This window comes from Lepidochelys kempii, chromosome 9 (genome assembly GCF_965140265.1).
Source record: "Lepidochelys kempii isolate rLepKem1 chromosome 9, rLepKem1.hap2, whole genome shotgun sequence".
Taxonomy (NCBI): Eukaryota; Metazoa; Chordata; order Testudines; family Cheloniidae; genus Lepidochelys; species Lepidochelys kempii.
In genome coordinates this window covers 94,720,173-94,864,351 of record NC_133264.1, presented here as the reverse complement: position 1 = coordinate 94,864,351, position 144,179 = coordinate 94,720,173, and the positions used below count along the sequence as shown (strand labels likewise).

General features: G+C 41.0%; 1 long non-coding RNA gene across 1 annotated transcript; it reads left to right on the top strand.

Annotated features, from left to right (window-relative positions):
- Positions 1-35,580: 35,580 nt before the first annotated feature.
- LOC140916958 (uncharacterized) lies at positions 35,581-128,600 on the top strand. The gene is made up of 9 exons (XR_012160695.1): positions 35,581-35,662; positions 76,248-76,339; positions 79,001-79,223; positions 92,145-92,262; positions 99,976-100,235; positions 116,635-116,773; positions 126,442-126,509; positions 126,705-126,864; positions 127,540-128,600. It is a non-coding gene; the product is annotated as an uncharacterized lncRNA (long non-coding RNA).
- The last annotated feature ends 15,579 nt before the right edge of the window (positions 128,601-144,179 follow it).

The window sequence follows — 144,179 nt, the reverse complement described above, 5'->3', positions numbered from 1 at the left end:
TACATTTCATCAAATTCTTTAACAATCATCCACCAACCTTGGCATATCTTCAATCAAAATGTAATTCATGTGAGAGAAATAATGTTTATAGTTCTTTTTCAATTGTCAATATACCCTGTATGAATATATCTGGATCCAAATTTAATATAAATATGCATCACCTACAACAGGCAGCAGGTTTAACACAAACAAAAGGAAATATTTTTTTCACACAACGCACAGTCAACCTGTGGAACTCCTTGGCAGAGGATGTGCCCTTTTTATCATCTTATTTGATTGAAACAGCATCACAAATAGTAATAAATATGGAGGTAGGTGAATTATTTGCATCAGAGCCTATATTGGTTAAACATAGTACTTTTTCTGGTTTGAATTGTCCATGTGTAGATCAAAATCTTCATGAAGATGTTTAGTGTTGTACACTCTTCAGTGAAGATTTAATGTGAACATGTTTTCACCTGTGAATTGCATTACATTTATGAAAAGAAATAATTTTCTCTGTACATTGCACAATATTCACTTAAATGTTACTGTTTTGATGAGCTGTCTCTCTTTCTACTTGTCTGTCCATCCACCCATGATCAGGTCTTTCTATGGCAGAAAACTTGTTCACTAGAATGTTTGTGAAAATCAAACATGGAATTGGTGCAACCACAGCTGAGACAAAGTAGTTCAGTTTATTTTTTTTTTCAAATTCTCTTTTGCACTATTTGCCTAGTTCTGCTGTTCTACAAAGTAGTTATTGAAAAGTTTGCTCTTCTCTCCAGCAATGACAGCTTGTGAACGATGAGGAAAATGTCCCTTTAAATTATTTTTCAAAATAATGATACAAAGGTCACAAAAGCAGTTTTTAAAAAGTGACATCTCTTGTTGTACATTAAAACTAGCTGTAGAGAAGGGTAAAGGTTCATCATTATGAATATATAATACATATGAAACCCCCTAAATTAAGGAACTGCCACGAAACGTGAATTGCCCATCGCTGAAAATGTAACTTCTGAGTTTCCCCTGTGTAGAAGGTTCAGCAAGTGAAGGTCAATGTTCCTCTTATTTCTCCAAACTATAATCTTGGCTGACACCAAAGATTCATTACACTTTGAAAAACCTTTTAAAGTTTAAAAAATTCATTACACCTTACTTATTTTGTATCACTTACGGCTCTCAGGTCCTTTACATGTTGTAACTGTAACTTGCAAGTAACGGTACAATTAAGATGATTAATTATTAAAGCACCCAAACTGGGTTTGAATTCACTCTGAACTACGTCTATAATAGCTACCAGCGTTTACACTCTTGTGGCATTGCAGCTAATTAGAAGACAATAATCCAATAGTGTCTGCAGTCCTTTTCTTAGTAATAAAAGGGTCTAATTTCAATTAAGTCCAAAACAATGGGGGAGATCAACGCATGATGCAAAATATTTGTACTGTCTTTAATGTGAAAAATACAGTTGTCCGAAAAGTCAGTTTTGTGCCCTGTTTCAGTGTAATAGGTTTCATTCTCTGCTTAATGATTTAGTGATTTTCTCGAGAGAAAATCCATTGAGTTTTATAGAGATTAACTAGCGATTTCTGTTGCGCAATTTGCCTCCCTTTTCCCAAAGAGGCTGTAGGTTGTTGAAGCTGTTTGACTGTCATCTGCTGACATTGAAAGTGATCTGTCGAAGCTGCTGCATTGTTGATGGAAGCATACTGTGTGTAGTGCCCAAGTTACACTCCTTTGTGAAAAGGAACTACATTTGAAAAACTTTAAGATCATGTTAGAGTTCCAGTTTACATAAACAAATGGGCTCAAAGTTAAGGGGAAAATGGCACTAAGCCAAAGGGGCTTCAAGTTAGTGATCTCCATTCTGAACGTGTCCTGTTGTGTTTGCAGGTAGTATTGTAACTCATTTATTTATAACATCACCCACTTGTCCATAGCCACTCAGGCAGCAGACTCTTTCAATTGCAATATCAATGAGGAAAGCAAAGGACAGATTTACATTTCGCACTTTGCATTTAAAAATCAAGTGCACTTATGCTACTAACATATTCTGTAAAATTTCCATTCCTATTACTCTCTATAACAGGATGGATAAATGCATTGTGAAATATTTTATATTCACTTGATGGTTACAGATTCATAGTTTGGCCGGCAATTAAAGTAGATCAAGATCAGTGGGAGCGCACCAAGGCCCAGATCCAGCTGTTAACCCACTGTCTTGAAGACCTAGAGGGATAGAGCTCTCTGCTCCCTCTGTTGAAGTAGAAATGACTGTTCTGGGAAGCTTAATTTAGATACGCTATGATGTTGCTTATCCATAATTCCATCTACTGAGTTTTTTTATTTGGTTGGAATTTGTTTACATGTTGGTGTGTAAATGTGATGATTGTTTATTATCAGTATTGTACTCATGAAAGGGGGAGGTGTTTATTAGAGTGGGACCTGGTGCAGCAGTTTTATCAGGACTGGAGCAGGCCAGATCTGAGTGTCCCTTGGCTACCCCTGAGGCTGACTTGACCCAGGGGTGGGGTTTGTGGTGAAAGAAGATTCTACACCTCTATCAATCAGACATTTATTATTTGAGATAGGGAGTGGTTGTCCAAAACTTCTGTTTTGTTTGCACAATTTATTATATGCAAATATACATACTGGGTTTGTCTGCTTTTCCCTTTCCCCCTGAATCAAAAGATCTTCCATATTCCCGGAAGACTTCTAAGTGTTTGTGAGTTAATGTCTGCAAAGGTGCCCAGGGAGGTTTTATTTAATTTCTCAGCGTCAGAAATACAAATGTGGCTTGTGCCATTGTTTTATTTTATAACAGACCCCTGGCACACTGAACACAGGGGTCACTGTGATTGACATGTGGCAGAGAATTACACAAAATCTTTTGAGGTCAATGGGAGCCTTTACATTGATGTCAATAGGCAATGGATGAGGACCCAGTTTTGATCATCCCACTTCAATAATGAAGCATTTTCCTGCAGTGATGGGATACAACAAGCGGACGAGAATGCAGGAGAGAGAAGAAGTGAATCTAGAGGAGTTCACTGGCCCAAAGCCAGCCAAACAAAGGAATGAGGGTGGGTGCGTGTGTGTGTAAATTTTAGGCCTGGGTGAGGCACATCCCTGGTGCCACCCAGAAAGAGAATATGACCAGGATCGAGAATCTTCACTTGTTTAAAAAGATTGACGTCCCCTTCTGCCTAATAAACCTCAAAAAACTCCCCCACTCCCAAAGGGTTTGGGGTTTTTTTCCCTCAAAAGGGAGTCGTGCCAGAGTCTCCATGAATTCCATTAGGCACTTCCCTACTGCTATTGTATTTACATGGAAGCTACCTAGATCCAACATGGATGGGCATCTGGATAAACCCAGAGATAGATAGGGAGCTTTAAAAAGAGAATCTTCATGCCACATCTATGTTTACCTGCCTTTTCCCCAGAGAGGGCTTGGGGGAGTTACCACCATCCTCCTTCCCCTTTGCTTCCATAAAGGAGGACAGGCAGCAGAGATTGTCCCTGTTCTTGTCTCCCTATATAGGGCCCGGGGAGCTGTCCAAGTGACAGACCTTCACTCAGAGAAGAGGAGCTCAGGAGCTGACGCTTTTTCCATCAACTGTGGTTGCTGTTCCACCACGGAGGGAAAAGACTGAAAGTCTGTGAACTCCCAAGTTGGGCGTTAGCTCTTCATCCCGCTCCCAATTTTAGCTTCCCCAGACTGTCAATTCATAGATTCATAGATACTAAGGTCAGAAGGGATCATTATGATCATCTAGTCTGACCTGCACAACGCGGGCCACAGAATTTCACCCACCCACTCTTGCGAAAAACCTCTCACCTATATCTGAGCTATTTATTGAAGTCCTCAAATCGTGGTTTAAAGACTTCAAGGAGGAGAGAATCCTCCAGCAAGTGACCCGTGCCCCATGCTACAGAGGAAGGCGAAAAACCCCCAGGGCCTCTTCCAATCTGCCCTGGAGGAAAATTCCTTCCCGACCCCAAATATGGCAATCAGCTAACCCTGAGCATATGGGCAAGATTCACCAGCCAGATACTACAGAAAATTCTTTCCTGGGTAACTCAGATCCCACCCCATCTAACATCTCATCACTGGCCATTAGGCCTATTTACCATTAATATTTAATTACCAAAATCATGTTATCCCATCATACCATCTCCTCCATAAACTTATCGAGTTTAATCTTAAAGCCAGATAGATCTTTTGCCCCCACTGCTTCCTTTGGAAGGCTATTCCAAAACTTCACTCCTCTGATGGTTAGAAACCTTTGTCTAAATTTCAAGTCTAAACTTCCTGGTGGCCAGTTTATATCCATTTGTTCTTGTGTCCACATTGGTACTGAGCTTAAATAATTCCTCTCCCTCTCTGGTATTTATCCCTCTGATATATTTATAGAGAGCAATCATATCTCCCCTCAACCTTCTTTTAGTTAGGCTAAACAAGCCAAGCTCCTTGCGTCCCCTTTCATAAGACAAGTTTTCCATTCCTCGGATCATCCTAGTAGCCCTTCTCTGTACCTGTTCCAGTTTGAATTAATCCTTCTTAAACATGGGAGACCAGAACTGCACACAGTATTCCAGGTGAAGTCTCACCAGTGCCTTGTATAACAGTACTAAAACCTCCTTATCCCTACTGGAAATACCTCTCCTGATGCATCCCAAGACCGCATTAGCTTTTTTCACGGCCATATCACATTGGTGGCTCATAGTCATCTTGTGATCAACCAATACTCCAAGGTCCTTCTCCTCTTCCGTTACTTCTAATGGATGCGTCCCCATCTTATATCTAAAATTCTTGTTATTAATCCCTAAATGCATGACCTTGCACTTCTCACTATTAAATTTCATCCTATTACTATTACTCCAGTTTACAAGGTCATCCAGATCTTCCTGTATGATATCCCAGTCTCTCTCTAAATTGGCAATACCTCCCAGCTTTGTATCATCTGCAAACTTTATTAGCACACTCCCACTTTTTGTGCTGAGGTCAGTAATAAAAAGATTAAATAAGATTGGTCCCAAAACTGATCCTTGAGGAATTCCACTGGTAACCTCCTTCCAGCCTGACAGTTCACCTTTCAGTAGGAGCCGTTGTAGTCTCCCCTTTAACCAATTCCTTATCCACCTTTCAATTTTCATATTAATCCCCATCTTTTCCAATTTAACTAATAATTCCCCAGGTGGCACGGTATCAAACACCTTACTGAAATCTAGGTAAATTAGATCCACTGCGTTTCCTTTGTCTAAAAAATCTGTTACTTTCTCAAAGAAGGAGATCAGGTTGGTTTGGCACGATCTACCTTTTGTAAAACCATGTTGTATTTTGTCCCATTTACCATTGACTTCAATGTCCTTAACTACTTTCTCCTTCAAAATTTTTTCCAAGACCTTGCATACTACAGATGTCAAACTAACCAGCCTGTAGTTACCCGGATCACTTTTTTTCCCTTTCTTAAATATAGGAACTATGTTAGCAATTCTCCAATCATATGGTACAACCCCTGAGTTTACAGATTCGTTCAAGGCCCACTTCACCAGGCTGTGATGAGGGGGAGCTCCCCCAAGACAAGGAAAAGGGAAAGAGGCAGGAGTGAAAAGCTTTTCTGACAGGGAGAGAACTTGGGGGGGGGGGAGGGGGATGTGAATTTCCCTCTCCCATCCCTGCACCTCTTACTGGAGGGGCGGCCAACCTGTGGCTTCGGGGCCACGTGCGGCTCTTCAGAAGTTAACATGCGGCTCCTTGTTTAGGCACCGACTCCGGGGCTGGAGCTATAGGCACCAACTTTCCAATGTGCCGGGGGGGGGGGGGGCTCACAGCTCAACCCCTGGCTCTGCCCCAGGCCCTGCCCCCGCTCCACCCCTTCCTGCCCCCTCCCCTGAGCCTGCTGTGCCCTCACTCCTCCCCCCATCCCCTCAGAGTCTCCTGCACGCCACGAAACAGCTGATTGGGAGGTGCAGGGAGGGAGGGGGAGGTGCTGATTGGTGGATCTGCCAGTGGGCGGGAGGCACTGGGAGCGGGGGCGGGGGGGAACTGATGGGGAGGCTGCTGACGTATTACTGGTTTCAGAGTAACAGCCGTGTTAGTCTGTATTTGCAAAAAGAAAAGGAGTACTTGTGGCACCTTAGAGACTAACCAATTTATTTGAGCATGAGCTTTCGTGAGCGACAGCTCACTTCATCGGATGCATACCGTGGAAACTGCAGCAGACTTTATATATACACAGAGAATATGAAACAATACCTCCTCCCACCCCACTGTCCTGCTGGTAATAGCTTATCTAAAGAGATCATCAGGTGGGCCATTTCCAGCACAAATCCAAGTTTTCTCACCCTCCACCCCCCCACACAAATTCACTCTCCTGCTGGTGATAGCCCATCCAAAGTGACAACTCTTTACACAATGTGCATGATAATCAAGTTGGGCTATTTCCTGCACAAATCCAGGTTTTCTCACATCCCCCCCGCCCCCATACACACACAAACTCACTCTCCTGCTGGTAATAGCTCATCCAAACTGACCACTCTCCAAGTTTAAATCCAAATTAAACCAGAACATCTGGGGGGGGGGGTAGGAAAAAACAAGAGGAAACAGGCTACCTTCCATAATGACTTAGCCACTCCCAGTCTCTATTTAAGCCTAAATTAATAGTATCCAATTTGCAAATGAATTCCAATTCAGCAGTTTCTCGCTGGAGTCTGGATTTGAAGTTTTTTTGTTAATTATAACATTCATAAACCAGTCGGAGAACACTTCAATCTCTCTGGTCACGCAATCACAGACATGAAGGTCGCTATCTTAAAACAAAAAAACTTAAAATCCAGACTCCAGCGAGAAACTGCTGAATTGGAATTCATTTGCAAATTGGATACTATTAATTTAGGCTTAAATAGAGACTGGGAGTGGCTAAGTCATTATGCAAGGTAGCCTGTTTCCTCTTGTTTTTTCCTACCCCCCCCCCCCCAGATGTTCTGGTTTAACTTGGATTTAAACTTGGAGAGTGGTCAGTTTGGATGAGCTATTACCAGCAGGAGAGTGAGTTTGTGTGTGTATGGGGGCAGGGGGGATGTGAGAAAACCTGGATTTGTGCAGGAAATAGCCCAACTTGATTATCATGCACTTTGTGTAAAGAGTTGTCACTTTGGATGGGCTATCACCAGCAGGAGAGTGAATTTGTGTGGGGGGGTGGAGGGTGAGAAAACCTGGATTTGTGCTGGAAATGGCCCACCTGATGATCACTTTAGATAAGCTATTACCAGCAGGGCAGTGGGGTGGGAGGAGGTATTGTTTCATATTCTCTGTGTATATATAAAGTCTGCTGCAGTTTCCACGGTATGCATCCGATGAAGTGAGCTGTAGCTCACGAAAGCTCATGCTCAAATAAATTGGTTAGTCTCTAAGGTGTCACAAGTACTCCTTTTCTTTTTGACGTATTACTGTGGCTCTTTGGCAATGTACATTGGTAAATTCTGGCTCCTTCTCAGGCTCAGGTTGGCCACCCCTGTCTTACTATAACCCCTGAATTTAAGCCCTAGAAAAATGTTTGGGCTACACTCTTGACTTACTGCTAGCATGTAGGTCCCCTTAGTATTATTTAAGCCTTTTGCTATCTGATATCTGCCACACAGATCCTTTAAGAGGAATTTGAGTCCTAGGGGGACTCTCGGAGTGGCGTGGGGGGAAGCTAAGCCTACTCCGGGAAAGAATGACAGATACAAGCCATTTTGTGTGACGCTCTTGAGGACAATCAGAAGACTTTTGTCTCAGTGGAAATAGATGCAGCATTGGGAAGGACTGGCAAAAACTGGATTGGAAAAACCTTCTATAAGACTCCTGGATGCATTATCACAAAGCTCACCTGTGCTTCGTCAGTTAAATAGGGAGGGTTCTCTGGGGAATCTTTCGAAGAGTGATTCACAGTGACAACTGAAAAATATACTGCTTTACTAATGGCAGGCAATTCTCACAGGGTGCATGCTTTCCCAGCTTGTTCTCAGACCAATGAGGCAGGAATCCTTTCTGACAGTGGTCACGAATAGGTATCTAAATCTTCTCATATTGAAAAATGGTCTATGTCAATGTTACTTAAACAGATAAACAGCATCAAACAGAATTAACTTTAACTCAAGGGAACATTGTAATCTCTCATTAGAAAATCAATGCAATCTCCTAGGTTTCCACTAAGAAAGGATTCTCATACACCAAGCACAGCTCTGCTCCAATGGACACATTCCCTAATGTAGATCAAACCAAGGTTATAGACCCCATTAAACCTCAAGTGTTTGGTGAAAAGAAACTTTCCCCAACAGGGAAAACTTCTGGCTGTCTCTCACATGTCTTAAATGTCAAGTCTCAGTTCACTTTACTGTCTCTGTCATTCATCTGGGGTCAGAACATTCAGTTACAAATATGTTACTCCCACAGATTTCACTGGAGGTGTTGCCCTGATAAGGGCTTCAGAATTTGACCCACAGGAACATAGAAAGCAACATGAATCTCCAAAATTATTGGTCAGAAAAGAACGGGCATGTTACAGGCCACTTAAGTCCATGGCCTGACTGTATTATATATATAAGATCTTTAGAACTCAATAAATTCATAATCAAAATGTTCTTTGTGCAATGAGGCAAGCAGTAAATTTAACATTCTCCTCCCCCCTCCCAGGTTGTATATAGCATCATGACATTCAGGAATCATTTCAGTGTGAAATCCATAATTTGGTATCATTTTAAGATGAAATAAATAGGTAATTATAACATCGACTACAAAATCGCAAAGCTGCCTCAAGTACATTTTCAGTGCTTCATATAAGAGCTGGGAAAACAGTGTGCTATGAATAATATTCTTCATTTATTTTGCATCTTTTTCACGCCATGAATTTGGCCTGGATCAAATTGCCTGCCTCTCAGTGCCTGGGATGTCTGATGAGATTGGTAGGGAAAATGTAACTTGTGGATTCCTGAGAGGAGATGGAGAAGGAAGGGACAGATTTGGTTGTTTTTGAGGTCCCCCACCCACATGTGCATGTGGAAATCATATCTGGGTTCAGAGCAGAAAGGGAAGGAGGAGAGATTACCTGGTCTCTCCCTGTTCAAATCCTGTGAATCAGACGGCTCATAGGTTTTGGTGATCAGGAAAGAATTTGTCTCTCAGGGCAAGATTGGCAAAGTGTCTGGTGAATTCTTTTGCCTTCCCCACAACATCCTGAAGGCCCAGTTTTAGATTAATAAGGAAAAAGGACAGGGTTTGAGGTAAAGGAGACCCAGGAGATAACTGGTGGGTCCTATTACAGACTGAGGTACCTTTCTTGTCACTTTCTGGGGGAAGGTGAAGGTGGGCTGAATCCCAGGGGTTAGAGTGAAGATGGCCAGCCCTCAATATTTGGCTTGGAGACCACTTAACACCATGCTGGACCCAGATAAAGGTCTGATATTTTGAGGGTGGCAGGATTTAACCCCCTCATTAAAGTTAAAAGTTGTGCCTTCTCCTTTAAAATCCATCCCTTTCTCTGTTTCATTCTCTTGGGTGTCCTGATCAATTCAACATTATCTTATTTATTCATTATTCAGAATTATTTGCAGGGTTTTTTTCTCCACCGCCAGTAATTGCTAGTCATTCACAAACAGCTCATTATGACTGTTAAGGAATGAACTTCACACCTTGTTGGTCACTTAACCACCTCACATGGTAAATTTTCTGTTCTCTGTTTGAATGACTTATAATTAACCAACAACAGTAAGAATTGCATATTTGGGTGTAACCTTCTGAATTGCAATTCAAGAATATTCAAGTATACAGTGCTGTTTTTTTGCAATTCTTTATGCTAAAAAAGCTTGTTTGCTACAGTATTTAAAGAAAACAAATGCAGAGGCATGAATATGTTTATCAAATTGGCAACTGACACCAATCTGGAGGTGGTGTTGGGGGCAGGGGGATTTACAAGTTCTTTGGAGGACGGGATTAGAATTCAAAACAATCTTGACAAATTAAAGATTTGGTCTGAAATTAACAAGATGAAATTGTGTAAAGACAAGTACAAAGTACTGCACTGAGGAAGAAGAAATTAAATGCACAGATACAAAATGGGGAATAGCTGGCTGGCTAGTAATCCTGTTGAGAAGGATCTGGGGGATATAGTGGATTACAAATTGTTGACTAATATTCAATGTGATAGGTTTTAGTGGTAGGCGTGTTAATCTATATCAGCAAAACAAAAAAACAAAAACAAAAAAAAAATCCCAAAACGAGGAGTCCTTGTGGCACCTTAGAGACTAACAAATTTATTTGGGCATAAGCTTTCATGGGCTAGAACCCATTTCATCAGATGTATGAAGTAAAAGATACAGGAGCAGATATAAATACATGAAAGGATGTGGGTTACCTTACCAAGTGTTAGGTCAGTCTAACGAGATAAATCAATTAACAGCAGGATACCAAGGGAGGAGAAATAACTTGTGAAGTGGTAAGAGAGTAGCCCATTTCAGACAGTTGAAAAGAAGGTGTGAGTAACAGAATGGAGAAATTAGTATTGGGGAAATTAAGTTTAGGTTTTGTAATGACCTAACCACTCCCAGTCTTTATTCAGGCTTAATCTGATGGTATCTAGTTTGCAAATTAATTGCAGTTCTGCAGCTTCACCTTTGAGTCTGGTTTTGAAGTTTTATTGTTGAAGAATTGCCACTTTGAGGTCTGTTATTGAGTGACCAGAGAGATTGAAGTGTTCTCCTACTGGTTTTTGAATGTTATTATTCCTGATGTCAGATTTGTGTCCATTTATTCTTTTGCATAGAGACTGTCCGGTTTGAATTGTCACTCGTGATGCCTCAGCTGAAGTACTGTGTCCAGCTCTGGGAGCCACACTTTAAAAAAGAAGTGTACAGATTGGAAAGAGTCCAGAGGAGAGCAACAAAAAAATTATAAAAGGTTTAGAAAACCTGATCTGTGAAGAAAGGTTACAAAAAACTGGGCCGGTTTAGTCTTGAGGGAAGCAGACTGAGGAGGTGGGACGTTAGTCTTCAAATATTTAAAGGCTCTTATAAAGGGGATGGTGATCAATTGTTCTCCATGTCCAAAGGTGGGACAAGAAGTGATGGGCTTAAGCTGCAGCAAGGGGATTTAGGTTAGATATTAGGGGAAAGTTTCCAACTATAAGGATAGTAAAGCTCTGGAATAGGCTTCCAAGGGAGGTTGTGCTATCTCCAGGATTGCAGATTTTTTAGGAAGAGGTTAGGGTGGTCTAGGTTTACTTGGTCATGTCTGAATGCAGGGGACTGAACTTGAGATCCTTTCCAGTCCTACATTTCTAGGACTCTATGAATAGAGCTTGGAAATTCAAAATATTCAAAGTAGGAATTAGCTTTCCTGAATTGGAAAAAATCTAGGAAAAGTTTTGTTTTTCTTTTTTCTGCTATGAATTATGCAGATTGCATCAGTCATATTTATATGAACTGAATGTCCAAAAATATGTTCATCATGTATGTTTATATCCGGCCAGCAGAGAATACAGTACAGTCTGTGCTGATCGTTCAATGAACATCATCTGCAGTGTTTGGAATCTGATTCATTTCCCTGTTATCCTTTTCCTGGGCTGAGGATGAGATAATGAAACGTTCACTGATGTTAGCTGAAAAATTTTCCAACGCGAGTGACGTGCAAAAGGCAGATTGCACCATGAGCTCTGTAATTTCTCTTTCTCTCTGCAGTTCTGCAAGCATCCTACAGGAAGCTGTGGAAACTACACCATTGGGGCAATCCAGCACATTATTGATGACCTTGCTTGTGCTGTATTTTAGTTCCCACTGTCAGCTGGAAAAAAATTACCTTTGATTTTATAAAAGGCAATTATGCTTATCTGGGGAGAATAATTACACGTTATTTTCACTTGTGTGTTATCACTTGTTATCTTAAAATCAGGCATCGGATGAGGGCTCCAAGACCACCTCATGCCAGAGAGCTTGCACTCCCTTCCTAGTGTGAATGAAACTTACCTCCTGTGGCTTTTGACTAATGAATTAAGGTGTGGAAAACTAAAGCGCATGTAAAGCATATATAGACCTTTAATCTCCTAAACTGGAGTGGAGTTGTTACAGTGTCACTGTAAACTTAAATAGATTTAACAAGAGCAAACTCTGCAGGACCTTACTTCTCTTCTTGACCATGATAAGGTAGAAGCAAATTGAGTATATACAAATATCAACTGTTATTCCAGCATGTGTATAGAGGAGCTCTGGCTGCATACCATGGGAGGTATGGGAGGACTTGTCTGGAATGACACATCCCAGAAGGGGTGTGGGCTGCTTACTTGGAGTTTGATGCCAAGAATTTAAGTGACACTTGATAAACCTACAAGTGAAAAAAGCTATATACACCATTTTGTGTCCTGTAGAATACAGGGCCCATCATAAGTTAGAAGTACTTAGGTACCATGACAATAGGTAGAAATGTTACAGCCAGACAATCAGACAGATGAGTAGCCTTCCCAGGAAGGAAGGGAAGGGTGTAATTCAGGGATCCTATAGAAATTCAATGTCCCTAGGCTTATCAAGCCTCTGATCATGGTCTTTGGAAGGATATTTCCACTGGTTGGGTGTGACCAGCAGATTGGTCATCAATAAGGTGCAACACAATTGGTGGCGAGGGGGTAAAACAGCAAAATCCTAGGACCTAGCAAGATCCAGTGGAAGGAAAGTTGCTGCCCAATTCTGCACTGCCCCATATCCAATCTGAGACGTCCCCTTGTGCCCCAACAAGATCCCAGTACAGTGTCATGCACAGAGGGAAGTTGCTTTTCAAGAGACTTTAGCGCATTCCATGCCACACTGGAAAGGGGTTCCTGGTCAATGAAATAGCCATGCTGACCCTTTTCTTCACTGTTGTCAGCACTGTGAGTGGAACCACTGAAGGATGTACAAGAGGCTGTTATTGATAGGAGGAAAGTCACTATGAAGCTGACAGAGACACAGTAGCTTTAAGAGAAACACTGTTCTTATAAAGCTTCTTGTACAGTGGTAGAAGAAAGCAACCTTTTCAGTGCTTCTCAAATGACAGTTAAGAAGAGGAACGACTCCTTCAGACTGATGTAGCAGTCAACTGTCAGCTGCTAAAAAAAAAATATCAATCAACTAGTCACAAGAGGCCAGCTCTATTTATGAAGGTGGGGAGTGCAGGTTTCTTTGGCATGAAGAACTTGGAAGCACTTGATGCCAAGAATTTAACATGAGGGTTCACAGTCCACAGGTGAAAATAATGTGGCATTATTCCCCCCAGGTGTAGCCTACAATTGTGCACTAGATTATTATTTATGACTAATCTGTCATGTGCATTTGAAAAATTACACATGAGGATATATATATTTACAGAAGCTGGGAACAGGCGACAGGGGATGGATCACTTGGTGATTACCTGTTCTGTTCATTCCCTCTGGGGCACCTGGCATTGGCCACTGTCGGAAGACAGGATACTGAGCTAGATGGACCTTTGATTTTACCCAGTATGACTGTTCTTATGTTCTTATAATCATCACACAGAATAGTTGGCAAATTGTGATGTCTATGCATGTAGTTACATTGATGGCTCTGGATTTGCTCCTGAAGCTGTCTCACTCACACACATGCACCATTCTAATTAGGAAAATACATAGGTTTTTGTCTTTTTAAATTACCTCTTGCAAGAGATACTGTGCCACCTGATTCACTTGATCAAAGCAAAACAGTTTTGCCTCATAGTTTTGCCTCATATTAGGCATTCCTTGGCAGACCCCAAATCCAGGCTTGAGTGACTGCTGAGCTGGGAGCTGTTTACTTTTATACACTCTGCCAAACTTTGGCATACAACCCAAAAGGAGCTTACAGGAAACTTATCTCTTTTCCACTGAGGTCTAAGAGATGTGGGAACTCTACCAAGGTTTTGTAGAAGTAATTTTCCCATCATCTGTCAATGGTCCCATTCCAGCCAGCACCAAAGACTCAACAATCTCAGAAGTATAAGGGCTGGTCTACACTGGATGGGGGGCGAGGAGGGGGAGAAGGGGGATCGATCGATGTTACGCAACTTCAGCTACGTAAATAACGTAGCTGAAGTCAACGTACTCAGGTCTACTTACCACGCTGTCTTCACTGCGGTGTATCGACGGGAGATGCTCTCCCATCGATTCCCCTTGCGCTTCTCGTTGAGGTGGAGTAGATGCTAGAGCGATCGGCACTCGATTTATCGTGTCTATTACTAGACACGATAAATCGACCCCCGCTAGATCGATCGCTGCCCGGCAAGCCGGGGCTGGTAGTGTAGACAAGCCCTAAGAGTAATCCAGCACTAGCCTTCAGTAGCTAGGGGCCAGTGACTGAGGAGGAAAGGGTCCCTGTGACCTGGTAGAGGTAGATAAAAGGGGGCACCTGTGACATGATGAGAGGGTAAAAGGTGGAATAGAAGAAGCCTGTGATATGGTGAGGGACATTGACAGTCGGACCAGAAGGGCTTGTGACCTGGCGAAGATCATGGGGGGAGATTGAAAGGGAAAGCTAGAGGGCCTGTGATGAAGGCTGGTTGAGAACTGTTTGCCAAATTGGGTTTTGTCAGAAAATGTCAATTTGTCGAAACAATTTTTTTGCAGAAACATATCTGTTTTGACCAAAATCGCATCCGGAACATTTCTCAGCTACGGGTCGATGGATGGGGAGAGAATACCATTCCCTGGTGGCACTCACTGGGAGATGGGAGATCAAGGTTCAAGTCCCTGTTCTGAATGGGACAGAGCACTTTAACTACCAGGCTAACGGCTCTTTTGGAGTCTCTCATTTTTTCGCAAAAATTATCAGAGCCTCGGTTTCATCCTGATGTGGTACAAGAAAATCTTTGAGACTTCAAAGTCTTTGCAGAACAGGAACATCGTTCCCCCCTCAGTGACCCACTGTGACCCACTGAGCGGCGGAAGAGGCAGGCATCAGAACTGAAGCTGTTGCCTGTTCATTTTCAGGAGCAGCATGTGAACAGTCTTGCGGACTACAACAGGGAAGTTAATTTGGGAGGGGTGTGGCAGAATTTATTTGTTAGGGGAGGCAAAAACCAGTGAGCTGATTTTATTAGGAAGAGCAGAAACCGTTTGGAGTGTTCGATGAGAAATTTTTTATTTTTATTTTTTGCATGGGACTGGGTATGGAGGAGATATCTCATTGTTGATCCAAGTCCCCTCGCCTATTTTGGGCACCAGCCACCAATGAAAACACTGTACTTGCTTGTAGCCCTGGTAGGTCCCTAGATATCACGCCAGCCTTTAAAAGTGTGAGCTATTTATTGATAGAAAAGTTATTTTGGTTACTTTTCAATAGGTTTAAAATGTTTATCATCATGTTCTTCTACTGCTGGGTCATGAGGAGCAGGATGGTTAGTAACTAAGGTTTCTGGCCTTGCAGGCTGATGGCTACAAAAATACATTTTTTCTCAAATATTTTTTTCTGTCATATGTGGCCTATATTACAGTGATGTGGAGCAGTAGAAAGGTTTTATTGGAACTTGGTTCTCCACTACTGAGTATGCAGCCATCCCAAACTATTAAAAACTTTCCAGCTTCACCACTGCATCATGTATCTCCTGTATGTAGGACTATAAATGCTGACTTCTGTACATTTATATACTGGCCAATGTGTACCATCAAACTCAGTTGTTGTGTTCTTGGGGTTCCTCTTCTTTTTTATCTTGGAAGAATTGCAACCAAGATTTTCAGGAATCATTAGTGATATTGAGGGCCCCAGGTTTATGGGTGACCAACTTCAGACACTTTAAAGAGGCCTCGTTTTTCAGGAAGTTTTCATCACCCCCACTCTGAAAACCAGGCCCCTTCAAAGCATATCAATTTAGTCATTGAAAAATGGAGGCACCCAAAATCAGTAATCACTCTTGATAATCTTGGCGTAGTTCTTGTGAAAAAAATGAAAGATTAGAAGCAGTGTGTGTGTGGAAGACCCTTATCCAAAGAACTGGGGCAGCATGGGCAATGCTGGAAGGCACTTTTATAGTTAATGCTGTAAGTCTCGCTCTTATATCATCGCTGATAAAGAAATTCTCTCCCATGAAGCCACAAACGTCTCTCAGTACTCCTTCCACCTGTCTGCAGAGGGTAACAGTGGGCTTCACCTTTACTGCAGTGTTAGCTCGAGCTATAACTTGAGTGCTATCCTATACACAGGACTCCAGTTCACACAGCAAAAAATATCTAGCTTGAGTTAAGTGGTGCTTTAAACAAGCCAGCTGGCCCATCAGGGTAGGTGGAGTGGGTTGAAGCTTGAGTGCTGCTCATGCTTAAGCTAGTAAAGCAGCAGGGATGCAGCTGCTCTGTGCTGCTAATTCAAACCCTCTGTGTTGCAAATACTATCAGTCTGTTTTGCAGTGCGGCTAGGCTAACTCGAGAGGCATTCACTCAAGCTAACACTGCAGCAAAGACGAGGCCAGTGTAAGCTTCCCTGCCATATTACAATAATGTTTCCATTCACCTGTGCTAACAGTTTGTTCTAACAATATATCAAAAGCATGGTGGCCCAGTAATTAGAGCACTGAGCTTCCTTGCGAGAAACCCTGGGAAGGTCCAGTAAGAATCTTGCCTGCTCGGCTAGGAGGAGCTGTGAAAACTGTGGACCATAATATAATGGGGTACCATGACACACCAACGTGTCATCATGGCTAACTGATAAGTCAGCTGTCAGTGCCTTGTTCTTCTGGTCTGTAGTTGGAAGTAGTCTATAGAGATTCAGAATTGGAGACCCTCCTCTGTGCTGGCTCTCAGTCCATCATTCTCCTGTTCTCTGGGACCCGGGATCTGGTATTCAACTGTTCAAAGATGGCCAGCTATAAAGAAGGCTGGCCTGGAAGGAAAGGGAGGTCTTCTTGTTGTTCCAGGACTTGACCTCAGGTTTAACTCCTGGATCTGCTGTAGACTTCCAGTGTGGTGTTGGATAAATCACTTAATATCTTTGTGCCTCAGTTCCCCATCTGTAAAGCGGGACTAAAAATCCTCCCTTTGTCATGTCTAGTTAGATAGTAAACTCTTCAGACAGGGGTTGTCTCTTATTAGGTGTCCATTCAGCACTCAGCACAATGGGGCTTCTATATTTGTCAGAGCCTCTTAGCACGAATAAGTAATGATAGTTGCTGACATTTAATTCCCATTTACTCTCCAGAGCTGGGGAGCTTGCTGCTGCCTCAAATGTGAAGCCATCTCCTAATCTGAAGTTGAGTCCTGAAGCTGGCTCAGTGTGTTTGAAAACAAACAGATGTAAATGAAGAACACCACTAGCTTTTCTAACATTGAATTCAGCTGTCTGGGCTGAGGAGTGGTCAACCACAAGCAAGCAATCCCTTTATTTTTCACTGTGTAATTATATGGCAGAGTAATTCATTTAGCTTGAGAGGCAATTTCATTACAATAATATTTGCATTCAATTGTTCCCTTTTAAACAAAGTTTGTATTAAGCTCTTAACAAAGTTTCAGAAGCCATATATTGAATGAGCTAAGCTTCCACAAGTTCCAGTATTCTGCTTCATGAATAAAACTGTCCAAGAAAAGTAACCAATAACTCTCTGTCTTGATATTATGTTCAGTATAACAAATAAATCTTTAGAATCTCAACAGACCTGGCAACTTCATTAACAGTTATGCCTGCAGCCGGGAATGAAGGAACATCAATTCATAGACTCCGACGTTTTAGGGTTTTCAGCAATGAGGAGTTTGTGGATTGCAGACAACATTTCTGGCTCATAGGTTCCCCTCCCAGGAAAGAAGGGAACAAATAAAATGATAAAAACATAAAACCTCAGCCCCTGGGACTGGCCAGGTGTAGTTCAAGGAAAAGGTGGTGCCAAATGTGAAACAGAGGCACAAGGAACAATATGCAACTGGACCCTCAAACCTGTGGATCCTGATTAGTTGTTACCAGGAATCTGGGACGTTTTTGGGGTGCAGGTATGCTATGGACTCGCCAACCCACAGCTGCACTAGACAGTGGCTTGCAGAATTACCTGAGAAATCAATATAAATATATTCTTTGGAATTAAAATCTATTAAGAGCTGGATCCTGAAAGCTGGTGAACACTCCTAGGCTTCCTCAGCGTCCACTGAAACCAATGGGAATGCAGGGTAATCAGTACCTTGGAGATACTGACTGCTTGGTAATGGCTCAGTCTTGCTTCCATTGAAGTCAATGAGAAAACCTCTATGAGATGAGCTCAGCTCACACAAAACAGAGGAGCTACTGGACATTTCTAGCAGGCAGTGTCTGGATGGAGGGTGTGCCAGGTATGGGCTTGGGCCCGTGATTCCCCTACATTACATAGGATGACCATCCCAGCTCCTGAGGTCTAGAATTAACTCTTAAACCTTTTGCATGAGAGGAAACTTACAGCAGCACTTGGACTTTGCACTGCTAACTTGCCTCACAGTTCCCTTTATAAAGCTTTAAACACACAAAATACATCAAATGTAGCAATTTCAATTTCTGGACTCGGCATTCAAGCTTTTTTTTAGCTTCATATGCCCAGTGGTATTTCAGTAACCAGGATAAGTGCTGTCCATGTGTTAAAGAATCCATTCTACTGTGTAATATATTGTTAAATTGCAAGTACTGTACAACTGCACTTAACTGCTAGATATCTAGTGCTTTGGATTTCGACCATTTTAGGCCACAGATGTACCTGCAGTGTGCAAGGTAATAAATTGGTAAAGATTGGCAGATAAGTGGTGAAGGAAAAATGGTTTGACTTTATTCATTTTTCAAACACACCATATAGTCAGGAAATCAAATTTCCTGTTTTCAGAGTATCTACAAAATGGGTCAGGTTTTGTCCTCTCTGCTTCAGCAGTAATGGACCGCTTGAAAATCCTGGCCTGGAAAAGGAAAAAAAAAAACAACAGAAAATATAAGGTGGAATATATTTTTAACACAATTGAAATATGAAGACAGAAGAGCCTTTTACTGGCTATTCAGCCAAATAAGTGTGTTAAAGTCTTTTTTTATTATAATGAGTAAATCATAGATATTTTAAAGTAGCTAAATCACTTAAATTGCCATAATTGTGTATGATTTTTGCCTTAGTATCATGAGCTCTGATCCAAAGCACTGAACCATCTGCTTAATTTTAATCAGTTGAGTGGTACCACTGAAATCACAAGCGCTGTTGATTTCAAGTTGATTTGATGTGCTTGTGACTTCAATGGGACTACTCACTGGCTTACTATTTAGCATGTGCTTAAGTATTTCGTTGGATTGGGGCCATAATATGTCAGTGTTTAAGCAATCACAGGCAAGTGGTATGAATGATTTACCTCTAGGTAACCATTTGAAAGCAGGGTCCCTGTTTAAAATTTGTCTTTCCTTTTTGTTATGTGGGTTTCTCCTTCTTTGGTGGAAACTCATTTTATTATATCTAGGTCTCACATGGACATATAGAGAGATCAAATCCTGCTTACCATACACCCACCAGCAGTCAACAAGACTATTAATGAGTCTATAGATAAGCAGAATTTGGACAAAGGTTGGTCATCTCTTTATGGTACTTTTGCTCTACAGCCTTTTTCAACATTATGTTGTTAGGAAAATGTCGTCTTAAAGGTTTGGTGCAATGTATGTAAGCATGTGCTTAGCTTTCAATAATAGAAACCCTATAAGAGAATGGCTTGCCCCATGAGCTGGGGCTCAGCCAGCCCTGATTATGGAATGAGCCCCATCTGAGGGGAATCAGGCAATTTCCCATAAAAAGCAGAAGGTGGCTGCCACAAAAGAGAGAAACTGGGGGAGCTGAGTTGATAGCTCCTGCAGAAATACCAATGACATAGAGCCCAGTAAGCAAAAGTTTTCTAGGGCGGTGGGAAACCCTGAGGGGGTTTGGAGTGAATGTCAGAACTCCAGTGTGGGGGAGCAGGGAAGACTGGCTGGGAAATCAAGCTGGATGGAGGAAGAGCTCTGGGGGGTGAAAGAGAACATGAGAACTAAATATAGGTCCTTTTTCTTTGTGTTATTAGAATGGACTTTAGGTTGGGACTCTGGGTTGTTGTAAACGGGTTTTAGTATTAAACTAGCTCCAAGTAGGGGGAATTGTTAACCAGAGGGAGTCTCTCTGAGTTCTTAAAGAGCCCCGAAGAGAGGAAAAGAGAAGTGTGGGGCCTATAGAGACACCCCTGGCTAGAAAGGAGTGCTCAGTAAGCAGCAGTTTTATTACACACCATTAAAATCCATGCAATTACTCATGTGCTTCAGGTTAGGCATGTCCATAAGTGGTTGCAGGCCTAAATAATGTATTGTTAGGACAGAATACTGGATGGTTCAGGGGATTCATAGTGGAAAATATGGAGCCTTTCAATTTAAGCAGTTGCTTTTCTGCTTGTGTGTGTGTGTGTTGTAAAATCCAGGGCTAGCAGCAGGCGACTAGTGCCCATGCAGTACCTAACCACATAGGGTCATATGCTCAAGTGGTGTACACTCACGTAGTCCCATTAACTTCTATGGAAATTTATGCGGTCATAGAGATTCACACTAAGAAATAAAAAAAAACGGATTAGCATCTTGGTGTTCCAGATTTCCTTTTGATGAATATAAATATATAATCAGTATTGCTAATGAACTTTTAATTTAGCGCATGTCTTAATTATGATGCTGTATAATGAAGAAAAGGCAACGTCCACTTGAAACGATCTGTTTGGCTAACTTAAATGTACATAAATCCATCTTTTCATTATTAGGATGAAATAGCACTGTTTTGGTGTTTGGATTTATAACAAAGTATGGCTCAATAGATCTTGATTGCCTTGAAGCACACAGTTATGATTCTTGCAACTCTGCTAATCACCTTGTACAGTGAATTTTCACTTGGTGTGAAACGATGAGGGTGGCGTACAACGACTTATGTAATAAGACCTGACAATTAATTAGACAGTGGAAAAAAACCTTACAAAGGATTCACTAGCAAAATAGTTAGAAAACTAATTAGTTGTGGTCAAATGGCAACATGGTATAGCTCATTGTCCTAGGTAGAGCTCAGTTTCTAGATCACTGGTATTGTCTTAAAGACATTATAATGTGTGCCCTGGTGTTGTAAATGTTTTGCCAGGGTTTTTTCTTAGTAAAAGGCTTTCAGATTAACTTGAATAACATGGCAGAGTATGTTTTCTCCATATTTTTCTCACTACGACCTTGATCGTTGGGGACACCTTAAAACAGAATGGAAAATACTTGTAAATGTGTGTATTATATTCTCTTGGAAGTAGCATTCTTTCCCTTTAATCATAATGTTACTATTTGGTTCTCTATTCGGCTGAATTTATGCATATGTTGGAGGACAGTTTTTATTTGTCCATCTAATAACTTAGCAATAATACTGGATTTTGGTTTTATATATGTGGTAAATAAAGACCAACACTCTTTTGTGAAGTGACTAGTGAGTCAGGGTGTCTCCTTGTGATTCACCTTCTAGAGCTCTGGTTTTTCAGGGAGTGGGTGGTCAGTATGTTCTGAAAATCAGGCTCTTTTTAGGTAGGTGTCAGATTGGGCACTCAGAAACACGAGTCACTGTTAGAAAACCTTGGTCCAAAGCTTTCCTTGCTTGAATTTTTCCCATGTAGGGGAATGGACAATACTATAAGCTTTGACCCAGAGCAGTTTCTGATACAGCAATCCATTGTGGTCAGTGGAACTTTTTTTTTCCTTCCATCACACAGAACCAATACGGTGGGCCTTGGATCTACTGATTTATGAGGATCCACCAGAAGCTTGGCCTACATAATCTCTGATAGCATGGGCTGGAACCATGCTACTATCACTTGCTAGTGTCTGCCTTCCCTCCTGGAGTGCGTGTTCCATTCAGCAGCAAAGACTACTAATCTACCCCTTGCATTCCAGCAAGATTACAAAGGGAGAATGCAATAAGTGATGCAGTAGGCAGAGTTCTAGAATAGATAGATTTGTTGAGAATTCTTAGAGGCCAGTGTTACAAGCTATGAGAGTTGCGTTTTTCTGGCAGCTTCCCTCCCCCCCAACCCCGCGTTTGCACTCCTAAACTCCTAGTGTCCCTCAAAGCAGGTACCTCCTGAAACCTGGCATCTCCAGTTCCACCCAGCTTACCAGAATGTGTATAGCACAATAGCTGTTCCCTGGTTTTAACCCACTTCTCCCCACTTTGAGGAATGATATGCATGGGATCAGGCAGAAGAAGAAACCAAGCTACAGAGCTGGCAATCCCTGCTTCTTGGCCCCCATTACCAACTGAGATGGGGCTTAACCGTCACACCAGCAAGGCAAGGGAAACAAGCCTAATTAGTCATGCTCTACGGGGGAGGGATGATTAATTAATTGCCTCCTGTACGGAGGGCATGGAGCTAGGCTTTCTAAGTAGACTGAGAGCTCAATTGGTGACAGACTCCAGAGGAGACAGATCTGTCTGGCAGAGAGAAGCCCTGTGATAGGTTTTAACATACAGGAAATGTGAAGGAAGAATGCTACAGGTGCAAGTTAGGCTTCTACAGGGGTAGCTGTGAGGGAGGGCCAACAAAGGAACTACAGAGGATCCTGAAAGGGGTGTTGGTTTCAAGACTTGTTCGGACTGTCATTTGGACTTGTTTGTGTTTTACGCTGGAAGGGGTTTAGACTTTCAAGTGACTTGGCTGGAGGGTCAGTCAGGAGAAAGATAGAAGCTAGGAAAGGCCATTGCAGGGCCAAGGGAGAGCCCAGTAGGCGGTGCCAGAGACAAAGATCCCGTGCAACACTCTGACCAAGAGGAGGGTACACATCCTTCCAGAAACATGGTTTTTGATCCATTCTGCTCATGGAAATGAAGGGGAACATTTGGGCCTCTGGGCCTAATCCAAATCCCAGTGCAGTCAATGAGAGTCTTTCTGTTGACTTCTGTGACTTTTGCGTCAGGTCCTAAGTAGGTATTTTATGTGTCATGTAGAACTTCAAAAATGGTTCTTATTAGAGATGCAGTGGTATGAAATACTACTTCTGTCTATTTCATTTATGGCCTACCTACATTACCTGCAGAAAACTAGGACATCATGTTTTTAATATTATCCTTGAAAATATTTCACCCAGAAGTCATGAGTGATTTCATTTCTCCGGCTAATCCTGTTAGGAATTACTACTTTTCAAAATGAGAGCAAATTATATTTGGCTGATATAATGGGTATAGCCCAATTGTCTCCAATAGAACTATGCCAATTTACACCAGTTCATAATGTGGTTGAAAGTTGGTTGTGTAATTTTATCAATATACTGTGCTCACACAAGATTGCATTAGCATTTTATAGACTCCTCCAAATGTTATGGTCTCTGGATCATTTTCGTTCATCTCTTTATAGTGCCCTAAAAATGTATTCTTTTTCTAGTAAATTGAGGTGTATGAAAAAGGCAGACCCTTGTCCTTCAGTTTCTAGTTGAGGTGTGGAAGGATATAGAAATGAACCTGTGACATTAGAGATAAGCTACATAAATGTACGCAAGGAGAAGTTGAAATGTACCTGAAGTTATTACTAAAAATCTATATTCTAGACCAGGAGGCCACAGCCTGGTGTGAAGGGTCTATCAGTTTAACTGTAAGTATTTGTCCAAAGTACTTCTTCAATAATCTGAATTCTGTTTTACTCTTTCTGTCACTGGTACATAATTATTAATACATGGTGGTTAAATGTATTTAATTTTTTTCATGAAAAGACTCATCTAACTTGCTCTTTCTTGCACTGGGGACATGGTCACTCATCAGCTTTATGCTGGACACAGGTAGTCTGTCTTGGCAACCCTAATTCCATTCTGCTTCCTAGTTATTGTGTCCTGGAGTGGCATAAAAATCTCTCTAGACTTCTACTGTTTGCCCAGCTCTGAACTTAAAGGTCTGATGGATATTAATGTGGTAATGTTATGACTGAGTTACTCCTGACTTTAATAAGGAAGGAGAGTGGAAGGGGTGGAGTTCTGATTCTGTTGGGCAGCAAAGCAGCTGGTCACAGCATTCCTGAGACTGTTCTGTGCACCTGATTGTTCTCCCACTGAGGGCACTGTGAGTGTTGCCATTCAGCGTGTTCAGGCCCAGAAAGGCTGACGTAAAAAATAACTGGTTGGGCCTGACCCTCATCTCACTCACACCAGTGTAGGCAAGGAGTGACTCCACTGATGTCCTTGAATTGCTTTGATGTGAGTGAGAGCAGGATTGGGCCCATTGCCTATAAATGAAGAGTAAGATTCACTTCACCAGGAAAAGAATAAACTTAAAATTATGGGCCAGATCCTGAGCTGCTGTAAATCAGTATTGCTGCTTTGAAGTCAATGAAACTGTACCAGTTTTCACAAGGTCTGTTTCTGACCCATTTTGGTTACTGAATGGAGACACAGAATATCAGGGTGGTCATCTAGTTCAACCCTCTGCTCAAAGCAGGACCAATCCCCAATTTTTGCCCCAGATCCCTAAGTGGCCCCCTCATGGATTGAACTCACAGCCCTGGGTTTAGTAGGCCAATGCTCAAACCACTGAGCTATCCCTTCCCCCAGGGCTTATATTCAGCTGGAGCCATTTGGAGCAGAGCTCCCGTAAATATTTTGAAATCTGTGGAGCCCCAGGTCCTCCTGTGGGGCTGAAAGCCCTGAGACCCCAGTGGGGTCGGGACTCCAGGAAATAATCTCTGAGAATTTAACCATTTCCTGCACCTAATAGCTGATTTTTGTGGAGAGGGTGAGGTCTTTCTAGCTCTGTCCCATTAAAGTCAATAGTTTTACAGTTGATTTCAGTAAGAGCTGAATTAGGCCAATGCTAAGCACTTTTGAAAAACTCATTCTTACTTAATTCAGTATCAGCTAATATCCGTGGAGGAACAAGGAGAAAGTTCCATATGGATGGAATGCAAAAAGGTCTAAACCTTATACAGGCTGAAATGTAAGGAATTATTGTCAAGAGGGGACAATCTGAAATATAATTATTATCCAAAAGAGAAATCTAGTTGTCATCTAATTAACTGAAAATTACAGAAGCCATAAATGAATAATTATATTCTTTTAGTTCATTAAAATTGTAAGAAATGTTTAAATATTTCATTGGCATTATCAAAACAGTAAATTGGATATCAATTAAGACACTTAAACGTCATTGAAAAAATATTCATTATTTAATTCAACTAGTAAAGGAGATGTTGTTGAGTATTAAATATCCCAAACAAATGAAGGGTGAAGCAACTTATAAAAAGCTCCAAATTCTACATGATCTCTGCCCAAGTGTCTCTCTCTCCTTATACAGCACATTTATTTTTGCCCTGATATTTAATATGTTGTTTCATATTTGTTGCGGTAGAAGCTGGTAGAGGTGGTCAGGAATTTTCTGACAAACTGTTTTTTCACAAAAAAAATGCTGACTTTGTTTTGTGAATGGTTTCTGCGTCAGTCTTGAGACAACCCGGTCTCAAGAAAAATATGGGGAGAATAGAAATTGTCAATGTCCCATTTGGCCATTTTTTATCTAGAAATCTTTTTTGTTGTTGTTGTTTTAATTTGTATGAGTTGAAACTTCTTGTTTTGAAAATTTAGACTAAAAAGTTAATGGTTGAAATAAAAAAAAATAAAGTTATTGAGACAACATTTTGATTGATCTTAATCTTTGGGGTTCCCCCCCCCCCAGATTCTTGATTCACACAAAGTTTTGAGATTTTGACTATGTCCCTATTTGGAATGGGAACTCTTCCCTCCTAATTTTGGCTGGAGGCCAACTAAACTGGGTCTTCATGGTGCTAGCAGTTGAACAAACTACGGTGTATGACATTTCCTAGTTCCAAGAGCCTATACTCTAAAAGACAAGACATAACAAGTGAAAGAATACACAAGCAGGCTGGTGAGAGGAGGGGGAATGATCTAACAAAATGATAGGATGTGTTACGAATTACATCTGATAGGACACGCACACAAGTGCTACGAATTACACCTGGTAGGACATGCATACAACTGCTGTGAATTACACCTGGTAGGACACGCACACAAGTGCCACGAATTACACCTGGTAGGATACGCACACAAGTGCTACGAATTACATCTTGTAGGACACACAGACCAATGCTACGAATTACACCTGATAGGTCACGCACAGTTCGAATCTAGGCTGAGGCACAGAAATAAAGTCCACAACTGCAGAGTTCCCAAAAGACACTAAGTTTATTACGCTCGAGCGTGGTGCCCCCCTGCTAGCCAGGAGGGGACCCTGAATGCAGATTATACAAAGGTTATATACCTTTTAGCAAAGCATGTTGCCCACGTGCATCGGAAACCTTAGCCAATAAACAAACTTTTGTCTTATCTACCACCTATCCCTGCTTGGTGCATTCCTCGTGCTATACCAGTATGTTAATTACACAGCATGGTCCTAAAGCCATGCATCAGTAACTTTTATTATCAGGATGGGAGGCCTCACATCAAGGCCAAGAGACAGGGAGTTAGAGACTGACAAAAACCAGATACTGGGAGTCAAGGCAGGCTGGAGACAAGGAGGAGGATTTTCACAGGGATTCAATATCTAAGGATTACTCCTCCTGGTGTATGATGTGCTGGCATTTAAACAATGGTGGGCCCCAAACCAAAATGGAGTCACATGTGCTAACTTTTCCTTAACAGATGTGTATTATTCTTTTCCCATCAGGAGCAGTGATCTCTATTCCCTACTTCCTAGCCTTCTTTTAAAATCTGATACTCTAGTTGGGTAGCCTCCTGCCTTAAGATATCACACCATAGTAGTATCAACTGTACTGAGTACAGCTCTGCTCCACCTATATTAGAATGGGAAATCAATTGCTGAATAGAAGTGATCTTTGTCAGTCCCTTGGGTGATCTGTGTCAGGCTTCACTAGGAAGTGCATAGAAAGGATAATATGTGGGCAACAGATGGAAGAGAAACACTAATAGCAGGAGAAGTAATGTGAAAAGTTAAGACAACTTTGAAAACCAGACTGTCGAGTTGGTACATTTTTAAATCACTTTAAAAATTGGCATGTATGATCAGGATAAACCTTACAAAATCAGGATTAAAATATACCAGGCCTGATTCTCATTTTCACTACTGCTGCTTTAAGTAATGCTGTCATTGTAAAATGGACTTTAAGTTACTTTAGACTGCAAATGAGAATCCGCTCAACCATTCCTTCGTTGTGTTAATGATTCCTGCTTTGTCAGCTTCAGTGCTACTACTGGCTAATGCATTCTCATCCATCCCAAGCAAAGAATTCTATAAGCTTTTCTCCTGGTTCATGGCTCAGTTACTTGGTTGCACAGAGCTTCGAGTCCGTGACTGTAGATCAATAGGTGAATTATTATTAGGCTTATGATGAGCCTGGTTTTGTTTAATTGCTGTTTGGTGGCACAGCTTGGACGGAAACCCTGCTTCAGAAAACATTTGTTTGGGTTTTTTTAAGTTGCCGTATTTACAAAAAAAAAATCTCAAAGCACTGACAGCAATTTCCCTGGGTATGTAGAAGAATCCTGAATAGAGTCATGCCACAGAAGGACTTGACACACATGCTGCAGAGTCTTGAGATCAAGTGTGATCTACTGTTACGGGGTTGAGAATAAGGTTAATAAAATGTCTGTTCACCTGGGTCAAAGGTACAAATGAACAATTTTTGCTTGTGCAGTTTGGCTAAATTCCTTTGAATTGAAGAACAGCAGAAGTGGGAAGCATCTGAGCTAACAGTAGCCGATTCATCTGCACCAATTTTACACATTATCATTTTTCCAGTTCTTCAGTGGAATTACTCCTGGCTTTTGCTGGCGTAAGTGAGAGGAGACTCCAGCCCTACAGCTGTAATGTAGTGACTCCAAATCAGTGACGAATGAATTACAATACGTTCCAGAGCATGACTCTAATCCAGTTGATTATTTTGGGCAGGTCTACATGACAAATTTACACTGGTGCTGCTATAGCATGTCTGGGGCAGGTGCTCTGAGCCGATGGAAGAGAGCTCACCTGTGGGCTTAATAATGCCACCTCTGAGAGTGGTGGTAGCTATGTTGGTGGGAGAAGCTTTTTTATTGATATAGTGCTGTCTACATGGGTGGTTAAGGTTGGTATGTCTACGTAGCTCAGGGCTGTGGATTTTTCACACCCCGGAGCAACATGGTTATACCAAAGTAAGTATGCAGTGTAGACCAGAGCTTTGTTTGCATCTGGGTTTTATTATAAGCCTGGGTAGACCGTGAAAGCGGCTAATCCACCTGATATTTTTGAATGACAAAACACTCATTCAATTCTCACTCCTATTCCTGTGGCTCTTGGCATGCATTTAGGGCCTGATCCCACACCAGTGGGGTCAATGAGAGTTTTAACATTGACTTCTGTGGCAATAGGACCATATAACTGGAACAGGACGATACTGGGGAGTTTGGGTTAGCAGGACATTATCTAATTGTTTTGCTTATCATTTTAATTCATGTTGTTTCACTGTGGGTTGGGAATTGTCTGTATTTATTTATTTATTGTTCCTGATTCTGGTTGACTTGGCTGCAGCATCTCACTAACACTTTGGAGGGGGGTGAGGAATAGAATTTTCCTGGTTGAGTGGTAAGCTATGGTGAAATAGAAAGCTACAAGTTCAGCTTTAGCCACTTGAAAATGAGGTGGCTTCTTCGAGGAGCACACTGTACTTTGGATGGGGTGGGTGAGAGGCCACCACTGGTGTTCCTGCTGACACTTTTATTAATAGTAAAAAATGATCATTAAAAGCACCAGTGCCTAGAGTGAGTAGCACTGAGCTTTATTAGGTGTCCCTCACTGCTGTACAAGTATATCCATTCTCCGCTAGTGTAAATTGATGCAACTTTGGCTTCAATGCATTGGCTTCAATATTTTCTCTATTTACATACTGTACGCTTTTTTTTTTTTTGAGGGAATGCTGGTCTTCTCTCTAGTGTGCGCCCTTTGACTTAATGTTGTGTATGATTAGATGCTGTCCTGGGGCCTGCTTCTGATGGAGGCTTTATGCATAATCTCTTCCTGTGCACTTTTATGCAGTTACTTTTATTCAAGGATCTCAAATTACTTTACAAACGTAAGTTCATTACTTCTTATCTTTAGCAAATAAAATAAAAACTAAACTTTTTTTTTTAGAGTGGAATTACAGAGCTCAGCTAAACTCTCCCAGGTTCTACATCTCCCCTCCTGTGTCTATATATATAGACTCATGATCCACAATACGCAGTCAGGCTCTTGACCAGCATTGACTGAGGGGATATCTATGTGATTTACTCCATATGATCTTTGGCCTGAACTCTTCCAATGAAACTGCAAAACTCGGCTCCTAGAGCCATCTGCCTGTTCAGCCATCTCCCATGTCAGTAAGAGATTTGCACATGCTAAAAAAGTTCATATGACACTTGTTTCCATGTTCAAACCAGGTAGTAGCTTAGTTAAAGGTTCACGTATCTTTCTGTGCATCCAGGCAAGTAATCTTTCCCATGACCCAAAAATAAAGATTTACTAGTTTAAATTCTCTTTTTTTGTTTCTCATATAATTGCAGCAAAGGGATATTTCAGCTCGTAATTGATACTGTTAAGTAATGGCCCATTGTGTTTTAGGCACTTGACTATCAGGATGAAAACCTAGACGGAGAGGACATTCTTATGTGAACATCATTTTGACCTCCTTCCTGCAAGGTTTTAAGCACACTAGCCTCTATCCTGCAAAACACTTACACATATCCTTAATTTTAAGTGTGAGGTTGGTCTAATTGAACTCAGTGCGACTATTCATGCTTAAAGTTAAGCATGTGTATAGAGCCTAACTACTCCGCACTGTGCAGGATGGATCTCCTAGCGGCTTTCCCGGTGAGGATTATTGTATTGGTTTATGCCCTAATCTCAGAAAAATCTTAATTGCATTGCAGGGGTGGCCATTATGGGTAGTTTTATCTTAATGAACGTCTCAGTTGATCCCCTTCCCATAAGCATTACCAGAACTTAGTTATTTAATGAGAAACAACACAATTTTCCCCCCAGTAAAGTAATAGGAATATCTAAACTGTTATATATTTACGGCAGAGCAATTTATAATACTACACAAACAATTTGTCCAACATTCCCCACCCCCTTAAGTCCCCAGATTCTCTTTATTAAAGAATGTAGGGGGAACAATTCAGAGGCACAAAGAACGATATTCTCAGACCTGCGGCTGTTCCCAAAGAAACTGTCCCCTGCAGCTTGCTGTTTACACTGTAGACCTCAGGTCTGCTTAACACACAGCATGTGCCTATGTTTATAGTGAAAACAAGGAGGTTTTTTTAACAAACAGACATTCAAATAACACACAGCAAGTAGGATTAATGGAAACTAACCTATAAAAGAAAATCATAACCTGCATTCTCGAGCCTAAAAACACTGCACAAGGTGTCCTCTTGTCTAATAAGGTAATGCTTCCCCTAAAGCCCTTCTCAGAGCTTTTTTCAACCAGGATGGCTGAGACCCTTTTCTCATGAGCCGAAGCCCAATTGCCTCCCCCTGACGAAGGGTGCCAGGGCATCCTTCTTTCCCCCAAGATGTACCAGACCATTCCTTTTGTTCTTTACCTCTGAAACGGGGTCTCTCCACACCCATTTCACCTCTTCCTGTTTCTCCCTGCCCCTGCTCCATCCCCAAGATTTCATTAGCGTTTGACTCAGTATTTTAATAGACTTCTAGTGTCAGATGCAGAATATACAATGGTCATCTAGGGAAATGTATTCCACCTCTCTGGAGAAGTTCTGCCTCAAGGTGAGCTACCGCTGGGTGATTTACCTTTAACTGTAAGGCCTTAGGAACATACTATCTCCTTACATATTATCCATACTTGCATTTCACAAAGATTGTGATGACAAGTGTGACACAGGCTTTCAGTAGAAATCCTACATGACCCACTTTTGTGAACTAGAATGTATATAACATACCCAGGGGATGCCTGTAACCCTTATGCCTCCCCGTACCCTCTGCCAGTTGGCATCAAGTGGTCCTTGGGTCACAGAGAGTTGTGCTCCTAAGGTGCTTCAGTGCTTTTAAAAATCCTACCCTTCACCCATCATGATTTTTCAATGACCTGTCCTGTATGGTGGCTTGTCTAGCTTTCTTCTGACATGGCAGTTTTCAGCTTGGATTAATGAACTTCACTGGAAAATTAAACTTTAATGGGAAATAATGGCAATTGAAAGTGCTAACTTGTTAGCTCAGGAACTCCTTTACATCTTCTCAAGCTAAGACAGTGCTTAATAGACACATATTCAGCCATGCCTTTGTTTAAAAACGGCACTTAATTTATTGCCATGAACTTGATTAGCTATGAATTATGAGCTATGTTAAATTAATAAATTAAATTCTTAAGATATTTTCAGTAATTTGGGCAAAGGCAACCAGGCATACTGCCATAACCTTAAATTTAAATGGTTTGCATTGACAAAGTATTATATTTAGACAGCTTGTAAAAGATGAAAAAGAGCAAATAATTATTCTTTGGTCAAAGCTGGTACAAACTACACATCAGCATTAACATATAAGAGATATTTCAGTGCACCGTTTAGTAGCTTAAACATATTCAGTAATTCCATGATATTGAGAGAAGGGGATGATTTATCAAAATTCCACCAGATAATCAATTTATAACAACAAAATAGATGTCTTTGTTTGCCTTGCTGCAGTGGCATTAACTCATCTAAAACATGAATGTGTGACTGTGAAATATATAGCTCCAAGGAAGACTTCTTGTACAAATACCAGCTGCATCAGCCACATTTACTAGCTCCACAGAAAAGCTCATTGACTTCAATGGGAGTTGAGCATGTGCTTAAAATTCAGTGCATGCTTAAGTGTTTTGGGGCCTAAATGAATGAACGGAAGTCATTCGCTTTTGAACTATTCTCAAATCAGTTTAGTCATAAAAGGTGGGATTTTCAAATTTTCTTAGGTGGCCTAGGAGTAGAGCTTGCTGAAATTCAGAATGTTTGAAATTTAGTTTTGGCCTAGTATTAGGATGCAAAGTGGAAACCTCAGAATTTTACATGGAAAAGATATTTTGTTTTAATAAGGGAAAACTATATTGTCTCTTGTATTGTAAACTATAATATAACAAAAGGCAGAATGATAAAGGCAAAACAAAATGTTTTGACCTTAGTGAAATGCTTTGAAAATTTCCCAGAATGCTTTTATAAAATCAATACTTTCCCATGAAATGTTTCAGTTTTGTCAAATCAGCATTTTCTAAGAGGAAAACAGTTCCCTTTGCTAAAATTTCTACCATTTCTACTCTGGAATACATGAAACTCAATGGGTGATGTGCTCCTATATCATGTAGGGCTAGAGTTATGATGGTATTTAGGAAAGTCACTGAAAGTTATGAGTTAGGTGCCTAACCTCCTTGCACACTTTTGTACCTCTCTTTACATGCCTAAAGACCTCTGTAAATCTGCCCCATAACTTGTGAAAATCCCATTTAATATCTACTGCCTGTTAAAATGTTATAGGATGAAGATACTATATCGTGGTCTTTCACAAAACAAACTGGTGAAAAATGAAACACTGGTACAGTTAATACATTGTGAACCTTACGTAGCAGCGTTTTTGCCATCTGTATTGCCCAACAGATTACAACTATGGTATATTCCATATAAAATGCTAGTTTTGACTAATCCTTGGATAAGAATGAAGGAAATGGCAATAGAAGTATGTTCTTGTGAATCTATTTGCGGGGAAGAGCTTTTTACAATATAAAAAAATTGCATTGATTCTCTGCCTCGAAGGCAAAAATGTTATTTGGAGTGGTAGATTTTCAGAACATACAGAGAATTGCTTAAGCACATGTATTCTGTGATAGGTATACATTAAAAAATAATGTCATATAGAAAATAACTACTGTGAGTGTTTTGCTAGCTATCTGGTTATATCCCTAGATATTACTGGAAGAAGAGATTTAGATACCCAGTAATAACAATACAGCACTTTAAAGAAATATGTATTATTTTTTATTGTAGCCAGATAAGTACCAGAAAACAGTGGTAGAAAATGTTAGTTTGGATCCCCAAAAGCTGTTGGGTTTGTCCCTGTTTAAACCTCTTGTTTGCTATTTGAGAATGTCTGGGCAACTGGTTATTTGTTTGGGGCATGTCGGTATTTCATATGAACATGTGAATTTAGGTTTGAACAAAGATATTCATGCACAAACAAGAATATTCCTTATTCTCTGTTTGCTCTTTGTTCTGTTGTTTAGAACATGTCAGTCATCTGTTCAGGGAACAGGGGGAAAATGTGGCTTAGATCAGTAATAATAAACCATTAATACCGAACGGCAAACAGTCAAAGTGAGCAGTTTGGAAACACCTAATAGGTTGACATTAGTTTACACAAACTGTTTGTAAATAGTTGCACATCATGGAAATCAAGTTCTGTTTGCAAAAGAGTCAATTTTTAAAAAAGGCTAAATTCCTTTGGTAAGTTATTATCAAGACATAATACAACAATTTCAAATACAGCTTGAGGGATGATGCTTAGGAAGGACAGAGATATATCTTTGGATTTTGGTTGTGGTATCACATCTGGTTCCCTTCTGTTTAGACTGACTGCATTTTTAATTGTAAGGGGTACCGAGAGTGTGAGACACGTGTCACTTGTGTAGCTATAAATCTAAGTAAATAAAATAATACTCTGATATCTCCTTTTTAGGAGGCCAACAGCATCTCCTCCCCCTCCCCGCCCCCCAAGAAGACTCTTTATTTAGAATACAGTGTAATTTCAACTTTGGAAAGAGGTTTTTAAATTATTTTTGAGGTGACGGGCAATTAAATGTCTGGTGCTCTCTGAACACAACACATCACCGAGTAATGTCATTGTACATAATAGAAGCATCACACTGTGTCACATGTGATAACTTGTGATATGTCATCAGGCAATTTTGTTAGAAATTAATTTGTGTCTAATCTGATCAGCAACAGACAGTTTCGGGTGATTCAGTGCTTTGGATGCTGAGGTGAAAGCCTTGAGAGGCCCTTTTGGTGACTAATTTGAAGAATCTCTGAATGAAGATGGGCAATCTTGATGTCTTCATGGTAAAGCAGCCTTCAGGTTAGAGCTGTATAATACTTGCACCTGTCCTGGTGTGATTTTAAAAATAAAGGCTAGAAATCAAAACATGATCCTAATCAGATACAGGACATCTGGGGCTATATCTCCAGCTGCCGTAAATCAGCATGGTTCAATTGACTTCAGTGGAGTTATGCTGACCTACACCATTTCGTACTTTTCATGCTTTTTAAGATATATTTTCATTTACCAAACATCTCCACTACACTTTTCAGCCATGTTTTCCAGTCCTAGATTCAACAGCAGAGCACAGTAAAATTTTATGCAGATAGAATTTTCTAGAGATGCCCAGATTAATATTTCAATAGAAAATTATATCCTATTCTTCCTTCCCTCTGGCGCACCATGTAATCCTGATATTTTGCTGTCTTTTTCTACTCTCCCTAGTAGGATTCAATAACTTTTTTCAGGTAGGGAATACATGATGAATAGATGAATACATGATCCGATTTTATTTCTATCTACTATAGCCTCTACTTAACAAGCTTTGGTTATGATAAAAACATTTTGTATGTTTATAGTCACACTTTTGTCCATTAACTCTGATCAAATAATGCCCTCAATCTGGATTTCTTTTCAAGGCTCTTTGAGGTTCATCAAATATATGTATATGATTTGGTGGGGGGTGCACCTTGCCTCAGTGATCTGTAAGATTTGTTATTTAAATACCCCCCATATCCCTAAAGATAATCTTAAAAGGGGACACTATCAGACTGATTCATTGATTTAGGCCTCAAAGGTAGAAACAAGCTTTTACTAATTCTAAGACTAATATTCAACCCTCTCTCTGTGACGTTTTAAAATTCCAAAGAAAGCAGTTTATTTTTAGGATTTGAAACACTCCCCAGCCATGTTTGTAACGCAGGCAATGGAACGCGGTGCTCAGGCCTGGTGGCCAAAATGTGGAACTCGCCAGAAGTGTATAAACTAACTAATCTGTGTCCATTGCCAATGGGGAAAAAGTAGGTAAAATTAGCATAAATGATGGGGAGCTCTTTTTAAGAGATCTCGAGAGAAGCCAGGGCAGGGGAGGAATGAGTTGGCTGGGTCATTGTGGTTAGGCAGACTCACAATTAGTTTTCCATTCCCAGAAATTTCTGGAAGTGGGTAGTTGGGACATGCTCAATAGGCTCCCTGTATCTAGACTAGTCCATTGAGGGCTAGTAGTTGGGTCAGTTGCTTTACAAAGCAATTGACTGGCATGGGTTGGGAGAAGCAAAGAAGCAAGCTGTTTTCCCCTTAACTCTGAAGCATTTTGCCACAGGGTTATTCATTTATAAATGTAATACTGATTGGTTGGTTAATTAGTTAGCTGACTAGCTAGTGGAATCATAGAATATCAGGGTTGGAAGGGACCTCATGAGGTCATCTAGTCCAACCCCCTGCTCAAAGCAGGACCAATCCCCAACTTTTGCCCCAGATCCCTAAATGGCCCCCTACAAGGATTGAACTCACAACCCTGGGTTTAGCAGGCCAATGCTCAAATCACTGAGCTATCCCTCTCCCCACTGGAGTGATTGCACAGTACAGCAGAGGAGGCAAAAGAGTCTGTCTGGTTTGTGACTGGAGATTTCGGTAAGCAAAAGGAGGGAAGATATTATTGCAGTGTTTTACATTCAGCAGACTGTGTAGAATTGGTGGAACAAAGATTCTGAGACTCGGGTGAATTCAGCCTAAGCTTTGGGAATTCTGAGTTACTTCTCCCTATGTGTCTGTGGGGACTGATCTGTTTAGATTTAATTTTCCTTTTTTATATTTATAACTATGAAGGTAATATATGTGGATTATGAAATAGTTTTATTATGAGGTAGAAATAATTTATTAGTATTATATTTCTTTATCAGTATACAATTTTATAAAGTCGGTGCTTAAGAATTAAGTTACTTCCTTCTGTTCTTTTTTTGGACTGTGAGGAAGTTGACTCTGCAATCTTGGCTGAAAATGTTCAGTGACTGAATTGCCTGTGTGTGTTTATAGCAGAGGTGGGCAAACTACGGCCTGCGGGCCATATCTAGCCCACAGACCCATCCTGCCCAGCCCCTGAGCTCCCGGCCGGGGAGGCTTGCCCCGCCCCTGCAGCCTCAGTGCGCCATGCCACCAGCGCTCTGGCCCGCTGCTCCCGCTGGGTAGCGCAGGCGGCATGGCTGCGAGCTCCTGCTGCTCTGAGCAGCATGGTAAAAGGACAGAAGGTGTGTGGGGGGGGGGTTGGATAAGGGGCAGGCGGTCCCCGGGGGGTGGTTAGGGGCGAGGGTGTGGAGGGGGTCGTGGCAGTCGGGACAGGGGGAGGTTGGATGGGGTGGAGGTTCGGGGGGGTGGGTTGGATAGGCATGGGAGTCCTGGGGGGCCTGTCTGGGGGCGGGGGTGTGGATAGGGGTCAGGGGACAGGGAGCGGGGGGGTTGGATCTCAGGAGGCGGTCAGGGGTCCCAGGAGGGGGCAGTCAGGGGACAAGGATCGGGGGGGTTGGATGGGTCGGGAGTTCTGAGGGGGGCAGTCAGGAGGCTGGAAGTGGGAGGGGGCAGATAGTGGGCAGGGGCCAGGCTGTTTGGGGAGGCACAGCCTTCCCTACCCAACCCTCCATACAGTTTCACAATGTCGATGTGGCCCTCAGGCCAAAAAGTTTGCCCACCCCTCGTTTATAGGAATTATGTTTTGAAGCAAGAGTAGAGGGGTGATAAAAGTAAACTCTAGCCTACTCAAAAGTTACATATTAACCTGACAACACCCTATAAGCCTTGAATAAAAACAGATAATAGAAAAATACAATGGGCCAGATTCTGATATCCTTCAGGGGGATCAGAACCATTCAGTGGGGCTACTCATGGGGTAAATTACTGTACAGCTGGCCAGATTAGAACACCTGTATTCATATTGGATATTCTCATTCCACAAGTGGCCTCAGTTAAATCAATGGGACCTTTCATAGCACAAGATGCTACTCAATATAAGGGCAGGCCTAGGCTAGTAGATGTACCTTCCACAATTCACTCATGGAAGCTAGCTTTTTTTTCCATCTTTGTAGGTGTTTCCATTGGTGGACTAAAGTCTTGTTAAAATTAACAGCTGTATTTAGTAAATGCAAAGTGGGAGGAAATCTGAATCGGATAGTCTACTGAAGTGAAGGCAGTTTTTTTAGGCGCAAACATACATGTTTAGTGTTAAAAGCCAGTTACAATCTTCTTCTGCACAAGGAGGTTCACTACATATCAGGGACCTTGCTTCTTTGTATACTTGTACATTGCCATGCGTACCTAGGGTACACTTCTCTGCACTGCGAGGTAAAGTAGTTCATGCACTATGTGAAAGACAGACTACTTGCTTTGTATTGAACAACAAGGATTATTAAAGGCTGATCATTTTCAGTACTTCCTTAGGTCGCTAGGTGACTAATGGATGTCAGCTGTCAGAGGAAGTAAAGATTTATTGACCGTGATTTAGTGAAGTGAATGAATCTCACAAAGTTTGACGTTTGGCGAACATCTCAGACTATTTGGAGATTTGTCTAACTCCAGTTTGCAAACCCATTTTCTTGGCTTGTTTCCCAATCCTTACTCCCAAGAGTAATTTACTAAACAAATGCTGCAAAGCCTTTGCTACGTATTAGGAACCACATTAAAGCTAAATGGAGGCCAGTGGAGATAGGAGGCTTGGGCACGTCAGCTTACCTCATTTGGAAATGTGTTTGCTGCTTCATTTTCTTCATACATGGGCTGGATGGAAAATGGTTTTCCCACCCGCTAAAATTTTTGATATTTAAAAAAAAAATTAAAAATCCCATTCCACAGGGGGATGAAACTGAAACCTTTCAGAATTCTTAAGGTACTCACCTGGAATGTGGGAAACCCTGGTTCAAGTCCCGGCTCTTCCTGATTCAGTGGGAGTTAGGCACCTAAATACCTTTTGAGGAGCTGGCCTTTATTGTCCAAAATCATGGTAGTTAAATTGTGTTTAAAGCCATATGAGCCAACACATTTTATTCTTCTAGTGGAGACATGACCACAGTTGGTATATCTACACTGCAGCTAAAAGCATGCCTTCCAGCCTGCTAGGCAGACTCCCACTAGCCCACTAAATATATCAGTATGGATATTCCAGCTGAGGTTGAAGCTTGAGCTGTGGAGCCTCGGGGGTTGGGTGGACTTGAGAGTCTGAGCTTCTGCTTGAGCAAGAATATCCACATTGCTATTTTTAGCACACGGGCTCAAGCCTTTCCAGTGTGAATCTGTCTAGTGTGAATCTTTCTACCAGGGATGGGAGACTTGCTACCAGCTGCAGTGTAGAAAAACCCAGTGTGGCAAACTGTCAGTGTTTGAGTGAGCTTGACATTGGGCAAATTGAGTTTGCCCATCCCTAAAAGTTTTATATACTAATCTTTGCATTAACAATTATAAAGGAGTGTTTGTTGCTCCAGTGCCGTCTGTCATCAGTTTAAGTCACTTGATCATATGCTAGTCTGTAGACACACATTGACATTTGAGCTATGACTTTCTCACATACACACATTTCTAGGCTACCGTGAGCATCATGAGAGTGGTCAACCCAGTTCTGCTCTGTTTTACCAATCTGAAGTCCAAGGAACTCCTTTGGTTTCACTGGAGTTACTCTAGACTTGCACCTTTTTAACTAGGGACTGAATTGTGATCAACAATTTTAAATCTAATTGTTACGGTCATGTGAGATTGCAAACCATCACACAAATCACAGGGCAGCTTTCCACCTTCTCTCATATATACACATGCTCTATGAATACCTTCAAAGGTCATTGACAGTGTCAGAATTAATCTGTTAGGCTAATGCTTGTATTTCTTGCTACACTGCAAAGTAGTAACTGTAATCTTTACTGTGTGCTGACAACTAATAAATCTTTCTGATCACTAGGTGTAAGTGTTAAATTTATGTAAATAGCATTCAAAACAGAAAGGGAGGAATAGCCATATTAAAAACTGACTGAAAGGCTGCAGTTCTGTGCATCAGGTTATGGAGCTTACTGATTGTGAAAATTAAAGTTCTTACAGGGCAGCAGGCTAGGTAGGAGGAGATTGTTTAAGACAAACTGCTAGAGAGAGAAAGCAAAAATCAGAGAGAGCACCAATGACCATCATTCTAGGTGAATTTTAGTAGCGATCCTTCTTTCATGGACTTCCTGGATGAACTGGGAATGGAATAACTTTGCAACATCAAACATCACACTGTGCTCTCACATATATTTGGCTTTTCTGCTGCTTTGCGAGAGTCACTGACAATCATTAACTTTTATTATCTCACTCAGCTTGTAGCTGAACAGCACAAGGCATGCTGTTGATAGATGCTACACACAAGTATATCATCAGGTGCTCTGTCAGTCATTTCTCTTTGATAATTTACCTGCTCACTTCTATTCACAGCAGTCTGCACCCATGCTGCCCCGAGTTTACTCCTGTATTTTGTCTCCCTCCGGAGTAATGAATGTGGTGCTAATCCGTCTTCATCATCCATAGCTAGTCTTTATCCACATGATGATATCTGTCTGGAGGGAGGTTTTTTCCACTTGTCATTCATTTGATCATCTCAGTGATGTATTTTACTTTACTTTTAATTTCACTTCTGTTTGTGTCTTGCTTCTGTTGCAACATAAAGCTGTCACTCCTCTTTCTATAATTCTTTGATGATAAACCTCAACTCTGTTTTATTGGGAAGTAAAAAAATCATTCATACATCTGCATTTAAAAAACAAACAAACATATGGCCATATCCTTGCCTGGTGTAAATTAGCATAGCTCCATTATGCTGAATGGAACTATGCCAGTTTATACCAGTTGAGGAGCTGACGAGTAAGTCATAAATTATTTCCCAAGTCAGTGTGATACTGCTTCTAAGATGCATTGCAACTTTTCAGGTGTTCTTCCTCCTAGCCTGGGGCTCCTCTTGATTATTTACTATTTGATTGCTACCTGAGCTAAGCAGCTATTTCCTCCTGCTACTTGTTCCAGGTGCATGTATTCCAGTTCCTATTTAATAATACATCTTTCTCAGGCTACCTCTTTTCTGCATGAATGTTGACTCTGACCTTCATTTTGTTCAGATCAGTTCATTACATGTTCCCTCTTCCTTTTTTCAGTTCTCCTACTTTCTAGGGGATGCTCACATTTCAGCTCAGAGGGGGTTTTGTGGCTAATGAAAATCCCTAAGCATCACAGTTTAAACCATGTTCCACTGAGCGAGATCTATAAAAGGAACAATGTATATGATGGTTAATGGTTCAGGCCTTTTTAAAATGCATCAAGTTTAAGTTAAACTATTTCTTTATATATAAGGCTTTGATTTCTTTTGAGCTGTAATCTCAAAAGACATAAACATAATCAGCCAGATTCTGGCCTCCAATCACATGGGAGCCACACCATTTGTACCAGAACACCCTTCCCTGATGATGCTGGTCCAGGACAGACTGTTCCAGGATTTCCGTTTCAAAATTTGTGCCTCCACAATTATAAAGAAGCATTAATTACTCCACTCTGGCTTGTCTTAATTTAATTTAAGACACTGGATCATACCAGATGCCATTGGCACTCATTTACATTTTAGCTGTGACTTTCACATGTGCATGCTAGCAATGTTTTACAGAGAGATTTACAGACAAAACAAAATATCTACCAGGACTATTTCTTCTATCCCACTGACTGTGAAGTCATGTGCCTTAAGGTACTTTCTATACTGTGCTTTTCCCCACTCCCCCACAACCACCACCACAGTGAGTCTCAAATCAACAGTCTTGGGGTCATGGACCTTTTACTGCAGAGCTAAAACAGCAGTGTAGGTGTTCCATCTCAGGTTAGAGCCTGGGTTTCAAAACCCAGCAAGCAGGTGGGGTCTCAGAGCCTGGGCTCCAACCCAAGTGGGAGCATCTACCCTGCTGTTTTAAGCCCTGTAGTACAAGCCTGAGTTAGCTGACCCAGGCACTGAGGCTTACTGCTGTTTTTTGTTTTGTTTTTGTTTTGTTTTTCATTTGCAGGGTAGATGTACCCTCTGTTACTAAAACAGGCATTAGTATGTGGTTAATGCAAAATCCACAATGGTATGGAGAAATATAAAGGCTTTATCTGTACTCAACTGGGCTAATCTGCATAGCTCCTTCATAGCTGTGCCACTCATTAGTAATATGATCATCTCAAACTCATGCAGATAAAACCCTTTTTACCACAATGTACCCTGTTCCATCTCTCGCTCTCTCCCTATCCATTCATCTGTTATAAAATTGGCTGTTTGTGACATGTTTTGTAACTGTAGCACCCTCATGGCCAAGATAGAGTCTGTTCTGCAGGCAGCTTCGGCCAAGGAAAGACGTGCACAGAAATGTAGCAGGGGAAACTCCCTTCTATCCGAGGGCACCTATTCCATATCCCTTGGAGTAAACACACACACTGGAATAGTACAATGAGTATAGGAAAGGGAAATATTTATTTACAAAGGGATGAATGGAGCTGCTGCAAAATCCTACCTCAGTGCCTCAAAGTGATGCAGCAGTGACCCTGGCTTGTCTGACAAGAAGGATACCGGAGTGTACACTTTAGTAGGTTCAACCATGCTCTTAAGGTGTCAGACTGCCAACCCAGGGAGAGGACAGCTGTTCTCCTTCTTGAGGTTGAGTGCTAGCTAAGTTGAGGAGGTAAACGTGCCACTGACAGCTTAGCCAGTGGGTGGATGAAGAAATGGCTAAAACTGCATGAATAAATGGGCCCCAACTGCTCCTCGATCTGTTCTACGACGGCGACAGGGAGTTCAGTCGATGAGAGGCTGTTAAAAATCTCAAGGGCCAAAAAGAGGATTACCTATAACTGCAGGACATTGACGAGAGATGATTCGATCAACCATCTAATGGAGAAGAAGGTAAGGACAGCCTAAGACATCCTTGGTCTCTGCAAAACACGACGAAGAAAGGAGATGGAAATGAAGTGGAGAGATGAAAGTACCATCATGTTGGGAAAAGGAAAAGTCGTGAGAACTGTTGGAGGAAATGGCTTCATCATCAGCAAGGAATGGTCTTCAAAAATAATCTCCTGCAAGTTCAAGTCTTCATGCATCGGAGTGCTATGCCTCTAACTTAACAAGAACAGCACCCTCAAGATTGTTCAGATCTATGCTCCCATGAGCACAAGCGAAGATGACAGTGTGGAAGAATTCTATCAGGAGCTCAAGGAAACCCTTGCTTAAAAATCCACACACATGATTATGATGAGAGATTTCAGCACCAAAGTTGGATGATGGAAAGAAGGCGAAAAGTTCATTGGAAGATATGGCATCGGCGAATGGAGTCCTTGAAGAGAGCAATTGGCAACTCTGGCAGAGATGAAAGAAATGTTAATTGGTAACACCTGGTTTAAGAAGGCCAAGAGGAGGTGGACATGGATTGCACCCAGTGCGAAGAACAAGAATGAAATTGACTACATTCTGGTCAATAAGTGGCGCATTGTACAAGACATCTCAGTAGTACTATCATTTAACACTGGTAGTCACCATCACTGGCTCAGAGAACAGCTCAACTTCAACGAAAAGGTGGAGAAGAAAGTGCTACAGATGGCAAATTAGAGACAGCTGACAAAAATATTTGACAAAGCAAACATTTTCAAGAAAGACTGGGTCTTATAGGTAACTGTGATGAGGATTATAAAAAACTTCATTGATAAATTGAGGCAATGCGTGAAATTAGCTAGGAAAGAAAGAGCGAAGCGAAGAATCTTGGCAGAAATGTGGAACTTGCTAGAGAAGCAGAGGAATGTGAAGTGAAATGATGGTGACAAACTTGAGTACTCCCTCCTCTGCAAGTTGATAAGAAGACGACTAAAGGAGGACTTTGAGACGTACCGAAATGAAAGGCTCTTAAAGATGGCTGAAGATCACAGAAGCCTCAAAAAATACAAAAGGGAATTGACACTGTACAGGTCAACAATAATGCTGCTGAAAAACAGGGATGGAAAGCCAATAATTGACAGAACAGGGACGGAAGTGGTCTGCAAAGATTTCTACACCAAGCAGTTCACATCTCAGATAAATGTCTCTGTACCAAAGCTTCAACAGACCAACAAGCATGTACTCCCAGTCCTTGTCAGTCTGGAAAATTCTTGCTCTGAAGTTTAGCTGTTACTTGGAAATGTAGAAGATACCATCTATCGGGAAAGAGTCCAACACCATTCTGCTGTACAAGAAGGGCAATCATGAAGATCTACTGTACTATCGTCCAATATGCCTGCTCTCACATTTTCTACAAGCTGTTCACCAAAATAATAACAAACCAACTCTCACAGAGTCTGGACGAGCGGCAGCCGAGAGAACAGGCATGCTTTCGAAGGAATTTCAGCACAATTGACCATATTTTCACTATAAAACAGCTATTGGAATGCTCAAGGGAATACAAATTCCCTTTATGCATTGCCTTCATCAACTATGAAAAAGCATTTGACAGCATAGAAATCAATGCAGTGTTGAAATCTCTTGCAGAGCAGGGCATTGACACAAACTATATCAAACTATTAAAAGAAGCAAATTCTGAGTATACTACAGATATAACTTTATTTGATAGCCACCTTCGCTCTGTCCCCCTCGGGCTTCAGGCTGGTTCTCAGCCACTTCACCATGTGAGGGCCTGCTCGCTGTAGCCCTGTCATGTGCACGCTCTCTCTCTCTCTCTCTCTCCATGCCCCTGGACCCACCAACATGTCCTCTGCCTCAGGACAAAGGTTTAAAGGGGCCATGCTCTCTAAAGTCCAAGTGGGTAACAGTTTGATGAAGGGAGTGCTTGGTCAATCTATATGAAAGCAACTCATCAAATGACTATAGAAAAAAAAATCCTACTGTAAAGCAGTATAGAGATTGAGAGCTGTTGCCCCTGACCCACCTCTTCCCCCAGCCTGCACGGTCAGATTACTACATATGGCCTCTGATGGGTGGGAAATAAGATTGGAGCATGTCCTCAAGCCAATACTCCTCCACTCCTTTGCCTGTCCCAGCTGATCTAAGTCCCCTTAGCAAAGAACCTACCCCAGAGACGTGATTTACTGACATAACCGGCAATGCCTTGCTACAGCGTTAAGGGTGACACATTGGATTTATTTCAGAGTAGCAGCCATGTTAATCTGTATTCGCAAAAAGAAAAGGAGGACTAGTGGCACCTTAGAGACTAACCAATATATTTGAGCATAAGCTTTCGTGAGCTACAGCTCACTTCATCGGATGCATCCACACATCCGATGAAGTGAGCTGTAGCTCACGAAAGCTTATGCTCAAATATATTGGTTAGTCTCTAAGGTGCCACTAGTACTCCTTTTCTTTTTGCACATTGGATTTAGTTTATATTCCCCTCCAGAGAATTAATCCACAAAGCCAGCCTCTCTCTCTCTCTCTCTCTCTCTCTCAAGAAGACAAATTCTAGCTTCTCCACTGAGGTATTGTCCACATGGACAACACTTACCATTTCAAAAGCATTTCTCTTCAGCGTTTGTGTCGTCCTTGTTATAATTACACTGTAATTTGAAATGACTGGAAAATTGGCAAAATACCATATAATTAAAGGGAAGAGTCTGATTTGATCACAACATGTAGGGTTTTTATGTAGGTTTTTTTTTTTGTTAAATTAAGTTAAAATAATAAAGTTTGAGAATTAGAAATAGAATTGAATTAATCAAGTTGAGTCTTTAATTTAATGGTGACAGATAAACCTTAATGAAAATGAGACTTGTCTCATAAGCCTATTCCAGTGAATACAATTTTTTCTTTTTTAGAATCTAATAAAGGATCGGTCAACTTCTGCACATATTTACATCTCTACAACCCCACTGACTTCCTCATATATATTTTGTGCCCGTAATTTTAGTCAGTATTTCATTTCAACTCCTCAGACTTTTTAAAAAAGAAGTTTTCTTTTAGGCCCCAATCCTGCAAACACGTGTTAATTTAAGACTATGAACAGTCCCATTGTTCTTAAGGCACGGACCTTTGGACCAGATTCAAAGCCCTTTGAAGTCAAAAGGAGTCCTTCCATTACGTTTGTTGGGTTTTGGATTAGGCCCTTAAGGAGGGACAGTTGCTTAGGCCCTGATTCGGCAAAACACTTCATATATTCCAAGGCCAGAAGGGACCAATGCAGTCATTTAGTCTGACCTGTAGAACACAGGCCATAGAACTTCCCCAAAATAATTCCTACAGCGAATCTTTTAGTAAAATATCAATCTTGATTTTAAAATTGTCAATGATGGAGAATCCACCATTACCCTTGGTAAGTTGTTCCAATGGTTACTTTTAAACAGTGAGAGTAGTTGCTTTATTTCCAGTCTGACGTTTCAACTTGCACCCATTGAATTTTATGCCTTTCTCTGTACAAGTTAAATGGGGGCTCCATATCAAGTACATACTTCAGTGTTATGATATTACAATGCTTCCCGGGGCATCCTAGATAGCAGGATTTCATTCTATGCAGACAATACTCTGATGGTATGTCCACATTGTGTTTTAAAACCCATGGCACCAAGTCACAGAGCCGAGGTCAACAGACTCAGGCTCATGCCCTGGTGCTAAAAGCAGCTGTGTAGATGATGATGTTACTGTGGCTTTAAGAGAATGAAGTGCTACTTCAGTCTTATGATGTCATGACTAATAATGGTCAACTGCATAGATGAAATCTGAGACATTTGCAATAATTACCTGCAAGACCAGACTCTTCTGAAAGAAGAAATGGTAGAGCGCAGCAAGAAAATGACATCATATGATAAGAACAACTTCAAGAGTACAGCAAATATAAAAGTTAGTCATTGTGTCCAAGGAGTTCTGGACACAATGACTATTAAGCTATTAAGATAATTTTGATAGATATATATGAATGAATCTGTGCTTAAAAGGAAGTAGAGGTCGTGTTGCTGTGGCTTTAAGAGAATGAATAGACTCTCCTAGGTGTGACGCTGACAGAAAAGGTTAGATCGGTAGATTGACCTGAGTTCAGATGCTCTGCCTCTATAACTATGTACCTAACAAAGACTGTTGTTGTTACTAGCAATGAATTATTATTCAGACTAGTGGATTACTTGAAGATAAAATAACAGACATTGTGGCTCAGTTCCTGACATCCACTCCCCATCCCCAAGCTCCAGAACCAGATCTCCAGCCTGAGCTCAAACATCTGTGTGTGTAACACCAACAGACCCTGGTCTGTCAGTGGGCAGAATGAAACGGGGGACATCTGGAGCTTAGCGCATGAGCAACTACTGCATGAGCTACAAGCCAACTGCCTGTTAGCTAAGGCTGTAGAGCAGACTCATTTTCTCTCTCTCTCTAAGTGGTTTTGGTGCCAGTAGATAGGACAGAACCCCACACCCAGAAGGTGTGTTGGTTACATTACACGACTCACTGCCATGGGTTTTAAAACACAGCATAGACACACTTTTAGGCTCTGGCAGAAGCAGAGCCTTGTATCTCTCGGCAGTAACCCCTACCGCTATCTAAGGAGAAATGTGGATGTTTCCAGTTCAAGTCTTGGCCTTAAGATGGTGGGCCTGTGGTTTACCTGGCCTGACTCTGCAAGGTGCTATGTGCCCTCAATGGAATCATTATTATTAACTCCTGTGGGAGTGGAGGGCACCCATCCTTATGGAGAATAGAGTCCAAAGTGAGCAAAAGTGAATAAAGGTGACAGTCCTTTCCCACTCAAATTAATTTTCATTGATAACACTTTGAAAGGTCTCCGTTTCATCTTGATGTGGAACAGGAACAAATATTTTAAATCTCAAATTTTCATGGGACAGGAAAACCGTTTTCTGTCCTGCTTAACTCCTGGCGCTCAGTTTCTGCAGTTCTAATTCAGCTGTAAAGTCTGGCAGCTCAAGCAGGGAGACTGCAGTGCAGCGGTGTGATCTGTCCAGCAAGACTAGGGCTGCACTACAGCGACTGTCCGAGCATCGCTGAGTCAGCATAGCTATGCCGGTGTGGCCCTGCAGTCTAGATGCAGCCTACACGGACAGGAGTTTTTCAGTCTGCATAAGAACACCACCTCCCCAAACAGCACTGGCTACGCTGATGGAAGCATTCTTCTATTGACGTAGCTATGTTGATGCTGGGGCTCATGTTCACATAGCTGCATCAATCAGAGATACGGTGGTAATACTGGCGTGGCTTTGCGTACCCCTGACAGATGTAGCAATGCCAACGTAACTTTCAAGTGTAGACAAAGTCTAGGCCCATTTTAACTGCTAATTTATTTGTTGGAGGAGAAGAGTTGCTGCATTTGTTTAAGTGCTTTCCTAAAAGGGCGGGAGGAGGGGGTCTAAAATTGCAATATATGTAATACATATTCAAAACAAAGCCAAAAAATCCCTAAACTGCTTTAGATCTCACCATTATAAATCTGAGGTTGATATCTGTCATTTAAACATGAAGCTTTTTGGTAGATTTTAATCATTTGCTTTGTGGAAATATCTGTCAGTGGTTGAACCAGTTCCCCTTTAGGAAACTTCTCTCTGAGGCAATGTCATCTGCCAGGTCAGGATGGCCATTGGACATGAGCAGTATGTGTTGGCTAACTAATGCACCAACACATCAAAATGAAGATTTAATTTTGTCAGAAGAGCCCTGAGGTTTTCCAGGCTCCATTAATTTGTTTCCCCAGGAGCGATAAAAGCACTGAAAGTCTGCAACATAAAAACACCCATCAAAAGAATTTCAGTTCCTGCCTTTGAAAAGGAAGCATCAACAACATTGAAAGCAAAAACAATTGTGGGAGATCTGAAATCAAGGGCAAGTTTCATGGAATTCAAATGGAAATAATATTGTGAGTTATCGCTGTACTCTTCTGTGCTTGTATTTTAATTCTTTGTAGTTATACATTTGCAAGTCTTGACCACTTTAGATCCTCTCAGGCTAAGACTACTCATTATCAGCTCTGTTGCTGGATCTTTTGGAGACTTTGGGCCAGATGTTTAAAGGTGTTTAGGTGCCTAAAAATGCAGATAGGCACCTAGTAGGATTTTCAAAACCACCTGCCTGAATCTTTGGCCCAGATTTTTACTTAAGGGTTGCTGCACTTAGTGTGGCAAAGCCTAGCTGATTTAGGAGCCTAAATCTCATTTTCAAACAAAGATTTAGGCACTTAGACATAAAATCCCATTGACTAAGTGCCTAAATCCCTTTTAAAATGAGATTTAAGCTCTTAAATCAGTTAGCCTTTTGGAGCTAGTCACCTAAATCAGTTAGGGGTTCCTTCACTCAGTGTTACAATGCCTACTTATCTTTTAAAGTCTGGGCCCTTGTTATTAAAGTAGTACAAAAAAATCCATCTCTCCTATCCCCCAGAGGATGCTGGATAAAAGGCAGAAATGGTGATTTACCACCATGCAGCAGGGAGCTGTGCCTACTCCAGATGTTCTCATGCTACAACAAAGGCTTTCTGAAGCCTGTATGGTCTCCAGAGGATTTGCAAAAAAGAGCCCTGGTCTGAGTAGCGTTTTAGCATACTGCATGATAAATGCAGATGATATCTCCAACTGTGGAGAAATAAAGTTAATATCAGGTGAAAGAGATGCTTCCTCCATTTTTGGAATCACTGATGTGTTGTAGTCCTCTCTCCTGTGAAAATAGTGGACAGAGGGATGAAGATTAAGCTGACATTCTGCAGCCATTTAGGAAAACAACCACATATTGTATTTGCTCGCCAGAATAATCAGGTGGACCAAAGATCTACGTATCAATTTGATCTCAAGTTGTTGGCTAAATAATGACCATTTGGAGAGTGGATACAATCTAGAGAAAACAGAATTCCAACATCCGAATCAGAGTAGTGGGCAAGAAGGATTCTAGATAAGATCCGCCTGGCTTGTGGGGGGAGGTCCACCATTCAGGAACCTTTATTGTTTAATGATAAAATACTTCTAATCTTCTGATTACATTTAAGGTGATGCTATCACAGTCATTACAGCACAACAAGTGTTCCTAGCCTACATACTACCTCTGTGATACAAATACAGAGACAATTCTGATTTCAGCTGAAAAGTGTGGTACCACCAGTTAGTTTATGGTCATCAGTAAAGTAGGTTCCTTGACATGAGTCCAAGCCTCCCAGCTCTTCTGCTTAGACTATCTTATTTGTATCCAGTAACAATGACCCAAGGAGTATGTGATAATAGTTTGGAGCAGCCCTTTTTATGAGCTTTTCTGATTTCTAAAAAAATTGGAACCACTAGAAGTTTTAAAAGCAAAGGAACATTTTAAAGAAGATAAAATCTAGAAGTTTTCATTAATTTTAGTTTTTACAGATCTGTGTGCAGATAGTTGTCTGACCAATACAGTCCTCTTAATCACAAATGTCTTGCTCTTGCTCAGTGCAAGATCTTCTGCATAAAATGCATCTTGTAAATAAGATGCACAAATATCCATTTCATTAACTGATAGGGTCTCCTGAAAGGAAGGCAACGACCCTCTGATAGGAAGCCAACTGCTCTACCCTACATTGAAAGTACATTTATTTATATCAATTCAGTTTGAAACTCAAGCACTATGAATATTTAAAAAACAAACAAACAAACAAACAAAAAAGACGGGGCAGTATTTGCTTTCTTTATCAGCATAATTTATAGGGCACAATTTCCAGAACTGCAATTTCTGCTTAGTCTCCATTTTCCCCTCATTCTCAGTAAAATGAACGTGCACATTACTCATAAGCAGCTGTAAGAAAACGATCACCTTCTTTCCTGAGCAGCTTAGGAATTGAACTTAACTTAGTTCATATTAATGAGTCCTAACTTATTAATTTCTCCCCATCCACTCCAAATTGTCTGCATTGGTATATGAAACATACTAATAGTAATGCCTTTAGCTTTACAAAAAGAACAGGAGTACTTGTGGCACCTTAGAGACTAACAAATATATTAGAGCTTAAGCTTTCATGGGCTACAGCCCACTTCATCAGATGCATACAATGGAACATATTGTAAGAAGATATATATATATATATATATACACATACAGAGAAGGTGGAAGTTGCCATACAAACTGTAAGAGGCTACTGCTACTCTGAAACCTGTCACTTAGCTTTACAGTAATTAAATGTGATGGGTTGCCATGCCAGTGGAATTCACATATCTTTACTGGATTGTGTAGTCCTACATGAAAAAGCACTGTAACTAGCCATTAAGGATACAGATGCATTATTGATATCAAATATATTATGACCCCCACACACACACACACAAACACATACCCCGCAGGTTGTGAAATGTGTCAGGCTAAGGTTTCCCAGTCCTCCGTAAATTGGCCGGTATGCTTCAGGCCTTGCAGTAGCCCCACAGCCATCTGGCTGTAGCTTGGCATCTCCCTCCAGAGGACAAATCAAGTGTCAGGGAACATGAAGTGAGCTGTAGCTCACGAAAGCTCATGCTCAAATAAATTGGTTAGTCTCTAAGGTGCCACAAGTACTCCTTTTCTTTTTGCGAACCACAACTTAGTCATTACAGTTTTGAAATATTCATAATGGACCACTTTAAACCTGTAGAATTTTGCATTCTGCCCTAAATGACACCACTATGCAACATGCTGACTTCAGGGTGATTCAGCAAGGTATGTATTGGGGCAGAATTAGGTTCTACATCACTCTCGGTCTGATTCTGCAATATGTACCCACGTTTCCAGCCGAGTTTCTGCGGATTGTCACTCAAATCCTGTCTGGAACCTCACGGGAAGGGAACCAGCCCCTCGAAACCAAGGGTCAGCAAGTTAACAGAACATAATCACCTGGATTTTGAGAGAGAGAGAGAGACTCACAGAATTTATCTAAAACTATTGCTTGTAGAAAAATTTCTTAAACACCCATCACAGCCTTTGATTCAATAACTTTGTTGTCTTAAAAAAATCACTCATGCATATATCTAATGAGTTAAGAGCTGCGTGTTTAATCCTGAGAAGTCATGCTATTGTCACCTAAATTCTTGTTTGAATTTTAAATGCAACAACTTCCAGCATCACAACTTTTCATATAACCTATCTGTAGCATGGGGAAGATTGGCTATTACCTAACCATCCATAATTTGGAGGTGGGCTTCTTAAACTGGCATCAGAGATACAGTCTCAACATTAGCTTCTACCTGGGAGTGATTTCCTATAGCAACTACTTGGCTGAAACTTCAGTATCAGTTGTCATTGAGATTAAAAATACCCTGTTACTTTTGGGGCCAATAGCTAAACAGGGTGCTTTCTCAAATTACATTGCATTTATAAAGAATTCTTGGTTTACTTGATGGTTTAATTAATTTCATAACTAGATTTGATGATTTAATAGTAACGCATCTTTAAGCAAATACACACATCAAATTAGAATAATCACATAATTGGAAATCTTCAGTAACAGGAGGTGGGGTGGTTTTGTTTGTTTGTGTCTCTGTCCCAACTGGGTATATTTTTTGCTTTCATGAATGAGTCCTCATAACACACGTAACAAGCCAAGTTATGCTAAGTGAAGTAAGGGAAACAAGCACAACAGAAGGCAAGCCTGCGAACTGAATTGAATTTATAACTCTGCTAGACACCAAAAACCATGAACTTAAGAGTGACACTGGTTTTATAGCTCATTACAACAACTTGGAACACACCACACTGCCTGCTACTCTTACTTACCCGCTTCTAGCCCTTTTTGAAAAACAATCGAACCCACAGTTGCCCTCTTTATTTAAAGTGACTGCTTCCAGCATGCTGTCACACTGTGCAGAGTGGCTCATGACCATGAATGCCTACCTCTGGGCAGACTGTCAAAAGCAGGGCAGACACCCCAAACTGGTGGCATGGCCTATAATTATATTTCACCAACCCAGTACCAAATGTGAACTCCCAAAATACTGCAATAGACTTATAATAGAGTCACAGACAGTCCCCCTTAGACACTCCAGTCTGTCTTGCCACCCAGGTAAGCTGGACTGTGTGATAAATGGTCACTTACTCCAAAAATCACAAAATATCAGGTTACACCCAGTCCCAAGATACCAGTCACTCATCCAGGTCAATTTTCATCCTCGCAAAGACGATGCTGATAGCCAGTTTGAAAGTAAACTAATTAAAGGTTAATTAGCGAAGAAAAAAGAATGAGAGTTATTGAGAGGTTAAAGCAGGTAAAATACATGTATAGCTGAATCACAGTCTATCTTTCCAAAGGTAGCAGAGTTATAATAATCTGGCAGTTTCCCAAAAGCCTCTCAGGGCTAACCAGAGTAACTCTGGGGACCTCCGTCTTCTTGTTAAGTTATTCTGCCCTGTTAGAATCCAAACAAGCCAGGGATGATTTTTTTTTCCTTGTGTCCATATTTATAGCTTCTCACAGAAAACAAACTGACAGGGTCACTTCCCATGTGGGCTCTTCTTTTATGGCAAAGAGACAGGAGCGTATTTTAGAGTTTTTGATCTCTGATCATCACAAAGACCACTTGGCTTCAAATGCACAAGAATTAGCACTTTCCTGTTTTAAAGTTCATCATTTGCATTACATAATTCTCTTTGGATAGGTTATTAGGTTACAGGGTGTAGGCAATGTAAATGTTTGCTATTACAGTCTAACAGATGCAATTAAGTGAAAACAATTCATGCAGCATCCCATTTGTTTTCGTGAAGCTTAAGCTCCCAATATATTCTTATACATTTAACTTTGAGCTGTACTAATACACAGGTGGATTGGCTTAGCTTCCAGCTGTAAGGTTGTCAGGTCTCAGCTGAGGCCTAGACCTTGGCTAGAGTTGGGACTTGGCTTACCAGTGTACACACACGCATTGCACCTTTGTATGTAACTGTGACACACTGCGTCCTCCCCCAGATGTGAGGAGGAGCTCTATGTAGCTTGAAAGCTTGTATCTTCCACCACAGAAGTTGGTCCAATAAAAGATATTACCTCACCCACCTTGTTACTCATATCCGGGGACCAATAAGACTACAAATGAGTGAAATAATACTCATTCATATTGCAGTTCCTCAGACATTGTAACAAAGGGCCCAATCCTTGAACCTATGTTCAAGAGAACAACACATTTCAGTAGGTGTAATCTAATGGGTAAGGATTATTCATGGGAGTAAAGGCTGCAGGACTGGGGTCATAAATTGCACAAGAGAGATGAAAAATCTCTGTCTGTCTTAAGCTGCAACCTAAATTAAAATGTTTCAAGCAACAATAAAACTCCTGTCTAAGACTTAAATTTAGCCTTACCTGACTTACTTCTTCAGCTCAGAGGACTTTTACTGTTGTTTGTTTGACTCTTTGGTAATATTTCTCAACAGAACTACCTTCTCAAGAATCATTCAAAGTCATTGTTTTGGTTTAACATTATTTGGTATTACATCTAGTATACACCATGTCTTTTGATACTGTTTGTATTGTGCCTTTCACCTTGTGTTGGCAACACAATTGCTCTTGGCCATTGAAAGAAAGGAAGAGAGGAGAACTAAGGAGAAAAAAAATAAGAAAAGTCAACTCCCTACATAGTAGAAAAACCCATTTGATTTGTATTTAAGAGGGGGTGAATCCTTCACAGAAGTGCTATGCATGAAGACTAGCTATGGAAAATGAATTTTCCACCCCAGGAGAAATTCCGATATTCGAATATTTTCATCCTGAAATGGGACAAAAATCAAAATATCAAAATATTTTGCAAAAAGAAGCACAGAACATGTTTATTCAGAAATGTTGAAATGAAACATTTCAATTTTTTCAATTAAAGTGAAACAAATGTTGACAGGTCAATTGAAATCAAAACATTTCACATTTTTCGATTGAACAATTTAATTGAAACGGAAATTTTTTACATGAAAAAAATCAATTTTGACAAAACTCCATATTTCATCAGGAAAATATTTCATTCAAAAAAAAAAAATGTGACCAGCTCTAACAGTGTCATGTGTAAAATATACAGCCAAAGTTTCTATTCTACTCTTCCATTAGTGGAAGAAGCTAGATAGATTAACTCAGTATATCCAAATCAATGCCTTAGTGTGGAAGTCTTGGAGTCCTATGGAATCTATGTTTCCTTTTAACTACAGTCTTGAAATATGTGCCCTGGCACTGATTCCACTGCTCATGTGAATGACTTAGTTCTTTGTGTTTGTACATATTAGGAAATTTGGGGGAACTTCATCAAGCTTGATTCAGACCTGGGTTTCACCGATGGACATTGGTCCTGCCTGGGGTTAAAAATTCTGCCTGGAGCATTATGCTGGCAGTCCAGCTTTAACTATAATGCTTTATAAAGCCTGCCAGCACTTTTTAAAAAAAATCCTACCAAAACAAACTACTTTACAAATGTGCTTTAATTTGTTAACTATGCGGCAAGCTGGGCATTTATAACTCCCTTTTAAATATGTTTTAACCCCTTAAGAATGTTGTTACAAGGTTACAAAAGGTAAGTACATTTTGAGTCATGAACATTAAATAGTTGTATTTTATGATTATATATTACTTGCATGTAGGGTAATTCCCAGCTCAGGTGAACATACACGTGCTCGAGCTAGCATCCTCGAGATAGCAATGAGGTCACAGCAGCATGGTAAGTAACTCAGGCTAGCTGCCCAAGTACAATTCTACCCAGTCCTCTGGGTAGGTACGAGGGCAGATAGCCCGAGCCGTCACCCATGCTGCTGTGACCATACTGCTATTTGTAGGCGATAGCTCAAGCAGAGCTAGTGTGTGTCTGTCTATCTGAGCCAGGAATCAGTCCTTCCACCTGCTGTCTTGTCATGTCCTCAGATTTGAATTGAAGAAGCCGATGAGGGAGGCTCCAAAGAGAAAAACGTATGTGTATAAATAGTGAAATTTGAATAAAGAAAGATGTTACAAAAGGGCTACATTGCATGCAGAATGTTAACAAAAGATCAGTGGCATAAAATGCTCTTAGGTAGATCAAATAATACGTTGTGCATCTGAACTGCTATGTAAGTGCTCTGTGCTATAAAAACAATAACTACTTAGTTCTCACAACCCGCCCTGTGAGCTAAGTGAGAACTAGTATCCTCTTTTTTCACAGATGTGGAAAAGGAGACACAAAAGGTATGTCTACACTGCAATTAAAAACCCAGAGCTGGCCTGTTATGGTGCAGTTACAGTCTTCCACGTTCTTTTTCTTAGTGTGTGAGCAAATGTTCAGTCTTGGGAAGACATGCTTTGGTGGTGGTAGTTTTTGTTGTGCAAAGCAGTAGTCCTTGGGAAAGGAGTGATATGATAAGCAGGAGAGTTTGCTTTCCGTCTTGGGTTCTGATTGGAGTAAAATTATTGAGGGGAGTTGCTCTCTGGGAACTGGGCTTTGGTGTTGGGCTGAGATCCCTGGAGAAGATCTGGATGAGATCTTCCCTGCATGCTGTATGACTCTCATGTCAGGATGGTGTAAATGAAGCAAGTCACACTAGTACACCTAGATTCCACCTCACTGATTTCTCCTCTACTGGGAAGTCAACGTGCAAAGCTCTGGACATCTGTCCCCACTTGGCAGAGAAACATTGCTGGTGTCGGACTGGGACACAGGTACTGGAAGCCAGGGCAACAATACTTTACCAAATCATACGGCAATGCATGATCTTACCATATGAATATATACCGATATTTGATGAGATCTCAAAAGCTTCAACAGTCTGAGATATGTATACATTGATGAATGCATGCCCTAGAAAATATGATTCTGATTATGAAATGATATGCATCAGTAACCTTTTATGAAAAATCTGGTGTCAAAAGATTACAATATACATGTCTATACGTAATTGGAAACCTTTTAAGGCTGTCTAAGTAAGTTTCTATGTGCTATATAAGAGCTGTACTGTATTTTACTAGTAAACAGAGGAATTTTCAGTGATCAGTATTATATCCATGGGATATTAGTCATCAACAGTCACAGATGAATAAATGTATTAGGGAAAAAAGTCACCAGATTTTATTTCAATAATGGAAACTGAACCATATTCTTTCTACAGCAGTTAATGAATTCTGTATAACAGCAGAAGAATTGATTCACTTTACTGGCAATTGCTCCACATTTATGAGAAATAAGATAATGGGGGAAAGTAAAACACTATCCTCTTTCAGTAAGTTGGCTGAGATGTTAAAATTGACCCAATAAACATCAGAATGTGATAAAATCAAATTGATACAGGGTAATATGGAAACACTAAAGGCCCCTAATATTCCATTGTGTGTGTTTTCTTTAAAGATTGAACAGTGGGTGCAGTTTGCACTGTTTTGGGAGATCTAAGTTGTTGATATTGTTGAGCAAAGATTTTTTTTAAAATATTTTAATGCATTTTCTGTTAATGGAGTCTTCAGAATTGGATGCTGCACAGTGTAGGCGTGGAACTGTGTGGCTACAGGGCCTGATCCAAGGCATGCTGAAGTCAATGGGAGTCTAGCATCAGGACCTTATGCTCAAAGCATATCCTGATAAGCAGGACACAGGGCTTATTCCTCCACTGATTAAAGTCAATGGAAGAGTTGCCCTTGGCTTCAGTGGTATAAGATCAGGTCCTATGGGCACAATCCAATTCCCATTAAAGTCAATGGCAATCTTTCCATTGAGATTAATGGATCTTGGAACAGAACCTAATGTATCTCCTATTGCAGGGGTGGCCAACCTGAGCCTGAGAAGGAGCCAGAATTTACCAATGTACATTGCCAAAGAGCAACAGTAATATGTCAGCAGCCCCCCATCTGCTCCCCAAACCCCGCTCCCAGCACCTCCCACCCACCAGCAGTCCTGCCGATCAGCGCCTCCCCCTCCCTCCCCACACCTCCCAGTCAGCTGTTTCATGGCATGCAGGAGACTCTGAGGGGATGGGAGGAGGACCGAGGGCACAGCAGGCTGAGGGGAGGGGGCAGGAAGGGGTGGAGTGGGGGCAGGGCCTGGGGCAGAGCCAGGGGTTGAGCAGTGAGCACCCCCTGGCACATTGGAAAGTTGGCGCCTATAGCTCCAGCCCTGGAGTCGGTGCCTAAACAAGGAGCCGCATGTTAACTTCTGAAGAGCCGCCTGTGGCTCCAGAGCCACAGGATGGCCACCCCTGTCCTAATGTATCCACATGTATACTTAAGACTATACAAATATAACAGTTCTCTTCAGAAAAGGACATACTTGACTAGCAGCTATGTGGCTGCTTGGGAAATTTTTCTTGCAGTTTTGCCTCTTGTGTGCAAAGTAAACTTTTCAATCCAATCTGCCTCAGAAAAATCCTCCATATCTTTTTGGCCCAGAACAATCTCAAACCAAGATCTATTCACGCAGTGCAGCCAAGAGGATATGAGCACCATCATTGCCAGGAAGCATTGGAGATGGATTGGCCATGTGCTTCGGATGGAAACTGATTCCATCACCAGAGTAGAAATAAGATGGACACACGAAGTCAAGCGAAAACGAGGCTGCCCGAAAACAACATGGCGACGAGCTCTGGAAACAGAGCTGAAAAACCTGGGGCACAGCTGGGGAACCATTGAAAGACTTGCTAGAAACAGGGGTGGAGGAGCTTTGTCACCGCCCTAAACACCAGAGGTGAAATGGGAACATGATGATGATGATGAGCTCCTTGTGAGTGAAAAGAAAATAGATAATATACCTAGGGAATATTTTTCTTCAATTATTTGGTTGACGAAAGCACCAAGCTAATGTGCATTATATTCTGAACCCATTATCTAATCCTGTTTACATTCAATTATATAACATGAAAAGACGTTGTGATACTAAGTTCTGATTCTTTCCTTTAACTCTTCTGATTTTAAGAGAGAGTTAAATTGGTGCTAATCATGTGTTCTGGTGCAGATAGGCTTTTGTTTCTTTAAACTGATTTTGGTGGTGAGAAAAGTAGGAGAGCAGAAGAATAAAGGAGGGGTTTTGTTTTCGTTGCAGTGATTAGGTAAGATCATTCGCACTATCACTTGTAAGTTTCAGTGATAACTTTCTTCGCTGTCAATCCTGGAAATAGGGCATGGTACCGACGTAAATGTGGACATTTCAATTTAACGATGCAGAGGGTTGTGCATGTAGAAAAATTCACAGGAAAAAAAGCAGCTATGGGAGCAATTTGTAACGGCAAAAAGACCTAAGGACTGAGACTAATGTAATATTGTAATGTGCACCTGTGGTGTTTGTTGCTGGTAAAGGTTGAGGTTCTGTTTCCATTCTCTTCCCCTTTTTAAATGGCTCTTAATTTTTTCATGCAAATATCTTTGGGGATTATATGTTGTGGTTTGCAGCCTACCCTAAAACTAGAATTGTTTGGTTTAAACAAAATCATTCAGCTGTTGAGTAGGTAAAAATAACTGGACCAGGTTCTAAAATTAGATCCAGGTCCTTTGTGGCAATTAAGTGGTGAAAGGAGGGCAGCAACTGGCCACAGCAAGACAGCAGAGAATGCCCCTGTTGAAGGAGAACGCTGCTGGTGCAAGTGTGTGCAGCTGGATCCTATGTGAATCCCCCTTTCTGTCAGCACTGCGGACTCATCGGGCAGACAGGCATGCGGAGCAGGTGTGGTGGAAAATCCACTCTGCTGTGCCTATGCTTCATTGGCATAGAGCCACTAAGGATCCTGGGAGAGTGGCACAAGAGAGAGCAGCTCTAATTCTTATCAGGGCTGGGACAGATCTAGGGAACCAGCGGAGAGAATCAAACCCATCTTCTGTATGTTCCGATTGACATTTTGCACAGTTCTGGGGGGACTTGACTTATGTTTTTTGAACACTAGGCAATGCTTCAATCTTCCTCATTGAATGCATATTTAAATAGGGTGATGGTTTATGTTGTATGTGGTTAAAATATGTGATTAGAAATATAGCCAACATAGCATAGTTGCAGGAAGCCTAACTCCAGTGTGATGGATAATTCCATTTCAATGTTGGACTGACAATGGCTTGTGCATTTGTAAATCAATAATATGCATGTATTCTGGGGGAGCTACAGGTTTGTGCATTGCTAAACCTACAAACGAGATTTAGGAGTGCACTCTCAGCACAAAGCACTGAGCCTCGTGTAACTCCCATTAACACTGAGCTAAAAAAATAGCCCAAAGCATGAATCCAGGATAAATACTAGCTGTGGGAAATAAACGGTATGCTTTAGTCTATCCTTCATCTGGACACCTAGGGTATGTTTCCATTGCAATTAAACATCTGATGCTAGTCCCTTTCTGCTGACTCAGGTTTGGGCTATGGGGCTGTAAAGTTGCAATGTAGACATTTGGACCTGAGCCCCCTTTCAGTGTCCCAAAGTCTAGGCTCCAGCATGAACCAAAAATCGACCCCACAATTTTACAGCCCTGGAGCCAAAGCTTGAGTTAGATGACATGGGCCAGCCCTGGTGTTTAACTGCAGTGTAGACATATCTTCAGTGTCTTTCTCACTTCTCCGTATATGTTTCCTCTGGGCCAGATTGTTCCCTTCTGCTCTGGGCATGAGGGTTCCATCCCTTTTGCACCCCTGTGCAACAGCGGTGCATAGCTACAGTCCATGCCTTTCTCCATAATGCAGATTGCTCTCCAGGTGTGCCCCTTTAAATCCAAGCCAACTAACAGGGAAAGGGGAGAAAGTGAGGGTCGTGCCCCAGCTCCCTATACACCATCTAGGGTTGCACCTTCTGTTCTAGCTACAGGAAGGATGATCTTGTGTAGGTTTGGAAGAATGCATTTTTATTTGTTTTATAATTTTAACTGATAACATTGATGATTATTTAAAGCATTTTTCCTATTGTTATAGACTTTAATTTTCAAAGTTGTGGGAAATTAGGTGGGGGTGGAGGGGAAGGCCAGACGATAGTTATTTAACGACAGTAGATGTTGAGATTCAAAAAGTTCAAGCTTTGTAACCATTAAAACACAAATTGTCAACATCACATGTCAAAATATATAAAGGAAAGAGCTGCAAATCAAATGCTAAGTTCTCAAGCAGCATTTTCCCCACTTTGCCTTCTTGCCAATTTCAGTTATTACCAATGGAAATATTTTTTGTCAGTTTGTGCGTGTGGGGTGAAATCAACATTTACCAATAAAAATCTGCTTCCAAGCCTTGTCTGATGTTCAAAGCACTGGACTGAGGCTTAGAAGACCTGGGTTCTATCCCCAGTTGTGCCATAGACTCCTCTGTTGACTTTGGGCAAGTCACTTAATCTTGCCGTGCCTCAGTTTGCCATCAATCAAATGAGGATCAGAACACTTCCTTTATCCACTCCTTCGTCTGTCTTGTCTACTTCGACTGTAAGCTCTTTGGGGCAGGGACTGTCTGATGTATGTGCACAGTGCTGAGTGTTACAGGAGTTTTCTTAACACCTAGAGGGATGTGGCCCCAATCTGAATCAGGACAGCTAAACACCACCCTAATACTACTAGAATAATCATCTCCTTCTTTATGAACTATTCTCAAAATAGGAATTTAGGGAGTTTGGAAAATGCATATTAACAACCCAATAGATCACAACAGTCCTTCCAAGCTATTATGGTCCATTATGTAAATTTATATTTAGGGAGATTTAAACACTGTTATGTGAGTTATGATCCATCATCCAGATAAGTATTTCAGGACATTTCAGAATGCAGATTGTTGACTGAAAGCAGAAAGTATATAAATGGCTGATATAAATACTCCTTGGCAGTCCCATATGTCTGCATACTTAACCCCTGCCCCATAAATGTGTTACTGGTGAGGAGGCATTACTGTTGTGTGCACTCAGAAGAGATTCGTTTAAAGTTGTAACACAAGGACAGATGGGCAGAGCTCCCCCTCCCCACGTGCAGACAGAGGGTCAGTTACCTCCAGGGCATTGTTCTCTCCTTCAGTCAAACCCTACAAGGGCTCTTTTGGGAGGCACAGGGAGTGGATAGGCCAGCACAACAGGAAATGAGCATCATCCTGCCAGCACCCAGTGCAAACTCAAAAGGAAAGTTAATAGAGCCAGATTTCCTGTGTACTTGGAAATCCACTGATAGAGAAGGCTTACAAGCAGCTGCTGGTGTATGAATTTATCATGCTGCAGGGATCTGGAGCTGATGAAAATCCCAGACTCTCCATTCAGAAAACATTCTGCCCTGGGGGAGCCATAAGATTCATGCACATTTTGTGGGATCCATGGGATTTGGAGGCAGGATTCCTGGTTTCTTCTTTCATGAGGCCCTACTCCTCTGATGGAAGAATTCAGAGGAAATCCCACAAAGAGACCTTCGTAGAAGTTCCTGACCCCTGCATGGAAAGTCTGTGTACGGCTGTGATCTGGCCCATGCATTATTTAAAGGCACTAATGATCCTCTTTACAGATGGCAGCCACAACATTTAGTACTAGATTCTAGGTGCAAAAGAGTGGGGAAGGGTTTGATTCTTGGCTCGAACCCAGCCCTATACACAGGTTAGAGCAGCCCGCGAACTCCTCTAATCTTTGTCAGCATACTACAGTTTTCCACTCCCTGGAATCACACACCATCTGGGGATAGGTGGAGCACATTTCACTTTGGCCACTCCCCCTCCCTGTTCTTCCCCGCCCCTCAGTCCGCCTGACATGTCTCCTTTAGCCCCTGTTACAGCTGGGGCTGTGGAAAGAGAGGTGTAGGAGCAGGCTGCATGCTTTCTGTGGACTTCTCTGTTGTGGGGATCCCCCAGTGGGGGCATTGCAGGTGGTTTCTGAGCAACACAAAGGGAGTGATGTAGGGCCAAGAATCTGGTTTACTCTTTTTAAAATGTCCTTTTGAGTTAAAGGAAGGAAAAAGCATCCAGAGCCTTTAATGCCTCGCTCCTCTCTGCACTACTGCATAAAGGAAAATGGGCAACTCCTTTGACTAGTTTTAGTTATTTATTTCACAGTTTAATGGGCTGAGGTTTCGTAGGACAAGTTTCAGCACTATGGAAGTTTTTATGTCAGGGTGGGGGAGAAAAATGGAAACACTCAGACACAGCAGTGAGGATATCTGCCTGAATTGGGCCACTGCACAAAAGGTTGTTTTAATTTGACTAAGAATGAACAGATTGCTGAGAATCAATTACGATCTAATAAGGGTCTTATTGTCAAACCTGCTGATAAAATGGAGTGCCATTGTTCTGAACTGCACTACACTGAAATGAGATTTCAAAAGAACTTAATGCTGACTTGCAAATCTTTGATCTCTGATCCTAGTGGGAATTTAGAAACACCGACCCCTAAATGTTTCTGCTTTAAAATAAGCAGTTGCTAGATTATTATTAAGAGAGTTTCCTTACTTGGATCTGATAGGGGCTGAGCAGCTCCATCTGATCATTTAAACCTTCAACTCCGATTGTCTTCGGTGGAAGTTGAGGGTGCTCAGCACCTCCTAGGATAAGACCTCTAGACAGAGAGAAAGATTTAGGGGGGTTGTTTTTCTGTTTGTATTGTATCCAGACCGAATTAATACAAAAGGATGAAACAGCCCCACAGGAGAAGCTGTATTTTGCATCTATCAACGGTTTCTCATTATGGAGCTGAATGAACACATCCCTTGGTAAAACTGGAAAGCACACTTGCTGGGTTTCAGAGCCTGGGCTCCAACCCAAGCCTCAACATCTACACTGCTATTATTAGCCCCGCAGCCCGAGTCCCATAAAAATGGAGTTAGTTGAGCCGGGCTCTGAGACTAGGTGCCGTGGGTCTTTTATTGCGGTGTAGACATACGCTAAGTGACAAATCTTTGTGGAGTTTCTCCTGCATTGCTCTATTGAGGAGCATGGAGTATGCATCTAATTCATTCAGGATGACCTAGGGGATCTCCTCGAGTGGCCCATTCATCCTAACTGCTGTCTCCACCGTCCCTTGCAGGCTCACTTCAGTTGGTCACTCCTCCAGAGACTCTCCCTGGAAACTTTCTTAAATGGGTCTCTGCTAAAAAAAAAAAAAAAAAGGTAGGAAAGCCTGAAGTTATAGGGGTGCTGTATAAAAGAAATGTAGCTGTGTATATATGTACTGGAAAGAGCATCATCTAATGACACACAAGAATGTGTAGCATTCTTCTTAAATTAGCAAGGTCAATAAAGTTGTTGCTATGCATTGCAAATAACTTCCTAATTAAGCACCTCTTAACAGCTGGGAACAACTTTCCCAGGGAAAGTCCCAGCATTCCTTGCCCACTCCTACCACATGAATCTCCGGGCAACCTCCATGGGCTGGTGGAGGGGGATAATGTTACAGAGGCAGCTGGCCCCCTCTTCTGTGCAGCAAAGAAGGGGAGGGACCTTTCTCACACAGACTGTGAGGATACAGTCTTCCCCAGGGCTTTAGGGAAATGTTTCAAAAGCAAGCAACTGTGGAAAAGAGAGGTATGTGTATTCAGAGCAACCCTATTTAACGTCAGTGTGTACAGTAAGCATTGGGCTGACTCAAAAAGCAGATTCTAGTTTTACACAGAGCCTGACATTCAGAATGTATCTCAGCACTTAAGTAATGAATTATTATATTTATTATGGGGCCAATATTGCCATTGGCCGTGTGGGAGCTGCCAGGGTGGTGCCTGTAGGCAGAGGCAGTGCGCAGAGCTGCCTGGCATGCCTCTGCCTAGGAGCTGAGCAAGGGGGATGTTGCCACTTCTGGGGAGCCTCCCAGGTAAGCGCCACCCAAAGCCTGCCTCACCCCATCCCATGCCTCAACCCCCTGCCCCCTCCAACACCCAAACTCTGCTGCTGCTGCGGGGGGTGGCAGCACAGGGGCCTGAGATTGCCCCAGCAGCTACCAGTGCGACTGGCACAGGGGCTGCCTGAGCTGCCGTTGGGCAAGGTGCACCGGCCACTGCAGAAGTCACGGAGGTCATGGAAAATCACTGAATCTGTGACCTCTGTGACAAATTCACAGCCTTAATCATGAACAATTAAGGAGTCAAATAGCAGTGGGAATGAATGAAGGAACCATAGCCTGAAAATTATTTGTCCAAATGTATCTGGCAAACACTTATTGAAAGCAAATGCCTTTGTAGAATTTAGGAATGTCTCAGGAATTATTCATAAACAAAATTAAGATACATTTGCAGCAGATGTTATCCACAACAAAGCATTTGAGCATCTCTGGCTATGATTGGTAATGGGAGACTATTGCAAATGTTGATGGGTCAGTGTTGTTTAAATTAAAATGCGTAGGTTCAGACAATGATCTGCACTATCCTGGCCTATTTTAAACTCTAGCCTGCACAATTATCATGGAAAGACTAGGAAGAAGGGATTTCTTGTGTAATTTCTGGTGCCTCGTTTTTCCCATATGTGCAAGGAATATTGTCAATGGAGCTTGTCTCGGGATATTTTGGCACTTCTAATTCTGGTCCCAACCAGAGCCAGAAAGACAAAAGGTGTGTGAATAGATAGAGTTTGAGGGCATAGCTAAAAGACCAGATTAGTTTATTTATTTTATTTTAATTGAACTGGTTTGCTTACTCCTATCTACAACTGTCTTTTACCTCTTTATGAAAAGCTAAAAGAATAGCAATCTCTGACAACATTTACGTGTAGCACTGTTCACACAGACTACCACCAGCAAAACACACAAACAGGGTTTAGCCCTGTACAGAGATAAACATTCATTCATATTACCTCACGATCCACTCAGACACAGCAAGGTACATACAATATTCCTTCCCATTATATTTCTTCATTCGGGATCACTGAAGCAGAAAGACATAAAGTTAGATTGACATCAATAGTTGCCTGCAGTATAGGTTCCAGGAGAGAATTATCGTGTCTTTTCCTTGAAAGTAAATTTAGTGCACATGAAAAGGTCCAGATTGACAAGCCTAGTGAATGAAGTCCTCTGTTTATTCAGGGAACAAACACAACATAAGCAGCTTTATGATCCTTCCAGGGTGCCTCAACCTTGATATGGAGGTAGAATGGGGTGAAAGTTTTCAGGCAAAACTCTCTTTCAGCGAAAGATGCAGATTCAGCAATACTGAAACATTTTGTGAATTCTTTTTGGTTTTGCCAAAGCGTTCCCCTTGAAAACACAACACTTCTGAAAAAGTGGAGTTGTTTCATTTTAACATTTTGAAAATGAAACATTTTGATTTTTCAGTTGGAAATGACCTTTTCTTTCAATGTTCCCTTTGTGTTTTTTTTTTTTAAAAATGCAAAAAATATAAAACAAAAAGCCAAGCTTGAAATCAAAATGAAATGTTTTGTTTTGGGTTGAACCAAACAGTTAATTTGACCCCAAAATAATATTTGTATTACCCTTTTGAATCGACTGGGAACATTTTCTTTAAAAACCATTCTGGCATTGCCAGGAAACCAAATGTTCTATCTGAAGGTACTTTGTCAACTTTAAAGTCAAGAAGTGGTTCAATCTCCATCCACATTCAATCTTTAGAGCCAGGACAAACAATAATCTGTGAAAGTTTTTTTAATTTGGAAGTTCTTGAAATGGACACATTTTTGTTTCTTTCAAAATGTTTTGAACATTCCCCCCCCCATTTTTTTTAAATGAAAAGCTTTATCAAAATGGTTACTGAAATGTTTCATTTCAAGAAAACTTCTTTCAGTACGTGAAAAAATGTCAATAGCCTGTGATAATGCTTTCAATTTCAAATTCAGAGAAGGGGAAAGGCACGATTCTTTTTGTGTGTGTCAATATTCCTGGTTTTTAAATCTCAATAATTTTCAGTGAAAAAATTGTTTTTGTTTGGGGGGGGTTGGTGGGGGAGGGGCAATTTTTTCTTTGAAAACCTTTGACCAGCCTTTCTGCTGGAGGATAGCAAGGGTGCTGCTACTTTCTATCTAATCAAATTATATTTTTTGCATCTACTCTGAAATAGATTGAGGCCAGCTCTTTATTGCGTGAATGTCATCAAAAGTCATCATATAACCTCTCTCAATCCTGACTAATTTGGGAAGGATGAGCTTCACCTTAGGGAATTCTAATGCACCACTGGAGCATTCAGGCACCCTAATCATGTCATTTTCACATGGTTTACAGCTTTGCTTCTATAGCGATGCTAAGGAGGAGAAGAATAGCTCAAGACACAAAGTGATTGTCCAAACCTTGAGCGCATGAATTTACAAGGATAGACAAGCAATGCATTCCATATTCCTTTTGGGTAGGAGAGACATCTGACCTTAGTACTGATCTGTGTGCTTCAGTGTAGAATCCATTGGACGCCAGTGTCCATCTGCACAGCCAGCAGCAGCCCATGGCAGTGAGCATCCAAGCCCTGGTCAACAGACTCAGGCTTGCACTACTGTGCTAAAATGAGCTGTGAAGACAGTATTTTTAGTTGTGGCTTGGATTGGAGTTCAGGCTCTGAAGCTTGTGTCCTCTCTCGGCTTATGATCCCAAGCCACAATGTGTATATAGATATTTCTAGCATGGTCACATGAACCCCGCAGGCCCAAGTCAGTCATCGTGGGCTCGGAGGCTTGCTGCCATGGGCTGTGTACATGTACCCCGAGAGGGCTTGCTGGGAAGGTCATTGGCTCTGTTTGTGTTTTGGGCCACACCTGGCACCTTTTACAATTGAACTGTAAATCTCAAGATTTTTTAACCAGCTGAGTTTTAATTATTAAGTGTGATTAACTCTGTATCCTACCCTTGAGATACATATTATAGGCCAGATTGTTATTTTTTGGAGTTAATTCAACCTATAATTTATACGGCACTGTTGCCCTTTAACATTCTCTCTTGTCTGAAACTTAATGTTCCTTTAACATCTCCACGGGTCCCTGTTAACCTCTGCTACACACATGAGAGATCTAAAAGCACTTCATGCTGAGAAGAGTAGGAGTGACAAAAGCCTGTCACTCCTCCATGCTTTGAAATGATACATCTTAAGCAGAAATGGCGGAAGGATAAGAGAGAGAGAGAACGATTTGTGTTAGACTGTTTGGTCATATGCAGGTCTGTCTTCCTTGGGTTCTACAAACATTTATGTGTATCTACAGGAGTTCTTGACGTTCATCTGATCTTTTCATATTGAAAATAGAAATGGAGTGAAAAGTTCACTCTATAGTGGATGTGCAGCTGGAGAAATCATCGAGATGACTGCAGTGTGACAGCTGTGGCGTCCTCATTATTGGATTATTACTGTGTATTTACAGTAGCTGTCACTGTGACACTAAGCACCCCATATTCACACCCTCCACACTATTGTATTAATCTTAGTACAAAGTATGCCTGATGTAGTATCATTTGAAAACTAATAAATCACTGATCATTAATATTCTTGTATGATGTATGTATGTGGTGGGTATTAAGAGTTATGGATACATGCTAGACTTTTGACTAAGGTGTGTTTAAACCAGACATGTCAGGGAGAGAAGATGGCAGGAAACAGAACAATTTGCATTTCAGCAAACAGAAGTGGGAGAAGCAAGAACATGGAGTTTCCTTCACCATCAGACTCCATGTTGTCTTCTGAACAGCTTGAATAAACTTTACTTTAAGGGGTACCCTCTGAGAAATTCTTTTCAATGGTTAACTGGTCTATAAAGACAGAGGGGCTGAACCTCAATTGATAAGCAACTGAATCAACTGATTGTATACAATATTACTGTATTACAAGAGTGTTTAGAGCGAGGTCCTGTCTAAAAGCTAATGACACCTTAGTGATTAATATCGTGAAATTTATGTATAAACACTATATGAGGAAATATGGATACTTAATGATATGGTGTTTTAAAGTCCGCGGCCAAACGGAGAGAAACAAGCTCCCTCCTGACAGAAGGGAAGGCAGTTATTTACTTGTCTCCTATGTAAATTAAGAATGGTGAAATCAAAACAACGGAAGCTCCGTTTACATACAGAGGGATGGGAAGCCCACAGGAAGGGAAGAACAGCATGAGGTCAATCTTTCCTTCAACTAAGCGGGGAAGGGTTGAAGTCTCTGGAAATTGAAAAGAGTTGAGTAACCTGGTTAGGCAAAGATCTTTCACATAGAAATACAAGGGGAACCAGTGTCTTGTACTTCTGAGGAAGGTCCTGACTGAGGAAAAAATCATCCATGGCTGGGAAGAAAATGACTAGTTAGAGAAACCATCTTGAACAAAGCCTACACCTTCCTAGATTTTCGACTTTTTTAGATACGCCTTTTCACTGGTAACCGTTTCTGACTTTATTCCTTTTACTTGGCATCACTTAACCTATGTGCTATTGGTAATAAATTTGTTTTATTTTATATAAAACAACTCAGTATTGCATTTAAGGAGAAGGGTGTATTTACACCTAGTTAATTTAATAAGCTGACATGCTTTTGTGTCTTTAGAGGAACAAGTGTACCTTATTATTTCTCTGAACTGTCCAGGAGAGGGCTAGACATTACAGGACACACAGTTTTAGGAAAATTCAGGACTGGGAATCTGTTGGAGCCACTCTAGAAGTACTAACCAAGGCCTCCCTATGATGATCTACACCCTTATGAGTGCACAGTCTATGGATGGTCAGGGAAATAAGCAAGGGAAATGGGAACAACAATGGGTGTGTGTGTGTGTGTGTGTGTATATATATATATATATATGTCTGCAGAAGAGAAGAATGAGGGGAGATTTGATAGCAGCCTTCAACTACCTGAAGTGGGGGTTTCCAAAGAGGATGGAGCTAGGCTGTTCTCAGTGGTGGCAGATGACAGAAGAAGGAGCAGTGGTCTCAAATTGCAGTGGGGGAGAGGTCTAAGTTGGATATTAGGAAAAACTATTTCACTAGGAGGGTGGTGAAGCACTGGAATGCGTTACCTAAGGAGGTGGTTAAATCTCCATCCTTAGAGGTTTATAAAGCCCTGGCTGGCATGATTTAGCTGGAGTTGGTCCTGCTTTGAGCAGGGGGTTGGACTAGATGACCTCCTGAGGTCTCTTCTAATCCTAATCTTATATGATTCTATCATTCTGTGTCAACTTGCTTAAATGCGGACAGCACAGCAGAGGTGGGTCTTGAACAGGGCCTTACAAGTGGGCAGGATAGAGGCCTTGTGTATGAGCTGAGGGAGGTTGTGCCATGCATAAAGGACTGCATGGAAGAGAGCACAGAAGCAGTAGTATATGAAGCTGACAAATGGGCGGATATGGTTAGGAGCTTTGGTGGAGTGGAGGCAATGGAATCTGATTTAGGCACTGGCCCTCGAAGTTGATATTCAGGTTCCCTCTATACATTTGGGACTAAATCATGTCTCCACCTTTTAATGCACGTTAGAGACGATAACAAAGGCAAGGGGACTCTACTTCCAGTTCTTCTGTTCAGCAAGCATCTCTGACGTTTCCACAAGTGCTCTGGTGAGCTTCAGTTAGTACTAATGACCTCGGATGGTGTCTGTCTGGTGGGAGTGTGCTGATAGTCAAAATCTCTTTCCCTCCCACACTAGCTGGCAACAGCAGGGCTGCGGTCGGAAGTGTGTGTGCTAAGCTTTTTATCTATGTGTAGCAAGTACCACTCCTCCCAGCTCCTTTGTAAATATTTCATAAGCCCCCGAGCGTGTCTTGAAGTATTACATATGAGGCTCTCAGCCACCACTGCTCATGGAATGTGCTTACTCCCCCAGCCATCTTGTGAGCCTTCACAGAGCACCAAGGTTTTTAGGAAGCAGAGAGGCATATATGAGTGGTACATCTTCTTCTTTTTTTTAATTCACTGACTTATTCTTCATCCATCATAGCTGCTCATTTAAAATACCATTCGTGCACCAGGGAAACTGCTACACTCTGGGCTTCTATATAGATTTTTAATTTTCTCCAGTCAATGGTTTATGATGCTTTTCAACTGCTCCTTTTGGTCTAAAGCTTTAGTAATTAGATTAGTCATGTTAGTTAAAGCAGGACAAAGTAATTTTAAAGGAGATTGTGAATGGGCAGCTGAAGAAAGATATGCTAATGGTATCTAAAATACTTGAAACTACAATAGCCTTTTGTACATTGATAGAACCAGCAAGACCTTCCTTCTTGAAGAAGCTGAGAATGTTTTGGTTTAAAGCAGAGATGGACCCTATACATAAAATTCAGATCCAGATTTTGGACACACACACCCCCCCCCACTCCAAAAAGTTTGTTGGTGTTCAGAGGCAGAGGTTTGATTTGGATTCTTGACATAGACATCTGGATCTGGGTTTGGCTCCCCCATCCCCAAACTCCCAGGTTGTTGGGAACTGAAGTTTTGGGCCTGTATTCAGGAACACATTCGTATTCAGGAAGAGCACTTAAATACGTGCAAAGTCCCATTGAAGTTAAGATCATTTTTATAAAGTATTAACATCAATTGAAATATTAAAGTTAAGCATGTATTGAAAAACTTTATTGAATAGGAATGGATTTAGCAGTTTCTTTAATTCTTTCCTGAATCAGGGCCTTTGTTTGGCTGATTATAATGTGAGACCCTCTGTGAAATTTGGATCAGAATCTGAAGTTAGGAAATGTGTGGGTGTTTGGGGTTTTTTTCCCATTACATTCAACGAGAAAACTTTTTAGAATAAGGTGGTTAGTGTAGTTTGTAAACTAATTGCAGATGGGGGGGAGGGATAGCTCAGTGGTTTGAGCACTGGCCTGCTAAACCCAGGGTTGTGAGTTCAATCCTTGAGGGGGCCATTTAGGGATTTGGGGCAAAAATTGGGAATTGGTCCTGCTTTGAGCAGGGGGTTGGACTAGATGACCTCCTGAGGTCCCTTCCAACCTTGATATTCTATGATTCAGTGTAATCAAGCAAGTCCAGCTGGATAAAATCCCAAAGGGACATTTATATTGATAGTCTCTTGCTTATTATTTTAACTCATACCTTTAATGATGTAAACTCTTATTATTTTTTCTGTAGTCTTTTATTGTCAGTTTAAATTCCATAGAAGGCAAAAGAGGACTACAATTCTATTATATTTACAGCGACTGAGCCAGATTCCAACAATTATCAGATTCCTTGTACATTTCTTAAATAAAACATGAAGATAACCCAGTCTCCTGGTCCACATTTTCCCTCCCTGAATAAAAACAGAGACATTCTAACAGTCAAGGATATAGGTAAGCTATTAATTGCTTAGCACGTAACATCAGCTTCCTTTATGCACACAGACACTACACCACTGATGCTTAGCATTACTACTGACTTACACCCTGTAAAACTGCACTGAAATCAATGTAAGTCATCTTGGAATTTGGGCCCTGGAGTACAAATTGCATTGTACAAAAGCAAACGCATTGTCTAGCTGCTGAAAATCTACAAAGCCTGAACAAAGACACTGAATATTCAAATAACTAATCTAGTGGCTCGAGAGGAGGCCCTAGAGTGAGGACTCCTGGGTTTGTATTAATAATAGTCATGTTTATGATGCTTGTGCCTAAGGCCAGCCAAGAGTGGGGCCCTATTATGCTAGCTGCTGTACAAACACAGTGTGTGGTACGTGGTCCCTGCCTTCAGAGCGAAATAGATAGACAGACACAGGGTGGGGGAAGGGGTAGGGCACCCAAGCAAAGTGAGCACTTTAAAGGCAGCATTTGGGGGGGGAGGGCTGGCTGGTGGGTCAGCTAAATTTAGGGGGAAAGGGAAGGAGAATGAGAGGGACAGGACAAGGGAGAAGATGGTAAGAGGGGCAGATACGGTGTGAAGCTGAGGTGAAGAACCTGTGAGAAAGGGGGAGGCTTGAACTAAACAGCCAATCAGCACAGACGGAGAAAGTCCAGTCAAAACTATTAAGTTCTCTGAATGTCCAAAGGACCAGAAGTCCCTGCTTTGGCTGCTTCTGCCCCTATTGGCTGGAGTCTCTGACTGGAGGAATCTCTCCTGCACAGGCTAGGGTTCAGGGCTGTGGCTGGGAGGAGGGGTGTCCTTGGCTGGGCTCAATTTTACCCCTCCCCACGATGAAGCAGTAGTCCATGCTTTGGCTGCTTCTTCCCTCACCGGCTGGAGCCTCTAGTTCTGTTCTTGACTCCTCTAAGTTCACAGAGTGAGTCAGTGGCAAAGTGGCTTCACCTCTTTGTGTCCCCATTTCCCCATTTGTTAAAGAGGCCTAGTTTTTTTCTCCCTTACAGAGTTATTGTTATTCGTATTGTGGTGGTGTCTAAAGACCCCATTAAGGATGGGAGCCCCTAATGTTGGCCAAAGTACAGACAGAGACCTTTCTGCCCATAATTGTGTACAATGTAAGGATTCCTCCTTCTCATTGGTAATGGATGAACCTGCAACATTGTAGAGGGTCAATATGGGTTGAGGAAACATCTGGTATAGAGCATACTAAACATGGAGGTAGGACTTGGGTCTGTTGTCTTTGCAAATATCAGCAAGGTGCATGAACCATTCATGAACCTATAGAAATACGTTGTTTATTCAAGCCTCAATCACACTTGGCAACAGCAGCCCCAAGTTGCCCTCCATAACCCAGGCACTGGAATCTCCTGCTTACCTTGTTTGGCCTTTGCTTGTAGTATTTCTTTTAATGTTTCTGTTTGGCAAGGTGACACTAGAGTGGTGAGTGTATCTAGAAACAGGTGACTTAGATTTGTTGGCTCAGCGGTAATGTGTATGGACATGGAGCATTGTATTTATTTTAATATGAAATAGGGTCATATTTTAATATGAAATATACATACACTGGAGGTATCTTGTCCAGCCCGGGTGGACAAACACACTCCAGATTTGATCAAGTGAGTGCTTTAAAAATAGAAGTATAGCCACAGTAGTACAGGCTAGCCACACTAGTTCCTACGGTTCCAGGTGGGCTTGTAATTGGCACAGTTAGCCCAGTCTGCCATCCACACTGCCACTGCTGCACTTCTCTTTTCACTAGCTCAATCAAAGCTAGTGCACCTACATTTGCCCAGTCTGGATATCACAACTACTGTTTGTGTGTAGATGTCTCCATTGTGACACTGATTACTGTATAAATATTTTAAATTTCAAAAACATAGTTTTATATCACCCCATTCCTATCAATGGGCAACAAATGAAACCACCCATGTGATCAAACCAAAGTTCACTTGCTAAAAGCAAAAATGAATGTCAATCTTCTCCTATGCAAGCATGAGCTGTATTAGTCTTTACATTCCATCTCATCCCAAAACATCACACAGAGGTTTGCAGTAGGTTTAGCAACATTTTGAACTCATATGGAAAATATTCAAAACAGGAAATACTTTAAATGTTTATATTCCTCTGAATGTTGAGTTAATGAAGAAGATTAGAAATATTTCCCTATCTGTCTGTGGAAAGCTGTCTACAATAAATATTCAAAGAGTATCAAGGATTTCACTGATCAGTTGAGAAACTATGGTATCAAATGTAAAAGTGAGGCCAATGCCATAAAAGAACACACAATCCTCTTATAGAGACTTACATTCTGTTGGGAATGAGGTTTTTGATAAAATTATTGTAGCATTGCAAAGGAATTACCCAGTTTTACATCATCAGTACACCAATATAATTAGCTCTCCTGTAATATTTAGTTGATTATATTCCTAGGGCACATGGAACCCAACTGTGATTCTGTTGATCAGAGAGAATCAGAATATTGATGATCTTGTGGAGAACAAACAATTCAGTGCTTTCTTTCTCTTTGCACAAGGCAGCGAATATCTAGACCCTTCTGTTATATTCATAGAATACATGCAAACAAGTTAAATAAAAAGATTAAATACTCTTGCCAGAAGGTTACCGTGTAACACTACTTTATTTCTTAAAAACCAGAACCCTAATACACAAGAACCAAAACCAAAGAGTGACAAATAGGGCACTCTCTAAGGCAGAGAGGCACAACTCTCTCTGGCTTGCTCTTTGCACACTGACAGCAGAAGATCCCTATCACATGCTTCCCTACAGAGTCCCCTAGTCTGCCAGGAAACTCTTTGCTTTTAAAGAGGCATATTGGAATTTTAAGAGTTTTCAGTACGTCACAGCTATTAAAGTATCATGCTAAAGCAAGGAGACTTTTCTTCCGAGATCTGGGGCCAGATCCTTCAGTCCAGTGCAGCAGCTTTGTACCACATTGCTGATGGATCATTGTCTTAAAACTGACATAACTGGCCAGGGAAGGATCACCACAATGTAATGGGTGATCCCACGGTGGCACTGAATTGGTGTTGTGGCTCCTTTGCTCTTCCTACTCTTCCCTATCCCTGTCCCAGGTGGACTGACCAAGGGAAAGGAGCATTGCTACCGCACCCCTTCCTAGCTGTAGCATCAACCTTTAGGTTCTGTTGACAACCAGTGTAACTTAAGGGAGGCTTCCTGCTGTTCCAAGTGACCCCAGGGAAATGGACTGCCACATATCTGGGTTAGGATTGAGAGACCTTAAAGGCCACCACTACACCACTCCCCTTCCTAAACCATGCTTTGTGCTGAGGATCTGGCCCTTAGGGCTTCAACATGAATGAGAAGTGACCAAGATGTGACACTGTTTTTCTTCCCACTGTGATGATCATAGAAATGTAGGGCTGGAAGGGACCTCAAGTTGTCATGTAGTCCATTGACCACACTAAGGAGGGATCACACACTCGCTCTCGCTCTCTCCTGGTACCAAGGCAGAGTGGGAAAAACAGATGTATTGAGCCATTCAGAAGTCAGCTTTTTGCATACTTGGCCCCTGGGAAAGTCTGAGGAAATGGGATGAATTTATCCCCTGTTGACGTCAGTGAGTCGCGCATGTATAACTCAGGATAGAATGTAGCCCACTACGCATGGATGCTCTTATTTATTTCTTAGCTCTTCTGAGCCACTTAATTCTTAATCACCGTGGTGATGAATTTTGGCATAAAGTCTCAAAACCTAGAAAATAGATGTCAGGGTTTTTATAAAAACTTCTGCATTCTTGGGAAAATTGTTTCCCTTCTTACTAAGCTCAGACTGTAACATGAAATGTGTCTTAAGCTCTCAGAGACACGTCAGAACTGAATTTACTTGACAGCTGGATCATAAAATAATGAGAATCTTGATGTTTGCTAAGTGAACATTTGCTGATCACTATCAGCTTAATTCAGTGCACCTGTATGGCTCAATCAGCTGCTGTACAAGTGCCTTATAAACGTAATACAAAAAAAAGAAAGGAAGGAACCAGCCAGCATTTGCAACTGCATTTTAAAATATTTCTAGTTGAAGTGTGATTTTGACTGATAGAAAACATAAATGTGGTAGAGGACATCTGGGATCATTTTAGTTTGACAGGGTCTTATGGGGGTGATATATTGAGTATGTAGCGGTTTGTGGGAAGAGGTTAAGGACTAAATGGATTTTTATTTCAGCAAGAGATAAAGATAACAAATACAGTGGAAATTTAATTAACAGAATGGAATGGCACATTTAGAAATGGCTGGTTTTGGCAACACACATACAAAGGGGATATGAAGCGTAGAATAAATTAATGGAGCTATTCTGAGATTATATGAAGAAAGTGACTTTTGATAGCAGGTTTAGTTCTTCAGGGAATGAAACAAGCAATTTTAAGAACCCAACATTTTATGATATGGCATGGGGAGGATTTGGTGGTCATTTGGCTTGTTAAGAAGTTTAAAGAATGATCTCTGTGAAAAAGGATAAAAGATTAGAAATAATTAATAGTAATTTTACAGTAAGATTGGCTAGGCTTAGAAAAGAGGAAAAGTGTCAAGGAACTGAATAAATTGTAAGTTGATTTGGTAAAGGCAGATTATTAGTAAAAGTTTAATGAACCCAGTGCATTTCATGATAAATGTTTTCACAAACAAAGGGATATTTAATATAGCTGACAAAAGCATATGGCTTGGAGCTGAAGCTAGAAAAATTCAAAATGGAAATAAGGAACAAATATTTAGCAATGGGGGTAATTAACAATTGGAACAGTGGAGGATTCTCCATCACTTGGAGTTGTTACTGGATATCGTTCTAAAAGATGTGCTTTAGCTCCACCACAAGGTATTGGGGCCCAAAGCAGGAATTAGCAGGTGAGGTAATTGGATCAAGCCCTTACAAATGTCAAATCTAAATGTCAATCTCTAAAATTAGTATTATCAGCTTTCTCTGCTCCTACCAAGATAGCAGACAGCCACTAATATACTCCAACCATTTATCTTCCTGTGGCTTACAGATATAATGTATATAGCATAAATCAATGTCAGAAGACTCTATAAGCACTTTACCATACATTATACCATATTAATAAAAATATGAAATATACTTTGAGAAGTATTTCATTCACTAGTTTTGAGAACCAGTATTCATTAAAAAAGCTGGCATGTGGACATGGACTGTTATGATGATTTTCCAGTTTTCAGTGTTTTGGAACTGTCTGATGTATCTTCTTCTTTCTTGCCATTTCTCCATTCAGGGTTGGCAACTTTTATAGCCTTCTTCCTTAATTCATGGTGATATTCCAGGCTGCAGATTGGTCTCTCTCAGGTCTGCTGATATCCACTCCAGGTACTACCTCTTTGGTCTCCTCCTTGATAACCTTCCATCCACAATCATTGTAGGAGCCTTCCTACTGATACAACTTTCCAGTCTCTGCTGGATATAGCTTGATCAGTTCACATGAGCATATCTATTGGATGAGATTTACAAGTTGTCTGTCCAAGCCTGACACCTTCGGTTTGGAATTGGAATTTTCCTTCTCCGAGGTGAGCTGTCAGCCAAGGCTGATGGGCCTCACCTGTCTCAGAAAGACTTATTTTAAGGTCATCTTTATTCTGCTTGACATACTCATCATAGGACTTAAGTGGCATTTTATAGAAGCAACTATGCCAACAACTACCCTACAAGGCTTGCTGAGAGATGTCACCAGTTGGTCATGACCGCTGCTTAAATATTTGCAGCTGTATATCTGCAGAATGTTCCCCTATCCGCCCCCCCCCGGGGATGTTGGGAGTTGGTCATTCCTACACAGGTATTATGCATCATATTGGACCAAATGGGATGAATGTGGCCCATTATAAAGGCATTATAAAATCATATACAACCTGAAAGTAAAAACCAGAAAACAACAAAAACACAACAACATTATTTTTTATCATCTCTAACTTGATCAACAGCGAAAGGCTGGCATTAAGGGGAGGCGGGGAAGCTTGTGACTGATCCGGGCCTAATATAGAAGTCCTTCTTTAGACACATCTCCCCTGGAAGTCGTTGTTTAGGGCAGTATACATATAAAGAGCCACCATCTTTACCTGAGGCCAAGGAGTGTATGTTGCCGCTCAGAAGAGGGAAGCAACACTAGCATTAAGTCTGATCCTGACCTGGCTCTGTGTCAGAGTAAGTTAGAGTAGGCTGTGGGCTGCTCTAACTTATTCAACCACCCACTGATATTGTGGGAGACAGTGGGGATGGGTGTGATGCATAGAAGTCCCATCTGTGCTGACTATACCAGTGGCAGGGAGGGAGAGTGGGCCAGAAGTCACGACACTAGATCTCTCTATATGCGGCCTGCTCAGTGGCTTTAAAGCCACTTTGCAGGAGCCCTGTGTGCAGTGGGACCTATCAGTGGGGGAATCAAGGCCAAAATGTTCATGTAAAACTTCTCAGGAAAAAAACACCTTTTAATGGGAACATCACTGTCTAAAGTAAGAGCAATGTTGGAAATGATAAATATGGATGCAATTTGCCTGGCGACTTTCCATTTTTTTAATAAGAAGCTGCAAAGCTACTAGGATACAGAAGTTGCCTAGTTGTTAATTTGTTCATAACTGGCCTGAAGCCAGCTACATACATTATTTACTAATCTCTATTCTTTTAGAGTCTATTTTAACAAATTACACCTACACTTGTGTTTGGAAGAAGAAGGAAAAAATAATTCTCTACATCTTTATATCCACAGCAACTGTAGGGGGTATCATGTTTTCTTTGAGAAACCAAAGTGCAATTCACTTCCCTTAATACCTCTGTTTTTGGAGAATGATGCACACTGAGGAAATAAATAAGCAAGTGAAGGCCTGGAGAAGCTGTTAATTCTTCAGTTGCAGAGAGAAATCTTGTTCCTACTATACCAAAATCCATTGACAGCATCTCGATCCAGGCAAACCTATCAGACCATGACCTGCTGTGTCAAAAACCACAGGACAGTGTCAGTGAATTAAGGAAAACAAATGTAGAGGTTTATCCTGCAGAGATTCCTTTGAATGCCCCTCTCAGTGGGGAAGGACTAGAGAGGCTGTGAAGTAGATGGAGAATGTCACCTTCCAACCCAAGAAGAAGAAAGTTGTAGCCTTGTGTGCAAACCCCTTTGAAGTACTGGTCATGATGATCTTCTACCATGGCATCATAGCTGGACTCATGCTGCCATTGGCACCTTTCCCTATGCCTGATTAAGCCCCCTCCCCAATCTCAGAAAGACTGAGCTTACTTGGAATGAAAAATATTATGGAGCATTATCTCCTTCAAAGACATGCACTTAGATATCAGCATAGCTCAAAGTGAAGTTCCTTTCCCAAACCTGTCGCCTTCTGTACTGCACAACCCAACCACATACTGTGACAGGTTGGATCACAGAAACCCCTTAGGACTGCCATCTGATGTGTTGAGACTACCTCTGAGCCCGTTTTCCCTGCCAGCTTGGGACTCCAGAATCTTGCCTTGTTTGAGCCAGACATGCTTGCCTACTGCAAACACAGATCCAGGTCTGAACGACGTCCCCTAAAAGCTGCAGGCTTAACTGAAAACAGCTTAAGAAGTGTTTCTGTCTCCAACACTCAGATGCCCAGCTCCCAATGGGGTCCAAACCCCAAATAAATCTGTTTTACCCTGTGTAAAGCCTGTATTACACCGAGAGATATGCACAGCTGTTTGCCCTGCCCCAGGTATTAATACATACTCTGGGTTAATTAATAAGTAAAAAGTGATTTTATTAAATACAAAAAGTAGGATTTAAGTGGTTGCAAGTAATAACAGACAGAACAAAGTGAATTACCAAGCAAAATAAAATAAAACATGCAAGTCTAAACCTAATACAGTAAGAAAATGATTACAGATTAAATCTCACCCTCCAAGATGTTCCAATAAGCCTCTTTTACAGACTAGCCTCCTTCTAGTCTGGGTCCAGCAATCACTCACACCCTTGTGGTTACTGTCCTTTGTTCCTGTTTCTTTCAGGTATCCTTTGGGAGTGGAGAGGCTATCTCTTGAGCCAGCTGAAGACAAAATGGAGGGGTCTCCCAGGGGCTTAAATAGACTTTCTCGTGTGGGTGGAGACCCCCTCCTCTCTCCTATCCAGAATTCAGATCCAAGATGGAGTTTTGGAATGACATGGGCAAGTCACGTGTCCATGCATGAGTGAGTTCTTTACCAGCCAGGCCACATTCCTGGGAAAGCTCAGGTATGGATTGATGTCTCCAAGTTCATTGTTAGCTTAAGTGTTTCTTGACTGGGCACTTACTGAGAATAGTCTTTTCTCAGGAAGCTGACCAACTACTTCACTGAGGCTACTTAAAATTAAACAAGTACCTAGCCAATATTCATAACTTTGTATATGAAAATGATACATGCATACAAATAGGATGAAAATATCCAGTAGATCATAACCTTTGCAGAGATGTTACATGGCATATCTGGCATAAAACATATTCCAGTTATGTCATATTTACTTTCATAAGCATATTTCCATTAAGCATTATGGGGTGCAACGTCACAATTCAAAGAGGTACACTTAGATATCAGCATAGTTCAAAGTGAAGCTCCTTTCCCAGACCTGTCACCTTCTGTGCTGCACAACCCAGCCACACACGCTTTGGGTTTAGGTGCTTCAGTTTGCTTGGGTAATAATGCTGACTATGCCAGAGAGCTGTTATTCTCTTTTATCTACATCTGCAACTCTTTTAGCAGACTTTTGCCTCCTTCCACTTGTGTTAGTGGAGAGGAACATCAGCACTCTAAATCAGCATCCAGTACATTATTATGGCATGCATGGATACAAACGCAAGTTTTAGCACTCCCTGGATTTCACTGAGTACTTACTCATACCTCATCACCACAGTATCTGGGCCTCCCATTATGTTAAGATGAAAATTTGAGCAGGTCAGATTTTTTTTTGTGGGGGGGAGGTTAAAACATTTTTTCACTGAAAAATGAGTTTTCTATCAAAGATAACGTTTTTGCAGAAAAAAATAATGTCAGGTAATCTTTTTTTGAAAAATGTGATGACGTTGGTCTTGGACAACCAAAAAGTTTTTGGTTTTCAGCTTTCGGTGCCCCCCACCCTTTTCTTTCTCTTTTTTCCTTCTTCTTTTGTCAATGGGAAAAAATTCAGTTATGAAAAATCTAATATTTTCCCCTGTTTTTGTAAAAAAAAAAAAATAGAAATACTGGAACAAAATTGCTGGCAAAGTGAAATGTTTTATTTGCTTTGGAATATTTTTTGCAGAAAACACCTTCTAGAGTTTGACCAACCCAAAACAGTAGAGGTAACGGGGTAAAATTCTCTGGCCAGTGTTGTACATGAGCTCAGACTAGATGATCTATTCTAGTTTTATAATCTATGAATAACAATTTTCTTCCTTCTGCACCATAAGGAAGCAAGTTTAGAGTTTGTTTTTTTTAGTGACTGAACCCATGAGAATGTGGGTGCATCTTCACTGCAAAAGAAAAGAAAACTCTGTGGCAGTGAGTCTCAGAGATCAGGTCAACTGACTCAGGCTCACAGGGCTCATGCTATCAGGCTAGAAATAGCTGTGTAGGCATTCCCACTTGGGCTGGAGCCAAGGCTCTAAAACCTGGTGAGGGGGGATGGATCTCAGAGCTCCAGCCTGAGAGACAGTGCTTCACTGCGATTTTTAATCATTTGACTCAGGCTGTGAGACTTGCTGATGCATTTTGATTTTTTCCCCACCACAGTGCAGAGGCACCCTGAGGATACTACTGTGAGAAAGTCCAGGTGAAGGTGTGGGTCTGAATGTAGTGAGGGTAGAGGTTGCTCTTATTGTCCTGGTACTGAGTATCATAGCCTTAGTCCAGCTCTGGTGCACGTCCTTGCTCGACAGTATCGTTGGTCCAGTGGAATGCAGGTATGATATAGAGCTTTGAAAATCAGGCCAGCTCCCTTGAACTGGACTCTGTGTTCAATGGAAAGCCAGTGTTGCATATCTGAGTGATGTACTCCTGGTGGTCTGTGCTTCTGAACGGGTGGGCTTATGTATTCTGCATGGCTTTTTAAAATAAGTTTTGCAGTGGGACCCAGATCTTCAGCTGGTGTAAATCAGGCTAGCTCCATTGAAATGAACAATTCTATAACTCTGGCAGTATAGAACCTGGGGGTGTGTGAACATGTGTAGGTGGAAGCAGAACATAATTTGATTCTGCTGTCTGTGGTGCTGGAGACAATATAAACATCCTGCCATCCTGATATCATTGTGTTATTGTTAAAATATTTGGTAGATGCAAATAGGAGCTGAGATGTAATAGTCTTTATATGGCATTGCTAAGAGCAAAGTATGAACACCATGACAACAAGAAGCCTGCAAGCTGTCATGTTATTTGTGTTCAACTTGCAGAACAGAATATAAAAAGGCGTCAGCTAACAGATATCCTGAGCATCAGTAGGAATCAGGAGAGGAGGAATAGAAGATGTTGAACATGAAGAAATGTACAGCAATACACTCTGGGAGCTATAATCGTTGTCGTACCGTTATTTTTTCTAAGATGATAATCAATTATTTAAAACAAAACAAAAAATCCACCCCAACCCATCCCCTTCAAACACAAGCACTTTAACCTTCAGAAATCATCCACCCTCCTATGTGTGACGTTGAAGGAATTTGCTAACCAAAGGAGACAGCACATGAGAAATCCTTTTAACTTACTATAAATTACAGAACCGCTGACCAATTATAAACTTGACATGCATGGCTGAGGGGATCTGCGGAAATATCTTTCAAAAGAGCTGAGATAAAAGTACTTCAGACAGGAGACAGAAAATAGATGAGAAGGATTGAACAAAAAGCATGAATGGGTAGCATTGTGTCTATGGAGATTGTTGCCAGTAATGCTGCTAATAATCCAAAGGCCACTGCCGAAGTTAAGGATTGTGTCTAAACTTTGTTGTTGTTTAAAAAAAAAAAAAAGTGAAAGAAAACTATCTCTAGCTTCGAGCAGTTCAGACTATCAAATCCTGATTCATTATATCGGCGCACCTTGTGTAGTCATATACACCAGTACAAAATGGTTTTAAAACACTATTGTTCTAGTAGAATTTACACCTTCCTTTGCACTGGTGGACTTGATTAAACAAAGTACAGAGCAGTGGAGAATGAGACTCATTGCTAAGTGACAAACAATTAGAGAGCAAATCCTTCTTGTCTTAGGGCAGGTTTACACGACAGTGGGGATAACGCTCTGAGATTGATCCACCGGCAGTCGATTTAGTGGGTCTAGTGAAGACCCGCCAAATCGACTGTAGATCACTCTCCAGTTGACCCCTGTACTCAACCCCCGATGAGAAGAGTAAGGTAAGTTGATAGGAGATTTTCTCCTGTCGACCCCCCTGCAGTGTAGACCCCACGGTAACTTGACCTAAGGTACGTCGACTCCAGCTACGTCATTCACATATCTGGAGTTGCGTAGCGTAGGTCGATTTACCATGGTAGTGTAGACATAGCTTTACTCATGTGATTAACTTCAAGAAGACTATTTGGGCGATTAAGGTGAGCTGAGTTTTGAAAGACACAAGGCTTACGCATATTTCAAAACCTGAGCTTTTATCTACAATTGCCTACAGAGGCACTATGCTTTTGATATCATTGCCGAGTGGATAGTTTCTGGAATATGCTTCCAGAAATCATGATACACAACTCAATATGCTGATTGGCTGGCAATTCTCTCTGTCTTTGGTTTTTCTATAGCTCCTAGTGCTGCAATACATAAGCACTGAGAATTGATAGTAAATACAGCAATGCAGTATTATTCGTGGCGATGCTAAGCAATATTTTAGCATTCACTCCCCTCTAGAACAAATTTAATTTGTACATCAGAATATGAGGTTTCATCAGGGTATACTGCCTAAGAAAGCTGAGATTTTCCATGTCATAGATTCAGCATAACCAGTTTCCTTGAATGACCTACAGTAACTAATAAATCACTCTATATTACACCACTTATAGAATACCAGGAAGCTGAAATAGTAATTTAGCACTTGGCTTCATTAATGATGAACCTTACTAAAACTATGAAAAATTCTGCTGACAGGCCATCTGTTTGCTGTCAGCTAGGAATTGATGGCATGGCCCTAAGCTACATTAGATGCAGAAGAGCCCCTTGCAGAATTCAGCAACTGATCCCAAGAAAGTAAACTTCCTAGTTGTGTGTTCACCTTATCTGCTACTGTACAAAACTAATATCTTTGAAACCAAGGGAGACACAGAAACAAAAAAAAAAATTGTGGCATACTGTTCATTTAAAAATCAAAAAACAAAAAAACCAACCGGGAGATTTTTTATTTTTGTCCTTAATAGAGTAGGATTGCAGAATAATACATGTTCTTCTGAGGTTCATAACACCCAAGCTTTGGTTTTCACAGGGACAGATTGCAGAAGTCTGATTCATGATGGTGTCTACTTGCTCACGAGTGGTACCTCTGAAGTCACTGGGCCTGTTCAGAAATGCTCCCTGAGGCAAGACAGGGTTTTTCTGTCTGACACAGAGAGTGTATCCAATGTAAGCATGCAGGCTGGGGTTTCCGTTGGAATTCAGCAGAAGTTGGTTGCCTACTTTGCTTAAGTACCTTTGAAAATCCCAGGCATAATTGACCTTTATTTATTATTTAGACAGGATCTATTTTTGTGGCTAAGGACTGGACCAGGACATACCAGATATGGGTTTCATTCCTGGCTTTGCTGCAGACTCCCTGTTTGTCAATGGGCAAATCACCAGAGACTTGGTCCAAATGCAACTGGAATCAATGAAAGCTTTTCTGTTTAATTCCATGGAGTTGGACTGGGCCCTTAATCTCTCTCTCTCTCTGTCCCAATTCCCCATCTGTAAAACCCCAGGGATAATAATCTTTCCTTTCTATCACCCTTTGTCGCTTATATTTATTTAGATTGTAAACTTACTGGGCAGGAACTGTCCCTTACTTGGTGTTTGTACAGAAGCCACCCCCAAAGGGGTCTTTAAATGCTACTGTAACACACAGCAATATATAATGTATTTAACCAGTTGCAGTGAAAACATGACCTTTAATGAAAATGCTTGCTCCCTGGTGCAACTCCAAATCTGCTCCATGTGACTGGTTCCTTCCTGACAGCTCAGTTTTGGTTACTGCATTCCCTAAGTCTTGAAAATGACTGCACAGAGCTTCCCCAGGAAATGTGGGGGGCAGGCCATCTGTCTGCTGCTGTGTTGTCTGAAAAGGCTTTTTAAAGTGAATGAAGCACAGTGAAACACTCACTGTAAAAGTAGCAGTTACTAACACTTTATATAGCCACCTCTCATCCTGAAAGAAATCCAAGCACCTCATGGTTCCCCCTCTTGCAGGGTACTGAGTGTCAGTGTGAACTGGGGGTTGCTCAGCACATTGCAAGAGCCAATATCTAAGGTACTGATTTGGCTCTTCCATTACCTCAGAGTTATTAGTGTATTTATCCTCACAACAGGAGGTTGGACAGTGCTGCTGTTCCCATTTTACAGATGGGGAACTGAGGCACAGAGAAAGTAAGCAACTTGCCCAAGGTCACACAGGACGCCTGTGGCAGAGTAGGGAATTGAACCTGTGTCACCAAGTCCTAGGCTAGTGCCACGGGACCATCACACCACACTTGCAGTTTCAAGCCCTTTATACATATAGCACCAATGAAGCTAGCTGGGTGGACACCAGCTAGTTGACAGTACTTTGGATAACTGGGTGAAGATGTTGTGGCAAGGACCCTGGACAAATGCTTACTCTTACAGAACCTACCACAGGATCTTTAATGTGTGCATGGAATAACCTGGATCTCACTTTTTAAAAAAAGTCTCATCTGAAAGATCCGCACACAGTAAACTTCATGGAACTCAATTTATCTGCCTGAGAAAGATAAAGGGCTGAGTCAACCCTGCTGGGGTTTGCAATAAAAGGAGCTGATCAAATTATTGAAATTGTTGGCTTCTAGCGCTCTACTGTAATGATAAAATAACAATGATTTACTGGTAGGTTTATATAGCACCTTTCATTCAAAAGCATCCCAAAATGCTTTACAAACTCATACACAGGCTATATATAGGGATTTCTCACCCACCGCTGACAGGCAGCCTCCTCCAGGGTGAATCATGGGGGCTACTTACCAGCGCTCATCAACAGTACAGAACAATTCAGAATGTAGAGAGATGATGATAATTGTGGGGCTGATTCTTATCTCATTTTACACATATATTTCATTGGAGTAACTCGTCAAGTTAGACCAGAATCTGCCCCTTTTCTAATTAATCTGGAAGGGGGAATGTAGTCTCTCTGTCTGATGTATGACCAGCATGCCAAGGTTATTAGCAACCCTGTTCTTCCAAAAAACACAACAGAGATCTAATGGCCACATTTGGATCTACATTTTCTATCTCCTCAGAAAGACAGCACCTCCCCCAGCATATCAGCCTTCTGGGGAATTGGTTTAGCACTGACTCAGAGGTAAGTGTGCCACCCACTAAATCACCATCAGCATTTCCATAGTGGTTCCTTAGAAGCTTCCCAGCAAAGCCCTGCCTATGCCCAACCTTGCTTAGCCTGTAAAATGTTAACATGATCACATCATAAGAGGTCACAATAGCAGGCCAGCACTGCCCTACTGTGGTTACACTGTCTGCTGGAGAGACATCAAAACCACAGAGAAAGATGAAAGACAGAAGAGAAAAATAATCAGTACCACGTTAAAATGAATTGGGTGCATAGGTAGTATTATTGAGCTATTTGTTCCATGTGCTACTTTAGTGTAATGCTCTTTTTGTGCAATGTTTCGTTGAATTAGCATCTCAGTTGTCACAAGGAGCATCCGTTCTCACAAGGGCATGAAAAGAAAGACACCTTGTTGTTTTGCATTAATCAGTGAGAAATGGCATTGAGTAGCAGCAGCATTATCAAGCAATTTTTAGAGCCTGACTCAGAGTTAGATTTAACTGGTGCTGAGCTATGAAAGCCTCATGAAACCATCACAGAACAAACACCACTGTAAAAATCAAATCCCTTAAACCTTGAAGAATTGGAATTTTACAAGCTATTGTATTTTTATAGCTTTTAAATGCAGGGGAAATCCCTTACATTGTCAATAGACTGATAAAAGAAATAGAGACAGGGTAGAAAGCATAGACTACACTCTTGAAGCTGTATCATTCCACCTTTTTGTCTGGTAGCCAAAAAATTTTAAAGTTTATCTGCTTCCTTTTCAAAGAGGAGCCATTGCTGCCATTTGATTCAAGAGACAAGGTCATTGTCATCCAGCTTGTTAGTCAAGCTTTCCCTAGCTTTGAAATTAGAGCTTAATATGGCCTTGCCAAAAAATCCATGCTAAAAAAAGAGAAGGCACCTCGGCTATAAAAGAAATGCATCATAGCTATTGGATGCTGTTCAGTTCAAGAGGGGCCAGCGGTGGAATGAACACTTTTTAATTATACCCACTCACCCACTAGTCCCAATTAATTGAAGTGGGAATACTGGGGAAACACATAGAAAGGATATTGGCATCCCTCTGTTCCCTCTGAGTGGGCCTGATCCCTCGTATTGGGAGTCATTCCATTAATTCCATGTACAGTGGACTAAGTCCATCTGCCATTGGAACAGATTACCCAGTGAAGTGATGGATTCTCCATCTCTTGATGACTTCAGATCAAGACTAGCTGCCCTTCCAGAACATATGCCTTAGTCAAAACCAGTTACTGAGCTCCATTTACAGAAGTAACTGGGTCAAATTCTCTGGCCAGTGTTATACAAGTGGTGAGACAATACAATAATGCCTTCTGGTCTAAACTCTAGTCTCACTAGAATTTTGGAGGCTTGAGTTGCCTGTCTGTTGCACTGTTCACAATGTGCAAAAAATGGTACAAATTAACCCCAGTCCTCTCAAAACAAGATCCAAGGAGAAATCCCTTGTAGCTTCAGGCATCCACACACAGGGTCTCACCAGGATCCTGTCTCCACCCACACCTGCCTCACAGCTCATAGGGAAGCCATACTATGATTGGATCACCCCCAAGGTGTGGAGTGGGACTTCATGCACAAATTGTCACTTTCAACAGATAAAAGTGTGGATGCCGTACAGAGAGGCTGGAGTGAAAAGCCACTCCCTATGATCCAACCTCTACACCCTCTACTGTAAGATTTTCATTTGGTGGGGTCTGAAGGGACAAAGGAAAATTGTATTTTCCTTTTTTGCCCTTTCACGCAGATCTTGCCATTGTGCAAGTTTCATTCCTTCCTTAACACACACTAAAGGTGATATGGCCTATATTGTGCAAGATCATTCATTAGTTTAAGACCACTACAAAGCATAAACTAGGGTAAGTTTCAGTAAGAGCAGATTGAGTTAGAACTGGGCAGGGGAGGGGAAATCCATCCCTTGATAATTTTTGAGATATTGATATTTTTCATGGTCCCAAATCAGGATGAAAATTCAAAATATTGAGAACGTTCTTGCCCAATAATCTAATCTATCTATCTATCTATCTATCTATCTATCAGACTGGGTCAATTGAAACATCTCATTTTAATATTTTTGAAACATTTTGGATTGATTTCAGATTTTTTTATTTCTTTTTAATTTTTTTAAATCTAAATTAAGTAAAATTTCAAAGTGAAAATTTGCTCTGAACCAAAAAATTGTAACTTTTCATTTTGAAAATAGCAAGATGGGAAGGTCTTTGAAGGGTTTTTTGGGGGCTTTTTTTGGACCGGGAGGTATGTTGATACCAGCCATTTCTCATGACAAGTTTCAGGTTCAAAGAATCTGCATTTTTGAGGAAAACACATTTTTCTCCCCCAGAAAATTCCTAACGAGCCCTAATCTTAATACCTGAGACTAGCCTTGGTTTAGCCGCTTTTCAGATCCAAATGATTACTTAACAATTAGTTGTAGTCGCCAGCAATTTCATTCTTTTTTTTCTTTTGTTTAGTCTGTTTTGGCAGATTTAACATATATGAGTTTTTAAATGTGCTGTTAATATGCTATGGAGTAGAAGGATTCCTTGAGCTTAATATCGTAACACTAGACCTATTAAGATTTAGTTAGGTTTTGTGAATTATTCTTAACACATAATCACAGCACACATCTTAGCTCCTCTGGGGCCCTGCTAGAAAACATTCTGTGTGTATTCCATAATATAGATCCTTCCTACCGCTGAGTTTTTTTATATTCTTCTTAGTGCCACATAATCTTAGCTTACACCTTAATAGCTCTCTTTGGAAACTGTGGTGCATATGAATACTACACATTTATTGTATTGATCAAAAGTATATATTATTTATTACTCTAATTATTTACTAAAAAAGCACTGTAAATGCATGTGACATTTTTATGCTCCGAATTTATGAAAGTTTATGAATTTATGGAGTTAAAGCCTCTTGAAACTGAACTTCGGGATTAATGACATTACTCTTCCCCAAATGCCAGTTGTAGGAAAGGATGGTCTAGTAGATAAAGAACTGGGCTGGACCACAGGAAACCTGAGTTCAATTGCTGGCTCAACCACAACCTCCCTATGCAACCGTGGACACATCTCTGTGGGCCACCTGCAAAACAGGGATGATACTTTTCTACTTCAAAAGGGTGTCGTGAGGCAAAAACATTTTTTAACAATTGTGAGGTGCTCAGATATGACTGTGTTGAAGGCCATTTAAGAATCTAAGCAGGTAGGTTAGCAGGTGCTTAGCACATGTGAAAATCAGGCCCCTTTTTCAGGTGCTACCTTTAGGCAATCAGGATTGAAAATTTTGTCCTTTCTTCTTAACTTCCCTACCTATATACAATGTTGTTTTATAAACAACAGAAAGGTATTGAATTCCAGGGCATGGACTTTATGGAAGAGCATATTTAACAACTCTAGTAAATAAATGCATTAAGTTATACTGTTGCCATCTTGTAATTTTATCATGTCTTGTGATAGTTGTATTTTCCTTAAAAGGCCAGCACTCAGAGTTATGTGAGTATATCAGAACCTCTATCTACATGAGAAAAAAAAGTAAATGACTAGCCTTTCTTGTAGCAGGGGAAATCTTGTAAACATGAACCTTTAAGATTCAGAAACCAGAAGGCAAGTGGAAAGAACCCCAACATTGTCTGAAAAATCATACAATTTTTTTTTTAAATCTCATGATTTTGGGGGGTCTGGCTCCTATTTTTTTAATACTTGGTGCTGGCAATACTGTAATGAATTAAACTAAAACATCATTCTAAACCTCTCCCTGGCAATAATCTAAGACCTGGATCCTGCAAGTAACTGCACAATGAGGAGCCATATACCCACACAGAATCCCATCAAAGTCAATGAGACCTAAGCATCGATCCACATGGAGTCCTTTGTAGCATTGACTCCCAAAGGGTTTATTTGAAATTCAAATAATAATACAGAACTGAGACATGGTTCTGACACATTCCAATCCAGAGGGAATTTCCCTGGTTGAACTATAGTCTGATGGAAATGCTGACAGAGACTTACTAGCTATACTATAAATAGAAATATGCCTCTGAAGGAGGAATAAGTTGTTCTCTTATAACATTGTTTTAGCACTCCCACACACTGTTTACCTGGATTTCCAGTTACTGGTTCTGTGAAAGGTCCTTAAAATGAAGGTAGAATGGAGTTACTTTCAACAGTGTAACTGTTAATTCACTTGCATTCCTGTGTGTGTGTGTGTGTGTGTGTGTGTGTGTGTGTGTGTGTGTGTGTGTGTGTGTGTGTGTGTGTGTGTGTGCGCCTAAACAGGAAATTCCTTCCTAACTATAGATTGTTTCGAGACATTTTAATAGAGAACAAAACTATAAAGGTGAGTGGATAAAGAGAATGTTTTCATTTACAGCCTTGACATTCTGAATAGTCAATTCTCTTCTCTTTCTAAGGGCCAGATTTAGGTGCCTAACTACCTTTGTGGATTTTATGCCTTACTCAACAGATAGTCCCACTGATGTCAGTGGGAATACTCATAGAGTAAATTGCTACTTAGTGTGCATAAAGTATCAGAATCTAACCCTATACCACTGTACTGGATCTGTATATTGGCATACGAACACCTCATTATCTATTTGTCTGCTCATGGGAACATTTTAATATTATTATTTATTATTATTTATTATTTATTACTTCATGAATTTATAAAGTGGCCATCACCATAAGATCTTTTACTCATGTGCCCTACAAACAACTATCCCATCACACCATCCTTCTCCGCATAGCCTCTTGGAAGCACTACATCTAGAAATGGAATTCAGTTCCATTGAGTCAGAGTTGCTGGTAAAGTGTCCTTTGGTCAAACAGTGCTTCCTGAAAACAACACTTTGGTAAATATGGGGCTTGCCCCAACGCCCTTTGAAGTCAATGATCAGGCCCTCTGGGGACAAGAAATATAGGTTTCTGCCCTTCAGGGCCCCTAACTCAAGGGTAGGAAAAGATGCTCGTATTGAAACCCTCGTGCTAACAGCAGGTTTGTACAAGATCGCTGCTTATGGCAGCAAACGCATGTACAGTAGTATGAGTGTTTTTCTAATATATATTACTCAAGATGAGATGCTGACTCAAATGAGGTATTGTAACTTTCAGTGACTATAATGCCTTGTAGTTTGGATATGGCCAGGACATCTAATGGGAAAATTAACCAAAGTGCTCTGTCTCATATATTACATAATGAACTGGCTGCAGTCATGACTTGCTATCCTATTTCTTTTTATTCAGATCAGCCACAACAGAAAGCAGCACTCCCCATACATTTCTTGGTGTATAATGTTCCCACACTCACAGTGTGTTAAATATTGTTATGAGAGGAGTAATGCTCATCTATTAATGTTTGTTGATTTAGTCACGGAGGGCAAAATTCCCCATAGAAAGTTGAGAGGTCATACAGTCAACCCACCCATAGCATCAGCATGTGGGGCTAATGGCCCAGACTCTGCTGGGCAAACCTGTCATTGTCAATGTTAGCTCTGTGACTTAGCAAATAATTTGTTACAGGGAAGAAACATGGGCAGCATGGACCCTCAAAATATTATCCAGCATGAAATTCAAAGAGAAAAGCCTTCTTGTGGATGCAGCAACTACACTTGTGAATCCATTCTGTAGAAAGAGAATAATTCTTAGGTACTACAGATGTTGTATCATCCCTTGTGCTCACCCCACCGAAAGAAAGAGACTCCATAGTGATGTTCGGTAATCACACTTTTGCTTTATTTAAACTTCCCTAAAACCACCAGGCAAATCTTCCTTTCAATTATTTGTGCTAGTGCAAAGGGTGAAGATTATATGTCACGGTTCCTCCCCCACTCTGAACTCTAGGGTACAGATGTGGGGACCTGCATGAAAAACCCTCCTAAGCTTATCTTTACCAGCTTAGGTCAAAACTTCCCCAAGGTACAAAATATTACCCCCGTTATCCTTGGACTGGCCGCTACCACCACCAAACTAATACTGGTTACTGGGGAAGAGCTGTTTGGACGCGTCCTTCCCCCCAAAATACTTCCCAAAACCTTGCACCCCACTTCCTGGACAAGGTTTGGTAAAAAGCCTCACCAATTTGCATAGGTGACCACAGACCCAAACCCTTGGATCTGAAAACAATGAAAAAGCATTCAGTGTTTTACAAGAAGACTTTTAATAAAAAATAGAAGTAAATAGAAATAAAGAAATCCCCCCTGTAAAATCAGGATGGTAGATATCTTACAGGGTAATTAGATTCAAAAACATAGAGAACCCCTCTAGGCAAAACCTTAAGTTACAAAAAAGATACACAGACAGAAATAGTTATTCTAGTCAGCACAATTCTTTTCTCAGCCATTTAAAGAAATCATAATCTAACACATACCTAGCTAGATTACTTACTAAAAGTTCTAAGACTCCATTCCTGTTCTGTCCCCGGCCAAGACGACTACAGACAGACACAGACCCTTTGTTTCTCTCCCTCCTCCCAGCTTTTGAAAGTATCTTGTCTCCTCATTGGTCATTTTGGTCAGGTGCCAGCGAGGTTACCTTTAGCTTCTTAACCCTTTACAGGTGAGAGGAGCTTTCCCCTGGCCAGGAGGGATTTCAAAGGGGTTTACTCTTCCCTTTATATTTATGACATTGTAATTTCCCAATTTTTTTGTAGTTGAAGCACCGTGGGAGCTATCAAATGGAGAATGCAGACAATGGGTCTCAATCCCTGGTGGGCTGTGAAGTACAGTGACTGTGCACCAGACAGAGAATATTCAACTCATAATGACATGGTTAGAGAGAAGCACCAATGCTTAAAGTCCGAGGATGAAAAACTGGATTGTCTTATCCAGATATTTTTGTTTTCACCTTTTCCCCCCTCTTGTGTTCCTTTCCTTTCTCCTCCTCCCTGAACAGGAAGCCTAGTTAATTGCAGTCCACAGTTCAAGAGATGTTCACATCCCTGACCTGAGCCATTTTAATACGCTCTAATTTTCTTCGTATTAAATATGCATCTAGTGGGAATGAGGATAGCAAAGTGAAAGGAGAGAAGGGGAAGAAATACAAGGTTCCAGTTATACACATACTGTATTAATGGGTGCCTCCCAGTTTTTAATGTGTTTATCCTCACAATATCCCTGGGAGGTAGGGAAGTGTATCATTTCCCTAATGCTACAGATGGGGCCTGAGGCATAGAGAGTCTATATGACTTGCTTGAGGCCCACAGGAAGTCTATCGCAAAGCAAGGAAATTGTCTTAACCCGCAGAGTTACTTCCTTCTAGCTGCTGCACTAACAAACCTGAAAACTACCTTGAAGATTAAGAGAGTCCAAGGCCAAAAGGTACCATTGTGCTTATCCCGTCTGACCTCCTGCATAGCACAGGCCATGAAACTTTCCAAAATAATGCCTAGAGCAGATCTTTCAGAAGAAACATCCAATCTTAATTTAAAAAATTGCCAGTGATGGAGCATCCACCATGACCCATGGTAAATTGTTCTAACAGGTGAGTATCCTCACTGTTCTTTCCAGTCGGAATTTGTGTAGCTGCAACATCCAGCCATTGACTCGTGTTATATCTTTCTCTGCCAGACTGAAGAACCCATTATCAAATATTTGTTCCCCATGTAGGTACTTATAAACTGTGATCCAGTTGCCCCTTAACCTGATATCTTAAATCACTGGGTCTGCCCAGGGGACAGCGAGAGAATGTGTAATTGATTTGGCAGAGTACTAAAATGATGTGTTTGAAGCAAGAGAGAACACTGAACTGGTGTATGTTTGTTTGCCTATGAACATGTGAGGGAGTCTGACACTGATATAGTTTTGTTGGGCAAGGCAGCGACTTGCAGTGTGTGTGTGTGTTTCTTTTCATTTGTACAGAGGGGAAACAGTTGGGACAAGATGGTTATTTTTACAGGGCAGGGACTATTGTTTTATTACTATTTTTTAACTTTTAAGTGTGTGTGTATGTGTGTGTGTGTTGGAGATGAGTACATTAATGATGGGGAAAGGACACCCACATGGAAATTTTGCTAGGAGGCCCATCTATAAATCATTGTGAAAATTCCTTCCTTTCTTTTTAGGGGCATGGAAGGGGGGTTGTTAAATCAAGCCCTAAAGATTATGTTAAAACATCAATTTGTATTACTGTTACTACTGTACTGCTAATATTTACAGTAGCTTATCTTGGAATAATAAAATCTGATTACTGCTGCCTACATATAAAATCATTTCTGGTGTTAGCTTGCATTACTATAGCAGCATCAGCTTAGTTACTAAGAGTGTTACAATTACCCTTTGCTGGTCTCTGCCAATTTTCAGTGCATTCTGATGAAATAACTCTCATCTTTAGGTATTGCATTTGTTGCTTATTCCATTGTTTGTTGATTCATTTTTAATTCTCTCTGTGTGTATATACAATTGTCCATTTAGTTATGACAGTTTTTTTAATACACCACAGATGAAACAGTTGTTCAGTCTAAAGACAAGACAGCGTTTCTGGGTATACATTGTATGTGGAGCCTTCTGGCCCTGAGTATCAAATTCCAGTATAATGAGAACCTTGTGCTTATGTATACTAAACAGGAATTCAGCTTATACTGCCAGAGATTTGGCAGCAACCAGAGACTGAGCAGTTGCTGCCAAAAATTGCTGGATATTGTGTAAGCCCTTGTACTACACAGTGTGATAATTGAAAAGGTCCATGTGCAAAAGTTGAACTGGCAAATAAAATATAGATAGTAAAGTGACATTCAACCATCTGTTGCATATCACAAACACACTGGATTTACTTGCCAATAAGAGCAGAATGTTGCCATATCGTTGTACATATGATTAATAATGATGTGCAAAATTCCTAATTTTCGCTTTGATTTTTTTTTTTTTGGAAGGGGAAAAAACATATTTAGGTGTGAATAAGTGATGAGTGAACCTCCAAGAGTCTAAAAGTTCAGGTTTGGTGTTTGAAAAGTATTTACAGTTTCAAAAGCCTTTCTGGAATGTGGGAACCTTTTCAAATCTGCAAAACAGGGCGAGAAACCTTATGAAAATAGATTATTCCTTATTCCTCTCTGTCTAGGCTAGGAACACAAAAGAAAGGTGTTTCTTTGGGTATTTTGGCATTTCCAGGTCAGCTGTGCCAAAACATTATCATGGAAAAAAGATATCAAAAGTTATCAAAACATTTCAGAACTGGAGGAAAAGTTCAATTTGATTTTGACGCCCAAAACCACTGAAACCATTTCCCAGCTGGACTGCCTGTCCCTAATGTGAATTTCTCCACTCTCCTGAAAATACTGAAATTATGTGTGCTAGCTGAACTTCTCCTAGACTGTTCATTGACTGGAAGGATGCCATGGGTAACTCCACTCAGAAGTCCAATCTTTTCATGGGCTCCTAGGTAAAAATCCACTTAACATGTCTTTATTGTCTTGCGATTAAAACCTTTTTTCACTGTATGTCATGAACAGCTGGACTCCTTTAGAACAGGAAAGTGCAATTATTCTGTAATGTTTTTATGCCACCAGAGATCAAAAGAAATAGTCAAAACACCAAGATGACTTCTTAAAATGAAATCAAAATAATTTCTGTGCCCCTAATAATTCCTGCTCCCCGCCCCCTTAAATTATCTCTCCAAGGATGAAATGGAGGATGACAGGACTGAAGGAGATTAAACAGATGAAGACTACTTGTAGGAAAATGGCAAACATCCTAATCTTCTTGATTTACACTAAAACCTAATACTTATCCAGATCTCCGTCATGTCAAAAAAGCAACAAAAGAGAGGCATAATTAATTTCTCAAGTGCACTCCAGATTACATTATTTTCTGTAGCCTCCATTGTAGAATCCTATTTTACTGTATATTTGCAACTGAAGTCTTCGGATCAAATTTAGCTCCCTTTCTTCTAGCAGTCTGACGTCATTGTTTTAGTTTATTTGTTTGAACGCCTTGCTATTTGTTTGAAAGTCCTATGCTAATTGCTTGCGTTCCCGCACATGCTACCACTACCCTAATCATTGTAATTATACTAATCATGCTGAAGGACCTTGTGCTTGCAATACTCTCAATGCTACTGGACTCTATGGCATTGGAATGAAATGATGTAATCAAAACAACTTCCACTCATTGTTCATGCTTGTCAGAAAACAATCTAATCTAAACCTTCCTCCGCTGTGCCACAGATCACACACTGTAATGTCAGTTAGAACATCTTAGAACACAATTCTCTGCTGCCTTGTACTGTATATGGTCTTTTATAGCCACGCTAAGTGGTTGCAAAGTACTTTTGCCAGTGTTCAAGTGAGAGGAGAATTCCTATTTTGTAGCAATTTAAGGCCTTTGCAAAGAAGCTACATAATTATCCTTATGCTTTGGTGATAATCCACCAATAAATGTTGGACAACTAGAGATTTTTAACTCAAATAAATTGATTGCCAATTAATTCTAGTTTAGCCAACACATGTGTACATGCAGACTGGACATTCCACGGTACACCTCAAACATCTGTGTTCTGGAAGGTTGGTGGAGTGGCCAAGCTCACATACAAAATGTGTTAGTTAATGCAAATTGATTGGCAATCAGTTAACCCCAGTTGAAACTCTAGCACTGACAAACCCTTAAATAACCTGTGTTAGGTGAAACACTTCTTCTAAGTACAGGTTATTTCATTACAGACTTTTTTGACCTTCTACTGAAGCACCTGGTGCTGGACATTGTCAGAAACAGTGTACAGGATCTGAATCTAATCTGTTGTGCCAAGTCCTAGGGTTCTTTGTAATTTCAATATTTCTGCTTCCTTTCCTGGATGAAATCAGGAAGCACAGAGGTACACGGAAATTTTAAATTGTCCAAGACAGATTCTCTACACAAAGCATGTGGAAAGCTGTGTTGAGTGTGTAGATGAGGATTCCCCTTGAGTAGAAGGGAATAAACGGTTCACATGAAGGTGTTGTATCTGGATCTATCCATCAGTTCCACTCCCTGCACTCTCCTTAAAACATAGGGGATGTGGTGGGATAGATTGGAGAAGAGAGAGGATGTGGCCATAGCATGTTATTCTCTGGTTGTCCTGGGCCAGTAAATAAGTGCAGAGAGAGCCAGTAGTGCACTGCTAATGTAATTTAGAGCAGCCCCGAGGTTGCTTTAGAGTATAACTGTGATTTAACTATTTCCCCTAGGTATTCCCAGGATTAGGGGTGGAAAGGTGGCTTAAACCACCTTTAAACCACGGGGGGGAGGGATAGCTCAGTGGTTTGAGCATTGGCCTGCTAAACCCAGGGTTGTGAGTTCAATCCTTGAGGGGGCCATTTAGGGATCTGGGGCAAAAATTGGGGATTGGTCCTGCTTTGAGCAGGGGGTTGGACTAGATGACCTCCTGAGGTCCCTTCCAACCCTGATATTCTATGATTCTATGATAAACACAGACTTCCTCCCTCCTTGAGGCTAGCACTTGAGTAAAGCTCAGTGTCCACCCCGTATCTGCTTCACACTTAGCTCTCTCACACACGTGAATGAACCAATATTTCTTCAAACAACCCCAAAGTTTGGGCTCAGTTTGTGTGGTGGCAAAGCTTTGGGGAAAGGGGATCTTATTTTATCCTATAGCATTTCACCCCATATTTCCTCCGGATGCAAGACGTCTAAACTGCGGCGCTGAACGGTTTATAGTTTATCATTGACTGATTGGGCAAGTTATGCCATTTTATTTTTAAATGCCCAGAGCACTGAGTGAGTGGTTCTTCTCCCCATGAAGAAAAGTTCCACATATTGATTGAACGAATACATTTGTTTCATAGCATTCCATCGCATAAGACACCAGATGGACGCCCTAAGCCTTTAGTAAATTCAGAAAAAAAAAAAAAAACAATATGCCGTCTGTCTGCTCCAGCTAAAAGCATAAGTCAAACGAAGATAAATGTGTCCCACTTGTTTAAATAAGTGGTGCAGGCACAGCTGCAATAAAATTTCTGGCATTTTGTAATTCTCAAATACTTATAACCCTAGACAAACTAAGGAAAGAAAATATTTGTCATGATTTAATAGATGTTCAGAGTTTTTGCTAGCTGCACACAGAACTATTTTGACAGGCTGCTGGAACTGAGGAAACATAATGGACTGCATATTGGAGGGGAAGTCATTCATTGTACAGACCACATCTTTTCGTGTATGTAGCACTAAACTAGTTTTGAGCGATGATTTGCATTATAATTAGCATTACAAGAAGAAATGAACTTATTTTATACAATTTCCCTCTTTGCCTGAATCTCAGAGTTAGCACTTTAGAAGGGGCTGACGAATAATCATATATTTGAACTGGTAAAGTGGATTGGGAAAAACAAGACTCACAAGTACAAGCCTCCTGATAGCCAGAATGCAAAATGTAATGCGGCTACTCTCAAATAAGGCTGAGGATTAAATGGTGAAATATTTGACAGTGGCTAATGAGCCATAATCATAAGCAATAGGATGGTAAAGGGAAAAGAGGGAATTGCTATGAAACCCCTTTTTTTCTGATTAATCTTTAGGTTTTTGTTCTGAGTTCTTTTTTCCCCCACATACATCTGAATTGCTCTTTCTTGCCAGTTTGGACCTGAAACTAATGGCTTGTGACCATATAATGAGTTGTAATATTTAACTTGGATTCTGTGATCCCAAGCCTACTTGGACGTTTTGTTCTACATGTGACAGTGTGGGGAAATGTCCTCCTACTCATCTGGTGTTGAGAATATAGCCAGCAGTGTCAGATGTTCATTCTGCACTCTCGCCCTTTCCTTGTGTTCTGCTCTAGGGAGAAGAGAATATAGATTACTTTCACTGAATTTTTCTAGGTTCTGTTCCTTTGGCTCTCAGCAATTGTCTAAAGCCTTTTCTGAAAACATCTCTAGCCAGGCAGTGCTGTGTGGGGGTTAGATCAGAGTACTCAAATGCTGTTCCTATTTCTGTCACTACCTTGCTCTGATTAAAGTCACTTAGGAAGAGATTTTCAAGACTGCTCAGCATTGGGCCATCTCTGCTCCCACTGAAGTCAATGACAGTCTTAGAGATATCCTAACTCTGCTGCTGTAGATATCTATGGTAAAACTCTCAATGGCTTCAGTGGGAACCAAGTCATGGTTATCCTGGCAAATCCCAAAGGGATGTAGCCTCCATGAAGATCAAGCACCACCCAGCTCAGCCACCGACAAGCAGGACCCCTCTGGAGGTTAGTACGTTCATGTCATGAGGATGTTTTTACAGAAGCCAACCGCCTGTGACAATTTGATCAATTGTCCTTGTAGCTAAAATGGCCAAGATTTTGTCAACTGCTAAAACAAAAATGACCAATGAAACCTGGTGAAAGGGCCATTTGAGGAGTAAAGTTAGGTCGACATTAAATGCTTTTGAAAATCCCACCTTAGCTGCTTTTGCCCAGGCCTCAGTCTACCCATCCATAAAGCAGGGCTAATACCCACATTACAGGGGACCCTGCGATGCTGGAACAACTATCCTTTGGAAAATACTATTGCATGACTTTACTTTAGCTGGAGGAAATTTGTTACATAAATGCCAAATACTATTAATATATTATTCTCTGAAAATACTGACACAATATTTTCGAAAGAATAGTGGGAATGCCTGCTTGTATTGATCTCAGTTTGAGACAACAAGTTCTCTTTAGACATAAGGACAAGTCAGGACACGCTAAGCAAATCACTCTGTTAATGAGTCTAAGAAAAGTACTCAGTCTCCCTCTGTCTAACTTATTTATCTTATTTCCTTATTTTGAACAAAAATTCCCATTTCTAGCTATGCTTATCTAACAATAATTATCCTAGCAAATCAGCCTGAGGATCCCAACAGTACAAAAGTGTAGCTTTTCTGCAGCTCTTTGTTTTCTCTGGCTGGGATGCAGCTGTGCATTTAAATTAGGATGCTACCTGGAAGGATCACTGTTGTTATTCCTTCCTAGAAAGAGCAGTTATTTCTTTTTCAGAATCACTTCCACTCTAGAATTATTTCTTCCTTGATTCAGCTATTTCATTAACCTGAGAAGACTGGCAATCACAGGCTGTCTGGCAGAGATGCCCTTGCATTTGCTAAAGAAGTAATTCTGCTGTCAGGTTCAGGTCACACCTCTTATTTTCACCGTAGTGTCATCATGGTTCCAAGCACTTTTCATTTATTGAAGCCCCCCAGGTGATTTTAGTAGTGGAGTATCAGCACCTTCCTTTGCCATCTCAGCTCTGGTTCATTTCTTCCAAGGTCTCCTCAATATTCTAATTCTCCCATTTTTCATCTCTTACAAATATCCATTTCTCATCTCATCTATCTACTTATCTATGGCCCCATCTTAGATGGCCCCATCGCCATCGTATCTGAGCATCTTCCACTAGTGCATTAAGTAATATGACTCTTCTCTCGTGCTCTCACCAGGGAGAGAATTGTGTGTGCAGTTTAGTGTTTTGTTTTGGTAGGGTTTACACACACACACACACACACACCTTTTCTGTGTTTATGTTACAGAATGCAAGTCAAAGAAGTGTGCCGTATACTTGGTGAGGAAGATGGTGAGGTTTGTGATGGTCCTTTGTTCCTGTGGGAGTTTGATCTGCAGTTTCAGACCAGCCCCTGAAAAAGCTCTGTCTCCTGCATAGACAAGATTTATCCTTGTGGTGGACAATTCTGTTGTGCCTGAGGAGTGGAGCTGTTGAGCATGGTCTTCATCCTGGAGCTTCAGGAGATCTTTTCGCTACCCTGGGCCCACGCCACACAGCCTCTTATAGGTAAGGACCAAGGGTGAGATCCACAAAGGGCTTGGGCATTGGATCTTTTGGTGCCAGGGATCCCTTTGCAATGCATGGGGAGAATTAGGTGTCTAAGAATGGGATTCAGACCAGCCAGCAAGCTGAGTGAGGAGCCTATAAAATAGCCAGTAGGAAAAGCTGAGAATAGGTTTGGCCCCTAGCTCTGAGCCAGAAGGAGGCACCTATTGTTGCCCAGGATTCACAGCTGTGATCCCTCTCCTGGAGTTAGTGCTGAGCTGGTTTAGCTGGCTTTCTCATAAAAAATGAGACAAGGACCCAGCACATTAAAGCCAATAGCTCAGTGGTTAGGGCACTCAGCTGTCAGATGGAAGAGCTGGGTTCAAGTCCTTCCTGCAGAACAGGCAGAGTGGGGATTCTCATACATCCCAAGGGAGTGCAAGTCAGGATTCTGACACATATCCCCAAATAGTGCCAATCCGGTCACCCCTTGCTGTCTCTTGTGTGAGGCATGCTCTGATAAGTATGCTCTGAAAATATCTACAACATAGGGCCCCACAGGCAAGCTAGATGGGTGAACACCTAGTCTGAGTGACCTGCCAGAGATTAGGTGTCAGCTAGGATGTCCAGCAGTTCAACAGTGTCAGGACTTAATGTAGTCTTGTGCATGCCCACTGGCAGAAACTTAGGTGCCTCTAGGGTTAGGCAGAAGCTTAGTGGGGGTTTTGAGGATCTATATTTTGGAGTCAGCCCGTTAAGTCCTTTTGTGGATCTAGCCCTGACGCCTTGGACTTGATTTCTATGGGAAAGCCAATGTAGAGAGCAAAGGAGACCTGGGGTCTAGCTGAACTGTGCTGGGATAGGGCAAGGAGAACTTCACATAACACATCTACCTGCTCCCTTGATCCTCCACCTAATGGGCACATTGACCTGGTAGGTTACTGTAGATGGTATATATACTAGTAATGACATAGGTACATGAATACCTGCACTGCCTGCTCAGGGACTTCTGAATCTTCCAGAGGTTCCCACAACATCTGCATTCATAGTCACCTGAGTAAAGCATATATATTACATTCTCCGTAATGCATCTACTTGTGAGCATGTAGCAATCAGGAGAATTGGCTAAGAAATGGAATTATTAATAGGGTAAGGAATTTTATACTGCTATGTCACTAGTTCACATCCCACCAAGATCAGTAGTGAATGAAAGTCATTAGCACGTAAAGGCTGGGAAATGAGGTAATGGCCTCAATCCATAGCTGATCACATTACAACTAGAGAGCTCCTTTCCTTTATCAACAGAAGTGTCAGTCCTAGAGCCTGGAAGACGCTTTCCCTTTAAAAAATGGTCAAAACCCAGGTCGAAGGCATACTGGTAGAGGAGCATGTGAAAGCTTCAATTGCTGCTATTTCTGCCATATACATTTTGTGGCTAAATAGAAGACGTCTATCCGGGCCTGTCAATCCGGCAAGTCTCAGGAGCGCTCCATTCATTCTGAGAAAAGATGGTTCCGATCAATGACAGATTAAAAGCCCATAGTCATAAATTATTCATGGTAATCAATGCCAATAACTGAAGCGTGCCAACCAGTGAAAACATTGACAAATGACATGGCTTGCCACAGAAACAGGCTCCGGATCAATAGTAAAGAGAGTGTTACATTTAGATTAGGGAAGTGGAAAAAATAGCAAAGGTGAAAAAAAAAAGAATAATCAAAAGCAAACCACAGCTTAAAATCCATAAATCACTCAGTCATAAATAATTAAGGGGCCACAAAAAGAACAATCCTCTTTCTCGAGGATCTACAACAGTCTGCCTTCGAAACACTTTTGGGTTACTGAGTAAAGTATTTTTAACCCGTTCTTTTCCCTAATATTAAAATCACAGGGAATTTAGCGTTTCTAATTTAGATTAAACTGCGGGGCCAGACCCTTAGCTGGTGTAAATCAGTGTCGTTCCATTGATGTCTCTGAGTCTGCATCAATGTGTATCAGTGGAGGATCCAGTCAATAAATCTGGGCAGAATTTAAAAAAATGAGCTGCTTAAAAATTATATTTGGCTCTGAGCAGAATTCCACAGAAAGTCTCCCAAATTTCAATTGGCTTTTGGGTCAGGCTCATTGTCCCTGTTCTTTGCCACAGCTGGGAATGATAGAGTAGCCATAGTTCCAGAACTTAGCACAATGAAACAACTTTCCCTCTACCTTCACTATTGCCATTCCTCATTGCAGAGGAATGTCTCAGGCAATAGGTCTGGTCCCTCTTTCCCCTAGTCCTGTAGTACCACCAACATGGCACCCTATGGGGCTTATAAACTCCAGAAGGTTGATAATCATTGCTTATGGATGTTCAAGCCTTAGAATACTGACATGCTGGCCAAATTAGGGTAATGCTTGCATCCAGATATAGCCCTGAAAGCACAAGTAGTTGCAAATTTTGCTATGTGAGAAATGGATTTCACCCCTATGGGAGTTTGGAGGTGAGGAAGGCACCTTTATAGGTAGGCATAAGACTAAAAATGTACCAATAATGTTTGTAAAACCTCCCTAATATGTTTCTGAAATAGTACAAAAATATGTGTCATATAAAGGGCACATACTGGGCAGGGGATGGCATAAAACAGTGGTTCTCAACCAGCGGTATGCATACCCCTGGGGGTATGCAGATGTCTGCCAGGAGGTAAATCAACTCATCTAAATATTTGCCTAGTTTTACAACAGACTGCATGAAAAGCACTAGCGAAGTCAGTACAAACTAAAATTTCATACAGACAATGACTTGTTTATACTGTTCTATATACTATACAATGAAATGTAAGTACAATGTTTATATTCCAATTGATTTATTTTATAATTATATGGTAAATATAAAGAAAGTCGGCAATTTTTCAGTAACAGCGTGCTGTGACACTTTTGTATTTTTATGTCTGATTTTGTAAGCAAGTAGTTTTTTAGGCGAAACTTACAAAGCAGACTCGTGGAAGGGGTACAGTAGTCTGGAAAGGTTGAGAGCCACTGGCATAAAATATTAAGACAACTGCCTGAGACAGAGTAAATAACTCTTCGAATGCATTCACTCTCGCTCTCACTAGCTGTCTATGTGCAGGTAGACATGCAGGGCCTTTGGTTCTGCGGGTGGATATTTGTGTCCATAATGAAATGACTCCACAGCAAACTGAATGCATTTAAATATTAATAATGAGAAATCTAATAATAATTTGACTCCAGAAAGCCAGATGTGTAACTACTAATATTTGCACCTGCAGCTTAATCCTACAGGCAAAAATGTGAATATAGACGCAGAATTGTGCCTGTAAAAACAGACCACATGGGGAGCTAGGTTGAAAGTATCATTTTAAATTCAACTGAAGTGCTGCAACTGACAGCATCCAATAACACAGCAAGAGTTCTAAGAATTCACCCTATATTTTCTGTCTGAATAACTGACATTTAGACTGAGATTTCCAAAGTTCCCTGAGGAAACTGATGCCCCGTTCCACTAAAATTAATGGGAATGTGACATCCAATTCCCGGAAGCAGCTTTGAAAATCTCGGCTTGATCATTTTTCATTCAGTGATTTATATTCTAGTCCTGCATGCTGTAAGCAGACTGTGATTTTCACCCGTGCAGTTTCCTCTGCTCTCAGCGAACCGTGTTTAAAGTGGCTATTTTCTTCCAGTACCTGATCACTTGGCTCACTGTCATTGCCAATACATACACTTTTTTTGTTTCAGTTTTGTCCAATGCATCCTTGTTTCCAGTGAAGTACACAGTTTAGTAACAGATTATATTACTCGCAGAGAAAAGCATCAGTGCATGTAACATATCAGTATTGGTTCTTAGCATGGCAATAGCCTTAAATGTATTGTAACAAGAATCTCCTTCATGCTGAGTGTGCACAAATGTTTCTTAATTTCAGCTGCAGTACAGATTCAACAAATAATTCCACATTGTATGGTGCAGATACACAAGGGGACCACTTCTCAAAGGAATGTGTCTTTGAGAGTTACTGCAAACTTCAAATATTTTGGATGCACACATGTTTTTCAAGAGGAAAAAGTGATATTATTAAATTTTGTGAAGGGTGTTTCCCTTCAGATGGTCTATCCTTTATACCTTATTCCATCTTCTCTTTAGGTACAGGATACAAACCCATTAATAGAAGGGATCAGGAGTATTAGGGACCAAGACCATTATAGGTAGATTTTGTTTGTGTGAGGGTGTAGGGACCATAACTCGTGAGGCTGGTCCCCAAAGAACATTCCCAGCCACAGGATTTCAGTCCCATTTCTTCAGGGATTTAGTTTTATTTCTTCAAAATAAGATTATGTAAAACAAGTTCAACATCTCAGTCATGCCCTTTCCCCCCAACCCATTGTGGTCTACTTATATACGCCGTCTACTGGAACTAAGATGGGGCTCTCTTCCTCCCTCTCCTCCCTAGCTCATTCCTGAGAGGATTACACAAAGTACTTCAGGTCGATTCAAATACTAAAATATTCCACTTCAGGTTGAAACAATACATTTCATTTCCATTTTGCTGTTGGAAATTTTCCAGCAAGGTGGTTTCTGAGTCATCCTCCCTCCCTACTTCTTCTTTTCGCATACAGGGTAGTACTTTACTGCTGCCCTCCACCATCAGCAAATCACAACTCCTCCCCCCACCACTCACTCTGCCAATGCTCCATCCACTTCCTTCTCACCTCTTCCAGGGAGAGAGTAGGCAGGTAAGTAGCCCTTACTCCTACACACCTAAACCCAAGGTAGCCTGTACTGGGGTGTAAGTGTAAGGGGTTTCTTATTGTTACGCCCTTGCACTGGCTGATACTCCCCCCATGTGAAAATTCACAACAGAATTTGAGTTAATGGATTTGAGAATTTGTTGATATTAGAATTGCTCCTGCTAGACATAGAATCATAGGAATGTAGGGCTGGAAGGCACTTTGAGAGGTTTTCAAATCCAGCCCCCTACACTGAGGCAGGACCAAGTAAACCTAGACCATCCCTGGCACATGTTCTTAAAAACCTCCAATGATGGGGATTCCATAACTTCCCTTGGAAGCCTATTCCAGAACTTAACTATCTTTCTAGTTAGAATTTTTTTCCCTAATTTAACTCTCCCTTGCTGCAAATTAACCCCATTACTTTTTCTCCTACCTTCAGTGGACATGGAGCACAACTGATCATCATCTTCTTTATAACAATCTTTAACATATTTGAGGACTGTTATCAGGTCCCTTCTCAGTCTTTCTTTTATCAAAATTAAAAATGTCCAGTGTTTTAAATCTTACCTCATAGGTCAGGTTTCAATTAAGGCTGTCAAACAATTAAAAAATTGTGTGCTTAATCACACTGTTAATAATAGAATACCATTCATTTAAAGATTGTTGGATGTTTTCCACATTTTAAAATATTTTGATTTAAGTTATAACACAGAATACAAAGTGTACAGTGCTCACTTTGTATTTATTTTTATTACAAATATTTGCATTGTAAAAAACAAAATAAATAGTATTTTCAATTCGCCTAATATAAGTACTGTAGCGCAATCTCCTTATCAAGAAAGTTGAACTTACAAATGTAGAATTATGTACAAAAATAACTGCATTCAAAAATAAAACAATATAAAACTTTAGAGCCTACAAGTCCATTCAGACTTATTTCTTGTTCAGCCAATCGCTCAGACAAACAAGTCTGTTTACATTTGCAGGAGATAATGCTGCCCGTTTCTTGTTCACAGTGTCACCTGAATGTGAGAACAGGTGTTCACGTGGCACTGTTGTAGCAGGCATCACAAGATATTTACATGCCAGATGCTCAAAAGAATCATATGTCCCTTTGTGCAAGCATCCAATCTGATGACGAGTTCTGCTTGATAACAGTCCAAAGCAGTGTGGACCGACACATCATCTGAGTCAGATGCCACCAGCAGAAGGTTGATTTTCTTTGTTGGTGGTTCAGGTTCTGTAGTTTCTGCATTGGAGTTTTGCTCTTTTAAGACTTCTGAAAGCATGCTCCACACCGTGTCCCTCTTAGATTTTGGAAGATACTTCAGATTCTTAAACCCTGGGTTGAGTGCTGGAGCTATCTTTACAAATTTCACATTGGTACCTTCTTTGCGTTTTGTCAAATCTGCAGCAAAAGTGCTCTTAAAATGAACATGTGCTGAATCATCATCCGAGACTACTATAACATGAAATATGTGGCAGAATGTGGGTAAAATAGAGCCGGAGACATTCAATTCTCCCCCAAGGAGTTCAGTCACAAATTTAACGTATTTTTTAACAAGCATCATCAGCATGAAAGCATGTCCTCTGGAATGGTGGCCGAAGCATGAAGGGGCATACGAATGTTTAGCATATCTGGCACGTAGATACCTTGCAATGCCAGCTACAAAAGTTTCATGCGAATCCCTGTTCTCACTTTCTGGTGACATTGTAAGTAAGAAGTGGGCAGCATTATCTCCCGTAAATGTAAACAAACTTGTTTGTCTTAGTGATTGGTTGAACGAGAAGTAGGACTGAGTGGACTTGTGGGCTCTAAAGTTTTGCATTGTTTTGGTTTTGAGTGCAGTTATGTAACAATTTTTTTTTTGTAAATTGCATTTTCACAATAAAGAGCTTGCACTACAGTACTTGCATGAGATGAACTGAAAAATGGGGTTTCTTTTATCATTTTTACAGTGCAAATATTTGTAATAAAAATAATAATATAAAGTGAGCAGTGTACTCTTTGTATTCTGTGTTGTAATTGAAATCAATATATATGAAAATTTAGAAAAACATCCAAAATATGTAATAAATGTCAGTTGGTATTCTATTGTTTAACAGTGCAATTAAAACTGTGATTAATCACAATTTTTTAATATCAATTAATTGTTGAGTTAATCGCATGAATTAATTGCCGTTAATCGACAGCCCTAGTTTCTACACCTTTAATAATTTTTGTCTCTCTCCTCTGGGCTCTTGCCAGTTGAGATATAACTTTCCTAAAGTGTGGCACCCAGAATTGGACACAGTGCTACAGCTGAGGCCTCACCAGTGCCAAGGAGAGCAGGACAATTATTTCCCACATCTTAAATATGTAGCCTATATAGTGACTGAACTTTTTCTGACTGACACTTTTGTGTCAGTGGTGAATTCGTTGTGTTGGCATAATCGTGCACTAAAAACAGCCTCTATATAGCAAACACATCCCAGTGGTTTGCTAATGCTACGGATTACCTGACAGGTTGAAAAGAAAAGGGAGATAGGTCATAGCCCTGGTGATGTGGAAGCAGCTATAAGGAAGCTCTCCAAAGTGAACCTAGAAAAAGCTGGATTTTTTTAGTAGAAGAGGCAACAAACCCACACTATTACAGTGCATTAAATGTTAATGAGGAGTAACTGCTAAGAATAAAAAATAACCTCATTTATATTTCTTTCAATTAAACTACCTGATAGGATTTGCTAAATATTGTGATTTCAGACATTAATCTGTTTTGTTTACAAATATTTGATGGCATCAAGGCAGGTAAGTTTACTTCTTAAAATTAATTCTTAAAAGTGTTATGTAATGGTAGTAATGCAATGAACATCTGTGTAATCATAAAGTTTTTTACACATAAAAGGAATGTTTTGGGGATTAGTTGTCTACAAACACCTGCCTAGTGATAATGCCAAAGACAAAGCCCTTGATTACATTTGACAGATGACAGGGACCACACAATATCCTTGATTCTGACAGACAGCACATTTGCTTTAACCATATAAAAATCTGTCTTGCTAATTAGAAAAATAAAGCTGAGACTGGCTTTTGAAGACAGAGACTTAAATTAGTTTATTTGTCAGTTTTCCATGAAAGAATGGCTTTTGACTCATACAAAAGAAGAAGCTGACCCTGTAAAGACTTAAAGCAGGTGCATAACTTTATATAGTGAGGAGTACTAAGATGTATACGGTTATGCTTATAGTCTTTGTTGTATTGAGCCCTACATTTTTGTCTACTCTTAACTTTTACTTTCTTCTTGTGAACCTGAAGTAGAACTTTAAAGAAGGCCGTATGTTCAATTTTATTTCTTTTTCACATGAAAATTTAACCAATTGAAAAAAGTTATAAATATCCCTTGTCCTTGTAAAAAAAATAAAAGAAAAAAAGTGTTATCCCAGGCACTAAAAAGCTCATGGAAGCATGAGTTATAAGCAGTTGCTGATTAGGCTGTTTTTCTTCTTTTCAACTCAACAGTACCTTTTGAAACTAACATTGGACAAGCAGTTATGATTTATTCAGAGTTGTGCCTTCAATTTAGTTGACACATTTCCATACTTTGCTTTATATTTATGATTTAGTATTGTTTTTAGCCACTGGAAATGAAAAACTAAAGCTTGTTCAATATTTACTTTTCATTTCAGTAGATCTTATTGGTGTTCAATTTAATGATGTCATTGACTTGTTTTATGATTTCTCACTTGCATGAATATTAATAGAAGTGGAAAATGCCTCAGTTGATTTTAAAGTTTTCAACAAGACAGTATTTGGGCAAAAATACTTTGATCAATAGTGTATTTGTCTTGCAATATCAGTTTATTGGTGGAAATTGAGACTGCTGCCCCATAGGTGTCGTTTGAAAACACCAATCCATAGCAAGTTCTTGTTTTGTGTTCTAACAGCTAACTTTTAAAAAAGAAGAAAAGTGTCTTTAAATATTCTGGTTTCGCCATCTTTACTTTTAATTTATGAGCTCTCTGTTGTTTTTCTCTAGCAAATTAGCATTGAAATTTGAGATTTATTTCCAGGGATTTTAGACATGTTGGAAGCCTTTAACAGAACAAGCCACAACCTCAGATGGTGTAAATCAGCATAACTCCAATGAACTCTGCGAATTTACAGCAGCTAGGATCTGGCTCAAAGTTTGTAGAGAACACAGCTGGACACATACCCACATTTTCTTCACTACTGGATATTAAAGTTATCCTCCTGTGAAACCCCAAGCAATGCCAAGGCTGGTCCATATCCCCTTGTGAAGTTACGGGTACTCAGTTTCTTTCCATAATTCATGAACACCACTGTCATTGGTGAGGAAGTGGCTGAAGATTGCCAGGGAGCACTAGAATGAATTGTCAATAGCACCATATGTAGAATCTCTTACCTCTAGGTTTTCGTTTTGAAGCTGGCCTCGGTTAACTCAAAAGTTGTTGCTACCATCTGATGGCTGGCTCATGTGAAATGACTTGTTGGTCTAATTTCACACAGGACAACTTCCTGGTGATCTCAGAAACCCCCATCACAACTGGATCCTTTGTTCACAGTCTCCAGGGGCGAGGTCAAGGACTGACTGGACATGGAGAGTGACTCACCCTCCAACACGCCCCAGCCTGATCCTTCTGCAGGGCCAGGATGCAGCAAAGCACTTAGGCACCTGCTCGGGTTTAAGCACATAAATAGTCCCCTTGACCTCCATGGGATTCATCATGTGTTTAAAGTTAAGCATGCACTGAAGTGCTTTGGTGTATCAGGGTCGAATGGAGCTGGGGCACATCAGTCGGTAGCATGAAGGATGCCTGCACTGCTGCTGCCAATACTGTAGGTTTTCAGTGTATAAATTGAGGATTTCCATCTTAGGGGATGTTAATCAAGTATCTTTCATGAACACTGACTTCACTAATATAGAGCTATCTCTCACTATATATACATATATATAAAGTTTATATATATATATATATATATATATATATCAGTTTTGAAACTCTGACATCAAATGACATATTCTTTCTTTATGCCTAGTTATTCGTACTATCCTTTTCCGATCTTCCTGGGGTCTTAATTGCTGTGGTATGTTATATCACTACTTCCATAAATGGCAATGAGCCGTTTTACGTGTAATCACTTCTACTAATTTGTGTATTCTTTGAAGACAAATATTATGAGAGTTCTGGAAACCAACCACAATGATTTTTCAATCATTTTTAAAAAGCACAATATCTATTTCAGTCCCTTTTCCTGATTTTTGGTAATCTTCAAGGTGGTTGCTTAAGACGGGTTCCTTTGTATTTTCTTTGTGCCCTGGGTTATATGGCTCATTTATCCTGTAGGCCCTGATTCAGCAAGGTTCTTAAGCACTTGCTTAGACCCACTGACACCAATGATATTAGTTATGTATGTAGAGATAGGCATGTGCTTAAATGCCTTGCTGACTGGGGATCCTAATTAATATAGCTAAAAGGAAAAGGGCCTGAAAACATGGGGGATTCTTTAAAGTGGTCTTTTACAACACAGGTTTGCCTGGTGGAGGTCGATATTACTGCAGCGGCAGCTTTCACTGCACAATTGAAAACTACTTTTGAGAGATGGAGCTTCTGCCACCACCTTGGCCTTCCTACATTCCCTGGAGGGACAGTGGAGTCCCCTGCTGCATTGCTGTTGGGCAGCATTCTTGACAAGTGCATTGGAGACACTGGAAAAGCACCACACTATGAATGCTGTTATAGAGCAATGAGACACGGAGAATCTAAAACACTATCCCTGGGGGAGCAACTACAAGCAGCTTATCATAGAAAAGGAAGTCCTGTCGGAGATTTACCAGGGACCATCACAGGTAAAAATGTGTTTGCTAGCAATGTCTGAGCTAGTGACAGGCAGAGATGCTCCAACTCTGAAAAAAAAAATCTTTTGACAAACAATCCCAGCAAACTAGAGCTCCTCGTTGTGTCTAAATATGTTTGAATTCAGTGTCATGGAAAACTTTTTATGGACTAGACTGTGCAAGAGGTGAGTATTTACACCTACACGTAGCACTATTGGGACTCGCCAGTGTATGATATTTAGGATCTAGCTCTATGTTTATATTTCCAGTCATTTGGGACAAGACTGAAGTGATGGTTAGGATAACATACTGGCAATTCTGTATTCTGAGTTTATTTCCCAACTCTTGCACATATTCTGTGGGACCATTGGCAAATCACCTGTTTATCCATATGCAAAATAGGGCCTACTTCTCACCTTCACAGGGGTTTTGCAAGGTGTAATTTACTATTTGCATATTTCCCTGGATGCAAGGTGCTGCATAAGCATCATTATTAAGAACTAATTATACCACTTAAAAGTGGCAAAGGAGTATTTCTTCATTTTCAGTTGTGTGTGCTTGTCTGTGCCTGGGTTTCTCTAGCAGGATGAATCATCCATCTCTAGTGACCCTTTAAAATATGATGCCTAGCCTCAGGGATTTGTAAAACTGGGGCTGTCAACCTGGGGTTCACACTGTGGAGAAGGTTGAGAAGCACTACTCTAAATGCATGCAAATCATTCTGATGAATTTTCTGCATTCTTAGACAAAGCTTTAAGGAGGCCCCAAAAGAACTATATGCTAATCTCACAAGAGCCACTTCTCCTGGTCAAAAATTTACCACAGCATGGGGTCTTTTAAACATCATTTCATCAGGATATAAAAGTATTGTTAGGTCTTTTAGGAAAGAAACAGGGTAAACCAATTGCACAACAAAATGGAAATACATACCCTTTGGGGGCTATGACTTTTAGTGGGGCTATTTGTGCAGAAAGGCATAATTCACCATAAGTCGGGAAGCAGAATCAGGCTCTTTATCATTTATTGCAAAGAAATATATGGAGTGACATATTCAAAAGGAACCTATGGCAATTAGGCATTCAAGCTTGGATTGTTACCTGGGGTTCTTTCAACCCAAAGCTCTGGGTAACTTTTACTCTGTGCAAGGTGGTGTCAGGAAATAAATCGGGAGACATGGCCGTCCGACCAATAGATGGCTGGTACAAACAGGACAACACAAGAATGCTTTAACTTAAAGCTAAACTTTACTTAGTCTCAAGCACCTATACACACATCCGCAACAAGTTAGTAAAACACCCCCAACCCTTGATAATTACCAAAGCTGAGCGTGGCTCTTGAGTGGCACAGCGGCAGGCCGTCTGCCTGTGGGAAACACAAGATGCATCCAGAGAGAAAGAGTCCAGTCCTGAAGAGTCCCACTACCTCAAACTTTTTCCCCTTATTTATACATTAGTAACAGAATGACATGTCCCTTAAAGCAAACTTGTTAAGTAAGCAGTTTCAATGGTCAAGCGAGAGGTTCCTTCTGATTATCGATTAACCAGGTGTGGGTGTTTCCAGAGTTTGCAGCCTTGAGGCCCCAATAGACATTCCTGGGGCACATCCTGCTCCTCTAAGACGCATGTATCAGCAACTTCAACACAATTCTTATCAGGAAAGACGCGAGGTCAAGCTGCCCTCTCTGTGGCACCCAACCCCCCGCCCCACCCCCCCACTCCCGCCTCCTGCCTTGGTTAAGCTAAGCCTGCTGACTTGGCTAATTTGTAGCCTGCTGACTTGGCAGCTTTTAGCAATAAGCCATAGTGGTTTCAGGCACTTTGCTGGTTTGCCAAAGTCTCCCCGTACAGGATCAATGGGATTTAGAGCCTAAAAATCTTGAGGTTCTGGGCCTCAAGTGTCATTGACTCTGAGCACTTAACTCCATCAGGATACTCTGAAAAATCCCAGCTAACTGGGCAACTGAAATTGTACCTACCTGCTATGCGTGGGTTTTCCTTAATGGAGCAATGTTCACCAGTGGAGGCTGTAATTTCAAAGGAGGCTATGGAGTTAGGTGTCCAGTTCTCACTGGATGCCAATGGGATTTAGGGGTCAAATTTTCTGAAGCTTCAATAGGACCTAGGTTTCTAAGTCACTAGGCAATCATCTCCCTTTGGCTCCTTTGAAAATCTCAGCTCTTTTTTTTTTTTTTTTTAAGAGAAGCAAAGTTTGGAGATAATAATGGTTGGTGCTGAAATAGTTAAGCTTTGTATCCTTAAAATGCCACCTACACCAGAGAAATACAGGGCCAGATTATTGATTCTTGGTCTGGCTTTGGCCGAAAAAGAGAAAAGCTACCCTGAAGGACCAACTGAAGATTCCATCATGGCATGTGTGGCAGGGTTAGGGGTAAGGGTAGGCATGGGGTGGAGTCATGCTGTTCCTTGGCTAGCACAAGGTCCCTATGACACTGCTGCAGCTGGCATCAACTGGAGGAAAGCTAAGGCCAACTCAAGTCAGAGGGAGCAGAAAGTTGGCTTAGATTCTCTTCCTCTAACCCTCTCTTCAGGATTGAGCCCACTCAGTCTCATTTGTATGTACAGTCTCTTTGTATCTCAGAACCATATTATTATATTGCTTCACTTACCCTGAGTTAGTAAATCAAATTATAAAAAGATTTATGGAAATCGCCATTGCCAATGAAGATCAAATTAAGACGTTCCTGCATGGAGCTGGAAACTTTCCCCTGAGTCCCCATTACCTTGTAGCCGGCAGGATTGTATTTTGGCTCGATGACATTCACTTGCTGTTATTGGAAACAAACCTTGATACCACATTTGATGCAGCTCAGTTTCTATTTTTGAGATTCCAGACACCGTCTCTCTCACAACTCTAGAAATGCCTTTCAGACGCTGACAAATGTCTCCCAGGAAACTTGACTCAAAGTGCACTTGCCTCTTATGGAATGAAACACAGACTGCCATTCACAAGCAGATTCCTTTAGTGGCAACCAGATATGCCAAACAAGGAAAAAAAAAAACAATATGCAAACCTCAGACTCAGCATCCTTTTGGACTCCAGCAGAGCATCACACATCACGTGCAGTATTCTTGTAACACATAATACTAATTCCCTTCTTTTTCCATGTAATGCAGTCTCTTCAGAAAATGTTGAAATGTTTTAACACAAATATATAGTACTAAAAATTAGGGCTGTTGATTAATGGCAAAAAAATAATCACAATTAATTGCGGTTTTAATCGCACTGTTAAACAGAATTAAACAGAATTGTATGTCCCCTGCTGTTTTACCCACATTCTGCCATATATTTCATATTATAGCAGTCTCGGATGATGACCCAGCACATGTTGTTCATTTTAAGAACACGTTTGCTGCACTGACAAAATGCAAAGAAGGTACCAATGTGAGATTTCTAAAGATAGCTACAGCACTCGACCCAAGATTTAAGAATATGAAGTGTCTTCCAAATCTGAAAGGGACAAGGTGTGGAGCGTGCTTTCAGAAGTCTTAAAAGAGCAAAACTCCAGTGCGGAAACTACAGAACCTGAACCACCAAAAAAGAAAATCAGACTTCTACTGGTGGGATTTGACTCATATAATGAAAATAAACATGCACTGCTTTGGATTGTTATCGAGCAGAACCCATCATCAGCATTGATGCATGTCTCCTGGAAATGAAGCATGAAGGGATATAGGAATCTTTAGCGCATCTGGCACATAAATATCTTGTGACATTGGCTACAACAGTGCCACGTGAACACCTGTTCTCACTTTCAGGTGACATTGTAAACAAGAAGCGGGCAGCATTATCCCCTGCAAATATAAAAAACTTGTTTGAGCAATTTGCTGAACAAGAAGCAGGACTTAGTGGACTTGCAGGCTCTAAAATTGTATGTTGTTTTATTTTTGAATGCAGGTTTTTTATACATAATTCCACATTTGTAACTTCAACTTTCATGATAGAGATTGCACTACAGTACTTGTATTATGTGAATTGAAAAATACTATGTCTTTTGGGTTTTTTACAGTGAAAATACTTGTAATAAAAAAAATATAAAGTGAGCACTGTGTACTTTGTATTCTGTGTTGTAACTGAATTGTAACTGAACTGTGTTGTAACTGTCAATTGAAAATGTAGAGAACATGCAAAAATATTTAAATAAATGGTATTCTATTATTGTGTAACAGTGTGATTAATCGCACGATTAAGTTGCAATTAATTTTTTTAACTGCACAGTTAATCGTGATTCATTTTTTCAATCTCTTGATAGCCCTACCAAAAATATGTCAAAATATTAGAAAACATCTAAGTACAGAAAACATCATAAAAGACTGAATTACAATGGGTCGGATTCGTCTTTTTGGATCTGATTCAATGTCCATTTACATCAATGGCAAGACTTCCACGGATGTCTTGGCATTGAATCAATCCCTTAGTCTCATTGACTACATTGTGTGAAGTCAATGGAATTGATCTGCATTTACACCAGTGTAAGTGAGATCAGAATCTGTCCTGTTATTTCTTGTATATGTAAATTGTGAAATTAAATTATTTTTTGTGATGCATAATGTTAAATAAAGGTGAAATTAAGCAAGGCACAAAGAACGAAAAAGTCTCAGGTTGTTTAGCAGTCATGGATCTCAGAGCACACAAGAAATTGAGAGCATTTTTCCAACTATATTTTGAAGAGGTCACCTTTTAAAGGCTTGGCATGGTTATCCTGAAGTGAATGAAAGCTCTGCCACCGATTTTAATTGGATACAGGATCAGGGCCTTAGATAATTATTGGGTAACGATCACACCAGCATTCCACATGCTGGGCTACATTCAGATCACTCATGCGAGTGGTCCCACTGACTTCAGACATCACATGCAGTATCACCCTGTTAGAGCGGGGCTCTGTTCTCAACGCTGCCTTGCCTTGGGCCTCTTGCCGTTGCATCTCTGTGTTGCTCCATTTCCTCCTCTACAAAGTAGAGATAGCAATATCCGCATGCCTGTGAATAGTGCACTGAATTAGAACTAGACAGGATTCTTCCGATGACAAGTTTATTCAACACTTTTAGTCCGATAGTCGTGAATTCAACACAAATCGTTTTGGACATTGGAAAAGTGGCCAGAAGAGGTCATGCTAATGTAAACAACCCAATCCCCTTATTCCCTTTAGCCTAGTGATTAGCGCACTGACCTGGGATGGGGGCAACCCATATTTGTCTCCCCACTCTGCAACCAACCCTAAACAAGTTTTTTTCAATTCACCAAAAAGTCTGAAAGAAATTAGATTCTGTTTGATCCAAAAGCTAATTTTTGGGGGGAGGGACAGGGCGGGGTTGGAACTGTAGCTGAACTAAAAAAAATGAGTTATTCATTTATCTCCCAGCTCTACAATGAATTCCCCTGGTGAAAATACTATATAAGTTATTATTGTTATTATGTAACACAGTACTGCACCTTTTAGATATTTTAAAGCTGTTTTTATTGCCTTAAATTCGTTAGAAAACACAGAGGGGTTGTGCTTAGTGGCGAAAGTCATGAATCCTCCGTCTCAATGCATCACAATCCAGTGGGGTAGCCGAAGTCATCTTGGGCTTGGCAGTAAAGCTACTGCAGTCACGTTCTGTGTTGTGTATGCTTAGCAATGCACCGTTGCCTTGTGATGCCCTTTATTTCTGAAGGTGGGAAGAGTTTCTCAATAATGTGACCAATCTGACTCTGGCTTTCATGGCTGTTTTGAGTCAGATGTTATTTCTTACTGCACCATTGAAACAAAAGGCCTATATACACAGTTCATCATTTTGATGGGTTTCTGGTTCCCCTCCCTGCAGTTAATTTAATTCTCCTGATCATATTTTCAGAAGAGATGATGTCAAAGGAGCTGTGCGCAGCTTTAAGACCAAGACCTGAAGAAGAAATAGCACAAGAATGCCATCATTTGCAGTGATAAAAGTTACAGCCATCACAAGAGACAGCAGAGCCTGAATAGCACAAAGAAAGGTACATTCAGCAACCCTTCCTGCCTCTGGAGGGAGCTTTTCCTTTCCAGTAACTGAGCGAAACACTCTCCACCTACTATGCAAATCAGAGGGATTAGGCCTTTACAGCAATCTAATATGATGAGTGCAGGAGACTAGATGCCCTTTTTCCTTCTTTTGTTCCTTTTCTGTGGATGGAGGAAGGGATTTGAATATTAAATCACGTTACAGAAAGCTCTAGGTAGTAACGGAAATTCTTGAAATCATCCTTATCTTACTTCTGGAGTGTTGCTGAGAACAGCTTGGGGCCAAATTCTGACAACCATAATTGAATCAAACTCCTCTTAAGCCAATAAGCCAAATAAAGATACATGATGAGAAGTGAAAAGGGGGCCAATGACTCAAGGTGCTTAGCAATGACAGGGCTCTGATCATACACAGTAAGTATATCATGTGATCATGTAGGGGCAAAGCGTACGGTCCCTGCTGCAGTTAGAGCAGCCGCAGTAATGCTGCACATAAGACCGGTCATACTGGGTCACACGCTAGCTGAGTTTCCTGTCTTCCGACTGTCGCCAGTGCCAGCTGCTTCAGAGGGAATGTGCAGACCAGGGCAATTATCAAGTGATCCATCCCATTGTCCAGTTCCAGCTTCTGGCAGTTGGCAGTTTAGGATCACTTGGCGCATGGGGTCACATCTCTGACCATCTTGGCTAATAGTCACGGATGGACCTATCCTCCTGTAACTCCCCTCAGCAATATCAGTACCCCGAAGGTGTTGCGATGCCAGTGGGGAGCAGTTCCTGATGTAGGCACACCCCTATGTGAAAGGCATGGAGCTAGCTCTATCCCAGCCAGAGCTTCACCTGTGCTGGTGGAAGGGTAGCTCCTGTTGTTTTACTCGAGTGGAGGAATTGGACTGTAGTAGCGCTGACGATCTGGTGCTCTGTTTCCAGATTGATTGATTTTTCTGATTGTCACTTACTCAAAGAGCGACACTGGTAGACTTGAGCCTGCTCCAGCTGAAGTGAGTACAAGTTTTGCCACTGACTGAGTGGATACAGGACCAGTCCCAAAAATGGTTTTTATTTTCCTCATTCATTTTACTCAGTTGAGGGCTGCAGCTTTTTGTCTTGCAAGTTAACTAGCCCATTCAAAATGGCACAAACTGGATGGGAGAAGTAATGAAAGTGGAAGTAGCTGGGTGCGCTGAGGTGCAGTATTCAGTGTTCTAAGCTTTCTCTCCAGCTGGTCACCAACTCCAGGAGCTGTATAAACTAACCCTGGTCTTTTGTGCCTAATGGTCTTGTATTAAGCTTCGCCAGATGTATTACATTTATGTTTTGAAATACAATATGCCTCAAAAATAGGCAATATGATATGTAGAAACTATTTAAAAAAGCAACTGGAGGGTTTTGTGTTAAGGAACTAGGCTGAAGCTCTTGGTCCAATTCCTGACACAACTGCAGCCTTCCTGTGTGATCCTAAGAAAGTCAATTCTCTTCTCTATATCTTAGTTCCGTATCTGTCCACAGGAGAGAATAATCCTTCATATCTACCATAGCCATGGGAACTAGGAGCGCGGGGGTGCTACAGTGCCCCCAGGTTTTAGCCGGGGCTCCGCTCTTGGCTCCGCACCCGGGTCCCAGCCACGCCCTCCCCCATGCCTGGCTGCTGGCCCCCACATGTCCGGGGTCCTGGCCAGCTGCTACCCGCACTCCAGGGTCCTGGCTGCTGGCCCCAGGGCTCTGCTGCTGGCCCCGCGCCGCCCCAGCTTGGGGCGGGGAGGCAGCCAACAGGGGTAAGGGAGCTGGCTTTCAGCACCCCCACTATTCAAAGTGTTCCCACACTGCTGGTGTTCCCCACTCCTTGAGTGTCTTGTCTATTTTGATGGTAAGCTCATTGGGCAGGGACTCCCTCCTATGATGTATTTTTCAGAATGGATGATCATTGAGTCCTGATCTTGATTGTGGTTTGTTGGCACTACTGTAAATCAAAATAATTTTTAAAAAGCAAACATGTTTTAACATTTATTCTGACAGAGCCATTAAGTAGGTCCCTGGGTTGACAGCAACATGTAACAATTTGAGGGTTAAAACAAGATTTCATTGAAACTCCTCTAGGTACCTGTGCACTGTGATAACCAGCAGTTTGCAAATGGTAGCCTGAAGCCATAACAAAAAGTGTACTTGATTTTGCGCTTCAAAAGATGGATGAATGAAACAATAAATATGCATTGTGCTTTCTCTCCCTGAACAAAAAATACGAACAGATGACAAAATTTGGGGAACGGCCTATGGAAACACAGCCAGATTTCAGTCTTAAGGCAGTCTCCTGCCATCACTTACCCATGTGCAGTGTAGAGGCTCAGGAATCTTGCTCTGTTGCACAATTAACACCCGTCTGTTTAACGGATGTGTGGACCATATAAGACAAAATGAGAACTGGCTGAACGTTCATCACTCCTACACTGAACCCAGCTTCCATTGTTCCAGTTGGATACGTTCCTTCCATCCCACCCTGATTGCCTCTATGCTAACACCTGCTGCGTCCTATCTCAACCTCAACAGGGAGTCACCTGAAAACCTGGCATCCTCTCTGCTTTCTCCCTGGTGCACTGTTCACAACCAATTTCTTAGTACTTGTGTTCTTCCTTGTAATAACATGTACCCTATGGACCATATCCAAAACCCATGGAAGGTAGTGGGAGGCTGGGCTTTTGATCAGGCTTCTAGAACATTAATGGGAAATTGGAGAATGCCAGAAAGTTAGGAGTGAATGGTGCATCAGGGATCGAGAAAAGAAGCTTAATGTGGAGTTGAGTGTATTTTATAGTGCCAGATTATCAACTGGTATAAATCATGACTACAGGAGAGCTATGCCTATTTATACCATCTGAGTTCCTGGTCCTTGGAATGAGGTAATTTTCTATCAGGGAGTCAATGAAGTGAGGGACTAGCAGGTCAGAGGCCATTCTCAAGTTCTCTGCTGAAGCTTGTGGTGTCTTTTTTGTCTTTCTGCTCCTAAAACAGATAAGGAAGTGATGAAGGATCAGGGGTGTAGTGGTGACTGGAGGGGGAGGGGAGAGGACACGTTATGCTCCGGTTTCACAGGGAGAACACTTAGGGAACTTTGGTGAGGGCTGGATGTGAGGAACATGGAGAAACAAGTGTGGTAGGCAGTAAGTCCAATGGAATGAGGAGACAAGTTGAGAGGTTTGGTTAAGGTTCAGGAGATAATCCAGCCTTTTTATGGATTCATACATTTTAAGGCCAGCAGAGACCATCAATTCATCCAGTCTGACTTCCTGTATAAAACAGGTTATAGAATTTCTACCAGTCACTCTATAGTGAGCTAAATAACTGGTGTTGGACTAATGCAGTCTGTGGAAGGTTCTGTTGGGTCACTTAAACTATCTTTCTTCTATTCCCAATGAGTTGTTTACTTCACAGAGCTGCACCAGAGCATGCAGCAATGAAGAGCAGATGTTTGCGAAAGAGGGTCTGAGATGTTTAAATGGGGTGGCAGTGGGCAAATCAGCCATTACCTATAACGGAATAAATTCCCTGCTGAGATAAGAGGACACGACTCCATGAATTTCAACAGAGTTGGCCCCGAGATTGTTAGTTAATTGTGATGATGGGCATATTTCTCTTATCACCATATATAATGTCAGTGCTGCAAGACTCTAGGCCAATGGGAGCTGTGGAGTCAGCACTCTGGATGGGGGCAGCGCGTGGAGACCTCCTGCCACTCCCTGCCCCCCCGCCCCGCTCCAGGGTCCCAGGGACATGCTGGCCACTTCCAGGAGTGGAATCCTGCCTTAGCCCCGCTGTCCCGCTGGACTTTTAATGCCTAAATTCTCCTCGTTTGGCATCAGTACCCTCCAGGAGATAGACGAAGGGGGAGCAGTTGATCAGCAGGGCCCATGGATCCCTTGGAGTACCCTTCAGGACCCCCCGGGGTCCGCAGACCCCAGTTTGAGCAACACTGTGCTAGAGGAAACCTTTGATTTTCCATTGACACAGATTTCAGAGCAGCAGCCGTGTTAGTCTGTATTCGCAAAAAGAAAAGGAGGACTTGTGGCGCCTTAGAGACTAACCAATTTATTTAAGCATAAGCTTTTGTGAGTTACAGCTCACTCCTCAGACATTCCTGTTAACTGCTGGAAATGGCCCACCTTGATTATCACTACAAAAGGTTTCCTTCCCCCCCCTCCCCGCTTTCCTGCTGGTAATAGCTCATCTTAAGTGATCACTCCCTTATAGTGTGTATAATAACACCCATTTTTTCATGTTCTGTGTGTATGTAAATCTCCTCACTGTATTTTCCACTGAATGCATCCGATGAAGTGAGCTGTAGCTCACGAAAGCTTATGCGCAAATAAATTGGTTCGTCTCTAAGGTACCACTAGTCCTCCTTTTCCATTAACACAGAGAAATCCTGATCCTTTCATTCACACTCATGGGCAGATAGAATCATACTCATGTGTTACAGAATTCATTCACACACACTTCCAACTTCCAAAACAAATACCATACACGGAAGTAAATACACTCTATCTAAATTAAAGACTATATTAGTTTATATTTTACTTTCCAACTTGATACATATTCACAGCTCTTTCCCAGCCTTCCTTCTTTTCACGGGAACAGAAAGGTTAGTAAGTGAGTATCCGGAGAATTTACTACAGGAGGAAACAGCTTTATGAATGCATACCTCAAAGCAATTTAATCTGCCTAGTCAAAACTAGTTATAATGCTGCATAAATTGAAAATGGAAAGAGTCAGTACAGATCAAGATTTGGGGCAGAGCCAAAGACAGTCACTTGAGCGGTCTTGCTCTCCCAAGTTGAAGTGCTTAAGATTTCTTAATGCAAAAATATAAAAGCTTCTTTCCTGTGGGCACTGCAGAGTGGGAGACTTAAAATCTTTGAAAGAGTAATAAACAGCATGGTTTTATATCAAGCCAGATAAACTTGCTTGCTTTTTTATTTTTAATCAAATAAGTGGATTAAGGGAATGGAGTAGACATAATGCGGCTGTGCTTTCATAAAGCATTTGAGATAGTATACCACAAAATCTTATTTGAAAAATTAACAAAAATATTGATAATATCAACTCTCATATCAATTACACATTTTGGGTCTGCGTACAACTTTGACTTTCCTACTGTGACTGTGAAGATTGAAGGCTAATGTGATAGGATTGATCATGATGAAAAAATGCTGTGATAGGATAAGAATAACCCCAAACTGAACATTTGTATTGGAAATATTTGTAACCACCAACCAAACAGAAACCAGAGTACCAGTGTAGAGATTTCATGTTACAGAGTTTTGATGAGTGTTCTGCTGCTCCAACAGAGACATCTGAGAATCCTTTCTGCACTGTACAGAAACAGCTATTACATTTTCAAAGTCTTTTTTGGCTGTTCTGCCACTGTAAGCCATTATTATTGAGTATTTCACAGTGCCCAAATGTGTACCAGGTGCCTCACTGTGAAAATAAAAGACATGGTACTTACCCTAAAGGGTCTACAATAGAATTTATATTTCATTATAACTGCAACAGATATTTTGTATTGTATCATACTGTTGCCCCTACTTCCAACAGCAGCACCCCATTAGGACATCAATATAGTCTCTCTGTCGAGCAGAAGCAGATGTTTGGGACCTTGCAGATTGGCTTCTCAGTGGACGAGAAACCAGTAATGCAGAACTTAGTCTGAGTGTAACTTATTTTATTTACACATATACACCAGTCCTGGAACAGAGATGGTCAAACAGCATTCAAGCTATTCCTTCTTTCAGAAATTGCAATCCAACACCATTTCCAGAGGAGCAGTTCTGCCTCAAGAATTGGCTCCATTGAGAGACCAAGGCAGCCAGTAAAGTCCTGCTGCTTACTCTCCCCCAACCACTGCATTAAACCAAACTCTGAATGACCAAAAAAACAAAACAAAAAAATCCCCACACATTATGTCTTCCCAAGACTGAGCATTTGCTCGCATGCTAATAAAAAGGAACCTGGAAGTGTAACACAACCACCTGGTGATGCCTGGTATGCAGTAAAATCATGATGCTCACTAAAAGTATTGAGGCCCAGTATCTGCAATAGATTACCTCAGTGGGGTTTTTTGCAGGCACAAGAGTCCTCTGGCTTTTTGTCTTCATTGGGGTCCTAACCTGTGAGTGTGGCTCCCACAATACAAACAACATTAATAATAAATAAATGCACAGCTACACCGAGAGCTAGGCATAGCTCCATGCCAAATACACAACGTTAATTTTTCATACGTTCATATTACAAAGAAATTATTCAGGCATAAAACAAAAACAGCAATTTGCTCTCTAGTCTCTGCTTTTCAATGGGCAACATATGTGCAGAACACCCTGAATTCTGCAGGGGCGGGTAGGTCGGAAGGCAAATAAGCAAATGTCTTCCTCTTCCAATCCACAGTGCCAAAAGAATTGTTTATGGTTTGTTTTGTTTTTTTGAATGTTTGAAGTGTAAAAATTCGCAGTGGCTAAGAGCCATCTCCTGCCGCCTTTAGACTGTGTATCACCTCTGGCCCTTATTTGCAGATTCTTATGCATATGCTTAACTTTAAACATATGAGCAGTTCCATTGACATCAGTGGGACTAGTTACATGTTGAAAGCTAAGCATGCACAGAAGTGTTTTTGAGTCAGGGGCTTACTCTTTAAATAGCCCTATTGATTTAAAAGTCCTATTCACTGTGAGTAAAGGTGACAGGATTTGTTGCTTTGCCTCAGACTAAGAATACCTGAATTACACTGGGCTTTATCTGTTAATTCTCCCTCATTTTTAAAGTTTCAGTCTCCATTTGCTTCATTGTAAAGCACACAGGCTACTGTTATAAAGAGACAATAGATAAATTGAATTACTTTTTACTGTTTAAATGTAATTTCTTCATCTGACAGATTTTAATGTACATTAAATATATTAAAAGTATGCAGTACTTTTTCCCCCTGTATGTAGCTGCAGGATTTGTAAGAGTAGATGGGACTTTGTACATGTATGCTTACACTTAAAACAATGTGATCTGTTGCTCAGTAAGATTAGCACGTACCAGATCTACATCTCTAACAGAGCTTCTTTGTTCATTTCTTGGAGGGCATTAAACCTTCGTTAACATCTGACTTATCATTCTCTAGCTAAGCCCATTTCTAAGTGAAAATCAAGAACTATTCTGTGCAAAACATAACTGGATACACAGACGTTGCATGCTGTTATATTCTTCTACTATGCTGCATTGGAAAGTCTGGAGGGAGAATGAAATTAACAGCTGTGGATCCTAAATATTTGCTTACTTGTGTCCTTGCATTGCCACAACTATATAACTTTGGTCTGCTGGAGTATAGGGATACTTTGCACGCATGGCTAATGTTTGTGTTTTGAGGATTTATTCCTTAGAACTCCAAGACAAAAGTGAAATGTACTGCCATTTCATTCAGTTGCTAATGAAATAATTTGTGCTGAATTATGCCAGCCCAAAAAACCTAGTAGGGTCTAATTTTACATGGCCAGATAGACTATGAGAGGCACCATAATTATTGTAATGAGAACTAGTCAAATATGGCTGGTGAACTCTGAATGATAATTTGGCTCAGTCAGGTTGGTGTCCCATTATATTCACTATTTATTAGCAATTGTGTAAACAGGCTTTTGTTCACACTAGTATCTTGGGGGGGGTGACTGGTCTTCATTTTTGCACAAGGGGAAGACGTTGCTCTTTCCCCCCCACACTTTTTTTGCGGGGGGAACATATTCATTGATCATAAGTCTCCTCTGTAAAAAAATGACAATCCTCCAACCGTGCTGCAGAAAGTATATCAGGTGACTCCAGAACAGTGACTGAACGCTCTAGGTGACATGTTGGCAATCAACTGGTAGGCTGAAACTTATTCACATGAATTGTTGGTTGAACAATAATGAATAGCAAAATAAATCTGTAAAAAACCAAAACCAAACTGTTAACATGAGAATTGTGAATGGGGGTAGGGGGGATGACCGGAGTAAATCACCTTGAAAAATGTAAATTCAACCATCTTTAACTGTGATATTTGTCTCAGCTCAGTGGTTTTTATCTGTACTTAGTATATATCCTAACCTGATAAAAATAAAATCATACCTTATAGACATTCCATTCAAATCACTCTCAAAGATAGCTTAATTTTCAAGTGAGCAGGAGTCAAGAAGGCTGAGCAATTAAAGGGGAAGATACACTACAGAGCTAGCATTCTGGAGATAGACTTAATTACTCATGATTACTGTTTCTTAGGCTTCATTTTATCCCCACAGTTTCATGGTTTCTTTGGCCTCCAAAGACCTAATCCTACACCCAATGAACTCAGTACAAATCTTGCTATTAAGTCTACATTCTAGAAGCCAATATTCTGTCCCAGCCTGTAGCTATAAAATCTTATCAGAATGACAGAGTCAAAAAAAAATGAATACAGTATTGTTTTAGCCGTGGCTTTCCCAGGAGAGGTGTTGAGATATTATAAAAATTAAGGAGGAGAAAATGCTGGTCAACCAATGCTTATACCACTTGTTTTCAAATTGATCATGAATCCAAAGTCCATTTGATGATAACAGGTGAGCCACAAGCAAATCTACAAAGGGAAGTGCAGGAACACCCAAGTTCACCCTCAGTATGCACTGGGAAATATGCTTTCCACTGCTAGATCTTCAGGTCATTGCAAACATGAGCAAAATGGCCACAGTTACACATCTAATCCTAGGTTTCAGAGTAGCAGCCGTGTTAGTCTGTATCCCCCAAAAGAAAAGGAGGACTTGTGGCACTTTAGAGACTAACAAATTTATTTGAGCATAAGCTTTCGTAAGCTACAGCTCACTTCATTGGATGCATTCAGTGGAAAATACAGTGGGGAGATTTATATAAATAGAGAACATGAAACAATGGATGTTACCATACACACTGTAACACGAGTGATCAGGTAAGGTGAGCTATTATCAGCAGGAGAGGAAACTTTTTGTAGTGATAATCAAGGTGGGCCATGAGCCTGAACTGCAACATAAGATCTGAACGCCCTATCCTTTCCTCAAACATACAACATGCTTCGAATTTTGGGCTTGGCCCTATATAAGACTGACCTGGGCCATCAAATCTGAAAGCCCCAAACTTTGTGGCAATTCATCTGCTTATCCCAGTTTGTCTCTGAACTTTGTGACTTGACTACACCGCTCATGTGTACGTTTCAATCAAAAATATTCTTAAATGCGTCTCTCATGAGTATAAGTACAGTCGGGGAAATGGACAAGTTTAGGCCTGAATTACAAAGCCTCATCCACCTACATGGTTCATACAGCACTTTAACCTATTTTGCTTCACTTGTGTATTCAACAGATGTGTCCAGGGTAAAAGTAAATGTACTGGGCCACATGGTGTCAGCAGTTAACGCCTATATCACGTCCATTCTGGTCAGTTCATGTGCAACTGAGCACAAAATATGCTCCTGGTTCAGTTTATTATACAGAAAGGGCCTCATAGGCTTTATATTAAAATACTCATTTTCAAGCATAATAGCATTTAAAAAAACAAAAAGATAAATGTGTTTCCCTGGAGACAATAAAAGTGCTTGCCCTTTTCCACATCCTCCTGCTGACTGTACTTGAATTTTTTCACATTTGTTTCCATGCAGAACAATTTGATTTCTTTTCAATACAATCTACCACCTCGTGAACATGAACAGAAACTAACAGGAAGGAGGTAAGCCCAAATAAAAATGATTTTTTCCCCTTGATTTTGTCTTTCTTCCTCTTATAATGAAGACAACCATCTAAACTTTGCAAGCTTAACTTTTTACAGAGAGAGAGAGAGAGACATACACACACACAGAGTTAAAACAGACCCAAATCTTTGAATCTATATCTAATGAAATTCATTTCTCTGTTGGTTGCCTAGGTAACAGTCACAAAGTTGTTTATATAAACAACCTGCAGCCAGTGAAAGAAAATGTGGTTTAAGTGGAAGACTCTACTTCTCAAGGCTTGCACATTATTAATGGAACACACAATCGTAAAACCAACATTATATTCCTGGAGTACATGCTGGATGACAGTGGGTGAGTATTTTATACTATTGGCTCCCTTGTGAGGGTAAAGGAGGGCATTGGAAAGTTGTGAGCAAATTGAATGGAAGAGTACAATTCTATATCTACCAGGGTTTTTTTTTCTGGGAGGCGCCTTTTCAGCTTGGTACTGGTGATGTACCTACATGCTGCCCATTAAACAGGGTGATTATTGAAATAAAAAGTTTGTTATTGTTTGCACTGTTCTCATAGTACAGAACCTTAATTGAGCTGCTTAGTTTTAGCCCTGGTCTACACTTAAAATGCCCTAGCTATATCATGTGGGGTGTGAAAAATTCACACCTCCGAGTCCTGTAGTTAAGCCAACCTAACCCCTAGAGTAGCTACAGCTAGGTCAGTGGAAAAATTCTTCCGCGGACCTAGCTGTCGCTGCTTGGGAAGGTGGTTTAACCTACACTGATGGGGGAAAAAAAACCTTCCATCAGTGTAGGAAGCATCTGTGCCTCAACGGCATAGCTGCCACTGTGCTGCTGTAGCCCCGTTGCGTCGCCATACCCTTCGGTTCCTACTAATAACCATAAGCCTTGGATCTTCTAAACATCTACAGATGAAACAGACAGTGAAGACAAAGGCAATTGTTTCCATAGCAACATGGACCTGTGGAATGTTCAGTCAAACTTCACCTTCACCTCCTCCTGTTCCACACAGGTTTCCTGGTTCAGAGTTATCTTTGATGCCTCCATGGAAATCCAGCAACGAATGGCTGTTTTCAATGTCCCTCCTGAGACTCACTGTGGAGAGCTGGTATAGCCAAATATGGCTCATAAACCTCCAGGTTTTAAATGTTTTAAACTGTTCCATTGTTGCTAACTCCCAGCATTCAAACACTGTGTCAGCCCCCTCCCCCCAAAATCATGTGATTGGCTCAAAAATCATCAGACCTAAAACAAGCCACTTTTTATTATGAATTATTATTATTATTTTATTTCTTGTCTGGTTTCTGAGACTTCAGGATGCAGATCAGGTCACATTTCCAAGCTTTCCTCCACCGACGTGTGGGTTAGAGCCATACGTTTTGTTTTTTTTTTAAAAAGAGAGCTGAGGTTCTCACCTAATTTACTTCAAGGAACTCGTGGTTTTATGTATACTATCCAGTATTATGAGACTAGCAAGACAATGGGCCACGCTGCCGTTCAGCCATAACACACAAGAGAAAAATGTGAATTTGCAGAATGTCGCTATTTATCAAAATCCTAAATCATTTGCCTGTTAAGTGTTGCTTTTTCAAAAGGGCAGTGTCTTACCACTCTGATACTACAGTATATAGTATGTATGTATGTACAGTGCTTCACACAATGCGGCTGGAACTCCTAGACACCACTGTCAATTAATAAAGTCTAATTCATATTTGGAACCTAAATAGAGACTCTAGTCTCTCTGCAAGAGGTGTAATAGGTTGTTTGGAAAAACAGAAGTAATGCGGACAAGATGCCAACAACAGTGTGTTGCTTGATGTTCTTTCTGTGAATAAGAATATGGCACCAACAATCAGCAAACAGCAGGATCAGAGGCTACCCTTTCTTAGTGGTCAATTGTCTTACTATTCTCATAGCTCTCTGCTCATTTAGTGGGATTTACTTTGCTCTTGAGCAGCATCACTTGCAGTAGTCACACGCTATATAAAGCTACCCTGTTTAAACTGTATGGTGCAATGAAAACCTGCTATGAAATAAGCTCTTTTTCACAAAAATCAAGACATGTCTTATTTACATGGTGGGAATTTCAATGTTTTTCTAACAAATCTTTATCACTGTGGAATTGAGGTGTTTGTTGTTGGTTTTTTTTTTTTTTTTTTTTTTGTAATTATTCCTACCCTGAATATTAGAAGTACAGGAGTTTACAGATTTTATTAGAAAAGTATGTCAGTCCAACTCAAACAGGGCATGTGCCGCTGACTATATGAGGGGAAGCTGATATTTAAAAAATATAAAAAATGTAGTATCCAATTTGTTGTTGCTGACTAAAAACTTGTGGCCACTTTTTAAAAATGAAAAATGCCTCCTTGATGAATTTTTTTTTTTTTTGTCAAAGATGTTCAGGTTTGTGTTTAAACCCAAAAGTTACTTGGTTTTTGTTTTGTTTTGTCCTCCTGAAATCTTTTGCTTTACAGTAACTGAAATCCAAATCAATGTCAGGTTGCAGCTGCTAGAAAAGACGATGGTCATTTTTCAGTGGCCGAAAACCAAAACAGATCCCAACCTTTTCCCTTTGGACAAAAACTCAAAATAGTCTGTGGGAGAAAATGATGAAAAGGGGAATGTTTTGTAATCAACACATTTTGCAGGGGAAAAAAATATCAGTTTGTAGTTACATCTCGGTATACATACAGCAACTCTGTTGACTTCAAGAATCTGGCAAGCAAACAGCTGAAAATGCTATGTTTGCTATGTATTGTGAGTGTGCCAATATGGTAATTTCCTCGCAGTGCCTTTGGAACACCTTATTGAATGAAGTTTAAGTACGTTTGGAGTCCATTGTATTAAATAAAAAGATTAAATATTATTGTGGGCCTGGATGATCAATGTGGCAGACAAGAATGGGACAATACATGTGAAGTGGATTTCCTAGGACAACTGTAGGAGGTGAATCCAAATTTCTCTCTGCTCTCACCCCCCTGCCTCCAGTTATGTATGCAAAAAGCCAAGGTCTTTGAAGCTGTGTTTTGTAGACAGGGTGACTGTCTGATGATTACCTGTTCCTAGGGTCCCAAGATCAAAGGCCCAGACTGTATGAAGGAGGAGCTCTCCAATTCCTGGGTGCCCTTGTTCTGAGTTAACAGCTGATACGAACTTGTAAGTACAGAAAAATCACTTGGTGGGTTTGCTCATCTGCCAGAGCGCTTGTTGGATGTGGGGATAAACTCTGCTAATCTTATTAGAATGTCTGTAGGTTCTTGTATTGTTTTAATATGTTTGTTCTGTAGTGTTTCCCCCTTAAGACTAAATGCACTTGCTTAGAAAGTACTGTGTGGTAACTTCTAACTAGGAGCAATTTCTCTGGATATAGCCTCCGAGGAGAAAGCACAGCAAGCTTGCTTAGACAGTGTGACTCGGGGAACTCACAGTGTATGCAGCAAACTGTGAAGCGTGGAAAAAAAACCCAGTCAGGAGGCAGAGAGTCTGCACCCATGAGAGGTGATGGCTAGGGAGCCGGGAGTCTAGACCGGTTGCCCTTGCTGGACCACAGAGGGGAAATGCAGATGCCATTGCCTTTAAATGTGACAGTGGGAACTTTGTATTCAAGGAAACAAAAATATCCTCAGGTTTAGTCCCAACTAAAGAAAAACTCACATTGAGATTTTCAAAAACACTCAATACAGGCCTAACTTGACTGTTATTGAAGTCAGTGTTAAAATTCCCTTTGACTTCACTGGGAGAAGAGACAGGTGAACAGTGAGTGATTCTGAAAATCCTACCTTAACATGGTGTTCCTGCATTCAATGGGAAATATGACCGAAGAAGGACTGAATAAATATTGAATGAGGACATCCTGAAGAGAGCAACAGGGGAAGAGCATGGAACCCCCATATTAATGAATCAGAACCCATTCTTGCAGTCCTAATGGGTCTATTTTCCATATCTGTCTTCAGAACTTTGCATCATGTGTTTTCTGAAAATCTATTTTGACCTGAGCAGGGTCCTGAGTCTGCAGCTACTGAAGTTAATGGCTTCCAGCCATTCCAATAGGAGGCCAACCAGGCCCAGATATTTGGCTTCCTACCATTTGAGCGGAAGCAGAAACAGGCTCATTTCTGCTCCTCCTGAGATCAATGGAAGCCAGTGGCTTCAGTTTTTGTAGGTTCAGCTTTTCCTCTCCTCCCATTCTCTGGTTTTTACATTTTACATTCTGTTTAATCAGGCACACAGTATTTTACACTGTGATTGGGAGGAGGGGAGGAGTATTGCTCTTTAATGAAAACATGGTTCTGCTAAGCAAATCTTTAAGCAGAACCACATTGAGACAAAAATTTCCCATTAATATCAGGACCAGGCTTGTATTATGGGCCTGCCACAAACTTCACAGATGTCAGTGGGAAATCTCCCATTGACTCAGTGGACTTTCCATTAGGTCCACTGCAGGGCACTTTTAGGTCCACTGCAGGGCATTTTTAGTCATCCTACCTGAGGGCTGAAGCTGCTTTGGTGGGGCTCTGCCAAATGAATGTGTGTGTGTGTGGTTTTAATTTTTCTCAAGGATGCCTTGAGCCCTGGCTGCCCATTCTCTGCTAAATCTAGTTTTAAATGGAATAATTAAGACTTCAACATGGTGAGTAGAAATTGTGACACCATCAGCTTGAATTTGAAAAGAAACAAGGACAAGGTTATTATTGTGTTGAGCCCCGTATCAGTAGTTCTGTTTGACAGTGCTGGAGGGGAAAAGTCTAGAAAAGCTAGTGCTAAATATGAAGGACTCTTAGAAAAGCTTATCTTGTATTCTAAGACTTTTGTTCAAATAGGAGGTTGCGGGAATGATATGTGCTTATTTTGCTTTACAGTAGTGTTTTGGGGGTAAGAGTCTATAACAAAGAAACCTCTAGCAGTTATTGCCTGCGTTTCCGAGACTACTCTTTTAACAAAGATTTCGACCTATTTCCAGCAATGACTAAAAAAAAAAACAAGTACTGAATAATGACATGATTGTACGCCAGGGTTGTTTTCGCTTTGTTGCCCCCATATTGACATTAAACATGAATTTCAACCACACAAGCCCAAGCCATCAAAGAATATCATGGCCCTGACAGTGAGTGTAAAATTTCATAAATGAGGAATGAAAGCTGCCGTTTTATTTTCATGTCCTGCAGATATAGTACTCCCAATACTGTGATTTCTATTTCACAAAACACTGGAGTAGACAGTGTAAACACTGGGTCTTACTCACACTTATGAGCCTTGGTTACACAGTTATAAAATGATTTTGAGTTTTGTATCCTGCTTCTTCAGAGCTAGTTTATATAGCAGCAGCAGTAAACACCAAAGGCCTGACTTATAGCCTACCAATGGCAAAAGTGAAACTCCAGTTGACTTCAGTGGCCTGTGGATAAGGCCTCAAGAGGGGTTAGTGACTGTGTAAAAGATTATGTGGCTGGTACAAACCCTTTTGGTCCAGTATGTATGTGCAGGTCTAAAACAGAGAGCAGGACAGATAAGTAGCTCCCCATCTAAGTCCATCAACGTCGCACCACTATGATATCTGTTACCTCCTTGAGATCCAAGTACAATTTATTTTGGTAGACACATTAGATTGAGGCTAAAGCCCATTAAATTTACAAGGCCTCCAATTACACAATGGGGTCCAGATCCTCATCTTGTGGAAATCATCCAGTGATGTCAACTGAGCTCCACCAATTTATACCAGCTGAGGATCTGGCTATAATATTATGGAAGTGTTAACTGCAGTTCCATCGTTAAGGTTGAGTTGAGTTTTTCCACTTAAAGCAGGGAATCCTGCTAAATCCATTACTTATGTTATCTGTATTGACTTATGTTTATGATAATTTCTACAGCCCTGTAGTGGTTTAGTTTTACCCATAAGTAATGGAGCTGTAGTTAGCCTTAACAACATTTTTGCGTAGTTTTTATCTGGCAGTATAAGCTAGTTCATATCTACACTTGATAAGAAATGCACCCTCCAAACTTTCTACAGCCTGCACAGTGGAAATGCTTTGATTTTACTACCACAGAGGTTTAGGAGAATGCAAAGGACGCTCAAAGTTAGTGCTAATATTAGCACTAGCCTATCCAAAGAGGACAGAGAGGAAAGGGGAGGCATGTCCCATTCCCATCTGGCAGCAAAGGGAAGCAGATACTGCATCATCTTCAAAGATAACAGCATGGCTGCTTTCCTCTCATTCTCTCTAAATAGATGCATGAATTTAATAGAAAGAGCTAACTTTTCTATCGGGTTTTTTTTAACCATCCTATATCAGTGTTGGCAAACTAATCTACCTCTGAAGCCAAATGGAAGTTTGGAAGCAAATAGTTTTGTTTTCCTGGAATTTTGAAAAATTTCCTCCAGCTTTCCCCATAATCGGAAAAAAAAAAGAGAGAGATGTGGTTCCTTATACATTGTTCATTACAGCTAAATAATAAGGATGGGTAGTTCTATTGCTTACAAAGTTATATTAGTCTGCTATCCGATGAAGTGAGCTGTAGCTCATGAAAGCTTATGCTCAAATAAATTGGTTAGTCTCTAAAGTGCCACTAGTACTCCTTTTCTTTTTGCGAATACAGACTAACATGGCTGCTACTCTGAAACCTATACAGAACATGCTACTGTGTGTTAGAGTCAATTTCACCCCCATGCAGAGGGCCAGCATAACCCCACGCATCACGTAAGTCCACTTACGCCCACAAAATGCACTTCATGTTAGCCCTTAGCGCAGACATGAATTTTCCCCTGGTACCCCTATTTTGCAAATTGCAATGTTTTCTCTTGGATCAGAGATGATCTGTACAGCAGCTTTGCTGCAAAAGACAATGATAGATTTGGGACTGTACTGTTACACACCACATTGCATTGATATGCCTTAGGAAAACTTTCTATTTGAGGCATGACATTTTTTTCTCTGCAGTGGAGATGTTGCTCATACTCAAACTCTGAAATCTCTCTCCCTGTCCTATTACTTTTAAGACAGCATTTGATTTTGCAGCCCGGAATTTGGCCCTAAACCTATACATAACAACATAGAAAATGTTGATATATAATCTAGGCTTACCTTGGATAATGTGAACATCAAAATGAAGGGTAAATAAAATACTCATTCAACCCTAATTCAGCCTTCTTTCTTTACCTTTATGGTTACATACTATTTTCCCACAGGACCCCCCACCTCATTCACTGATCTAGCTCTATTTCAAGGTTCTTAGACTAAACTCGTCACTAGGGTACCTGGATGTAGATAACAGAATTGGTACCATTCAAATATTTTCACAAACATTCTTTTAAGTATTCATACAGTTGTGAATCTACTAATTATTTCCCTTAAAAATGCATGGTAGGAGCTGTGCTTCTAGGATAATAATTAAAAGTTTCATTTGGTTACATAAGCCATTGCAATTTTTTTTGTAAGTATATAACATTTTGCAAAGATCTAAACTCAGCACCTAAATACTTTGGAGGCTCTGGCCCTAGGTGCCTAACTCCCATGAAAATAAATGGCAGTTAGATGCCTAAATATCTTTGAAGATCACTTAAAGTCATCATGGAGAAACTAAATGAATTATTTGCTTCAGTCTTCGCAGCTGAGGATGTTAGGGAGGTTCCCAAACCTGAGCCATCTTTTGTAAGTGACAAATCTGAGGAATTGTCACAGATTGAAGTGTCATAAGAGGAGGTTTTGGAATTAATTGAGAAACTGAACAGTAACAAGTTACCGGGCCCAGCTGGCATTCACCCAAGAGTTCTGAAAGAACTCAAATGTGAAATTGCGGAACAATTAACTATGGTTTGTAACCACCTGTCCTTTAAATCAACTTCTGTACCCAGTGACTGGAAGATAGCTAATGTAACGCCAATATTTAAAAAGGGCTCTAGAGGTGATCCTGGCAATTACAGACCAGTAAGTCTAACGTCAGTATTGGGCAAATTAGTTGAAACAATAGTAAAGAATAAAATTGTCAGACACATAGAAGAACATAAATTGTTGAGCACAAGTCAACAGGGTTTCTGTAAAGGGAAATCATGTATTACTAATCTATTAGAGTTCTTTGAAAGGGTCAACAAACATGTGGACAAGGGGATCCAGTGGACACAATGTACTTAGATTTCCGGAAAGTCTTTGACAAGGTCCCTCACCAAAGGCTTTTACATAAATTAAGTTGTCATGAGATAAGAGGGAAGATCCTTTCAGGGACTGAGAACTGGTTAAAGACAGGGAACAAAGAGTAGGAATAAATGGCAAATTTTCAGAATGGAGAGGGGTAACTAGTGGGTCAGTCCTAGGACCAATCCTATTCAACTTATTCATATATGATCTGGAGATAGGGGTAAACAGTGAGGTGGCAAAGTTTGCAGATGATACTAAACTGCTCCAGATAGTTAAGACCAAAGCAGGCTGTGAAGAACTTCAAAAAGATCTCACAAATCTAAGTGATTGGGCAACACAATGGGAAATGAAATTTAATGTGGATAAATGTAAAGTAATGTACATTGGAAAAAATAACCCCAATTATACATACAATATGATGGGGGCTAATTTACCTACAACTAATCAGGAGAAAGATCTTGGAGTCATCGTGGATAGTTCTCTGAAGATGTCCACGCAGTGTGCAGTGGCAGTCAAAAAAGCAAACGGGATGTTAGGAATCATTAAAAAAGGGATAGAGAATAAGAGGGAGAATATCTTATTGCCCTTATATCAATCCATGGTATGCCCACATCTTGAATACTGCATACAGCTGTGGTCCCCTCATCCCCAATAAGATATACTGGCATTAGAAAAGGTTCAGAGAAGGGAAACTAAAATGATTAGGGGTTTGAAACGGGTCCCATATGAGGAGAGATTAAAGAGGCTAGGACTTTTCAGCTTGGAAAAGAGAAGACTAAGGTGGGGATATGATAGAGGTCTATAAAATCATGAGTGGTATGAAGAAAGTGAATAAGGAAGTTATTTACTTGTTCCCATAATATAAGAACTAGGGGCCACCAAATGAAATTAATGGGTAGCAGATTTAAAACAAATAAAAGGAAGTTCTTCACTCAGCACACAGTCAACCTATGGAACTCCTTGTCTGAGGAGGTTGTGAAGGCTAGGACTATAACAGGTTTTAAAAGTGAACTGGATAAATTCATGGAGGTGAAGTCCATTAATGGCTATTAACCAGGATGGGTAAGGAATGGTGTCCCTAGCCTCTATCAGAGGGTGGAGATGGATGGCAGGAGAGAGATCACTTGATCATTACCTGTTAGGTTCACTCCCTCTGGGGCATCTGGCATTGGCCACTGGTGGAAGACAGGATCCTGGGCTGGATGGACCTTTGGCCTGATCCAGTATGGCCATTCTTATGTTCTTATCTGGGCCTTAGGTACCACAGTGATGGGGGCTAGTGAATAGTCTAGTAGATAATCTACTCTGCAGAGTACGTGTATCCATATTCTAATGTATTAATGATAATATTCTATAACTCTTGCAACTACCGACCTGGAAAGTGATCTTAAATGGTCATAACTACTAAAAACAGCTTTAAAAACTTATTAGTAGTGTGTATGAGCCAGCATTCCCTCTGGAGTTTATCAGAGACAGCTGGCAAAAGAGGAGGATAGGTTTTTTTTCAGATATACTCCAGCAGAGGCAGTCTCGTTTGCCTGTATGAGAACACAGCTCCCCTGCAGGCTGCTGCCCCCCCAGAACTTCCATCAGTGGTGTCCCCCATCTCAGATAGGAAAAGCACCAAGGTTAACACTGACACTATCCATTTTGATTTTGGCAGGGATTCCCTGCAGCGTTAGGGCCCAGTTCAGCAAAGCACTTAAACGCGTGCTTAACTTTAAGCATGTTCTTAAGAACCTAAGCACATGCTTAAAGTAAAGCATGTGTGTGACACATGGCTAGAAAAGGTTAAACAGCCTGCAAAATAAACAACCCGCAAAAGACAGGTGGGGAGATAATGTTTGTGTTTTTGTGTATTTACGTATGTATGAGTAGGGTCCACAATGCAACAGTCCTTGTTTATGTCATGTCTATGTATTCAGATAATTCAGAGATCAAAAGAACATCCTAGCATTTAAATGAATTGTAAACCCTGGATATCTTGGTATTCATCTCTCTTTGAAAAGTATAGCAAATAATCAGTGCATGGTGGCGGAACAAGCAAATTGCCTTATGTTAATTCTATAGCTAAGTACCGGTGATGGACCTTCTTCAAAGTCATGCTAATTAACTTTTGAACTCCCAACTTGTCAAAAGACATGAAATTGTATAAAAGATCCTTGGGTCCTGATTCTGTCATCTCAGATCTGCTTAGGCTTCATCAGGGGAAGTTTGAGTCGCAAGACTGAGGTCCCAGTTATGCTGGTATGCCCTGCATATGCTATTTGGACATTGGACTATAACCTATGAACTATTTCTAAAAGAACTCTTTGCAACTACAAAGCTCACCCATCTCTGCTATGAATCTGCACCTAAATGAATTGAACTCATGTCTGTATGTATATTGATCTTTTACGCAGACTCTCTGTTTTGTTTTTTAATAAAGTTTAGTTTAGTTAATAGGAATTGGCTGTATTTGGATAAGATCTGAAACATCCATTAACCTGTGGGGTAATAAATGTCCAATCCTCTGGGATTGGTAGAATCTTTTCTATTATATGATGAAATAAGATTTACAAAAATGTTCATCATATTTGACGTGGGCACCTGGATGGAGGCCTGAGGCTGGATCACATTAAGGGAACTGTGTTGTTTGGACTTCTGAGTAACCAGTAAGGTAATAAAGAAGCTGTTTTTATGCTGGTTTTGTAAATCTAAGTAGTGGAATATCCACTAGCTTTATGGGGATTGTCTGCCCCATTCTTTGCAGTTCACCCTAATTGAGTGACCATAGCTGGCCTCCACTGGGACCCCGGATGCAATGTGCTTAAGTGCTTTGCTGAATAAGGGCCTGAAGGGGATGATGCTTGAAAGTGTTTGTTCTGCTATCCTCACCTTCTCTCGCCCCAGCCTGTCCACCCCTCTCCATTAGAAAATCCCCAGCTCTGTCCAGGGAATCCTGCAGGTTCCAGTGGAGACGTTAATAATGCTGCGGGGGGGGTGTCACCTCCCCTTTCTGCACCCGCTAATTAGGATCCCCTGTCTCTTTGTCCCATCCCCCATCAGAGATAGTGTTGGTGCGTTTGAGGGGTGGAGGGGTTGGTCTGTGAGTTGATGGGGTTTTCGGCAGTTTAAATATAATCATAACGATTGTTCGGTATGACACACATTCTGACAGTTTGATATCTATCTTTCACTCAGATGAGACAATACATTTACACGTGACTTCTTTTTTTTTCACAAGAAGCTTTACCATCAGATAGCTGGTTACAAATACCTTTCAGAGAGAGAGAGGAAGAGGGAGAAATATGCCTATTCTTTCAAACACATCCCTCAACCAGCAGCATTTTCATTAGTTAATTAGTACAGAATTAAATATTAAAGGTGTCAAGTAGGGCCTCACAGAGGGCTTGGAAAGCTTACATCAGTGCATACCCTGTAACAAGGGCCTTTGTTAATGGATTTTACTGTTTTTCACCAAAAACGTCCTTTGTTTCTCAAACAATATTCAGTTTTTACCATTTTTCTTCTGAATTTTGGCCCACTCAAGTACATGAACATGCTGATTATGTTAAGAAAACCCGATAGATTACATTCAGTAGATGTGGTCGTATTAATAAGCTGGTCTAAGTGAAAATGTGAAGCTGTCTGTTAAAGTAAGACAGTGCAGTGGAAAAGACACACAGAGCTACACACACATGCATATGTGTACAACAGTACCTGACCCGGCTCCCCACTCTAGAGGAGTGGCTCAGTAATCTGGGCAGCCTAGGTAATGGAGCCACCATTTCTCCTTCTGGAGTGGGTAGAGAAGAGGTGGAGAAGGCAGCTTGACAAGATGGCATTGTCGCCTTATACAGTATAAATTAGGGTGGCCATTTTTGTCAAAGTTCCATCGACCCTGTTTCCCTGACCCACTGACTCTCCATTCCATCCCAATCTCAGTTCCCCAGATCCCGAAGCCTCCCTTCGAAAGGCTTATTCCCGTGTTGCGGAACAGCCTTTCCTACATGCAAGCAAGCGTCACAAAGGGTTCCAATTCTGCCTCAAACCACCCCCTTATACCCCAGCACATGCTTAGCCAGTTTGCTGTCTTCATTGTGCCATATTATCTCGTTCATTTTGTAAACATATTTTGTGTCCATGACACATGTTGTATGTAAGATGCATTAAGAAAAGCTGACTGGAAAAATGAAAATGTTGCCAGAGTTAAGAAGGGGTTAAAGGTTGTGCAGCCTGATTTTGATCTCACGTAGTTTTTTCCTTCAGGACAGTGCTGTTAACTCCTGATTTACCTGGTGTAAGGTCAAAATCAGGCCCCATTTTGGAGGAAAATTTAAGTAGACTTTAATTTTGTTTTTGTTCGGTAAGAGTATGGAGGTTAGATGCTGGTGTGATGGGTCCTGTTCCAGCAGGCCCAGAGAAGAATGAGCCCATATTTTTGGCAAAGGTGTTTGTTTATGTAGCATGCCATGCTGGTTGTATCCTGGAACATTGTTTAAAACACGGCAACATGGATACTTTTGTTCAATGGAAAAGACAAAATTGGAGGTCTAGTTCCAGACGACACCACTGGGTGAGCTGTTCTTTAGGCACACCAGCAAAGGGACTCTGGGAAGCATGAGAATGCATGGGCCAGAAAAAGCTGAGCTGGGAAGGCGGGATACATTGAAGGATAGCGAGGGGGTAGAGAAGACAGGCCCTTCGACAAGACTCGGGGCCTTTCCATCTTCATCGGTTGAACTATTGAGCCTGAAGAAAAGTCCAATCCAAAGCGGGATCAAAGCCAATCCAGGTTGGGAAGAGCTCTGTGCAGGGAGGGAGAGCCCTGCCTAGGGGAGTTAAGGAGACACCAGTGACACCAGGGGACTGTCTTACTGCAGTAAAGCTCTGTTCAGCTTCCCAACGGAGTGCTTCTGTGCTCGTATCTCCTCTGCAAATCTCTCCTGTAACATCTCTCCCCACACCCTGCCTATCATTCTTCCCACTAAGGAACACTCGCTATGACTACCCTGGGAGGCTCACACTGCTCATTAATTGATCAGAGGAGTCATGCCAAGTGATGCAAAATACTGTTTTCATTCCCTCCCACCACTCCGGGGGCTGCTTCTGCAACAGGCCTTGTCAGCACAAGGAACAACCATCAAGGCCTGATGGAAAAACACAAGGCAATGAATGGAAGGACGCCTACTGACTTCAGTGGCTGGTGGGTCAGGCCCCATAACTGGTAATCAGATCTGGGCCTCCTGCATAGCGCATTAAAGCAATGTGCCAGCTGGCCGGTCCTATGATAGCCTTTCGAAAAAGAAAAGAACAATCCATCACAGAAGTGCATGAGCACTGACTGACAGGAGAGACTTCCTTTTTGCAGTCTAGCATGTAAGCAGGATGTTTTGAAACAGGCATAGAATTGGCTTCCTGACAGACCATATTAGATCCTTCGGGACAGTTACTGTCTGTTGTGGAAATGAGGTTTTTAATCTTGGATTATCTTTCCAAAGAATAAAAAGTTAAACCCTGCTTGCCTTGCACACACAAGCAGCCCTAATGAGTTCACATGACTAAGGTGAGGGTGATTGGGCTCCAAAGAAAATAGTTCCCCATTAAATAGTTAGCTATGCTTGGAGATGTGCAGGGAAAGGAGCTCTGAAAAATAATTACTGCACATGGGTCCAATTACTCAGTGTTCACACAGTCCTAACCCAGGCAAAGCTCCCACCTGACCTGAGCAAGAATGTTGACTAAGGGATGGTACAGAAATTATTAAAGACTGCAGGATTTGGCCTGTCGCCCTACCCAGTTCTCATTAGTTTAGTATTGACTTATATTTCCCCCGTCAAATCCCAAATGCCATTTCACTAAATTATGGATTCTAACATCTTCTCCCATTCATTTTTTTTAAACTGAAGCTTTTTAATATATACCTAGCTAAATTCTAGGTATTTTGTATAATTGACACAAATATGGCAATTTTTTAGGTCCTGATGCTGTAATCAGATGTGAATGTGTCAATAGGGCTTCATGGGGATAGGCTCCTGCACCGGTAGATCTCAATGCAGGATAAGAGGGTGGGGGGAAAAACAGATTAAAACACCCCACCTTCCTAGTAAGGTATTGTATGATCAGCTATGAGTCAAGCCACATATTTATAGCTGAGTTGTAGTCCCCTTGCAAATAGATCTAAATAATGGAAACACTGCTACTATAATTAAAACTGTATCAGTGTCAGGTGCTACTACATTAAGCTGACCTTTGGCATTATATTTGCTGAGCTAAATAAATAAATTACAAGCCACAAATCCCAGCAACAAACATGGGCATATTTGATCATTTACTGTGTGAACTTGTTACTACAGTGCCATCTTCAGTGCATTACACAAAGTGGATTTTTCCTGCACAGAATTGTTCATTGCTCTTTATGAGCTGGAAATGTAAAACGAAATCACTGCTACATTAAAGAAAAAAAAGCCAAAGCCCTCTCCCTAAATGTATTATTGAGAATCACAGCATTATACCTCAGAAAAAAATGTAACAGCCAGATAAACACATGTAATGCCTTGTGTTATGGAGAATAGGAAACACTGCAATTGCATATTATCCAGGAATCTGTTGATCAAGGTTTGCAATCAAAACATGTCTCCATATACATGCAAATGACCCTTACCAAAGATGGACAGGTATTACCTTTTCACTTGGTTTACGATATTGCAGAATGGACAATAAATAGCTCACAGAATCATTAACATTTTTTCATACAATTCAAACTGCACATTGCATAAAGCTTTGCAAACAGAAAAAAAACAAATCATATCTCCTGCAAACAGACACAAGCACCAGGATTTGATAGCAGCTGCACCGCAAAAAACAGTTACAACAGGAAACCCTTTCCCCCCAACTTTTTGTACAGTTGGATTGAACCTAGGGGGGCAGGTTGTTCCCCTTAGTGTACAACACAGGTAGATGGACTGTGTGTTGAGATATTATACAGGGTTAAAAGGTGCCAGTCCTGAAGACCTGCGGAATGGTTTCTGCTGCAATCCTGTTCCCAAAACTCCTGTGCCCCAGTTATTCCTCCTATGAAATAGTTTGTGTGCAGATAATGCTCATCATTTACACACTGCTTTCATCTTGCATTACAAACCCAAATGAATCCTCCGAAGCACAGCTTTTAAATGCGTAAGCCTCACTAGCCTTGTTTTGAGATGGGGACACTGAGGAAGAGCGTTTAAATGTCTTTCCCAAATAACAGGGAGTGCATGTGTGAGAACTCAGGCTTAGAACCCTTGAGTTCCTGGTGTCAATTTCTCTAGCCCCTGGACCTGGCGATTCTCATGAGGACATCACAAAAGCCTACTTATGACACTATATAACACCATCGTAACTCCAGTCACTACAAACTCCTCTGACCTTGGGGAGCCTACCCAGAAGGCAAACCTTCCCTTGCTTAAATGGAAGGTTTGCCTGCAGAAAGACTGCAGGATAAGTACATTACTCAGCTCTTAAATATGAGCTTATTCAAACTATTCACTGTGCAGTATTTCCTTTTGATTTAAAGGACATTTTCATCAAATCAAAACAGGTCTTGAAATGTAGATTACTCATGATGTTGTTGCTCTATATCTACTTTTTAAGGCATCGTGTGCTTTGAGAGAATATCTATTGGCCACATACTGCTTACTCTTGGGCTCCGTACTGTAGCTCTTTCCCCAGCGTGTAGTCTGACAGCCTTCAGCAGGACTATTCCCAACGGTAAGGCCTGCCTACCTTAAAAACTTAGCTGGATAACCAGAACTACAAACAATGTGATAATAAGAAGGATTACTGTAAAAAAGATCACAGTTACTTGGGAACCTGTATAAGAAAATAACATCTTTTGCTGCATACACTGCTCGCCAACTGCAGAACAACCCAATTCCAGCACTCATGCGCTCAGACGAGATCTCAGGCAAATCAGGAAGAGGAAGAAAAAGAGAAACATCGCAAACCATCACCAGATGGACTGGTTTCCAAAGGAGAGTGGAAGTTTTCCAACTTTGCTGTGACTGTGTCGACAACCTCCACATCAGAAATGTCATTTGAAGAAGGAGGTTTGCAAAACTGGGCCATTACGATGCTAATCTTTCACAATCCAAGGCAACATACTGTTGAGTAAGCCAAAAATTATGAAGGAATCCATGCCCCAGCGAGTATTAAAAATGAATATTTCCATTCATTGTGGGTGTAAAAGGCACATTCCCTCTGACCCCTTTGCAGCCCAGTGTGGGACTGCAAGTGTGCCCCACTTTAATTTCTTCCAACTAGGGCATCAATACATTCACTTTAAAAGGATCTGGGTGATGAGAAGACAAAACAAATGAGCAATAATTCTCAGGGAAGGAGCAATTGTAACAAAAGTTTATATAATCCTCACCTTAGCACCCAGGTTCAGAGCTCCTCAACTTAAAGTTTACAAAACAAAGTCTCTGACTCCAGTAAGTCTAATCTCCTGGCCCCTGAGAGAACTCACTACAACTGAATATAGTTTAATTGTTTAAGTGGCCTGGCCCCTCCTTCATTACCTCAGGCTGTCTTGGTTCCTGACTCTAGCCTGGCCATTAAAGGGGTAGAACACATCTTTACAATGGGCCTAATCCTGAAAAAAAATCTCTACTCAGGTTACTGAGGTCTACTCTATTACTCACACAAGCAATCCCACAGATTTCACTGCTACCCCTCAGCAACCTGGGATCTAGTGTCTGTGGTTTGTAGATGATAGACAAGAAAAATATCATGCCGATAGGGACTCTCAGTCTATGAAATCCTGCCAGGGAGCAAGGAAATCTGCTGTACAATACATTGTTTCCTGCAGTTTCTCACATTGAGTGATCTGCAAAACCTGTCAGAAAGCTCTGCACTTTGTTACTCTCCCCATTGAGATATATTTATAGGGCTTTGGTTCACGTCCAGCTCTGAGTGCGAATACACCTGAAAAATACATTCGCTCCAAAATGTTGGCAAACAAAACCTGAATTCACCCTGGTACTCAAATACAAATAATATCCACATACGGAAATGAATATGATGCAGAAAGGCAATATTAGGATAAACATTTGTCCAGTACTCCTGACCTACAGATGGCACCAAACCTAGGAGTAAATCCTATAAATAGATCCATATGGATGTGATTTAGCCTGTAGTTTGATTTGGCCGCCTCAAAGGGCTGGATCACTTCTTCTCCCTCCACAGTACAAATCCCCTTCCAAATAAAAGATCTGTGGAGGATCTTGAACTGCTACTCTGGCCCTGCCTAACATCCATAGTGCCCAAAAATCACGAATTTATGATGGTTTGGGCGTCACAGGCTCAAACTGAATCTTCCATAAGGGAAGCTAATACCATCTTCTTTTCATAACTTGGTTTTCACCATTTTTTGCACCATCCATCATCTGACAGGCCTCTGAAACTACCCAGAGGCAAGTCTACTACAACTTGCCTTATTTTTTCAAGCTGATGGTGGGTGAAACCTGTGGCTCTTTGGAAATTCTCTAGACAAACACGGAAT